This window comes from Archocentrus centrarchus, chromosome 21 (genome assembly GCF_007364275.1).
Source record: "Archocentrus centrarchus isolate MPI-CPG fArcCen1 chromosome 21, fArcCen1, whole genome shotgun sequence".
Lineage (NCBI taxonomy): Eukaryota > Metazoa > Chordata > Actinopteri > Cichliformes > Cichlidae > Archocentrus > Archocentrus centrarchus.
Window position 1 is genome coordinate 30,887,528 of NC_044366.1, and position 132,044 is coordinate 31,019,571.

Genomic DNA, 132,044 nt, shown 5'->3' on the forward strand with positions numbered 1-132,044 from the left:
GCTGATCATGTCAGAGTTATGATACCACAAACTGTGGTTATCAGTACACTGAGGGACAAATATGACCTTTCATTAAAGTAAAAGAAGCAGCAGACAGTCTAGACATGCAGCGCTGAAGCTCCATGTAGTTACAGCACTGACACGCTAAATATGTATTGTTAGTTCCTAATTTTAGTAGTTAAAGTACTCATGACAAGTACTGCGATCCTTTGCTTAAGAACGGAACAAATTAAAAACAATAAGTTCATAAACCACATAAACTCAGAGGAACAGAAACACACAACAGCCCATTATAATTTCTACCATTCTGTTTATTGTGTTGGTCTGCTCATACCTTTAGAGAGATTATATACACAAAGTGGTACAAGAGTTATCTAAAAAAAATACACATTCATAAAAAGATAGACAACCCTTGCGAAAAAGATTTTAATATAAGTGTGTTTTTTTTCTGAGCTCCCTTTCATCTGAACTGAAATATTGTCAGATTTCACACATTTTAAAGCTCACCAACAGAGGCACACATATTCACACTCTTATTTTAAGATCATTTTCCAGTTAAGAAAACAGGTGCAGTGTATTAACAGCTACAGCAGACAAAATCAAAATTAAAAAAAACAAAAACAAAGCCAGCCTCTGTGGACTGAGTGGTATAAAAGTCGCCCTTTTTCTTAAAATGTTTTATGTGAACTGAAAGCAAGAAAATCACATTTACTTATGTCTATTAAAACAGAAGTTTTTATACTATGTTTGCAGTTACTTTGATTAAAATAATTTACTTTTGTATACTCAGCTGGCTTTAAGCTAGTTCTCTGAAAAGACTCCCATAGGAGTCTAGAAAGTGGAGAGAAGAAATAAATGCAATGCTTCACCTTTTTTAATTTTCAGAATCAGTGAATATTCACCCAACAGTCACATTTCACTCCTTTCACTCACTCAAACTACCCGAAGTAAAGGACAGGAAAAAGAGACAGGTGAGGATTAAAAACACAATCTCACTGCACGCCAGTGACTTTAAGAACAGTTGTGAGGCGACGAGGCGTCTTAAGGCTCACAGATCACGGTTTCCACCACAAACGCGCTCCCGAAGTGACGGATCTTACGGCAGTTCAGAGCCTCGCGCTTCTGCATACCTGTGAGGTGAGCAGAGATTCTCTTATAAACTTTGTGTCTCATATTGTTGAAAGGGTACAGAAACAAACCTGCGTTTTGTTGGCGTTTGGCAAAGATTCAAATTAAAAGATTAAATCTTGCAATGATTTTCAAGCTCAAGACTTCCTAAATATTTATATGGCAGCAAATTTTGTCTTTGTCTTGTGATTTTTATCCCCAGTTTGCCTGATTTGTATCTGCAGTCATATCTCCTCTGCGTGTTATGTTTTTGGTAACATTTACACATAAATAAAAGCCCTGACATGCTTACCCAGAATCCTGTCTCTGCGCTGCAGTTTGTAGGTGTCTTTGCCGTTGCAGAGGTTGTTGATGAAAAAGCCGAGCTGGTCAACATGCTCCAGGCGCTCGGTCACCATCATCTCCTCACGGACCAGGTAAGACTGAGGCAGGTAGGTGCCGGCCTGCGTGGAGGGATGAACCAAATCCAAAATATGTTAAAGCATAATGTAAATATCTCTCACCCATACAGACCCTGCCCCTCACGTCTGATGATAAAATTTACATTACTTTGGACCTGAGTGGACCCTAGTGGATTTGTGGATGTGGAAAGTATAAACCAGCTTTAACTCAGGACGACAGACGGGTAAGACAGTTTTAGTGAACCTGGACTGTTACCTTGACTTTGATGAGAAGGTCCAAAAGGTCTCTGGGAGGCATGACAATGGAGGTGTTGAGTGGGATGACGTAGCACCTGTTCAGACTCAGATCCAGATAAGCAGTCAGCCTCTGAGAATGAAGTAAAGAAAACAGGAACGTAAATAGTTTTTGTCTTTTTACCTGCTGATGGAATGAAAAGCAAAGTCTGTTATCTTAAAAATCTAAATGTGTTGAATAGCTAAAAGATGCCTGTATGCTGGGACATTTCAGCATCCTATAGATTTATTGCTGCACTGTGCAACATGGATCTGATCAAGTTGGGTTAGATATCAATGTTTCTGCAGTTCCTCAGCTGTTTCTGTGCTGAGCCCTCCTTGGTGCTGAGCATGATAAAACCTGCAGGATGCACCACACAAATAAGGCTTCTGCATTCACAGCTAAACTCAGTTTTCCTCTCTGATGGAAAACATTTCTTTTTGCAAGTTTTTATTTCCCAGCCATTCCAGCTGGGTTTGTTTTGTTTCCCAGTGTCAGGTGGATGAGCAAATCATTTCAGGCTGAATACCTATTGGCTGGTTAGCAGATGCTGTAGACGTTGCAGCAGCAGGCATAACTGAGATATTCTTCCCAAATCTCTAAAGCTGTTAGAATTTTATTCTAGAATTTTATTCTACTTCGAAACCCTCTAAGTGGGAGACACAGCACCCTGGCTTTGGAGCAACACCAAGAGCTTCACTTCTTTCTTTTCGATTTTTGTGTGTGCTAGCCCAAAATAGTGGAGTACACACCTGGCTGAAGTCGTGGACGATGTCAGCTGGGTCACCATCTTCAAACTCAGGCACTGGCACATTAATTAGCTCCACCTGCTCCCTCTCCAACACCCGGATTCTCTCCTCCACCTGCCGCAGGTGGTACCCATTTGGCAGCTCCACATCCACCTATGAACCAGTTAAGCCAATTAATCAGTCTGTGCATCACATGTCTGGTAAGTTACAGCTCGTGGTTACCCAAAGAGTTTGGCATTTCCTTCTGCCTAAACATAATTCCACAATTGTTCTTTCATTAAGTCACGTTTCTTAACAAATACCTTTGAAATGGAAATAAAAGCCTAGAGATGTGTAAATATAAAAATCAAAGGTCAAAGGTCTTTCAGCTTATGCACAGATTTATTGCAGTGATGTGAGTCTGACTAAGCTGACTGTACTAAAAGACCGCTGCAAGCTCAGGTCAGTCAACAGCTCAGGACATTACTCAGTGACTCATTCTGTAATGATTAGATAAACACAAGACGCACTAAGAGTGTCACATCTACTGAACACAAACATATACTGAGGCCTGAGCTACAAGGCACGTTCAATATACTCAACAACCCTATCACCACCAATCAGGCTAAGCAATCACACAAAGGTGGTTTTCAACTCTGTCAAACGCTGTTTTTTTTTTTGTTTGTTTTTTTACTATCAAACCACAAGTACGTTCACACATGAAGAGAGATGAAGAACATTCTAGCAACAGAATTCTTCAGAAGGTAACCCTCTTATCACAGCTCGATCTTAAAGGCACAGGTGCCTCCTAATCTTATGTGTCACATAAGATCATTAAGTACAAGGCTTAGGCTCTCTGTTTCATCACAATGTCATTGTATGGAGGCTTACTGAACAATAATATAGTTTTAAAAATACTTGCAGCAAACAGGAAAAAACGTTGCTCTTAAAGTGTTTTTTTGATTGATTGACTGATTGATTGATTCAAAAACTTTAGACTGTCTCTAAAACCTACAGACCCTCCGATTAGCGCACTGAGGTCCATGAGTTTTTTCATGAATGGACACAATGTTTTCCAGAGAACCGATTAGTCGGTACATAGTGATGTTGTACCTGCTGGTATCTAACCCCAAACTTATCATGCTCAAGAGCAGGTCAGGTGTACAGCATAAATGACCACAGCAATGTACCTGACTTACAAGTGAACCACCTTTGTAACCTTGAAAACTGAGGGTTAACCTTGAAATTACCCCCACTGAGCATAATACAGCAGGAAAAGGTAGGATCCGGTGTTTTGACATACCTCTTCCTCCTCCTGGATCATGAAGTCTTCTTCACGGTAGTTAACGCCACAGAAAAACACTTGGCCCTCCTGCGGTAAAAGGGGAAGGAGAAGACAACAGAACGTATGAAAACGGAAGCAGAAAACTGAGACATGATATTTTTGGTAAAGTGTGACAGCATTTGAAATCTGAGAGTGTTATTCCCAGTCAGTCAGTTTCTTCTACTTTATGCCAATTTGTTGTTATGACTCTAATAATATCCACTGACATGGAAAGCTGAGTTCTCTCTGGAGAAAACGATGATTGAAATACATAAAACTGCATGCTATTTCAGTAAAAACAAAGCGTCTGATTTTAAAAACAGCACGTCTACATTTCCTGATGGTATGTGACATGGTGGCACAATAATGGGAGAGTAGGACCAATGAGTCAAAACAAAACCTCAAATCCACATAATCTTACCCATGTGGGTTATTTCAGTTTTTACATTCTGTTAACTGGGATTTTGATTTGAGGTCATATCACCCAGCCCCGTGGGTTAGAAAATTAACAGAAGAAAAAAAGCAACCTAGAGGACACTCCATGTCACTGCCATTTACAGCGTGGTAAACAGGAAGCCTGTTCAGATCCGGAATAGGCTTGATTCAGTCTTCCTCTTCATGAGATAAGCTGAAGTTAGTAAACTCAAAAAAAAAAAAAAAAAAAAAACTGGTGTAGTGCACTTCTAAAAGTGCCACTGCACTGTAGGTGGAGTTCAGGACAGCATTAAAAACACCTCACAGCAGTGTGCATGCTCCAACCTGCTGGGTTGTGTCAGCTCACATTTTCTTCTGGAAGTTCTGATCTAAATTTCATGCCTTTTCTTAACTGTGTCACAAATTCAGAAGTGAAAGTTGCATGTTTTTTCTTTTTTTAATGTGAATAGGAAAAGAAGCTGAAATGTGTCGGTGAAATTATACAATGTGCTTTGCTACTGACTGTCAGTATGAGCTGTGGGAGGACAGCTGACCACAGTGCTTTAAATGAGGCTGGTATGGTTTATGGAAGAAAATAGAAAATACGACATACTAATTTATATAAAAAACCCTAACATGTCTTTATTTAGCAGCAGCCTGCATATCATAACTGTCACTGCTGCAGACAAACTTCTGTAGCAATGTTTTAAATAAAAAATGTGGACACGCTTGAATTGTTTTACTCATTATATAAATAAAGAAAATCTCTCTTAATTGCCAGAATTAGTTGTGCAGTATATCATTACAAATGCTTCTGTATTGTTTGGGTATCAGCTCAGAGTTTATCTAGATCTGCTCTGAATTATCTCAGAGGCAGAGATAAAAAAAAAAAAACTAATTCTTTTGTGTGTTTTTTTTTTTAATTATATTTTAAACATGTACTTCATAGATGGTTTCTTTGTATGCGTGTTGGTATCACCATAGGACATCATTCCTGAGCTACCGCTTTACCGCTTCTATCTGGCTGCTTTCATACTTGAACACTTTATTTTCTCCATTTCCTGGATGAAGTACTTACCACATTTTCCTCAGCCTCGCTACTCACCTCCATGACGTAGTAGCGATACAGGTAGGCACCTCCGACCACCACTCCAGACAGCATGAGGGCCAGACCGAGGCACATGCACCAGCACCAGGCGCGAGACTGGTGACGCACCAGCAAAGCAGCTTCAGCATCCTGCAGGAGGGAGAAAACTGCTGATTACACACAAACAGCTTCAAGCGTTTCCAATTATACAGAATCCACCAAGGATCAGTATGTATATATGGCTATCATCATTAACCATATATTCCCATCAATAGCCACAGTGTCAAAGCTCACAAATATATTTTCCTCAGTGTACTTTTATCTATAAAACACATGCTTCACAGACACCAACACACCAGTGCTTTTCCCATCACCTGCTGTGAAACATGAATAAAGCATTAGTCATGTTGGACCTACTCAGGTAAAGTTTAAGTGCATCTACATTAGTAGCACAGTACATACACTAAATACAGAGCTTATATAAACTGACTTAATGTATTTCTATAAGTGAGCTTGTACCCAGATTCAGATTCAATAAAATCAGAACCCGTCCCAACTTTCAGAAGCCTTTCAGCCTGGAAACTCTCCAGAACCATGACAGCTACTAAACCAGAGGCCAGGGTGTGACATGAGGCAGGAGTGTGTGTGTGTGTGTGTGTGTGTTTGTGTGTGTGAAAACAAAGGCTTTCTTGAGATCAGATGAAGGAGGCTCCACATCTCTTTTCAGACACACACAGCAACGAGGTGACTCATCATGATGCAAATCACAGAAGGGGGAAAACAAACAGAGACAGAATGAAAATGTGAAAAATAATATCCGAAAAGGAAACAGAGAAAGTGAAAGAGTGGCACTCAGCCTGCTTTGCTGTTACTTCACTGGAATGTAAAAAAAACAAACAAACAAAAAGCAAAACAAAAAAAAAAATCGAATGAACATTTTCTGTTTGTTGGTTTGATGATGATACAAACTAAACAAGAGGATCAAACAGCCAGAAAGTTTTAGCTGATTAGCAGTTTCTTCTCTTAAAAATGAGGCAGTGGGCAGTGAACGCCTGGGTCATGTAATAAAGCAGGTTTTTTGGTTCAACTGGGTTTTCTGTTTATGCCATAAAAGACACTGTTAATGTGATGCTTTGCTGAGCTGCTTTCTCTGGACAAAGAAAGCTGCGACTGTGACCTGAGCTGAGAGAACAAATGAAGATTATTAGGTCAGTATTCAGCAGCAGAGAAAGGAACAGGACTTTATCTGTAGACAAAACCTAGTCAGTGTCCTCCAGCCAGGCAGCTTCTTTTACAAAATGATCCTGCACATTTATTACCTAACTCCAAAAAGTTCTGACATCTTCAGTGTGAACTGCTGCTCTGTTGTTGGTTTCCTGTGAATGCCATTTTTTTAGTTTGCTTTAATAAAGTCTGAAAATAGATCCTGTGGTTTCAGTTACAGAAACACAAGCATTTCAAAATCTTTTGGTTTTTAAGCAGGAGGGAGGTTTAACTTCTGCCTCTGTATCCTCTCCTACATGCTGGCATTAGATAATTATGGTTGCAACAAATATTTACTTTAATGGAACTATATTTGGTTAACTTGGCTAACCAAACACTAACTAAAAGATCTACTACAAATAGAAAAGAAAAGAAAAAAAAAACACTTGTTGACCTCAAAATATTAAAGCTACAAACATTTAACAGTTTTCATAATGCGGCAGTAGACGACCATCTTACACACTCCCTTTCTGTCTCAATCAGAACAGAACACAGCCCCACAACCCCCTGTGTTCACATGTAAACCACACATTTACACATGTGTAACAATAAAAGACTGAAATATCCAGACCCAGTGAGTCTGCTAATTTCCTGAACTGTTATTGGGCTGGAACTGCTTCTGTTCACCTGTACACTGTGTAAAGTAACACACACTTGCTCTTCTTGTTCCTGTTATCGTACAGGCAACACAAAAAACAGCTGACAGAAAATGCACACATTTAAATGCACATACTTAAAATAACTGTCCTTAATTATTTATGATGAAACCTACTTATATATAAAAACTGGTTTATTAAGCTATTTTAATTCTTTTTACCAGGTTAGATGAAAGTAAAAAACAGATGTGTAGATTTCTCTTTTACAAAATGCATAAAAATAGTCTGACCATAGCTAATAATTACTGAAATATTAGACAGTTCTCTGCTTTGAGTTTCAGATCTGGCTTTACATTTTTTTGTTTGGTCAGTGATGCAGTACCTTCATTTCAGCATGACTGTAGACTTTTTAACTTCATAAATGCGGCATGTGAATCAGCGCTTTCTGGTCAGAGACACCTCGGGCAGGGGAGAAGAGTGTTTTTAAAAGCAGCAGGGCGGCAACTGAAAAACTGACAGTCAGCCCTTTAGCTCAATGTACAGAAAGCAAGAGAGAAGTCCCTGAATGTGATGCTTTTCCTGGAAGGGAACAAGATGAGTGAAGAGGAATGATGTAAAAGGGGAACCGAAGAACAGATGTTAGAGACAGCATGAGAGCCAAATATGAGGACAAACAAAAGGAAGTGAGGGTGAAGCCATTTTAAAAGTGCTCACAGGCTGACAGATCTGCAAACATGGCAGTGTTACATGCAGTCAGTCTGACAGACCTACTGACTGGCAAACTAAAAGGGAACATTTCCTGAGGCTTTTCGCCATCAGCTGTAAAGCTGGAGTCACCTCCACTAAGTAGGGGTTTGTTCCCATCACTGGCATGTCTTTTTGACTTTAAGGTGGGGTGGGGGGGTGAGAGTAAAACAGTTCTGAGACCTTCTGGGAAGGTCATGTGACTCACAGTTCAATTAAAGGAATTGATTTTTAAGGATGCTGATTTAATATCATGAAGAACGACACTAAGCACGAGCAAACAGCTCATTCACGGGCCCTGCTCCTCTCCTCACTCCTCTCCACTACTCAGCTCAAGAGACTAAAGCAGGAAAGCAGGCATTTCTATGGTTGGGCAGTACTGTCCAGAAGTCATCAGATTAAGCAGCTAAAAGGTTGTGAAAAACTGCTCACTCACTGAAATGGTGAAATGGATGTTACTGATAACACAACTATTTAAAATCCCTAAATCTAAATTTCAAAGTTGAAAATTCATGCCTTGCTCAACAAAAATGCGTCCAAATCCTAAATGCATGCAAAGACAGTCAGAAGTGGTCTGCAGCTGCACCGCTGACCATGGTTAGTTCACATGTCTTTAACAGGAGGACAGCTGAGCGTCTGTGGTTCTCTCTAAATGGATCCTGCATATGAATATAGACTCCTGCATGTAACAGACTGTTGTGTGCAAAGCAAAAGAGGAACTGCATTTGCTGACAGGCAAACCACCGGCACAGAACATGAAACGGGACAGAGACGCATCTGTAGCCAGTTCACTAAAGGAAAAACATTTTCAAATAAAACAAATGAGGGAAGAAAAAATAAATAATCAGACACCTAGATACAGAAGTTTACAAAGTCCCTGACTTTAACAATTCTCCAAGCTAAGTAGTAGTTTTATTCTTTTTTTATTCTTTTTTCCCCTCTATGTATCCAGACCTTTCTGGGATCAACTCGAGTCTCTGGAGCTTGGCGCTGTGATTTTCCTGTTTAACGACCGTCTCTTAAAACCTCACCCACAACAAGACCTAACAGGCCTTCAGACGAACATTTCATAACTCCAACACACGCACCCTCATTTCATCTGTGTCAACACAGTAAAGTATGCTGAGCTCACAAGAACAATATGTACAGAAATTCACACACGCTCAAACACTCAAAATTTTTACGTTTCATTATTAAGATCTAGAGGTTATGAATTTGAGATGACATGTTTATGAGGTAATGTTTCCGTTCTAGTGAAACATATGTGAGTTGGCTCGACTGTAGACACAAACATCTTTTATACACAGTGGTATTTTGTGTTTCTCAAAGCTGTCTGGTTAAGTGAGACTTCCTCTTTTGTTGTCAAGCCAGGAATGTTGACATATTTTAAAAGCTTTTTGTTGTGGTTGGTGGTCATCAGTGATGGATGCAACATGTTTCAAAGTAGTGCATTGCTGTAATCACATTACATTTTCCAGTAATGTGCTACTGTACTAAATTCAGTAATTACATTACTATTACAATCATGTAGTTACTTCTGTAGTCAGTTATCAGCATGCTGGGTGGATTTTCTTCCTGCACACTTGCACTACAATCAGCTCATTTTACTTCATGTGCAGCAGGAAGTAAATGGTGGAGTGGCCTGAAGTTCTTGAGGAGTGGCAATATTGACATTACTTTTATTTTTATTGCACAAAAGGACAAGAGTACAAAGGTAAACTACAAACTGCCTCCAGGACAGAAACAACAGCAGTACACTGCTAACACAAGGTCAACTCTGCAGGCTTCTGCATGGGTAGCATGCTAACACAAAACAGGCCAAGAACCCAGAGTGATGTTAAAGCCGAGTGCAGGACTCCCTTAAAAGAGAGATTTTTGATCTCATTGGAACCTTTCTGTTTAAATAAAGTTTATATTTAAAAAAATTAAAAATGCTGACCCCAGTCCAGGAGCCAGAGCCCAATCTGCAACAGGTAACAGAGGCAGTCAGGCTTGCAGCATTGGAGCCTCCATTTCTACCTGTACGTGTTTCTGCAGTAGAATGACGCTTTCAAGTCTCTTTGGGCTGGTTTTCAACTTTGCTTTGTGTTGCCACTTTTGTGCTTATTTGTAACAACTAATAGAAAAATTGAACGCATGTCCTTATTAGGATAGGAATTTGTGTCAGTGTGTGAAACTGTAGGCTAAGGTTTATGATCAACTGGAAATTATGTCACCAGTCATTTCAGATCAGTCACATAGTAAATTCAAAAATAATTCACTAAATAGTGTAGCAAATGACTTTCTGTAGTAAGTAAGTACTACGTTACTTTTCTTAAAAATAACATTGTGCATGTAACATTACTTTTGTGAAATCACAACTTTGAGCTGCTGCACAGAGGGTGAAGGCTGCTGGTTTACACTGTGCTGAAGAGGCCTCTGGGCTTCATTCACATTACACAGTCACACCACCACAGGGATCAATGACGGTCTTTGTGTATGTCTGTGTGTGTCTTTGAGATGAACTTACTGGCTGACCACATTAAACCAACCACAACAAACACACATTTTCCAGTTAATTAAGTTTGCAAACTCTCACATGGTTAGAGCTACAATCAGTGTGTTTGTGAAGATGTTTGGAGCCAAGGTCACTGTGGTCGTAAAAACAGCCCATAGTAGACTTTTATAGAGCTGAGATCAATTTTTACATTTGTGTCCATTCTCAGTAAACATGGATTAACTCCATTTACACTCAGTGGTGGGACAGCTGGTCAACAATGGTGGAACTCCTTTATCATTCTCTTGGAGCATGAGGGTTTTCCTAAAGAATATTTTAGTTATGCATTTTTCCTGTTAGTTTTTGGTCAGTTTGCAGTATTGTTTTTTTTTTTTTTGCTGTCATATTGATTTCTGATATTTTTTTAATTTTGTAATGTTTACTTTAATAATCTCTGATTTCACTTGGATAATTCCTTTGTTATTGTGGAATTTTCCTTGTCAATAATCCCTATACAAATAAAGTACTATTTAGAGTTGCTTCAGATCCTAAGCACGAGTCAGTGTTCCAGTAAATGTCTTAAGCGGATAAACCTGCAAAGTCCTGAGCATCAGTCTACCTGAGGACGGCTTGTGTTTCTGTCTCTGTGGAGACAGGTGAGTATCAGTGTCTAAGACAGGTTTTATTTCAGTCTACACATGAAACTTTATCTTCACCTCTGAGCTGCATACATCTCTGTGAAGGCACCAACTGGGACATAGAAAGAGGTTTAGGAATATAAAAGAAAGCAGCCGAAAACAACAAATGTGTGGCACATTGGCTTGTTAAAAAAATTAAACAATTTTAAAATAATTATCAACTTACTTGCAGAATAAGTGCATTTATGTCCAACGTGAAGAAATTAATAAGCAAATGTTTTCCATTAGGAGTTCCACAGAGATCTAAAAGTAGCTCTTGGTGTACTTACAGAAGGATTTAAGGGAAGGGTTCAAATCTGTTTGACAGAAATCCTATTAGGGGATTCATAAAGTGTATTACTATTGGCTAAAGTGTATTACAGGTGGTTAAGTCCTGATCCTCCACCATACAGTTTATTTATATGCATGTAAACATTCGTTAAAACTCAAAAAACAGATTTAATATTTTCATAAATATGATATTTATGCCTCACACATCATTGTGTGTTGCAGCCCTATGCTTTAGGTTATGTGATCGGCGGCGTCCCGTGGGACGCGGCTAAAGCTCTCTGCCTGAGTCTCTATCTGACTGATCACACTGTAATCCTTTTCAAGCAGCCCACATGTCTGAGACACCAACCAGAGAACAAACAAGCAGAGAGCAACTGAGGAAAGGTTAGGCCTGTAATCCAAATCTGTAATTAGGTCTCCTGATGAACGTGAAGCTAGAAGCAAAATTTTCACTGGCATATGTGGAATATGAGCTCCTTCAGGAAACCTTAAATTAATTTGTCCTAAAAAAAAAACAAAAAAAATTGCTGTTGCAGTTCAGAAGCAAAAGAAAATAATGCACACAAAGCAACATTATGTACAAGGGAGACAGTGTAAGTGTTTCAATCACAACAAACTATTAACAACTAATGGTTACTTCCATAATTGATTATACTGTCCATCAAACAAGGATTCCTGCCTGTCAGAGGCACTTGTTCCACTGTGCATGTCAAAATAAGGCATCAAAGCAGGACCACAGCAGCAAGTACATACATGCAGCTCTTAACCTGAAGCTGCATGTATGTAATAATGCTTCACTTCAACATGCCCACCACTTCAGCAGGGTAACACAGACAACCACCGCTTCCTTTGCACATCTGCATATGAACAGCAGGTGTACACTCCAGCTCAGCTACTTAAGCCTCTATAAAACCACATATACATACAAAGTTCAGACATCGGTAAAGACACCCAACCATCAGCCTCAGCAAGCTACAGCTACGCAAACATTTAAAGACTTCATTACCAACTTGTGGGAGGTAGACTGAGCAGGTGTTATTTTTGTAATAGCACCACCAACACCAATGAAACACCTGGAAACAAAACTAGAAACAAGTAGGTAGAACAACAACAACAAAAAAAAATCCAAATCACACAAAACTGACTTTTTCACATATTCTGCATTTCTAAGGTCCTCAGTTTGAAAGACCCCCTTAAACCACACGTTTTACCATACACAGTCATTACCAGCTACAGGAATTCCCACCACCGAAAAAACAAGCAGTTTAACAGTAAATGTTAACAGTGACCTATGAAAACTAAGTAGCGTAAACCATCACGTAAAAACCAGCAAAGTATATTTTTACAAAGTCCCAGAACTTTGTTTAAAGCACACCCCACAATTAACAAGAGATTTAGGTGATTAGAAATAATGTGATAAACAGAATTATGTACAAATTAGACCAACTAAAATTCAAAACCCAAACAATTTCCTTTCAATGATATCAAACTGAGAAATTGAGCAAATGTTCAGAAACTAAATGCTTCTCATTTATATTTCATAAGTTTCGAAATGCACGTCTCTTATCTGTACTTCAGCTTAGACACTTTGGCCTGTGCATGTCAGCTGATAAAGTTCAAGCTTATCGTCTTCGCACTCATGAAGTCACACTCACAGACAGTTTGACACTTTGCAACTAGCATGCAAGACTCACTTCTTCAGTGACATATCAGAGCAATTATCTGCTGTAGCTGCAGAAGCCATTTTGTACCAAAGTCAGCATGTGACGCAGCTCCCTGGACCTTTGCTAATTTATCAACAAACGGGGAGTGAGCTGACGATATATATATATATATATATATATATATATATATATATATAAAAAATTGGCTTGTGTTAAACCCATAATTTAAAGTTTTAAAAAGCCCTCAAGTCAGAGGATTCAACATTTATATTTCAGAAAAAAAAATTGATTCTCCTGGACTCGTGAGATTTTCCAACACAGCCGTTCCCACTTGTGATGTTCTACACTCAGTGTGACACAGCTGGAGTTCATTTGAGAAAAAGAGTTGTGAAAACTGATGTTTACAGCCTGAACGTTAAGCTGCAGCGGGCCAAGCAGACTCAAACGCTGCTGCTCACCAACAGTGAGACAAGCTCCAAAATTAAGATGAGCTGGCTGGAGGTTATTTGGATCAACTTTCATCACTAACGTTACCATTTTCTAAGGGATTTGAGTTATTTAAAAACCATATTATCTTATAACTGGTTTTGTTTTATTTAATCTTCCCATGTCTGTACATCATATGTAAAGTACTAATAATCTATTTGTTGTGTAAATGTGCTTTATGGATGCAAACTGCCTTGGTTTAATGACAACATCTTAATGTAATACACAGCTTGCTAAATAAAACTAAACATTTAAACCAACAGAAAATGAAGGTAACAGTCTTTTAAATGGTTCTTGGGTTAGAATTTATAAAGGGCTCTGAACCATCATTTACACAAAGCAGGAGTTTTGTAAAGCCAAGAACATGCCAACTTTCATAATGCTTGGGTTAAACAGTACATGGAGAAAAAAAAGCATAACGATGTTACAAGTTAATAGAATAATCATTGCAGCTCTAGTAAGTCATATGCCTGCTTTAATCATTTTATTTCAGGGGCGGGGGTCTGTTGGTTAAGGCTGACCATTTAGCTAACAAACTGGGAAATTATAACAGATCTATGTGATTATTTTCTATATAATAAATGGGATAAACTGACTGTGTGAGAAGATCATCAGCAGATGTTTGTCACTGGGCATGACAAAAGTGTTGGCCTTGGACAGAGGGTGTTACAGTTGGTAATATTTGCATATAATTTGGAGGTGACCACAAACACATTAGGTAACTCAGCAGGTTGTTACTAGTGAGTGCTGCTCATGCAAATCTTGATGTACACACTGTTTTTGTTTGCTAGTAGTTTAATATTATGAAAAAAAATATTTGCATCTGTGACATAATGAATGACACACTTCTGTATGACATGTAAACACGGCAGCAGCACAGCAGTTGTCTCTTATTTAGCAACTAGTCACAAGAAAGTAACACTGAAATTATGAAGACCCAAGCCCAGCACTATGACTGTGAATGGCTCACCATCAGCCTGTAAAACAGAAAGGCAGGAAACACAATCAGACAGACAGCATGTCTGTGCAGACTCTCAGTCATCCGGGTCATGGTAGGCTTTAGTTATGCAGGTTTCCTTTGTTCAAGCTCCAGAATCAGGCAAACAATATAAAGCAGCACACAGCTACACAACAAACAGCACACTGGTCTGTAGCTACTGTATTGGCATTCAGTTCAACTACTGTGCAAAGTTAAAGGCAGTCACTTAGACATCTATACAGGAAAAAATAGTCCAAGCTAAATATGTAGCCTAAGCATATCTTCATGCTTACTTTAGCTTTCCCTGAATACATCACATCACGTGTGCTCAGTGTTTGTGGAGCCAAACAAGCTTGCAAATTTGTTCCTGTTGTACGTGAAGTGTTTCATTCACACGGCTTTTTGGTGTCTGGTAATATTCCGAGATACTGCAGATGGAACACATCTGGTCTTTAAAAACCCGAAAAAACATTCAATTCACTTCTGAACAATCTCAATAACTATCATTAAAAAGCTGCTGATGTAAAGACAACACACAGCAGAAGGTTTACTGGTAATCATCATGCATCTTACAAATATCCAGCATTTTTTAAGACAGGCAGGATTCCTTTCAGACAGTGTTATTAATACTAACACTATTAACTGGATTTTAATTTTAATTTAGATTTAGCTTTCAACGATTATAAATTTAAAATAAGGATAAAATGATTACTTTCACTATGAAGTTTGCCTTTTTCTTTTGTTATAAGCTAAGTGCTCCTCTTTCCTGCCTCCCTAAAAGTCAGACCATACTCACTGTTTAGTTCAGCTGGAGCCAAGATAATGGAAAGAGAGCTTTTGATCAATAAGATCCAATTAGAAGTAGTGAAAACTGTACAAATCTTCTGTAGGTGAACCTGTGAAAGGATTACCAGCGGCTGTGGCCTGGGCCTCTCTTTGCCCCCATCTGCCCCTGCAGGCACTCTTTTGGGAAGTCTACTGACCAGCAAGGAACAAGTGGTGGCTCCTGTGAGACAGGGTCTAAAGCACCCACTATTCAGGACCAAACTCCCTACCAGACATGCACAGTAACTCCTGTGATATTGTCCCCAAGCACTAATGATTGATAGCTGCATCAATTGATTCTGGAAGGAAATTTCACAAATATAACAGGTGGCATGGCCAAAGAGTCTGATAAAGCCAGAATGGACTTCAGAAAATTTCTGCTTACACACAAGCTAATTGTCTCCAGCCCATCAGTCCACAAGACTTATCGCACATTTTAAAGCGTCTGCCATCAGGCAGGTCTGTATCATTATGACTTGATTCACGCTGCAGCTTAAAGCATCCTCACTCCTATTTTTGTATCACAGCTCATCTGTTGTTTACTAATCAACACATATGGCAGTACACCAACATGCTGCTACATTTTTGTCATTTACAAGATTTGCAACACACTGAACTCCAATAAAATCAGAGCCTACAGTATCTGATTGTTCAACAAGACAACGCAAAAATGAAAGGAAAAAAAAAAAAAAAGAACCTCTTCAGCTGGAAAACAAACAGGGGCCAAGACCTCAGAAGACTATTTTTATAACCAAATAATCATTTTTTGCCCCCCCCACCAAGCAAAAAAACAAACAAAAACATAAAACATTTGCTGGTTCCTGTTTGAAGCCGTGCGGTCCGACCAGCAGAGCAGATTCCTGCCTCAGGAAGCAGAGCAACAAGAAAATTTCCATGAGGGCAAAATGGATGAGGGTGTGATAAGCTCGAGTCAGGAAGGCTGTGCAGGCATCACCTGCTACAAAGGGGAATTTTATTTCTATAAAGATGATAGCAACTGAATCACCATTACTATAAAGCATGTAAATGAGCTGATTAAACATGCTTTACAGAAAGTCATTAAAAAAAGTGTCATGCAAGGAGAAAGTAGAATCTGTAGAATGTATATACAAGTTATTTTTTTTTAGAATGAATCAATTTCTTAGAAATATGCTGGAAAACAGTTTCTTGAATGTCTCCCAACAAAGCAGGGTGACATTCAGCAGTCTTGTTTAATCTGATGAACAGCACAAAACCACGGATGGTATCGTTAAGCTTTTAATGGTACTGCTTATCCATCTGGGACTTTAATGGTCTTTAATGGTCTTCTTATCAGTACTTTTTTGGAAGAAATCAAATTAAGAACAGGGTTCATACACTTCGTATGATCTATCCAGAATTTTCTCAATTTCTCCACTATCGTAAGAAGTACTAATAACATCCGGAGTTTACTGACACCCCGGTCTCTACCCCTGGGGCTCATTTTAATTTCAGCACCCATCTCTACACAAAACACAGAAATTCTCCACACAAGCAGCTTTCCAGTTGTGTGGGTGGTTAGGAATAAAAGTTGTTTTTTTTTTGTTTTTTTTCTGGCAATTACCTCAAAACAACTAACCGCCTGTTACAGCAGCTGCTGGGTATGGGCTGACACTGCAGTGCTGATAATTCAGAGTTTTAGCAGTTTTTAGCATCCTGGCCAGCAATGAGAGCCACCAAGCTACATGCCTGCAGATTTTTTTCCCCCTGAGTTTGAGTACATGTTAACATTTTAACAGAACTGATAAAAAAAAAAAATGCTGATGATTAGGAGCGAGACATCATCAGAGGCCTGTCAAGAGCAGGGTGGATGATGCACTGCTACATAAAACACTCATCAGTGCACTAAACTGCCAATAACAAGGATTTAATCTATATCAGTTATCTGTTCTTTCAAGCTAGCAACATATTTCATCTGCACTTTAAACTCTGCTATACTGAGCTACTGTTAATGTCTCCCAGGATTTGCTGTGCCTGCTTTTTACTACATTTAGTTAGCCATTTTTACGGTTTTGTTTTATTGAATTTGAGATATATTACTTTATACAGCCTCGTCATTACATTTTCCTATTTTTTATTTTAATGCTTTTATTTAAATGTTTACTTATTTCACTTTTACTGCATTTTTTTTTATAGATTATGCAGCAAAGGAATTTTCCAACATTTGAGATAAATAAAGAACATCTGATCTTATTCAGACTTTGTGAATTTAAATCAAATTAGAGGATCAGGGCTGATATTGAATGCTAAAAAAAAAAAGAAAAGGAGGACGCAATCTACTTTAAAAGGTTCAGTAAAGGATTTAAAAGGATTACATTTCAGCAAAATGCAACTGAATGCCATCAAGAAGAGACACACAGTACAAAGTCCTCATTCGTTCTCTCCACCACGTGCAAGAAAATCCCCCCAAACACAACCCTAAACTAAGTACAGAATCCGCTGTCTTTGCATGTGCTTCAATCCCCCAGAGGAAACAAATTAATCTCTGATTATCAAGATTAAAAAGATAAAAGTCTGTGATACTGAAACCCAAGAGAGGAGGGAGCCTGAAACCGAGTCATGCCACCTTCATACAGTCTAATCCCACAATAACCACGCAGGCAGATTGTGTAAAACTTTCCAGCGAAGATAGAAATCTCACCACACTTAGTCAAGACAAGATATTCTCATGGCAGCTAATCGAAAATTACACTTTGTGGTTTGTCACTCAGCACACAACTTTGAAACGACGAGCAGCTGTTCTCTTTTTAATTCAAACATGTGCAAAGTCTACATTTCACCTCCCTATACAAGCAGAGAAACCCCAGACGGCCTCTGTCAGAGTGAAACAGAAAGAGCAGCTCCTTTCACAACTGAGTGGAGACCAGTGGGAGGAACTTCTTGTAGACTTTACTGTCTGAGAAGCACCACGCCTCAGCAATCTACAGTTTAACACCCCAGTCAGCTCAAAAGCAGCCGAATACTGTAATTTAACTAGCCTCTGCAGAGTGAAATCACACAGCAGTCACAGCTGCTCTGCAACTCCAAAACTATCATTTAGTTACACTTTTCTAGCAAATAATGTTTTAAATTCACACTGAGCAGCACCCTTTACTGCAACCACAATGTTGGAAATGTTTCCATTTAGGTGACCCTAACTTTAAAATAACATTTCAAGCCTTTCCTACATAAAAGCAGGAGGGTTCCTCTTCATCTTTTAGACCACAGAGGATAAGAAAGTGACACATCCACATGCCTTCCTGTCAAATTTATAGACCAAGCCTTTCCTTCCTAAGCAGACAGGCTGTCATTAATTTGCTGAGAGGATTAAAAAAAAAAAAAAAGTGACACACCACAGCCAAAAAAGAAAAACAAAAATGCACGGACTTTTGAATTCTGCCATGGGGAAGTTCCCGCCTGCTCAACATCAACATAAAGAGAAAGTAAAAGTAATTTATAGAGGTAAAAATGACCAGCAAATGGCACATCTTCTCCTCCGTGAAGTTTCTGGTAAACTGCAAAACAGCAGGAACAACCTGCGAGAACACTGACAAATCCTTTGGATACGAATCCAAATAAAACCCAAACTCAGCGTTTGGTAGGTAAAATCTGATTTTGTGCTGTGGTTTTTGCGTCTCCGCGACCACTTATTGTCTTTCCCTTCCGTTTCCCTGTTTATTGACATGTTTGGGAACATGTTGGGATCCCTGCTGACCTCTAAAACAACATGAAAAGTCAGTTAAAGCTAACAGATAAAACGTCTTGCTGCCCTTTAGTGAAGTGAAGTGTTTTCAGGGTGTTGCGACACCAACTTAAAAGGTGTAGTTACTTTACTAATGTGGCAAATAGTCATTGCAGAAAAATGTTAAATAATTCAGTTGTAAACAAGTAGGAATCCAATACCGGAAATACTATATCAAAGGAGAAAAAACAAACAAACGCCACACGAGGAAGTAACGTCTGCCAAACGCTCGATTATTTAACGTTAGTAATTACAAAAAACAAAACTAAAACTATAATATATTGTTTACAGCTGCACAAAACGTAGAAAAAAGTATATCAGGAGCTCTTTTACACAACAGCTTCGCGTGTCTGCGCCCGTACGTGAAACTGCGTCTTTCCCTCACAGAGGACCGAGCCGAGTTTCCCCAGTTAGCCATTTTCTACTCACTTTGTCCTCCTCGGGAATAAGAGTTTCCGCGTCCTTCTTTACATCCTTCTGCGCCAGAGCCGCGTTAAACGACACCTTAACCATCTTGGAACAACTGGCAAGAATCTCCGAGCGAGAAAAAATACACGATGGAAAACAAACCACTAGACACAATTTGCTCCGAAGTAAAGAAGTCGCACTTCTCCCCGGCGGTCAAATCTGCTTCACTGCTGCGATACGAGCGACGCAAAGCGCTTCCGCCTTTCACAATAAAAGCATAACGGCGAAAAGGTGGCGGAGATGAGTCTGAGACGGTCTAAAAACACACTGTTACAAGTAAACATTACTTTAAAGAAACAACAGCAAAGTAAAATTATATAATTATCTATATACGTTATTACACTTACTTCTGTTGCCTTTATGTATTTTAAATAACATCTCTTATGCAAGACATGCAATTTTGTCTTGCATAAAGTGGTTTACAAGCAGCTGAGAAGAACATAAGACGGCACGAGATGAACAACAAAAACTACAAATGAAACAATGCAGAAAATGATTTTTTTAAAAACTCAACACGTTTAATGTTATTCCTTCTTAAAAGAACTGGTAGATGACTGCAGGGCAGTTAGAGTTAAAAACAAACAAATAAAAATGAAGCAAAAAAGGCCAAAGCATGAAATGCATTAATTAAATGGATTACAATAAAACTGTACAAATGTTATGTAAGCAACTGGGTCATGACTGTTGCTGGATTTATTTGTGCACTTTAATGTTGCAGAGAAAAATGCTGATTAATTTTACATGCTTTTCTTTTTCCATCTTGTGCCACATAATCTGCAATCAGCATCTACAGCTGCCAAATAAATATTACATCATTTACATCTATCTATCTATCTATGTGTGTGTGTATCCCATGGTTATATACACACATATACATGCTCAGCTGAATACTCGGGGTTCAAGATCTTGCAGGGAAAGTTTGATGTGCAGACTGGAGGACCAAACCGGCAGCCATCAAATTAGCCTTAGGCCTATTCTACCTCCTGAGCCTGAGCCTTTTCTCCTTGTTCCCCTTCCTTAAGAATGGCTTCTTGACAGCCACCCTTCCACTGAGGTAGTTTCTAATGAGACTTAATGTACAACAGATGGATCAGCTGAAGGCCCAGATGCATCTTTCAGGTCCTGTGTCAGGTCTTTCCTGGATTTTTTCCTATTTCTTAAGAACATGACATTTAGATGCTGTTCATATGCTGTAGATAGGTTCTTAAGCCTGACACTTCTTTTCACTGCACACTATAGTGAGATATGCCAAGTTCTTGGCTAATAGCTCTTTGGAAATTACCTTTTTGGTGCAAACATACTATTTTATGCCTGTCAAACTGTGTTGTCTTTTCCATTTTAATAGATTCAACTAAGGAAATGGGAACAAATATGTTTTGTGACCTGCTGCTGGTAACAAAGTGCCTAAAAATACAATTTAAAATCGGTTCTCTAAGTTGTCTGTTATGTGTAGACGCAACACTGGTTCGGCCCATGAGTTAGGTGTCTTTTATCCATGAATGATTCATAGGTCAGTGTTAAGTGGTTTAACAAATAAAAACAAATATACAAAAACGCACATTAAAAAAAAAAAAAAAAAATTATCTGAAAATGTTCAGGTACAAGGACTGGAGAGAAAATAAGGGAAAAAGCAGCCAATGTCCAAAGAAAAGCTTCAGAAAGCCTGGAACACTACAAAACACTGAAAACTGTGGCTCAAACCACTTTGAAAAAAATAAAATAAAATAATGTAAAGTAATAAGAGATGGCTCAAGACTTGTGCACAATGTTGTATTTACTTTACTCCAAATTAAAACCAAAAAAGACAGAAAAAAAAGAAAAGAAAATCTGAATTATACACACTAGTTAATAAGGTAAAATAACAGAAAAGAAGAAAAGAAAATGGGCTGCAAATAAGCGCGACATAAACAATGGTTAAAGGGTTAGAGGCTTAAAAATGACATTCAATTTAAAAACCTTAGATTTGAACAATGAGAACCAAGAAAATTAATTATGTTTCTCTGTTAATTTACAAAACAAGACAGGATCACTGTCTGTTTGAACTGATGAGCTAAACAGTGAATTAAAATATACAATTTTAATTTGAATATCACAATAAAATAATAAATTAAAATCAGACTCAAAGGCTGTAGGGTCATTTTTTTCATCTGCAGCAGGCACAGTGCATCCATGAGATACAGACTCACAGTATACAGCTTGGAAGTAAAAAACAAACAAAAAAACAAACAAAAAAAACAAAACAAAACGGTCTTTTTGTATATTTTATTATATCTTAATTACTATAGAACCGGCTCCATTGTGTGTAAATGTGACCATTAATGTTGGCGTTTGCTGAATTTCAGTGAATGTTGCGCTTTTATTTTGCCGTTCCGGAAGCTCCCTGAGTTTGTGCTGAGCGTGACCATAGACAATAATATAATAATAATGATAACATGTCCATGTTTGTGACCGGAGACCGACTGGAGACAGACCGAAGGACACTACCGACATCTGGGAAGCGGCTGCTTCCCCTGCTCAGGGCCACAGCAGCTGAATAACCGAAAGGTGTGCCAACACATTTTTATACAATGAAACCAGAAACCGTGAAAGTCTTTCAGGCCAGCTGTGAGGTGGAATGAACTCGGATCTCTTACTGAAAAACAATAATAAAAAAATAAATAAAAATAAAAACACTAATTGCTACCAATTTCCCCACACTAATTTTTAAAGTGCTTGTACATTACTTTCCACTTCATGTCCCTTCAGAATAATTAATATTTTGCATCTTTTTCAACTACATTTAATATAATGGTTTAAATAATTGCATAATGAATATTTTAAGTTTACCCCCGCCCCCCGTTTTTTTTTTTTTTTTAAGAAGTCTATTTGCCTTTTAATGAAGGTTAAATGCACTGGCAATAAAAATGTTTTGTGTTCTCACTTGTGCAAATTATATTTAAAATCACACATTTGACAAATCAGTGTGGCAGATAAAAAAAGTACAACATTTTGCATTTGAAGTAGAGGAATAAATTGGAAATTATAAATATATAAATGCAGTACAATACGTTTATTCCACCGTAGATTAGAACACGGCTGCCAACCATACTAATAACATCAACAAATAATGCGGAAGTAAAATAAAAGAACAGGATTCATCTCTGTAGCAGACCCTTATAACCAACAGGAGGAAGAACTGCAACACAAATGGTGGAAAACTACAAAGAAGACTCTAAAACTATAAAGAAGAAGAAGAATTTATATACGTCACCTCCTGTCTTGCGCAAACCAGCGGAAGGAGTATAAACATGGCGGCCGTGGCGGAGAAATCGACGAAAGAGCGGCTGCTGTGTGTTTTGGATGATTTGGAGGTTTTATCCAGGTAAAGTTAAACTTCATGAAGGTGTTTTCTTGTGTCGCGGGTAAACTGCTCTCTGAACTATGAGTATCTTATCTGTGATTGTGTTGAGCCGTGAATCAGGCAGCACACATTCCGCTCACAGACCGAGCCACCGGCAGCACTGGGATAGTAAACAGCCTGAAACATCCTTTATGGCAGGGATCCTCAAATCCAGGCCTCGAGGTCCGGTGTCCTGCAGGTTTTAGACGTGTCCCTGATCCGACACACCTGATTCAAATGGCTGAATTACCTCCTCAGTATGCAGTCAAGTTCTCCAGAGTCCTGCTGTATTTGACTCGTGTGTTGGGTCAGGGACACATCTAAAAACTACAACAAGTAACTTACTGTCTTCTAAGCCTTCATTTTGAATTCCTTATCTCTCTCTTTCTCTCTCTCTCTGTGTGTGTGTGTGTTTGCGTTTCAGGGAGCTGATAGAGATGCTGGCTTTGTCCAGGGGTCAGAAAATGCCTCAGCCTGGAGAGGACACGCAGGTAACAGCGCAGCCAGCCACAAGTCCACACACAGAGAAATAAGCAGACTTAGGCCTGGATTCTGCTTCAGGTGTTTGCAGGGCTTACGTACGTAATCGGAAATTCCAGTGAACCCTGCGACGTAACCTGACACGCACCTCTTGAGAAATGTAACTACACATCATGTTGACGCAACCTGCAAGGACACAGAAGCAGAATTCAGGCCTTGGGCTGGAATTAGACCAGGCCTGCTCGATTATGGAAAAAAAATCATAATCACAATTATTTTGGTCAGTACTGAAATCACGATTAACACGATTACTGATTTATTTTGTAAACACATTGCGTTTATTGCACTTAGGACAGTCAATACCTTGAAGTCTAGTGCACTTGAACAATCAAAATACAGAACATATAAATATTAAAAAAAATGTAAATAAATTGCAATATACAGGGGTTGGACAATGAAACTGAAACACCTGGTTTTAGACCACAATAATTTATTAGTATGGTGTAGGGCCTCCTTTTGTGGCCAATACAGCATCAATTCATCTTGGGAATGATACATTCAAGTCCTGCACAGTGGTCAGAGGGATTTTAAGCCATTCTTCTTGCAGGATAGTGGCCAGGTCACGACATGACGCTAATGGAGGAAAACGTTTCCTGACTCGCTCCTCTAACACAGCCAAAAGTGGCTCAATAATATTTAGATCTGGTGACTGTGCACGCCATGGGAGATGTTCAGCTTCACTTTCATGTTCATCAAACCAATCTTTCACCAGTCTTGCTGTGTGTATTGGTACATTGTCATCCTGATACATGGCACCGCCTTCAGGATACAATGTTTGAACCATTGGATGCACATGGTCCTCCAGAATGGTTCGGTAGTCCTTGGCAGTGACGCGCCCGTCTAGCACAAGTATTGGGCCAAGGGAATGCCATGATATGGCAGCCCAAACCATCACCGATCCACCCCCATGCTTCACTCTGGGCATGCAACAGTCTGGGTGGTACGCTTCTTTGGGGCTTCTCCACACCGTAACTCTCCTGGATGCAGGGAAAACAGTCAAGTTGGACTCATCAGAGAACAATACATGTTTCACATTGTCCACAGCCCAAGGTTTGCGCTCCTTGCACCATTGAAACCGACGTTTGGCATTGGCACAAGTGACCAAAGGTTTGGCTATAGCAGCCCGGCCGTGTATATTGACCCTGTGGAGCTCCCGACCGACAGTTTTGGTGGAAACAGGAGAGTTGAGGTGCACATTTAATTCTGCCGTGATTTGGGCAGCCGTGGTTTTATGTTTTTTGGATACAATCCGGGTTAGCACCCGAACATCCCTTTCAGACAGCTTCCTCTTGCGTCCACAGTTAATCCTGTTGGATGTGGTTCGTCCTTTTTGATACCGTGGCTCTTGATACATCAGAGACTTGCTGTCTTGGTCACAGATGCGCCAGCAAGACATGCACCAACAATTTGTCCTCTTTTGAACTCTGGTATGTCACCCTTAATGTTGTGTGCATTGCAATATTTTGAGCAAAACTGTGCTCTTACCCTGCTAATTGAACCTTCACACTCTGCTCTTACTGGTGCAATGTGCAATTAATGAAGATTGGCCACCAGGCTGGTCCAATTTAGCCATGAAACCTCCCACACTAAGATCACAGGTGTTTCAGTTTCATTGTCCAACCCCTGTAAATACATTTGAAATTAAACAAATAATAAATAAATGTCCATGATTAGTAGGGACATACCGTTATATGCGCCCCTGATTCCAGTCAGGTTGACCGATTATAGCCAAACAGGAAACATGATCAGCTTCAGACTAAATCACAATCATTCAGGCCGACACAGCAAATACTGGTTATACTGGCAACGCTGCGGAGGTTTTTTTTTTGACATTTGACATTTTTGAGTCCTTAAATTAATGCTATGATTTTTATTCCTTATATTGAGACAATTATTGTTATTCTCTCTCTGATAAATTCAAAAGCTCTAGGAAAGGTAGGTGGAAGTGCAGAGGAGAAATCTGTGGTGCTCAACGAGGCCAATCAGAGTTGTTGCAGGCTGCGTCGACCTGACGTGTAGATTTCAAGAGGTGCACAGCAGGTTACGTAGTAGGTTACACCGCAGGGTTTGGAGGGGATTTCTGGTTACGTACGTAGGACCAATGCAGAAGTCTAGTTCAGGCCTTACAGCCATCACAGTGACTGTCAGTCAGTTCCACTGACCTGTATGAAACAGAAACTAAACCGAAAACATTTGATAATAGATGGTATTGATGCTTAATCCATAAGATCCTGGAGCTGCTGGTGCAGAGGGACAAGGAGTTTCAGGAACTGATGGAGGTGGCCCAGCAGCAGGGGAAGGTTCACCAGGAGATGCAGCTGCTGGAGAAGGAGGTGGAGAAGAGAGACAGTGACATCCAGCAGCTCCAGAAACAGCTGAAGGAGGCCGAACACATCCTGGTGGGTTTGTTGCCTCTCATATTAAATATTTTTGTCATTCGGAGCTTGGCAGCACTGACAGATTCAAATACATGCTCAAATTCAAATGGTCATGCAGCAGAGGCATTAAGAGTTGTAAACACAGGAGCACCTGCAGTGCTGCTCTTTATTTTCTGTCATATGTAACTTGCTGTACCAATAGATGATCATATTAAACATGGCCAAAGTTTAAAATGCATTCTGTTGTAGATTAGCTGCTGTGATTGGGATCATTGTCCTGTTGCATGACCCAATTTGAGCCCATCTTTAGCTGTCAGACAGACGGCCTCACATTAATCTCTAGAATACTTTGGAATCCAGATAAATTTACGATCAAGTCAGTGACTACAAGGTGCCCAGATCCTGTGGCTGCAAAACCAACCCAAAATCATCACCCCTCCACCTCTGTGACTGGCAGTTGGTATGAGGGGTTTGTGCTGATATGCAGCATAGAGAGGATTGATGTATTTCTGCCTTCTTTCAGGCCACTGCTGTTTACCAGGCGAAAGAGAAACTCAAATCCATCGAGCGAGCTAGGAAAGGTAAGTGAACACACCTGACACTTTATGGCGACTGGTGGGATTGATGACTGGTTTCCTCTTTGGTAGCTTGTCCTTAAATTGACGCTGTTCACATTTTTCACAGGAAGCATCTCATCAGAAGAAATCATCAAGTATGCTCACAGAATTAGTGCCAGTAATGCTGTGTGTGCTCCTCTCAACTGGGTGCCAGGTATGTACCAGCTCCTGCCAGATGCTAGTAAAAATTAGTCTTTTGCGTCATTCACTGTTGTTGTACTCATCAGGTGATCCACGCAGACCTTACCCTACTGACCTGGAAATGCGTAGTGGGATGCTCGGTCACATGGCCAACCTGTCCACCAATGGCGTGAATGGACATCTGCCAGGTGACGCTTTAGCTGCTGGGAGATTACCAGGTAAGTCCAGCTGAGGGGTTGAAGGAAGGAGAACCCAAACCAAAGGGGTTTTAGATGAGGTCAGAGGTTTATAACAGTGCCTTCAAAGTACACCAACATGATGACGGGTTCATTATTTCTCTCTTTGTAGTATAACACTGTAGTATAAACACTGAACACAGGTTTTATTTGCTGACATTTAGCCTGCATCTACATCAGGCTCTGTAAATTATGATTCAGCTTTTTATCTAAACTTGGCAAAAAAGTATCAAATTTCAGATGTGATATAAGAGAGCTCAGTGTCTCCGTGGCGGTTCACAGAATAACCACTTTCCTCTCGTGTCACCTCAGACGTCCTGACGCCTCATTACCCGTGGCAGTCGTCTGACGTCACAGTGGGGATGCTGCCCCCGCACCACGGCAATGACTTTGGCCTGGAGCCTCCGGGTCACAACAAGGAGAATGAGGACGACGTAGAGGCCATGTCCACAGATTCCTCCAGCAGCAGCAGCGACTCCGACTAAAAGCGTGTGTCGGAGTCACTTTGTATGTGTTTTAGAGTTCACAATTTTTATTATTTTTTTAAATGTCCTCTTTTTGAATTTATCAGTGAGCTTTAGTGGTGTTAATAAGTAGATTATGTTCCCTTTGGGCAGAACCAGGCTAACTGGCTGTAATGTAGAGTTTAATCAAAATTATGTAGAACTAGCAAAGATGAACACATCTCATTCTAAACTTCTGCATAAAGTGAGAACTGACAGATCAAAGAATATCCTTAGGAAAAATCAGAGTGGAGCCAAAATTTGCTGCCTTTTGCTCTTTGTGTGTGTGTGTGTGTGTGTGTGTGTGTGTGTGTGTGTGTGTGTGTGTGTGTGTGTGTGTGAGAGAGAGAGAGAGACACTTGATGTCTAATTATGGTTGTCATGGTCAGACTGTTTGCACTGTGGTGTAAGTTGTGTAAATATACCTGTAAATACTCAGCCTTGGAAATTAATACTTGTTGAATATTGTTTTTGTCTCTGGAAATGTTTGTTTTGTTGTGGTTATTGAGAACACCAAGTTTCAGATGTCCCTGAATAGCCTTAGATGGCGATTTAAAAGATTCAGAAACAAATGAAAGCCAAGCCAACTTTATTTATAAAGCACTTTTAAAAAAAAGGCAACCACTGTCCTCGGTGCTGAACATGGCAACAAAAACACACCAGAACAAGAGACAGTACAATAAATGGAATCAAAATTGCAACACAAAATAAAAGCATTAATAAAATATGACACAAACATAAATAGAGCAAAAATAAAGGGGAGTGCAAGCACAGCAGCTCAGAGAGGTAGTGTGAGGCAAGGCCATTTAAGGACTTAAAAACAAAAGCATTTTAAAATGGACTGGCAGCCAGTGCAGGAGGAATGTGCTCTCTCTTCCATGTTCCAGTTAAAAGCTGTGTGGCAGCATTTTGGACCAGCTAAAGACGAGACAGGGAGGACTGGCTAACACCGACATATAAAGAATTACAGTAATCCAACTGAGTTGTAATGAAGGCGAGGATCACTGCTTTAAAGTGAGCTTTTGACAGAATGTTTATCTTCGCCAGCTGTCTCAGCTCAAAGAAGCTAGATTTAACCACTGCACTGATCTGACTTAAAACTCCCATCCATCATAAAACCCAAGTTTGTGACAGTAGGCTTTACATACTGTGCTAATGGGCCAATGTCCACAGGAGGAGACCTATCAGTGGCACCAGGACCGAAAACAATCACTTCTGAAGTTGAGAACCATCCATGCTTTTAATTCCTCAACACAGAGTCTGTATGGAGTTGGCTTCCTTCTGTTTTAGGGGCATATAAATCTGAGTATTATCTCCATAACAATGTAAAACAATTTTGTGCTTTCTAAGAATGTAACCAAGAGGCAGCAGTTACAGATAAAATAGCAGAGGTCCAAGTATCAAGCCCTGTGGCACCCCACATGACAATGGAGAAAAAGAAGATCTGAAGCCATTTAGACTAACACAAAAAGTTATCTGAGCAAAGTATGATCTAAACCATTCCAGAGCAGTGCCATGAATACCTACACAATACTCCAAACAAGATATTTAGATACCAACAGTTTCCTATACGTGAAGACAGAGTCACAGGCTCAAACTGGTAAAAAGCAGCAGAGCAGGGAACAGAGACTGAGGGGTCAAAAAACAGGGTGATAAGTGAGCCCTAGCATTAATCACTTTGTACACAAAAACGTTCAGAAATTTCTCACATGCCTCAGGTGAAGGCTCAATGCAGGTAGACTGAGGGGCATTCAAAACCGTATCAATAATATTAAATGCAGTCAGAGATCATCACATCCATTACAGTTCATTACATCTCATAATCTGCTGTCTATATGTTTTATTAGTAAAATCTTAATTTGGTAACTTAAACGGGCACAAATGTACTGGAACACATTCCCACAGAACGTGGAAGTATGAAGTCATACAAAAGGGAAATAAGCACATTTACCTTGGAAAATTTACTTGTTTTTACTTACTTTCAACCACAGATTATTTAATCAGGCCAACTTGCATTTTAGACTCAACATTTTTGAACGGAAAGATACAAAGAAAAGTATTTTTATACAGATACAAGCTGAAAATGACAAACTGGGTAGAAGAGGTTTTTTTTTGCCATATAAAGGTTGAGTTAATGTTAGAGTGCAACAATGTCTACATGTTAAAAAAGCCATAAGTTAAATGAGTGAAATCTGCATCCACAAATATGACTTCATTAATAATTTACAAGTTTATAATTGACACTGAGAATTGTATTTAGGTTAAAGGTCGAAGGATCCTTTATTTACAGTATGTTGAGGCAGTGCTGCATTCAGGAGTTCTTTGTAAACTTCGTTACCGAATATTCTGGTTAAAAATTGATATTGAAGATGAGAGTTTTTGCAGTATGATGCTGGCCCGTAGTTTGAAATTAAAACCATGTGACGTCTGCTGATTTGTGTTTTTGCAGTGTTACGAAAACGAAAAACAAACGTGCAGTAGATATTTAAAATGATTGAATGACATCAGCTACTGTTTAGCTGCTCATTTTCATTCATGAAAAGAAGTAAATGTAGTCTTCATGTTTCAGAAATTTGAAAAAACCCCAGCAGTGGAGAACACCGAGTCATACGCTCTTAACATTGAACGTTAACTATGATGTTATAAAATTTCCGATAGTAGATGTAATCACCACGGGGGAAGCCGTCTTTGGAGTCTCACTACGCATGCGTGTTCAATACACTTTGCTGTAGAGGGAGACATGGCGACGTCCCTGATTTGCGGCCGTTTGACGGCTAGCCTGAGAACTTCAGGGGCTAGAAACACTATCAGCTCCGCTTCTAAGGTGAGTGTGTATCCACAGTGGAGGGGAACTTTCCGTCTTTCGGAGAAGGTGTCTGTTACGGCATCACAGCTTCTCCGACGGCTAAAATTTTCTCCAAATCTGACAGGGTCAAATTTGACATTAGCACAACTCCATTGAGTTTCCGTTATTTTGGCTAACGCGCTAACTAGCACAGGGCTAGCATGGCCGGCTGTCAAATCTGCAGATCAGCCCCGAACGAACACAGGATCACTCTGGCCTTAGTTTTTCCTGTCGCCGTGCGTTTCGTGTGGCTGTAAACGACAGTCTTGTCGGAGAATCTGCTCAGTGAAGCTCAGTGACCTCCACCGGCAGCTGCTACGCCTACCATTCCTGCGATTCCTGCGCCATCGTATTTGTCCCGCTGGATCTTCTTGGAAAGTTATCTGGACAAATCCGCTCAGGCTCGTAAGCAGAAACAACAGCTTTCACTGCAGAGATGTGCTGTAAACACACAACCGGCACCCAGCGAGATAAAATCACGGAACCGATCCAAAGCCAGGTCACCAGCCTGGGGAGAGCGGGCAATTAATCCTGGAGCCCATTACTCGAGAGGCCCTAAAAGCTAGAGACTGACCAGTAAACTACTCTATTACACCGTACAGATTAGCCTTATTTATATCGTTCTGCTGGAAAACTTTAGGTCTCGACATTCAGGTGGATGTTACTTTGACACCTCCAGACACCTGACACCACAGGACAAACCGGGGGTCTCATGACTGTACTTGGGTAGTGCGGAGCTGCTCTGGAAGCATGAAGGGGGATCTAAACAAAATAACACTGTTGTACACGGACAAGCATCAATTTCTTAATAGAAACAATGGTAATTTGTAAATTTTAGTCATCTTATGAATGCTTGTGAAAATGTTATTTTGACACATACTCTACAGATAACAGTAAAGCTCTACATTTATTTCTACTAAAAAGACATGCACAGGTTTTTAAAGGTCTTTAAAAGCAATGCATTCATGTCTTCTGTCCAGCAGTCTTTTATAGGATACTGGTCTGAAAGGTGGAATATTATCATTTAAACAGAACAATGTGATCTTTAAATAGTTAATGGTTCCATCCTTTTTTGGCTACCTGTCAATTTCCTTAAATTTATATTCATCAGTAGGAATATTTGTGTTATCCATCTGGAAAAGGGATATAAAGCATATTGCAAATACTGTATTCCTGTGGATTTTCACTTTGGAAGGTTTAACAGTGAACTAATATGTTTATTATACATTAGGTGTCTTTGTAATGTTGGTGTTGGTCCATATTGATATGATAGTTGCTGCAGATTTCTTGGCTGCACATCCATGATGCGACTCTCCCGTTCCACCACATCTCAAAGCTGCTCTATTGGATTGAGATCTTGTGACTGTGGAGGCCATTTGAGTGCAGTGAGAGCTTTTAAATGATGGTCCAAAGTGTTCCAAAAAACATCCCCCACACTATTATACCACCAATATTAGCCTGAGCTATTGAAACAAGGCAGGATGGAGTCAGGCTTTCATGTTTTGATGCAGCAGAAATTGAGACTCATCAGTCAGGCAACATTTGATTGTCTTCGATTGTCCAGATTTGGTGGGCCTCAGTTTCCTGTTCTTATCTGACAGGAGCAGCACCCAATGTGGTCTTCTGCTGAAAATCCCAGTAGATCAGCAGATTCTGAAATACTCAGACCAGCCTGTCTGGCACCAACAGCCGTGCCACATTCAAAGTTACTAAAGTTACCTTGCTTCTCTATTCTGAAGCTCAGTTTGAACTCGAGCAGGTTACCTAAATGCTGATTAGATATTTGCATTAACAAGCAGTTAAACAGGTATACCTAATAAAGTGGCCAGCGAAGAGTCAGTCTTTACTTTTTGTTGACTTGCTTCAGTCTGCAAAAATCTGGGAATTTATTCTGATAAGAAATGAAACAGTGTGTTGTATTTTTCTCTTTGATCCACTGATTCTGTTGAGGAAATAAACCTGCTTTGAGTAACACTTAGTTTCACATCTCTGCTGAAGTTTCCAGTATTGCTTATGTGGTCCTATGAGAAATGAACACTTCTCTCTTTCTCTAAGGATGGTTCGGTTTTGTGGGTTTAGTGTCTGGTATTTTCATGCGTTCCCTCAGTTCTTTAACTTTTGTTTTATGAGTGTGCTGATATGGGTTTGATCATATTTAGGACATTTTACATAGTATCTAAATCCTTTTTTATGTTCATGTGCAGTATAAACAGGTACAACACTTTGATATGTGTTTTTGAGTTAAAATAGTTTGTTTTGTAGGTTAGATTGACAGTTGAAGACTGCAGATATATTAGTTTGAAGTTCATTCTTCCTCTCCTCCTGTCCCTCCAGGTTCTTGGTGGTTCTGCAGGTCTGTTTGGAGGCCATGTCTCTCAGCCACAGCCCCCTCACGTGCAGCAGCAGCAGAGGAACCTCTCGCTACATGAGTACATGAGCATCGGCCTGCTGAAAGATGCTGGCATCTCTGTGCCGGCCGGCATGGTGGCCAACTCCTCAGAGGAGGCCTACACTGTGGCCAAGCAGATCGGTAAGCTGCAGGGAAGCTGAACAAGGTGTTCATAAGCAAGTCTGTCATTTTCATACAGATTTGAATACATTTCAGTGACAATAGTATCATAAAACAGTTTCAGAGTGTGATTTTTAACAAGTTTGATAAACTTGTTAAAGGAAAGTATGTATTTTTTTTAAGCAAAACTGTCAAATTCTCCACCTCTCCACTGAAGCTGTGATTGGACGGTTGGCTCAGCGATCACCTTTAGTTACAGTAAACTGAGTTGCCTTTTCAGTCTTGTGGCACATGACAGTTCAGGTTGGGCAACTGCTTGTTGCTAGAGTGAAATGACTCAACAGCTGTTGGATGTGCTGTTATGCAGTTTGGTTGACATTAAGGATGATCCATGATAACTTTTGCTGAAGACTTTCAGTCTTGTTTAAAATTGGCAGTGCATAGACTAAATAATATTTTAGAAACCATAGACTGATCAGTGATGAAAATATTTAGCAATGGTGGTGTTAGACACATCCAACTCTATGGTGACTGTGCTGGGGTTTGCTTATAGGGCAACACGTGGATTATTTGGATCATTGTTTTATCTAAACAGTCTGATATTGCCTGATGTCTAAGTGCTGCTTTTTTGTTCTTTCCTGGATCTACTAGTGGTGATTTTCATTGGTCAGTCTTATATAAAGAGTCCTAGTTACTAGGGAGATTTAATAAAGAAGAGCACTTTAGAATTATATGTTGAAATTAAAAACTTTTAAGACCGAGATGTTATCGCCGTGCCTTACACTGGAACACACTCAAGTGATAGAAAGTCTTGACTTTAAACAGTCATCACACTGTGACTCCATTTATGCTGCTAACACTGTGGTCATCCCTCTGGACCTGAATGCCACTCAGAGGCTTTGCTAACATTGTATGTCCTGCATGTGTGAGTGTAGAGACAGAGAAACACACTCTCACACACCCAGTCTATACATAGCCGTCCTCTGCTTCAGTGGTATCAGTTGACTCTCAACTTGCACAATTCTAGGACAGAAAGAAGATGCAGCACCTGTTAAAATGAATACACACACAGTTTCTTGTTCATTGCCTCCACCAAGGAGGTCATGTTTTTTGTAGCATGTGTGTGTCATTCTGTCTGTAAGCACGATAGCTCAAAAAGTTTTGAATGAATTCTGATAAAACTTTGTGGGGTCATGTTACTGTAATACTGTAATTCGGCTTACGTCCACCAACGTCTTCAAGGTCAGCTTCATGATTTATTGGTCGAAAATGGACAAAACTTAGAAACTACGATTCTTACAAGTGTGCTGTGTATTGTCAACATATAGAAACATATAGAAAGTACTGTATTAAGATTTGAAATATCATATCACATTTGACCTCTGACCTAGCTGTTTCCCTTCCTTAAGAATTTCTTCTTCTGTCATTTTTGACTGAGGCCTTTTCTGATGAGGCTTCAGTGAACAGTAGATAGATCAGCTGAAGGGTCAGATGGATCTCTCAGGTTCTGTGTCAGGTCTTTGCTGGATTAATTTTTTACTTAAGGACTTGACTTTCAGATACTGTTCATCTGCTGTAGTGTTTTTAGTCTGGCCACTTATACTTTTGTTCACCACTTGTTCAGTTTCCTCAAACTTTTGAAGAACACAGTGCACACCATGCAATATGAAAATGAACTGAAAAAGCAGCCAGTGTCAGGAAAAAAAACAAACTTTACATGAACTTCAGAAAGCCTGATGAGCTATTGCTCCAGACCATTAAAAACTATAAGAATGTCTGGCTCCTACGAAGCAAAATATAAAGAAATGAGGGGTGCCTCATGACACTGTAAGACTACTTCGAACAACTTGTTTCGGACAGAGGTTGAACTGATGGCGTGTGAAAGGCCAAGTATAAGACGACAGGAAATGATTAAACTCTGAACTATGCAAAACCTCCTCCCTAGAGTCCCAGAATAAACTTATTTAGCTGAAAATGAACATAAAGAGTACTGCTTAATGGAGGAAAACACAGTCAATAACTCCGTGTGCTACAGCACTACATGCTGTTCTTAAGGAAGTTAAACCTAAATGTGTATATCAGTGTGTATTATCATGCACTATGAGCACAGTTAGTAGAAAGTTGTTGACTTGAAGAAAACTGGCTGACAAACTGAGCTTGTGAACACATATTCAGATGAAATATAAGCCTGGCCCAGAGCATTACGTCACTGCAGGCCTGTGAAGCAGTCGGAGTCCTTCCTCTCACTTTTAAACGTAACCATTATCTCAAAAGCTTCACAGTGTCTTGTAAGCCTTTGGTGAGCCTGTTTATGCACGGCAGGAGAATAACATCAGATCAGTCAGTCTTAATGTTGCACAACTACAGAAAGAACACAGTCGATCGAATTAGGGCAGTAATGGGTACATTTACAGAACAAAGCACCAAACGCACATTTGAAATGTGTGAGGGCAGATATTAACAGAGAACCAGGAATTTTAAAATAAATTATTACAAATTTACAAGTGGCCAGTCTATTATTTAACTGATTTCTTTTTTGCAGCATTTAAAAAATTAATAAATCAGTGGCTGGTGGGGAGGGCACCATGGGGCAATATGAGTCAACTTCTACATAGATTTTCCTAATTAGTTTAATGTCAGTGTGTAACTGAGGGAATGGTTTTGTGTGTGTGTGTGTGTGTGTGTGTTAGGGTCAAAGGACCTTGTGGTAAAAGCTCAGGTTCTGGCTGGCGGCAGAGGAAAGGGGACGTTTGAAGGCGGACTGAAGGGAGGAGTGAGGATCGTCTACTCGTAAGTAATCCAGCCTTTATAATTAAACAGCTTAAGTCATACACGAGTCCTCAGTGACAACAAAATCACCTGAATCACAGCTGTCTTTTTATAAACACATTTCAGATAAAATGCTGTTCCTACTTACCTCTGTACACTGCTTCACAATAAAACCCACATATTCTGTGTCCTGCATTATTTTAGCCACCTTGATTAGTGGATATGTGTAGTAGTAAGTAAGTTACATTTGCCTGGTTCGTTATAGTTTTTTTTTTTTGCTGCTTTATAGAATCTTCAAGAATTTTAATAAGTAAAAATAGTCAATAGGAACACAGTAGGCTAAGAGTCATTAGCTGCCCAGGCCCTACTTGTTCTGCTGCTTCCCCATTAGCTGGGGAAGTGACAGATATAAGTCAATAAATTCAATAAAAAATCGCTAATAAATCGAGGCTGTATTGTCCTTGCAGGAGGATTAGGCCTCTATGATGGTGAAGCAGTTATTAAAATACTTGCTAAATGGTGTTTGAAAGCCTCAGATTGATTTGGGTCTACTCTGTAGAGACCCTGTTAAATTTTTAAAAAAAACACAAGCTTAATATCTGTGATAGACGGTGCTGTCGGGGTGTACCCAGCCAGCACGGCATTGAGCCTTCCCCACAACCTTGAACTGGATAAAAAGTTAAGAAAATGTATAAATAGACACTCAATATCTTTGGTGTTTCTAAACACAGCGAGACAGCAGCAGGGCTCCGCACTATGGAGCGAGTTCAGCGTATCCAGGGTATTATTCTGTTACACTGGTGATCAGGTTATCAACTCATGAATTTAACCCACCCTGTGTGCGCATGTGAAAGAGGTGGTGTTGGCAGCATCTAAAAGGGGCGTTTCACAGGCCATCTGACTTTTCTTCCACAGGAAATGATTCTGATAGATAGATACTTTATTGATCCCACAAGGGAAATTATTAGTTATTACTATGCGTCCTACACCAGAGACATTATCAAATGGTGATTAAAAATCTACAAAGAACATTAAAATGTAACCGTAAAATGCAAGGACGACAGATGACTGCTGCTGAATCATTAATCTGGTGATTTAGCGCACAGAGCGGCAAAATAAACATTTTAATTCCTGTGAATAATTTTATTGTTGAGTCGCTCTCAGTGCTGCTGTTTATTTCTAAGGTGACGGCTGCGCATCAGAGCTCTGAAACTTTAAACTGGATCCATTTAAACATTTAAGCTCCCACAGCCTGATAAAGGAGACGTGGAAATTGGAGATCACAGTGAGATTAGTGTGGCTGATTGAACAGGTATCCTTGGTGGGTGCTCTTGTGTTTCCAGCAGTGTGAAAGAGACTCAGCAGCAGATTTAGAACCAAGTAAAACAACATTTATACATTTACTAAATTACGCACATTCCTGTGAAAATGCCACACAGTTGCGCTTCATTCAGTGGTTTTAAAGAAGTACAGCTTAACAGGCTGCACATATACAACATGTTCCCCCAGCAGAGAATCTATGTTGCATTTAAAACATGCTGTAAATAAAAGTCTCAGTGAAATCATGGCGCTTCCAAATGATTTGAGACTGAAACTCTGAACATCAGCTGCTTCTGACAGTTTCAGTTTTTATTCTCTCAGCTGCACGCCAGCTGCTGTTTAATGGTCTGAAAGTAAAGATTAAATATAAAAAAGGAAATCAAACATAGGCTTAGTCTGCATACAAATTTGCAAGTACAGTGCAGGTGCCCTGTTTCAGGATCATATACTAATGCTTATAGAACAATAAAACTTGTAAAATTGTTTGCTGCCAACAGGGGAAAAAAACAAGGAATAAAGCTGTGTCTAAGGATCTATGATTCTTATTGATGCTCATCAGGGAAGCACAAAGACTTTAGACCCTCCTGCTCGCCCCACAGAGTTTCGAGGGTCTTCCAGGAATGTTGATGGTATTTTCTGGAGACCTGATTGGTCAGTAGGGAGTGATTTCATACCTGTTGATTTTTAATCTGGTAACTTAACTTTTGCTGTAAACCTAACCTGCCCAGGAGCAGGTTAGGTTTACAGCATAAGTTACCGTAGTGATTTACCCCAGTACAAAGTGAGCCACCTTGGTAATACAGAAAATCCAGGGTTAACCCCATAGTTACCTGGATAAGCTCAAATCCTGCCTCGTAGTGTTCACTCCTGCTCGTTGGCTTACCTGAGATTTTCTAAACAAACAAAGCAAGACGTGCACATAAGGAGCCCGGTTGGTTTAAAAAACGAAACAAAAAAAAAAAAAAAAAAAGAGTAATTTTCTACTTTGTATGCTTTAAAAGCTCTAAATTTAGCCCTGGGCAAACCTGGCGTAATTTGCTGTCTAATTTTCATCTCCAGGCCCGAGGAAGCCCGAGACATTTCATCCCAGATGATCGGTCGAAAGCTGTACACCAAGCAGACCGGGGAGGCGGGCCGCATCTGCAACCAGGTATTCATCTGCGAGCGCAGGTACCCACGCAGAGAATACTACTTTGCCATCACCATGGAGAGGTCCTATCAGGTGAGAACACAGATGCACCTATATGAAACCAAATGATGTGCTTGAGTAATTTGCTGAGCTGAGAACATCCAGGCACTGTCCAGGCTAAATGAGTTGAATGGAGAGACACAAAGGTGGGAGAACTTGTTGCTGCTGTCTCCAGTTTTACATGTAAAACACCTTCCTCATGAATCAAAATTAAGATCTGTGCCATAAAAAAATATAAATGACACAAGTTTGATATGAAATGAGACGTTTGTAATTACTGCCTTTACAAATGTACATTGGACCCCCCCCCCACGCATAGAGTCATTTCTTATATTTTCATTCAGATGACTAAATTAAGCAGAGCACATGTAGATTCATCGGTCAGTGCTTAAATGCATCTTGACTCATCTTCACTGACCTCATAACAAAGTCATGACGTCCATAACAGATTTGTGCTGGTTTAATCAGATTTAGACCACTAGATGGCAGCACAATACTAAAGCTAGAGATGACTGTTGTATAAAGTCTGTGTTAAACTAACACTTTGAGCAGTTTCGCTGGATCTTGTCTGTATGCGCTGCCTGATTATGAAAGAATAAAAACCTGACCATCCAGTAAAGTTGGTGACGGCTCAACAAACATTTGTGTCCGTTGTGCGGCTTATAATTTGATCATCTCATTACACGTGATTTTTCTCTGCTGAGAAATGAATAATGATGCTGCTCACCTGAGAAATTTCTTTGTAGTATTTTGCCTTCAGCGCAGCAGAAACAAGAAGAAGGTGTTCTCAGCTCAGGAGTGTTTGGAACAAAACCTTGTATTAACTGTGGTGTGTGTGTGATCTGAAACGCCTCCTGAGGATGTGCAGTCATGAAGACTTGTGTGGAAAAACTTTTTTTTTTTTTTTTTTAAGTGCAGCTGTGTTTATGACACCAGCAGTGCTGCTGCAAGTAATCAGCACGTTGAAGTGATCAGCCTATTGACAATCAGATGAATGCCATGAAATTAATTAATAAGCATTTTGATATTTTATAAAATATTTAGTGTTGCTTTGCAAGCAACAATGAGAAATACTCCGGTGTGAGAGTTTCTTCTTTTTCCTGTTTTACATGACTTAAAATGGAAAATCTGGGGGTTTTTTTGTTATTATTTTCTCATATAAAAAAATCACTAACTGGTTACTTGAGAAAATAATCTACAAATAAATGGCACAATTATTATTGTGGTCTTTTGCATTTCAGTGTGAGGATGGTGCTTTTCCTGTGCAGTCGGAGCAAAAGCAGCAGAATGATCTGACGGGTTATAGAAAGACATTGTTTGATGGCAGTAGCATCCTTCAGTTTTTACACACAAAAAGATCAATTTTAAGTCTGAAGCATGTGGCTCTGAAATTTATGAAAAATTACAGGAAGAGCAGGTAGGTCAGTGAAAAACAGAAGGTAATTTTGATTGTAATTATTGGGAGAGGAGAATGAAAACTTACTTGCACAAAGTCACTCATATTAAATCAGTAATTTTCCTTGTAAATGTAAAATCCTGTCTATTTAAGGCTTCACAGATTTTTAAGCTAAAATATTGCAGTAAGTGAGAATTTAAATCCCCATCCCTCCCACTCGTGTCCCACAGGGACCTGTGCTGATTGGCAGCTCACAGGGTGGCGTGAACATCGAAGATGTTGCGGCGGAAAATCCAGATGCCATCGTGAAGGAGCCCATCGACATCGTGGAAGGCATTAAGATGGAGCAGGCCGTCAAGGTACGATCGATAGTAGATGTGATAAGTCATGAAACAGACTTGAGGTGCCCCAACTTTGTAGTTTGGGCTGCAGGAAGACAGAAGGATTGTGTTTGTGTGCATTCATGCTGCAGTGAGCAGTAAAATGCCTAAATCACAAGGGGCTCATTGCTGTTTACAGAAGGACAACAGATCCAGATCCAGTCTCTTATAAATCTGGGCTCAGTTTGGAGAAATTGGTAACTTCTTCTCAGCAGACTTCCTCCAACCTGCTGTGTGTGTTTTTTTTTTTTTACAAATATGTCTGTTATAATTCAGGTTAATGCTTTTTGTTTTGCTGCCCTGTAATACCAAATTTCCTCCCACCATCCCAAATTTTCTCTGAGCCTAAGATAGAATCATTTCCAAGATTTATAGAAAGCAACTGGTATTTTTTCATGTTTACAGTATGAAATTGGTGCCTGGTTTAGAAAAATCATCCTGTTTTCATTTTCAGTCTGATGGTTGCTTTTAAAATATCCTGTTATTCAGGAAGAGCGCTGGTTGGTTGGTATGCCAAGCAAGATAAATAATGCCCCGTGTTCTGCCTTATTTACAAAGATGAGTCTACAGGCGTTCAGTTGCAGCTTTTTACAGAAGCACATTTTCACGAGACCATCAAACAACAACAGAGATGCATAAAGAGGTACAGTGGTATGCAAAGGTTTGGGCACCCCTGATAATTTTCATGATTTTCCTTTGTAAATCATTGGTTGTTTGATATTTGAGAAGTGAAACGAAGTTTATAGGATTTACAGAAAGTGTGCCGTAATTAGTTAAACAAAATAAACTTCATTTCACTTCTCAAATATCACTGTGTTCATCTGCTATATGATATATTTAACTGAAACTGCTGATCTGAATGACCAATGATTTATGAAGGAAAATCATGAAAATTATCAGGGGTCCCCAAACTTTTGCATACCACTGTATTACATGTGAATTTGCAAATGGTCTCAATTAGACACTGGCTCTAGTCCTTATGAGGGAGTAGGCCTGTCCTTTAAGGACCACAGGAAGGGTGTGATTCCTCTTTGTGAATGCTGGCTGCCTTTTGCCATCAGGCTGATGCTGCAGTGTTTGTAATGTAGCTGAGGTACTTTACAGCTGCTTTAAGGCTGAAGAGAGTGAGGATTCCCCCTACATGCACTGAACAGCTAAAAGGCAGGAGTGAAATAATTCAGCACACTCGAGCTGAGCGCTCGGGTGTGCTCGCTCGATCGTGATTGGATCATGAACTCCTTTACTGTGGTGTATTTCCAGTTCACGCTTCACCTGAAAAGACTCAAAACATTTCAGCTTTCATAAGACCATCATCTTTGAACCAGGTGTTAACCTCACAGGGAGCTCCATACGACTAACTAGCACTGAACATATGGCTAATTAGCATTATCGCTACATCTGCACATTACCAAAGTGTTGTCTCAACCCATCATTAAAAATAAGCTGTTTGCACTGACAAAAAAAACCATGTTCTTCAAAAAAAAAAAAAGAAAAGGAAAAAGAAGCGATCATCTTGTAGCCAGGGCGTGTTATGTCTGCTTGTGTTCTGGCATACATCGACTTATATTTCATAATTACAGAAGGCTCGATGAGGTTCTCTCTCACACTGGAGCAGAGAGCTGCATCTGTACAGCTCCTGTTGGGTTTCCTCTTTTTAAACACTCTGAATATATACTGCTCAAAAAATTAAGGGATCATCACAGGTCAACACCAAGTCAGTTCAACATCATGATATCAATATTTCCTGTTAGGAAGCATAAATCATTGCGACTCCATTTCACCTGCAAAGCAAAGTAACAACAGTTGGACAGCTCTTGAAAAGGGAATGACAATTTCTCTCTCCTAATCCCTTTTTCCTCTAGTTTTGCTTTCTTTGTCATTGCTGGTAGCATGTGTGTATCTGGACACACTACAGGTAGCCCAACTCCTCCAGGATGGCACATCCACATGTGCTGTCACAACAGGGTTTTTAAATAAATAGGGAGAGCTGGGCAGGGCCGTAGGAGGACATCAACCCTGCAGCAGGACCAGGATCTGCTCATTTGTGCAAGGTAGAACAGGACAAACACTGCCAGAGCCCTACAAAATAACCTCCAGTGGGCTATTCATGAGCGTGTTTCTGACCAAACTGTCAGAAACTGACTCTGTGAGGGTGGCGTGAGACATTCACAAAGAACATTGGAATGGCAGGTTCTCCGCTGGAACCCCATTTTCTTCACACCATCTCTTCCTGCTGCTGGGTTCCTGCCCTTCTACGACCTTGTCCAGCTCTCCTTGTGTATTGACCATCTTCTGGTTTTATTAATAATTTTTTTTTGGAGCAGTGAATAAACAAATTTAGAATATTAGGTACAAGAGTGACATGGACTGTTAGATTAAAGGCCTTTTAAGTGTCTAATCTGACCGCGTCAGACGTTTTAGTTCTTGTGGCTCCGTCTAGAAAAGTTCAGGCCTGCAGTGAATGTGTTAAAACAGAGCTCAGCAGGGGAAGGTCGAACCCCAACCTGAGTCTGTGGATCGATCGTCAGTAATGCTCCATTAGAAAACATTAATTTGCAAACTCTGAAATATAAAGATAAATAAAATTATATTAACAGCTAGCCTGAGTTAACCATTAAAGCAGTACTACAGTTAGAGCTTCTTTCTCTCCTTTCATCCTTCTTATTTTTGGTGGACTTTCCCTCTTAATTTTGCTTGTATATGCACTCTTGTTGCCGCCCTGTCTTCCTTCTTGTCTGCTTTTCTTTCCGCTCAGTCCTTTTCCCTCTTTTGCTGCACGTCTGTGACTCTGAATATTGAATATGTTGGTTGTCATAGTGAATGCAGAGACTCAATATATTTGACAGAGAGCAGAGGTGTTGATTGCAGAGCTCTCAAAGTAGATGGAGCGGCATTGATATTCCTTCACTGCATTTATTTTTGTGCGTCAAGACCACATTTTTTGAAACGGCATGATGTTCTTACAGGCCCAGCAGGCTTTCTCGGCTTCTAATGAAAGCTGCTTTTTTTGTTTGAAATTCTGCTTTTGTCTTTATGTGGACACATTTTTAAAAGTATATCGGACATTTTAACATTTTAAAATCAAAGGTGGCAGGGCACAGTGGGAGTCATTTCTTTCAAATTACTGTATTACAAATGTGTTTAAACATATTCATGATGGAGCGTTTGGTGGCAGTTAGGAAGCTCTCTGGCAGCAGTGAGTGAGCCAAAGTGCTACATCTGCGAACAAGAAAAGCCAAAATGATGAGCTGAAAGATGCTAAAACAGATCTCAGTGCAGTTCAGGGAAACAGCCAAATCAAACCATAGTTCTTGTGTCATTGTTGATCGTGGCTATAAACATGGATTATTTCAGCATTTCTCTGCCTGTTATAAAATATCTTGCTGCTGATTTTATTGACAACTCGTGTCCACAGAGAACAAAATGTGTGCGCCGTTTAGATCGTCGGAAAGTGTTTGGATGTGTGATGAAATGTTTCATGTTGCTGCAGGTTGCTCAGAAGATGGGCTTCCCTCCAGCGCTGGTGAACGAGGCAGCTGAGACCATGGTCAAACTCTACAATCTGTTCATTAAGTACGACGCCTCGATGGTCGAGATCAATCCTATGGTGGAGGACTCCTCTGGCATTGGTAGACACACGCACAGAGACACATGTGCATGTCTGTATTTCTGTTTTTGTGGGGCGGCGGGGGAGCTGTGGGTGATAGTCTTGTCTAGCTTTGTCTCCCAACCTTACCCAGCAGTTGTAGTGATGTGTGGCCTGATCATGTTGGCAAGCAAATGTGTTTACAGTTGTTCTGAACACATTTTAAGGCTTCAGCAGAAGGAAATAAGAACAGATTAAAGTCATAACTTTGTTCCTTAGTTCACTGCTCTGCTCTCTCTCACACACACACACACGTTCTGTCTTAGTCAAATTTTTTGATCATGAGGTCCAGATGACCCACTAAACTCCATCCTCGTTTAACAAAGAGATGAAGCCACAATCAGTTTTGTGGTATTTTAATAAATGTAAACACCAGTTTGGTCTTATTGATCAATTCAGCCTGTATTCAGCTGAAAGGCCAAATGCAAAGATGCCCAAATTGTATTTTTTATTTATTTATTTTTAAGAATCTGTCAGACTGCTGATCTTAAAGGATGGCCATTCAGTTCATTGTGGCATTTCATAAAAATTAAAATATAAAAAACCAACAGCAAAAAAAAAATCTAGCTGACTACACCCACAGCCCTGCATGCTGCGGGTGTTTTATTAAAGTCAGTGAACATGTATGAAGTGTGATGGGTCTAGCTTGAACAGGATGCATCTATGGTGTGAATTTGGAATTGAAAGGTGAGCTCATTTTCGAGTTCCCGCATTCACGAGATTTTCAGAAAACTTGACCTCTGACCTTTACCTTCAGGTCAAGGTGGGAGAGATTCAAACTCATTCGAGATTTTTAGCAGAGATTGTATTGTCATAGCCTTGGCGTCTATGTTGGCAGGGTCTCGAGAACAATCTCATTTAAGATGTTCAAAGTCACACCATCGATCCATCAGGGTCGTGGGGGGCTGACATAGGGTGAGAGGCAGGGTACAGGTCGCCAGAGAGACAGACAGCCATTCACACTCACATTCACAAAATGGGCAATTTGGCCAATTAACCCTAACCTCAGGAACTGCATGTCTTTGGACTGTGGGAGAACATGCAAACTCCACACAGAACAGCCCGGCCCAAGGCGGAATCGAACCCAGACCCTCTAGATGTCATTCTGTGAGGCAGTAGTGCTAACCACCACGCCACACCATAGATGCTTCTACTAAAAATGTCGGATGGGTTTGAATACGCTGACACAGAGGCTATGACAATACCTCGACTTTTTCTTCGAAACAGCTAATTATTGCAACCGTGTCCAATGAAGGGGCAATCTTGTTGCCTTTGACATGGTTGCTTCAAAAAATGGGGATCAGGCGCTCCTAAATATGTTTAGTTGAGGGTCTATTTTTAGTCACACTTATGATTAAAACCCTGAAGCTGTCCAGCATAACAGCATCAGCTTCCTGCTATGTTTTCCACTCTACACCGACCTCTTTGTTTGACTTTAATGTGAAAACAGGCTACTGACAACAAGCTAAAGAATTTGTTAGGTATGGCTGATTCTGTGTTTTTAATTTACACATTAACTCGTGGGGTTGTTTCTGGCCCAAACAGAGCAGCTGACCAGACAATTTTTTTTCCCCCTCATTGGGCCACAGGTTATGTCAGATCCTGCCGTTACCCCATTTTTGACTTATGTGGACCATTTGTTCCTAAATGAACACCATCATGCAGTCCTTCCTTCATCAGTACAGATCTTTCGAATATCTTGCTGCTTATCAGACTTTTAAAATCACCAGCGGACTCTTTGGAGTTGCTCTTCTCTTTCAGCTACATAGTTCTGTTGGTGTAGCCTGTCAGAGTGATTATGCAGAAGAGGTTTGACCCAGACAGAGCAAACATTAAACGTAAATGACTTATCAGTTTAATCATTAGCTGAGGGAATTTTTCTCTCAGCAAATATCAAGATTGTTTTATTGGCCGGGCCTAGTTGACATTAATGAAAACGGAGCCATGCTAGTCTTATCCAGGTTCGCAGTCTTGCTGACTGAGGTCAGTATGGTGTGGTTGGTATGCGTGTGTAGCTCTTGGCCTCTAAAGGTCATTCTCATTTTGGGAAACAGACTAATTTAACTGAACTTATGGGTCTCTTGCAAGAAGAAGTGTGATAGGGTTTGTGAAAGCATCCTGGAGATGATCAGGGGATTGATTTCAGTCCGAGGTGTGTGTGTGTTGTTCTGTCAGTGAGTCAGAGTTAATGGCTTTGCCTGATGCACAGTGAAGAGCTCCTCATGAATCACAGCTCTCAAACACACTTGTAAGAAAAGGAGACCACTGACCTTTGTGCCGAAGAAAATGCTGAGCACCTGATGAGAAGTTAAGTCCGTATTCTGCATTACCATCATGTCATTTGAAGAAGAATTTTAAAAAGAATATAAGTAATAGTGCTTAGCCTCTTTCACAGTAGCCAGCTGGTTGCAGACACAGATTCGACACTATAAGGCTGGACACAGAACAAGTAACGATGTCTTTTTGGGTCTGCAGACCCACTGTGTTCCTTTTTCCTTGTACTGATAACATTTTGAAGCAAGGAAATAACTGAGTGTAAAAGAGAACTGTAGAGATCAGTTATCTTCCTGACTTCTGTTTGTTTCAGTATGTTAAGCACAGTAATTTCTGTCCTTGACATGTTGAATTGTTTCATCATTTCTAAAGTCACATGCATTTAAAAGATCTTAAAAAGAAGCCCCGCTGTACATTTACATTCCCGGTGCCAGTGCTGGAAAGACTCTGTGTCCCAGAGTTGATGAGAAATTTTTTTTTCCTGGCTCCTTCTGCACTCGGGGGCTGTCGCAGATGGAGAGATGAGCTGAAGTCGATCTTCCGCTAATGCCAAAATCTCATGTGTCTGCTTGTCAACAGTGATGTGCATGGATGCCAAGATCAACTTTGACTCCAACGCAGCGTACCGCCAGAAGCAGGTGTTCGACATGAGGGACTGGTCTCAAGAAGACCCGCGGGACCGGCAGGCCGCCAAGGCTGACCTCAACTATATTGGCCTTGATGGAACCATTGGCTGTCTGGGTCAGTGCAGGCGAAATGTCAAAAAAGCTGTTTATGTAGTTTAATTTTTCTTTTTCTTTTGATGAAGAAGAAACTGGATACTGCAGTTCCCATAATGCTCAGTAATGCCACTTGTTACACATATCGTGCCTTGTGATATTGCATATGCAAGTTTAAAAAATGAACTTTATCGGTAAAAACACCAACACTGGACAAAATATAGATATAATTATGAAGGTTAGATTAAAGAAAAAGCTTGCTAAATTTGCCCTGTGATTACTCTTTACTGCAGTCACTCTGTCTCATCTTTACTGTGTTTTTTCTCCAACTTTAACAACAACTTGTTCTGGATCTGTAGTTGTTAAAACGTAGCACAATGTGCTCCAACGCTTTCTATTGGCTCAAAGTGTGAGGGGCTAATAAATACAGTAGGGTGGTGTTTTACAGCACAGTAACGCCCAAGTGTAAATACCGTTTTTAAGAATCTGTCATGTTTTGTTGTTGTCACTTAAAGATTTTAAAATGGATTTTAAAGCCTGTTGAACCATTCTGGCAGATTTTTTGAGAGCCACTTTATCACATAACACAGGGCAGTAGTATGATTAGTTTCAGATTCAGCGTTTGCTCAAGGATCTGACGATCCTTGAAGCACATACCTGAGCTGCTTCAGTTTGAAGTGGTGCATCAGTATCAGTGTCTAAAATCCACCACCAGTTGGCTTTTAATAATGACCATCCTCGTAATAGGAGCGATTTAAACATGATGTGTCACTTTAATGCCAGCTTCAGTACCAGTCAGTGTTTTTTTTTTTTTTTTTAATCCAGTACATATTAGGATCAAAAGAAGACAATCCTGTACCTCAGTCCTTTGACTGATGGCTTTGTCTGTTTTAGTAAATGGAGCAGGCCTGGCCATGGCTACCATGGACATCATCAAGCTCCACGGTGGCACACCAGCCAACTTCCTGGATGTTGGAGGAGGAGCCACAGCTCATCAGGTGACGGAGGCCTTCAAACTCATCACCTCTGACCGGAAGGTAAGAAGATGTCAACTTCTACAGGCTGTTCAGAGTTTTTGGAGAGGAAATTCTTGAAGCTGGACATAGCTCATCCCCTCTGAGCTTTGTAATATGGTGACATCGTTGAAATCCAAAAACACACAACTCTTTTTAACATTCAATTTTTGATTGTTTTTTTTGTTTGTTTGTTTGAGAGAAAAACATTTTATTTTGCTGTTGATTCGCTTAGGTTCAGGCCATCCTGGTTAACATCTTCGGAGGAATTATGAGGTGTGACATCATTGCCCAGGGCATCATCATGGCTGTAAGAGACTTGGACCTCAAGATCCCCATCGTAGTGCGGTTACAAGGTACAGCACGCACAACCAGTATGAGACACACACTGTGAAAACGATTAGACAGTAGATCTGAGTGTGAAGTTACATTAGTTAAATTCAAGCTTTGAGTTTATCTGAATTAGAATTTTTACTCTTGTTAAATGTTTTCCCATGAGACCGATGGGTGGATTGATGCAGCACCTGCAGGAAACTGGGTGTTGTGCCAGACTCCCTCTGTAGTAAGGAGGGAGCTGAGCCTGAAGGCCAAGCTGTGCATCAACCAGTCTGTCTGTGTTCTGCTCCTCACCCATCGCTGTGAGTCACCAAATGTAGTTCCCTCTGAATGCTGCCTGACGACAGGGTGAGGATCTCAGACATCTGGTAGGAGCCAGTTGAATTAATTCGGGAATAGGATCAGAGGTCAGGATCGAAGATTATATCTAACTCATCTGGACTGGGAATGCTTCAAGACGAGAAGATCTTGCTGAATTGAGGGATGTCTGATCTTAGGGAGCTAATGAATGTGAGGAAATCCCTACAACTCTCCAGCACAGTCTTTCAGTTTAAAAATAAGTACAAAAACCAAACAGATATTTATAACACAGATTTAATAAAAAAAAAAAGAAATTAAAATAGACACACTCCTGAACCCCAGGCTTTTAATGTTCTGGATCGACCACAGCCACAGGTTTTCCCTCCAGTGGAAACACACACACACACACACACACACACACACACACACACACACACACACACACACACACACACACACACACTCCCCACCTCGTCAGGCGGGTTAACTGGCAGCAGCTGGCAGTGCTGAAGGGAACGTGTCTGTTTCGTTTGATGCTTCCTACTTCAAAGTGTGGCTCTTGAAAACAAGCAGAAAACGACAAACCCAAATGAGGTGTGCGTTATTGTGATATCGCGTGATATATGCATGTGTACATTTACACTCTGCATTATCAAAGGAGGCCAAGTGGTGAATACAAAGACTGCTGGTCCTTTGTGGCCTTCCAGGGAGCTGAATCCCTTGTTGGCTGAAATTCCTCTGCCAATTTGGTTTTCTCATCTTTATTCATTCTGCAGTACAAGGCAGTGAAATTTGCAAGCACAAAGAAATGGTGCATGCTTGTATTTGGAGCCTAAACAGAGCTGACATTTCTCAGTTTTCCTCAGGGCAACATTTTCTGCTCCTGTTTTCTATTTTGGAATCGAGAGGATGTCACCTCAAAACGCTGCTGCTGAGCTGCGCTGCCAAGACGGTAACTGCATTGCAGCTTTAGACATGTTATGTAAATTAAACTGGAGAGATGCCTTCTGTTTGCACGTTTAATCTGTTTTATGAAGTAAGTTATTCTTGACACGTTTTATAATCTAAGACGTAAAAGCGCTTCTTCTTTTGAAATCTGATCCTCTCTCGTGTCTCAGCGTGGAGTCAAGTTCCTCACACGTCACTGCGGAAAACTCCTCAAACAGTTGTATGAAGGATCACCTCTGCCGTCTTTTCTGGGAATTTTCATCCATGGGTGAAAAATAGGGCAGCTAGTTGAACAGATTTTAGTGTTATTTTTGAGCTCTACTAGGGAAGCTTTGCCTGTTCATGCTCTCCCTGAAACAGGCCGTTTCAGCTCCGCTCCCTTTAAGGTTGACCTAAGCACCAGTGAAAGTCAGATTAAAACAAGAAGCAATCCGAGAGCACAATCCTCCAATAAGGCAGCTCACTCTGTGCAAAGTATTTACTTTTAAGGGAATAGTCTTGTATTTTCTTTTTGTTCTTTTTAAATGTACTTCACATAAAAATCAGATCCGAGCAGCATGACAGATCTTTACTTTGATTATAAAGGAGCAGGTCATGGATAATAGGTACTGATTTATAAATAACTGGACATGAATAACTTGAGCTTATTACATAATATTATACTACAGTATATTTCTAACTAATGAGGCAGATCATTCACTTTCTCTTTCTATGTATTAATTATTTTAAAGAAACATTTACATGACCACGCTCTACATCCTTACAAAGTTTTATCCGAATTCATTCAAAACTTTTCGAGCTATTGTGCTTACAGACAGAATGACGCACACGCTGCCACAAACAAAACCTCCTTGCTGAAGGTAAAAAGGCCTAATCACACAGGTGATATGGTGACAGATAATTAAAATATGATTTTTTAAAAAATTGCTTAAAAATCTTTATTATAGACCTTTTCAAATGTTCAGGCAGGTCTCAAGTTAGGTGTATATGTGCATACAGAAACACACACCTGAGTTGATAAAAGCTTGTAGAGAGGAGCAAATTAGTTTCATCTGTTAGAAAAAGTAATCTTAATATTATCCATGAATATTTTGGCCTTTTTTCTTTTCCATATTTTTCTATTTGTTTCAAAATCTGATAAAATTTGATTATTTATATTGAAAGTTTGTTAATCTGAAAACATTTAGCAACAAATGTATGCTATTCATCTACTTGTTGAGTCATATGTGTTATTAAGCGTAGACTTGTTGATGCACTGTAAATCAAATCCGGAGAAGACCGAGGATGGAACCCTGAGGTACCCACACAGTACCTCGGCTCTGTGACTTGGGCTGCTTTAAGGTCATTTGGTATAACATCTGTTTTCAGAGATAAAGATAAGGCGTGGCTGAAAGGCTCAGCGATAGAGGAAGTTACCTACGTTACAAGAGTACACCCTGTTTCTTCATGGCCTGCAGCATCTCCACTGTAGTGCCATGCATTTCTGTAGAGGGAGGGGCTAACATATGTTGACAAGAAAAAATATTGGTCATTAATATTGGCTGTGACAGAATCATCTTCATTTTTTAAAAATAATTTTCTTCAGTGAGTATTTTCACATCTGAAGATTTTAGACATAAAATATAAACATAGCTGAGATTTTAACTACTCATTGGCCACCTATAGTAATGTGACTACAGTGCGATGGTTGTTTCTCTACTTTCAAAATGAACTTAATTGACGTATTGCAGTTGTGACTGTAAGGCTTCAGAGTACTCAGTCATCCGGTCACCTAAAACTAAATACTCAAGGCAATTTCAAGACCCTGCAGTAAAGTCAGCGTTGAGAATGACTTTTGCTGGACTGCAGCACATCATCATTTGCTAGATGCTATACTTGATAATCAAGTATATGCAAGCAGGAATTCCTTTTTAGATGAATGTGTATCATGAATTCTGTTTGTTTTCTTTAACACTAGGTTTATAAAATTAAAAGATGACAGAGAAAATAACTGAAATAACTTTCCAAAGCTGTTAAATTCTGTCTCATAATATCCGTGTGGTGTTCTGAACTGTGATAAGCTTTCAAACTCATCAATACGAGGCTCAAACTCTGCTTTATGGATTTTAAGTCAGAGCTACAAGTCCACAGCCAGAGTGGCAGCAGAGGGGCATGCTCTGTGCACACACACGTGTGTGTGACCAAATGTTTCGGACTACTTAATTGCGGCCTGTCACAGATACAGCGTGTGCCTCTTAAAACTTGAAACATCAGATGGGTCGCAGCGCCTCACTGATGAGCTGCTAATTGGACTCTGGAAACTTAACTGAACCACTTTCTTCTATGCTTCCTTCAAAACGGGAACATAATCTCTCTTAACAGTTTGATATACTTTTTAAAAAACAATTTTTTTTTTTTTTGGTTAAAGTAATTTAATAATAATATACTGTGTGTCTACACTGACAAGCTGTTTCATCTGTACGTTTATGCAAGCTCTTTTGCATCTAAGTTTGCTTCCCTGCTTCTGCCTGGATTCGTGGGTGTTTGTATCAGTGGGTAATTCTGTGATGGCCTCTGGATGTGAACAGTTTGTTTTGTTCTGTTTGTAATTCTTGTCTGGGGTTGTGAGGTCTGTCTGTATATTTATAGCATCTGTGTTCCAGACCAGCCGATGTTGCGTCAGTAGTTCATCTTCATTGATTTGTCTGCTTTTTTGCTGATGAACAGATGAATCATTCAAAGAACTTTTCCCCTATGGTAGTGTCTGTGGTTGCCATGGCTGCACAGCAAGCCACAGAGGCTAGTTGGAAAAAGCTGAACCATCATGGAGTCTGACGGCAGCCGCCTTCTTCCTCGTTGCCTTGAAAACAAAGGAGGCAGCAACGGCAACCGCTCGCTGTCTGACAGCACCTTTAATAAAACCCGCCTTCCAGGTTATAGGGCAGTTTGAGGGGAATTGAGTTGTCACTTTGGTCTTCTGGACATTTTCTTTTTCATCAAAGAAACTTCATCAGCTCTCCAAACTTCTGGAAAGACCTTTTAGATATTCAACTTTTTTTCACCCTTGAGTGCAAATGGAACCTTTTGTCTGAGGGTGGACAGTTCAGGAAGCACAGGTATACACAGAAAACTACAGGGAGGTTATTAGCTTCCTCAAGGTTCAAAAGAGCATCCAAATAAATTCTTGCCTGTAACAAGAAACTGTATCAGTCCTGACGGCGACACAGCTGCAGGACGGCCAAAGGTGCTGCTGTTTGAAAAACTCAAAATCTCTGTTTGTTCTCAGGGACGAGAGTGGACGATGCCAAAGCTCTGATCGCTGCCAGTCCGCTGAAAATCCTGGCCTGTGACGACCTGGACGAAGCCGCAAAAATGGTACACACAAAGACACGCTCAACTCAAACACACAAGTTTGTTGTCACGAAAGGGGAGAGCAGAACTGACACGTACCTGCCTCTAGGTGGGTTGCTGAATGTGAGCATGAGGAGGAGGGTGTGTGAGTGTGTATGAGAGAGAGAAAACCAACGTGAGGCAAAACGTCACTTTACATTTATAGCACAAAGTAACCAGAAAGCAGCAATGTGTGAAAACGTAGGTGAGAAAAGGGTTGGGGAGCAGGTGTGCAGGGATGCAGTTTGGTAACATTTTATTGAATCTTTTCTAAACAGTTTGATTAGTTGCTTAAAAGTGGATTTCTTGCAGTAACAAAGTTTTAACTTAATATTCATCTGTATGGAAAAAAATGGTCGTTTGATTTGAAACCAGGATGTTGGAGATGAGCAGGATCGACTGTCAGACGTGTGAGTTAGTGAGGAAATGAAATGCTTTGTTCTGAAGGAGGTTCAGTGAAACTGAAAACGATGATTTTCATGTAAGATAAGAAATGGGAGCACTTTTGCTCATTGTGAGTGGTGATTCCTCGTGATTAAGAAAAAATGTTTGTCAGTCACCTGATGGTATTTTTGCCCATGTGGGAGGGGCCACTTAAATCTAATGATGTGTAAATAACTAAATAACCATAAAAAATAGTTTAGGATTTTACCAGATAAATATGACAATAAACATTGTCAGCATGGGGTGGGAACCCCAAGTTCGAAGTACAGGCTGTGTAGAAAAGAATAGATGAAGCTAGTAGAGATGAGCAATGAAGCCAGTGTGCGTTTGTTAAACCTGTATTGTCTCTAATGGCCAGCAGGGGGCGGGTTTCAAAAAGAGGTCTGATTGTGTGGAAAAAGGAGCAGAAAGCAGGGTGTGCTTTAGGGCAGCCCTACCTTGTAGCTGACAAGTCATTCCTTATGAACATGCAGTGTCTCTTTTTGGGTGGCCACATTTGGTTTCAAAGCACCAAGACTATGTCAGCAATTGCAACAGGTGATGTCACAGTGACTTCAGCCATCTTTTACATTCAGTCTCTAGTTTTAAACAGCAGAAAGCGTCTTTGTGCGCTGGCTCTGTGTGGGAAGCAAACCACAAGAAGAAGACTGCACGTGTGCAGACGGCTAATTAACAGGTGCAGCTGTTTGCTCCTCGATACCTGTTGGTGCAGAGAAGGAGGCGCCTGCCCTGAGAGAACACGATGTCTCATTCCAGTAGCATTACTGTATTATTGTTTGTCTATAAATTTTCTAGATTTGACACTTGGGAGCCCCACCCCCACGGCAAAAGTTACAGAAGGGGGTGTAAAAAGTTTCTAAGTGTAAAAAGTCAGTGGCTAAGTTGGTAATAATGAGGTGCACTGAGGCATGATGGGAATGTGTCAGTTGTCACAGCTGAGATATTCTGCATCTCAATCCTAAGTCAAAAACAGAATACCCGCCTAAACACACGAATTTCAGATTTTCGAGCGCAGTCATGAGGAGCATCGGGTTCCCAGTCAAAGAGTTTACTGCATGACCTCTGAGTGAGACCACGTTTGTGTCATCTTTTCTGTATTTGTGTCGTAGGAACATATCCTCATCTCCTCTTTAAAAAAGGGATTTTCTGGTTAAATAAAGGTATAGGCGGCACACTGTTGCCTCACAGCAACAAGGTCCTAGGTTCGAATTCACCATGTTTGCATGTTCTCCCCGTGTCTGCGTGGGTTCTCTCTGGGTGCTCAGGTTTCCTCCCACAGTCCAAAAACATGCAGTTAGTAGGGTTCGGTTAATTGGTGATTCTAAAGTGCCCACAGGCGTGAATGTGAGTGTGACTGGTTGTCTGTATCTCTGTGTGAGTCCTGTGACAGGCTGGTAGAAAATGGATGGATGTTGAAGTATTTTATGCCGCAATAATTCAGTAATTCTACTCGTCTCTGTCACTCTGTCTGCAGGTTGTAAAGCTTTCTGAAATCGTCTCTCTTGCAAAGGAAGCTCAAGTGGACATCACCTTCCAGCTGCCCATCTAAGAAACACAACCTTTATGATCTCTTCCTCCAAGCACTTCCTCACACAGCAACAACACACCACTCCACTAAACAACAGCGAGATGAGCTGGAGAGAAGACGCATTAGGTTAGGTCTTTGTTGAACTCTTCCTGGCTCTGTGGCACGATGGCACGACTCTGAACAGGTTTCACTTCTTTTTTTTTCTTTGAGTAGCACTAAAATCCCCATTTCCTGTCTCCACCCCACGTCTCCCTCCTTTACTCCAAGCCTCAAACCCCAAAAACTTAAGTTGCACTTGAGTCGATACGCACAAACCTCCTCCTCCTCCTCCTCGTTGTTCTTCTTCACTCTCTTCCGCTCTAAGAGGGAGACTCGCGGTGAGCCTTTCTGTCTGCTTTGGTACTTGTTTTGAACACTTCCTTTGACCTACTTTAAAAAATAATAATAAAAAATAAACACAGTATCTTTTTCCTGTTGGATTTCAGGTCTGAGTTGTTTTGAGTCAAGTCACTTCATGTTTTCAGCTGAATGCTTGTGAGACAGGCCCCACTGGTGTTATCCATTACATGGTTTAGCACGAGTGCCTTTTCAGTGTGCTAGCTCTGAATAGGAATGTAACAGAATAAAAAAATGAGCCTGTTTCCTCCATGCATGAGTTCCACGACGCTGTACGAGTGAAAACACACAAACATGCTGATAACCCCCCCCAGGCCTCAGTGTTATTTCTGTACCTCCTGTAGGCACGTGTGTTTATCAGCCGATTCATTACTCATCACACAGCAGCTGTTTCCTCCTTTCAGAACTGCGCGCTCCACACTGACGGTCTTCAGGTTCATTTCTGAGCGTCCGGAGAAGATTTTACCTAAAGTTTGCACCACTCAGTCCGGTTTAACCTCAGCTTTGAACGAGCCACATTTGTTTGGCTGAAATATTAACCGTGACACCTGCAGGCATATTGATCGATGTCAGGATCTGTGCGAGTATTGATGAGCGGTCCCAGAGTTTCCGTTCCGTGGCGGAGCTCGTGTGTGGGCATGTTGAACACAGGTGATACATCACAGCTAGCTTTCCTTTTTAAAGTAAATGAATTATTCAGCGTTCCTATTGGCCAGCTCAAGTTTCCCGTGTGGGCTCAAAGTAAAATCAGTGGTGTAAATTTCCTGTGTTCACTTCGTGTGTCTCACTCTGTTGATTCAGAATAAAGGAAAGTGAATTTAATGTTTTGAGATCATTTTTTCCACGTTAAAGCTGCAGCGCACCCTAAAGACTACTTTGTTATATTAGCTTGGGGGGGGGGGTTCACATGTCTGTTTTCTCACAGGTCTGTTTTTTCCAGTTGAGCTCAAACTGAAGTAGACAGAAAATCACCGGTTCCGGTTGCAGGTTTATCACCTAGTTTAAAGCAGCCATCGTAGGAAAGTCGCTCGTTAAATGAACTACTGCAATTAATTTTTTTGGCCTCCTTTGAGGCGGGAAAGTTACAAGAAATGGGCTGCTGACTGCTGAAGACACTGGAAATTTGTGTCACTCTTTACTTGGCTGCTTTACTCCCTTTATGGAATTATTAGTTTAGACCTCTGCAGGTGCTTCACTCGTGTGTTCAGTCTGCCATCGTGCCATCATATTCGATTAGCTCCTTTTTGTTTCTGTATGCGAGGTCACAGTCGAGGTGGGGTCCTCTGAGTCAAACGGTAAAATGGCTGTAGTTTATTTTTTTTCTTCCCTTTCCTACCTTCCTCCTCCTCCAGCGCTCTGAACATAAACCAACATTGTGGGTTGTACGTCATTTATTTTATCTTGTAAATAACCAAACTGATGTTCTCGCTCTGTAAAATATTTATACTCCTCACAAAGAGTACAGCAAAGGAAGAAAAAAATGAATAAATACAGAGAACACCAACTTTTCCCTGGTTTCGTTTCTTGTCTCCTGTGTTTTTGTCTTGGACAGTGTACAGGGCTGGTCTTTAATAAAATGTCTAATTGGTGCTGAAAAAGCCTTCATTTACTTTCCTGATAAAATGTAACTGTTTAATGGTTTGTTCGAGGTTGCCAGCAGTTTGGTGAAATCAAGAACCAACGATGGTCTCGTGAGACAGTGGCCAACACTACAAGATGGTTTCTTTCTATTTATATGTACAGAATGTCACTTTAGCTATGGAACTACAAGTGTTGGTTTGATCAAAAAAAGCAGCTTTGTGAGTCTGTTGGTCTGTTTTCTGCACCTATGTGGCTCCAAACATCAAAAAGTCTGTTAGACCAATGAAGTGGATGATCACAGAAGTGTTTCCTTGGTTAAGATAAACCCTTCACAACACCTCACCCAGTCAAGAACACTCGAGGAGGTGGGCACTTCATGGCCAAGATCTGCAGTCAACACCTTCATGAATGGGAATGCAGAGGGTTTACAACAAGGTGCGAAGCACTGGTTACACTCAAGAGCAGGAAGGCCAGGTTGGACTTTGACAGAAAATCTCTAAAAGAGCTCTGCTCTCTGAAAAAATGAAACCAAGATTAATTTACTAGAATGATATGAAGACAGACATGGATAACATCGTCATCTGTTACCACTTCATCTGTGGTGCAGTGTACTGGTATGTGCATGTATGTCTGTCATCAGTGATGACGTGTCTGCTGATAGAAGAAGTAGGATGAATTTGGAAGTATTCTGGGCTATACTGTCTGCTCAGGTTCAGCCAAATGCTGTAAAACTGATCAGACAGCAGTTCAGTGGAAATGAACAATGAGCCAAAGCAAAAGTAACCCACCAGCTTCTAAAGGCAAAGAAATGGGATATTTTTCAATGGTCATTGTGATCTCAGTGGGGTTGAGCAGCAGGGTTCAGTCCTGATCACATGTACAGCCACAACCATCAACTCATGTAAGACTACAACTTACAGATTTATAATCAAAAAAATAAAACCCCAATCAGCATTCATTACTCTTAAAATGCAGTCTGAATGTTATCTGAGTCACAGTTACAGAAAAACTGAATGACTAAATTCATAAATGAAACCATTAGCATTTACTCAGAGGGCACGCTGGAAAACACAAGTGAGTTACTGAATTCAGCAACCTGTACAACTGCCTTGAGCAGGAACATCATGAATGTGCAGACTGCTGTCAACACATGATAACAGAAGAAAAAGTTATTGCAGTTTGTGTTCTCCCTTGGCCATAACTAACCTGAATGTTTGGTAGAAATTACGTAAAATTCTCTGTAATTTGATGAGTTCAGCTACCACAAACAACAGGGAATCTTTTATCTCCCGTTTACCTGTGTAGTCTTTGTCCCATCTGAGTGGTGTTTTAAACTGTGGTCTTTGTTTGATGCTATTTTCTAAAAATGACAGTCCTGCTTGGCCCTCAGCAGGGTTATTTTGTTGTTTAAATAATCATTTTGTAAGCATATTTCCGTTTGTGTCGGCCCTGTAACCACTCTGAGTGAGCGCTCTGTGATTACAGCCTCTGTCAGAGTCACCTACGCCGGCTGTGATGGCAGGTTGATTACCTGAGTGGGTGTTTAGTGACAGCAGGTTAAAATGCTTTTGACTCTGTTGATGGAAAACAGCGCATGATGATTCAAACTCTGCTCAAGTGAAAAGCAGCTGGAGGAACATTCATACATGGCTAACATTCGAATATTGCCCTCTTTTATTTTAATTTATTTACCAAGGTAGAAATCTGCAAAATGCATTGTTTGTTTGTTTGTTTGTTTTTTTTAAAAAAAGACATTTAATTCTGTCACTTTGCACCAGTTAAGATCCTCTTTCAGGTACTCTGCTCTGAAGCTGAGCGGTCAGGCACAGAGACGAGCTGAAATTGTAGAAGAGCATCAGACAGATAAAGAGTCAAATATTTCACACACGCTGAGTGGAGGCCCAAAATGTCACTGAAGAAGAATGACTCTAGGGCTAAAAGATGGATGTAGAAGATGGACGAAGCTTGTGTGTGTGAAAACATTAAACATGCATTCTTTCTAATGGGCAGCAGGGGGTCGCAGAAAGCCTTCCAGCTTGATAGAAGTCTATGGGCAAACGGCCCTCTGCTTCCTTACTCTGCCATCTCAGTCAACTCTTTCCTGATGACTTTGTGGGTTCTTTGCCAATCACAGGTTGAAAACACGCAGCGTCAGTCTTTATAATGAGACTTCATAAACCAGTGGGCAATATCACAGTGGCTACATTAATCTTTTATACTGCCTTTGGTTGAAATCAACAAATCTTTTTAATTAATTACAGCCATGTGAAAAACTACAGCCTTACTGCTGTCATAGGAATTAAGAGGGTAAGTAGCAGCCAAGTGCTGCTGATGAAATGTGCTTGACTGATCATCAGCAAGTGTGTTGACCTCTGTAAATGCAGAATTTTTGAGTTTTCTCATCTGGAGCATTGAGGCGTGTGTTAACATGATGCCTTTATCTTCCTGGGAGTGGACATCCCAGCAGATTCATCCCAAGCTCAGACAGCTCAGGGAAACTATAAGAAGGAAGGGTTGCCAGGAGAAAGTCCTCTCTCAAAGGAACACAGCAGCACTGCTTAGGTTTGCAAAGTTGCATCAGAACAAACTACAAGACTTCTGGAACAATGTCCTTTGGACAGACGTGACCAAAGAGGCTGCACAGTGCCATGTTCGGTGAAAAGCAAACACAGCATATCAGCACAAACACCTCCTACCAGCTGCCGGCACGGTGGTGGAGGGGTGATGTTCTGGGTTTGTTTTGCAGCCACAGGATCTCAGCACCTTAGTCATTAAGATGACCATGAACTCCTCTGTATAGCAAAGTATTCTAGAGTCAAATGTGAGACCATCTGTCTGACAGCTAAAGCTTGGACCAAGTTTGGTCATGCAGCAGGACAATGATCCCAAGCACAGCAGCAAATCTGTATTATTGTAGGTCTTTATCTACAGTACAAAGCACCTTGAGGCGACTGTTTGTTGTGATTTGGTGCTATAGAAATAAAATTGAATTGAATTTAATTAAATACACCAGAACGACTGAAAAAGGAAAGAATCAAGGTGCTGCAGTCAAAGTCCAGACCTCAACCCAACTGAAATGCTCTGGCGTGACCTTAAAAGAGCTGTGAATAAATGAATGTCTGCAAACCGCAATGAACTAAAAGATGTAATGAAGAGTGGGCCTGCATAAACACATAAACACACTTAAAAACCACAGATACCAACAGATTCTGACCAGTTGTGTGTGCATGCATGTGTCTGTGTGTGTTCTGACTGGTAATGAAAAAAAAAAAAAATCATCTACCAGACGACACCAGTCAACCACCACCTGCATGAATAAAAAGATATCAAAACAAGCACAAAATATGAAATGATCAGCGGGAACTGAAGTCCCTGCTTTAAAGCTGAATGTGGGTATGGCCTTTGAGTGCTGGAAAGCCGTGTCACTGAAGAAAAGATGAAACGCTGGGTTAAATCATCAGAGGACCCCCTGCTGAGTTCACATCTTCACTCAAATTAAAGCTTGCCAATACAACACACACTCACACTGAGCTTTGAAGTCTTTGCTCCAGCCTCTTTTTCCATGATTTCCTCAGCTGTATAGCACAAAGCTCAAATCTTGACCCCGTGGCTAGAAGAGATGATTTTGATTATACACGAGACATTTCATTACATCTCTCGCTGTCATGTTTCTCCAGAGATGAAAAGACTGCTGAGACCAAAAATCTTGTGATAATTTTTTTTTTTTTTAACTAATAAGCAGGAAAGGAGGGGTAAGCTGGGCTCTGATTTGTTATGGATGCTCTGTTGCATTTGGAACTAAAATATTAAACTTCACAACACATTTTTAATTTCTAAATGTGTGTTTGTGGGTGGCAGGCACAGCGCCTGTGCTGGAGCAGGACCAAACTGCACTGAATCTGTGTCATGAGTAATTTTAGCTGTAATGGAAAATGTAGCAGTAGCAGAGAAGTACTTTAGTAAGATCAGTGTTTAGCAAGCTTAAAAGGGGGCGTCAAAATAAAAGAAATGCCCCATACAATCTAAATCTTTCTCTGTACATCTCAAAACCAAAACCAAAGCAGCACTTTTAATCTGATGTTGGTTTGGTTTTGTTTAGTTCATGGTGATCCTCAGTCAGTCACTGCAACCAAGAGAAGGTTGTTTTTTCTGCCTACATAAATGTATATTTGTCAGTGTGATTCAGTTCTATGGAAGACAACCCGGCACAGCATGGAGCAGACATCAGTGATATATGACAGGACATCAGATGATGCATCAAATGAGGGGCTGAGCTTGAAGGTGGGTTGCAATGTGGCTTGTAGCTGTACAGCAACTTTGAATGGTAAATGGACTAGTTCTTATATAGCACTTTTCTACTCAGTATGAGCACTCAAAGCGCTTATACAACCTGTTTGCATTCACCCATGCACTCCCATTCATACAAGCCCTTCCATTTTTACAAAGCTAAGTGCTTTTAATTAACTAACATTCACACGCATTCATACTCCGACAGAATGGTCGGAGAGCAACTTGGGGTTAAGTATCTTGCCCAAGGATACATTGGCATGTAGCCTGGAGTAGCCAGGATTCGAACCGCTGACCTTCCGATCAGTAGGTGAGCTACAGCCACCCCATTTGAGTGGGTTAAAGCAAGATTGCCAAGAATACCAGTGTAGGTTCAAAACATATTACATACAAGAAATCAAATAAAACAGGAGGACAACAACTGAAGTAGGTGAGTGAGACCAAATGCCAGGAAAAGTTGGTTGTGAGTAATGGCTCAGTCACGCTAGAAGACAGCAACCTATCTTTGCTCCTTTCCTTTTCACTGTTACACCTGTTTCACATGTATTCTGTCTCGCTTCTACTGACTTTCACTGTTCTTCTCTCCATAGCATACCTCCACATCTCCAGGCTCTCTTCCACCTGCTCCCTGCTCTCGCTGCAGATCACAGCGTCATCTGCAAACATCACAGTCCACAGAAACGCCTGCCAAACCTCATCTGTCAAAGAAGAGGCTCGGAGCTGATCTCTGATGTAATCCCACCACCGTGAACCCGTCTGTCACATCTGCACACCTCACCACTGTCCTCGTACATGTCCTGCACCACACTCACATACACTATATACTGCTAGAATTATTTGGTCTTCTGCCTTCACACACATGTGAACTTGAGTGACATCTCATTCTTAATCCATAGGATTTTTTTCTTTTATTTATTTATTTTGTAATTTGCATTAGTATCTGTGTGGTTATATAATGCTGGAGCTGACAGGGGGGAGGGGCAGGTTAGTGAAAGAGAGAGAAGAAAAGAAAAAGAAAAGCACAGAAAGAGAGAAAGAGAAAAAAGAGAAAATTAGAGGAAAGAGCAAAAAAAAACAAACAGCACCCAAAAGAGAGAAAAACAGAAGCAGATACACAAAGATACAGTCTTACTGTGTTGTTTGAGTGCGTGTGTGTGTGCATGTGTGTGTGTGTGTGTGTGTGTGTGCATGTGTGTGTGTGTGTGTGTGTGTGTGTGTGTGTGTGTGTGACCATAGCCCCCAAAGGAGCAGGTGAGCAACCATGCCAGAACACCTGGACATGTGCCCACATCTGGGGGGGGGGGGGGGGGGGGGGGGGGGGGGCAGCAGGTGGGTAGGAGGAATTCCCCCACTCCCTCCACTCCAGCCCTCCCCCCCAACACACACACACACAAGCGGGTGCCTCCCAGAACCAACAGCAACCTCTGGATGCAGTCCATCCAGCCCCAGGCAGGGTCCAGGAAACAGGGGTGTAGGCATAGCCCCCTGGTTCTTCTCAAGGTGCTCTGTGTATAGTGATGTGCTGTGAGCTGTAATGATTATAGTGTAATTAAAAAGGAGGGACTGGTGGCTGTGCAGCACACTGAGCATACCCACATGAATGGCCTTACCCACTGTGGCCTATGCAGCACATAACACATGACACCCCTGAGACCCTACGTGTGTGAGTGATGTGTTGTGGGAGGTGGAGAAGGGTACGACTTCAACTAAAATGCTTCCTCCACCACTGATGTTTGAAGTGTCAGCATGGATCACATCAGGGACTCCCACGCCTTCTCTCAGCAGCAGAGGCGACTGTGCTCTCGCTCACACGTGAATCCGACGCCTCTGGCTGGTCATTCTTCACTTTGTTACAGCAGCGAGGAAAGAGCAGCAAGCAGGCGCCAACCCTTTGGAGTCCAGGTTCATTTTTAATCTGTCCCTAATCCTGCATGCATGTACCCTCTTTAAACTATAGTTTATAGTTCATCAGTTCAAAGGATAAAAAGCTTATTATACAGTACTAAGGCTGTAAAATAATGCCATGAAAGATAAAACTGTAAAAAAGTGTAATTGTATATTTTAAATTGAAAGGTTTGAGTGACTGTTGAAACACATTTCATAACTTTGTGTCATCAGATGTGTAAGGTAGTCAGTGGTGTAGGTCTGCAGCTGAAACACCTTTTAGATTCTAGCACCCATGTTAGAATCCAATCGTGTCACATGGTCTTATTACCTCACCCACCAACAGGTGGAGGGAGGTGATGTTTGTTTGTTTCTTTGCAATGTAACTCAAAATGTTTTGCACCAAAATTTGACAAAACTCTGTGGAAATATTCCTTAGGTGCCTGAGAACACTTCATTTCATTTTCAAGTTCAAAGGTCAAAGGTCAAGGTCACCAAACATTTTCAAAAAAATTCCCTACTGTATGTCATCATTGGTGAAATGTTAAAATTCATATCTCAGTGAATTTTTCATCTATCACGATGAAATTTGGTACTCAGGCATAAACATTGCTCTGGATAATTCATTGTCTTTTTCTATTGAAATACTCACAATAATGCAAAGTGAACTACAAACCCTACACAAAAATCCCACACACACACGTACAATTCATATCAATTCAAATGTTTGTTTGTGTCTCTGTGACCTGGTCATTTATGATGGAATACATTGGGTGGTATCTATTGCAGCGTAGTATCAGCGTATGTGGTTACATGTTGCAACAACGGAGGCCACAACTACATTACTTAAGTTAATATAACTGCAATTTGATGTTGTTTTTACAGTTTATAGGCTCGTGCTGCTGCTTGTAGACCTATGTTAGCAGTTTTCAATTTAAATGCTTTTATCTGTTACAATTTTAACAGATTTTGTTTTAACTTGTGAGAATATTTCATATTAGAAGTTAAGCATTTAGGATGGGTGTTGTAACTGTTACAGTAAAAAAAAAAAATTGACATTATAAACTATTTATTGATAATATTGTTCGTTTCTTTGTTTTTTTTTTTTTTTTTTTAGCATGCTAGTAAAAGAAACAGCATGGAAACAATCACAGGTTTACAGTTATCAGTATTTGTGTAGTAACACAAAAAGCAAAAAGTGTGCTGATCTGTTTCCTTTATTTGGAAGCTGTTGAATTTGAGTGTATTTTTGTGTATAAACATGACACCTCCACAGCACTCTGAGAAAACCATCTTCTCAACTTTCAGTTTTCAATCAAATCCAAATACATGTTTTCAGAGACCTCTCGCCGGGTGGGAAACCTGTTATTTTCATTCAAACGTATCAGTACTGTGAGCTCCGGTGAATTTTCTTTTTCTTTACATGCTATCTATAACGGCCAGTGATTGCTTTCTGACCCAGTTTTCACATATCTGAGACACATGGGGTTCATAATGGTCCAACCTCTTATTTCAGCCATCAAGCCACATCTAGTCTGTCATTGTTTCAACCATTATCTAATATTTTGATGCCACTAACATCGCTGCTCTGAATGTTTATTTAAAGTCTTATTTCACTGAATGCTGTAAAACATGAGACTTTGGTTGACTGGTTTGTCATTCTGGGCAGCGGGGTTATTTATTGTTGCCTGGTACTGATTCCTGTGTGGAATAAATGTTTGGATCACAGTATGCAGCTTCCAAAATACCACAAACCTGCCATAATGGGGTGTAACGTTACCTTCATAAACAAAGTACTCGATCGTGAAATTCCAAAAATAAAAAACTACGAGCAGAAATGCTCAGATCTCCGCAGGGCTCGGTGATGGGCAGGTCCTTATTTGAGGAGATTATTAGATTTTCTGATGTTCATATTAAAAGTGCTCTAAAAAGTGCTGTGACTCATTCAGCATGTGTAAGCCTCAAATGATGAAAAAAGGTTCTTTTAATTAAAAATGAGAGAGAATGGAGAAAGAGGCTGAGTGCTCTGGTGAACCCTCACTGCTCTAAGAGGTTTATTTTGAAATAACTGGCATTATGGGATATCTACAGAGGGCTCAATAGATGGGGGCGATGCGGATGATGGCTGCCACTTTCTGAGGTTTTCCTCCCCACTGTTGCCAGTGGTCACTCACAGCGGATTTTGGGGGTTTTCTCTGCAATGCCATAAATATATAATGGTAAACCTTACATATGTATACCCACATAACAGCACAAATTGATATAAAATTATTGAAATCCAGCCAGACGAGCACTTAACAGAAGCATTTTGAATGCCTCAAAATAAAAGCAGTGACGATAACAGTAATGCGATGATAACAGGAATGCATTCATTTATAATGCATTACCTCCAACACAGCCTATAAGGTATATTTAGCAACATTTTTTTTTTAATTCCATCATTTTTTACAATAAAATTTAATGTATTCAAATAGTAACACAGCTTATCTCTGGAGCCCGGGCAGTCGAAGCAAAGATTTCACTGAATGATGTAATTGAATAATGAAAGCACAGCTTCTCACCGATGCTACAATGCAGGAAATGAGAATAAAATTCCTGTTTTTGTCTTCTTCTTCAAAAAAGTGTTTGTTTATTTTCCATTTCAGAGATATCATGATGTAGATGATTATTGTACAATGCATCACAAAACTGCAGTGCTTGTGGGCAACATTTTGTAGTATTTATTTTTTATTGTGAGGTAGCCAGTTATTTTTAAAATGACATCCAAACCAGTTTGCTTGATTTCGCTTCAGTTATGTCTTTATTTGTTAATACATTTTTCCTCTGAATTTGAAAGCTATTTGTTCTTAGTCTCACACACACACACACACACACACACACACACACACACACACACACACACACACACACACACACACACACACACACACACACACACTCCGCTGTAGAGCTTTTTCTTCTGCTCTTAGTCTGGCGGTGTATTTTTTCTGAATGGACTAAATTGACCAACAACTGCCTACCACCTCCAACCCACCCAGCTCGCTGCAGCTGACTGGCCTTATCACAAGTTAAGTAAATGAACTGGCAGCCACAGCAGCACAACTTCTGTAAACTCTTATCAGAGCGAGCCAGCTGAGAGCAAACAGCCAGGGAGCCAAGCCACCTGTATTCACACTGCAGGAACGCCATCACTGTCTGCAACCAGGAGATAGTGGGGGAGGAGGAGGAGGAGGAGGGAAGTGAGTGTGGAAGGATGAAGCAGAGATGGAACGAAAACTGTTTATCTGAGTTTTTGTGACCTAATAAAACTATCAAGTTCAAGCAAGGATCATCATTTTCAGCCTGAATCAGTTGAGATGTTAAAGTGAAAACTGCTTTATATCAGAAAGTTCATTTTAGTGCACAGTACAGAGCCTGATTTGATGAAGACAGCCCCGAATACTGACACACAATCAGAAAATACAAGCTGATACACAAAAACCTCACACAACCTGAGGCACATTTAAAACATAAAAGTTATCTTGTTAATCGGTGCCTGGATTCAGTTCGTTAACATGCAATGAGCTAACAGTTGTCACAGATGTAACACAGTTTTAACTGGAAATAATCAGTCCTGCTGAACTTTATCTTTCAAATCAAATGAGTTCTGATTAATATGATAAATCAATCTGAAAAGCATATGAGACAGACCCTCGATTTGGAGGGTCCTAAAGAATTGTTTTAATGGGAAAATTGAAGGAATCCCAAGAAGAGCGACAGTATAAAATCATACAAATACATAAATAAAATGAAGACTAAATAATAATTTATATAAATAATGATCCAACATTTTTATGCTTTGAAGTTGTGCACTAAACTGAGCTCAGTCTGTGATATCAGTTTCAGCAGTGTGTCTTTGTAGCCCAGCTACCTCTTACTAAGCAAAGAGGAGCATAACACACAAGGATCTAACTGTGATGGCTAGATGACCGGGTCAGAGCATCTCCAAAACTGCAGCTCTTGTGGGGTGCTCCTGGTCTGCAGTGGTCAGTGGTGAAGCAGTGACAGGGTCATGGGTGACCAAGGCTCATCGATGCACGTGGAGAGTGAAGGCTGGCCTGTGTGGTCCAATTCAACAGATGAGCTACTGTAGCTCAATTTGCTGAAAAAAATTAATGCTGGTTCTGAAAGAAAGGTGTCAGAATACACAGAGCATCACAGTTTGTTGAGTACAGGGCTGCATACCTGCAGACCAGTCAGGGAGCCCAGGTCCACTCTGTCCACTGCCAAAAGTGCCAACAATGGACATGTAAGCATCAGAACTGGACCGCAGAGTAATGCAAGAAGGCGTCCTGGTCTGTGTGTGTGTTGCTTACCTGGAGAACACCTGGCACCAGGATGCACTATGGGAAGAAGCAAGCTGGCATAAGAAGTGTGATGCTTTGGGCAATGTTCTGCTGGGAAACCTTGGGTCCTGCCATCCATGTTGATGTTACTTTGACATGTACCACCTACCTAAGCATTGTTGCAGACCACGTACACCCTTTCGTGGAAATTATATTCCCTGATGGCTGTGGCCTCTTTCAGCAGGATAATGCTCCCTGCTACCAAGTAAAAATGGTTCAGGAATGTTTTGAGGAGCACAACAACGAGTTTGAGGTGTTGACTTGGCCAAATTCTCCAGATATCAATCCAATTGAGCATCTGTGGGATGTGCTGGACAAACAAGTCTGATCCATTGAGGCCCACCTCACAGCTTGCAGGACTTAAAGGATCTGTTGCAAACATCTTGGTGCAGATACCACAGCACACCTTCAGGGGTCTAACGGAGTCCATGCCTCCGTTAGTCAGGGCTGTTCTGGTAGCAAAGGGGGGAGATCATTTTCATACATTCAGAGTCCAGACCTTAACCACATTGAGTATGTTTGGGATGGGCTGGAGAAGATTTTATGCAGTGTTCTGATGCTCCTATCATCAATACAAGATCTTTGTAAAAAGAAATAATGCAACTCTGGGCAGATATCAATGTTGTGACATTGCATAAGCTCACCAAAATATCATCAAAGGTAAAATCAGTCCTATGAAGCATTGAAGTATCTTAAGCAGCAGCCATTTATTGATCATGTGTCATCTGTCATTGCACAGTATAAAGTACATGGCTGAAAAAAACAAGTGCCTTTATTTCACTGCATCTATACATGCTTTAAATAACAATAACTGTATTTGTTGCCACGTTGGGATCACTGTGAAAACTTACGTGGATCAACCATCTTAAGACATTTTTCTGAGTGAACTGGAATAATGTGCTTTGATGTGCTCCTAAATCAGACACACAGCTGTAATTGCTCTGTGGATTTACCCTGGCAGGTACTGCAGGAAAGCTGTTCTTGTATATATAGCTGTCATCGTCCTCGGTTCCTTGGGTTTTGAGTTTTACAGAGTTTATCATGCTTTAGAGTTTGTATTATTCATGTTTAAGTTTGGTTCTTTGGTTCTTTCTTATTTTACTAGTTGTAGTAAATTGTTACCATTTGTTTCTCTAACAGTTAGTTTGGTTCTCTCTGTTTTTTCTTAGATTAGTTTAGTACTTGTTAGTTACTTGTTTTTCGTCTGTTAAATGATTGTTTCTGTTATTATGTTGCTAATTTCCTGTTTTACTTTGTTAGTCATTTGTCTCAGATCACAAGATATTATTTTACATGATAAGGTGAGTATCTTACATCAACTCAACAGAAGGAAGGAAACCTTAACTTGAGGTAACCAACCCCCCGCCCCCCCATCCCCCCAAAGAAAAAAGAGAAAGAAAAAAAAAGTAGGGGTCCTTCTGAAGTGGTACTGCATTGGTGAGTAAGTCCAAACAATTCAATGAAAAGAGACCCGATTAAAATCTGTCAAGGATGCTATTAGAGAAGCATCCAGATTTCTCTTTTTTAGGAGGGGCCTGGCAGCTGTAGTTTTTAATGATGCTGGAGAGATGCCTGAGAGAAATGAGCAGTTTATAAAATGCAAGAATACAACTGCCAAAGAGCGCAAACACATTTTCCAAAGCTTGTAGGCAGAGCGCCTAATGAGCAAGTACATGAGATTTCTATTAATTGCAGGAAATTGAGAAATGACCATATATTTTCTACAGGTTTGAAAGCGTCTCTGCTAGGCTGAGTGGATCTAATACTAAGTTTGGCATTTTCAATTTCTGATGGAAAAAATTTGCAAATCCTTTTGCATTATGTTAGCTGACAGGTGCTCCTGGTGATGTCACCAAGGTGACCCCATCAAAACATCAACCTTCTGATTAGCAGATGACCTGCTTTACCTCCTGAACCACAGCCACCCACTGTCAAGAACACAGAGGTGGCAAAAGTACTGACATTCTGTACTTAAGTAGAAGTACAAGTACTTATGTTAAAAAATACTTTAGTAAAAGTCGAAGTACTGGTTCAACTTCTCTACTTAAGTAAAAGTAAAAAAGTACAGGCTCTGAATGTTGGTATCACTCCCTTCCACTAGAGGGCTCCAATCATTGTTTACATTTTTTGTGCTGTCTGACGTGCAAGGAAGAAAGAGACACGATAGCCTTTTCAGCTACAGAGAGCCAAACAGAAAAAACAAAGCAGACAAAGATTAAACCTGTCACTTAACTATCCAAATAACATTGCCCCAATGTGGTAAGTTGATCTGATTATTGTCAAACATTTGTTTAATTGTGTAAACGGACGTTGTGTTGTTTTGAAGATGTAAACTATCGTTGTTTTGCATAAAAGTGAAATACGTTTTCCCGCATGGGTTTTCAAAGGAGATATGTCGCTGTATTCAATCAGAATATCCGTGAGATGCACAAATTCGGTTTAATTTTGTGTTTAGATCTGTAAGATCCTCATAATGTGTAATCTGATGTGTTGTTGCATTTGTTTAGAGTATAAAGCTAAGCGTCTTGACAGTTTATCAACCTGGAAAATGTAATGTTAGAGATTGTAAAGTGTTTAAATGCTGAATTTGAATCTCAGAGTTATAAGTGATTAATCTAGCACAACCTTAAATGTGAGTTATTCAAACGGTTTATAGTGAAAGGTTCTAAATTTGTGTTTATTTGTATTATGATCTTAAATATTGTAATTTCATTTTATTTACAGTTTAACCGGCTGTCATTAGGCTGTGTATAGCCAGAGGGCAATAAAAAAAAAACAACTACAACAAAACAACAAGTTTATGTTATTCGTAACACTGAAATGTACTCAAAGTAAGAAAGTAAAAGTAGTTTTTTGGAGGATGTTTCTACGTGCTATTTTTGTGTAAAACAAACCGAACCTCATTATATATTATTGTAATAATATAAAATAGTACATGAGAATACAAATGTTATTCCAATCTAAATTTTAATTCTAATGAATGCACTGAGCTTGAATCTGTTATGTAGGACACAAACTGTGAAAGTGAATTTAAACACAGCTGTGTTCTCTGTGTCCTCCATAGTAGAGGGTGACTGTGCCTCCACCTAAACACCAACATGAGGATACTCAGGGGTTACAGTGGGATTCAGCAGGTGGAGGAACCCTAAGATCAGCTGTAGTGGCTCTGCATGGGGAGAAGAATCACAGCTTTCTATTGTGAGCTCCAGTAAATGATGTTGGTGTGCAGGCTGTGATCAGCTGACCTGCTGCTGCTGCTCTGAGGTTTACTGCTCTGTGTGGATGAACTGAACTCACAAAGATGTAACCCAGTATTTCACAGCTCTCTGAGCTGATCTCCATCCCCTACACTGACAGCATACAGGCTGTAGAAATGTTGGATTCAGTGAATGAATCTCAGCATCAGCAGCTTTGATTCAAACTCATCTCTGCTGCACTGATGTAACCTGTAACTCTGACCATGAACACAAACACTGTGCTCCAGTCCAACACAGAGCTTTACTGTAAATACAGTACAACAAACTAACCTATTTATTAAACACTAAACTGCAGTATTTTCATACAATCTTTGAATAACACAAAGTCAGCATACTTCAGTTTATTTTCCAGTCCTTACCTTTAATTCTAACCTCTCTTCTTCCTCTCCTGTCCTCTTTCTCCATCTCTGAGTGAACTTCTCTCTCTTTGCTCTCCCTGAAATACAGCAGCTCTTCTTTTAGCTAGCAGACACACTGTGTGACAAACTGCACACACTTTGTGTGTTTGATGATATTTGTTGAGCATTTAGAAACGTTGCATTTACCTGCCACACGTTACTCCCTTCATGCTCGCTCCTCTTCAGTAGCGCTAGCTAAGCTGTTTATGTGCCGCAGCGCAACTTACGGACTCGGTCCGGCCCGATTATAGCGCTATAAATGATACATTAATTATATGGGTTTGCGTATTTAATCCCTTTGTACGAGATAAGCCCCGATGATGGAGGATACGCAGTACGATTGTCTATATGTTATTATTCCTCCATTTAGGCTCAGATGTTTGAAGGCGCACTGACCGGAAATGCAAATTTCTCTCTGACGTTAAAAAGTAACGAGTCTGTTTGAAAATGTAAGAAGTAGAAAGTACAGATACTTGCGTAAAAATGTAGGGAGTAAAAGTAAAAAGTAGTCAGAAAAATAAATACTTAAGTAAAGTACAGATACCTAAAAAATCTACTTAAGTACAGTAACGAAGTATTTGTACTTCGTTACTTCCCACCTCTGCAAGAACACTCTTTAGAAGGTAGGCAAGAGATACACTATATTGCCAAGTGCATTCACTCACCCATTCAAATCATTGAATTTAGGTGTTCCAGTCACTTCCATGGCCACAGGCGTATAAACCATTCACCTAGGCTTGCAGTTTCTACAAGCATTAGTGAAAGAATGGGTCGCTCTCAGGAGTTCAGTGTGGTATCATGATCGGATGCCACCTGTGCAACAAGTCCAGCTGTGAAATTTCCTCTCTACTAAATATTCCACAGTCAGCTGTCAGTGGTATTATAACAAAGTGGAAGCGATTGGGAATGACAGCAACTCAGCCATAAAGTGGTAGTCCACGTAAAATGACAGAGTGGGGTGAGTGGATGCTGAGATGCATAGTGCCTATTGAGCAACTTTCTGCAGAGTCAGTTGCTACAGACCTCTAAACTTCATGTGGCATTGAGATTACAGTGCATAGACAGCTTCATAGAATGGGTTTCCATGAAGGGTTTCCATGCAGTTGCATCCAAGCCTTACATCACCAAGCACAATGCAAAGTGTGGGATACATTGGTGTAAAGCACACCACCACTGGAGGCCTGTTCACTGGAGTGGCAAATCACTCTTCTTTGTCTGACAATTCATTGGACAGGTCCTGGTTGACAAGGGAAACGGTACCTGTCTGACTGCATTGTGCGAAGTGTAAAGTTTGGTGGAGGGGAGATTATGGTGAGGTTGTTTTTCAGGAGTTGGGCTTGGCCACTTAGTTCCAGTCAAAGGAACACTTAATGCTTCCTGTTTCAACTTGACTGCACAGCAGTGCACGAAGCAGGTCCATAAAGACATGGATGAGAGAGTTTGGCGTGGAAGAACTTGACTGGCCTGCACAGAGTCCTGACCTCAACCTGATAGAACACCTTTGGGATGAATTAGAGCAGAGACTGAGAGCCAGGGCTTCTCGTCCAACATCAGTGTCTGACCTCACAAATGTGCTTCTGGAAGAGCGGTCAAAAATTCCCATAAACACTCCTAAACCTTGTGGAAAGCCTTCCCAGAAGAGTTGAAGCTGTTATAGCTGCAAAGGTGTGACATCATGTTAAATCATATGGATTAAGAATAGGATGTCACTCAAGCTCATCTGCACATGAAGGCAGACAAGCGAATACTTTTGGCAATATAATCAAGAGATGCCTTCATGAACGGCAACACAGATGAGCAAGATGGCCAGATTAGACTTTGCTGGAAAACATCTAAAAGAGCCTAGAAAGTTGTGGGGAAAAGAAAGTTGTGGATTGAATGTTATGGCATGGACATGTAAGGTCACCAGTGTTTATTGATGATGTAACTGCTGGTAGAAGTAGTAGGATGAATTCTGAAGTGTACAGCACTATACTCTTCGCTTAGATTCAGTCAAATGCTGTAAAACCGATTGGTCAGTGTTTCACAGTGGAAATGGATAAAGACACAAAGCATACTGCAAAACCATCCCAAGAGTTTCTCCAGGCAAAGAAATGGGAAATTCTTCAACGGTCAAGACAGTCACCTGGTCTCAACCATGCTTTGTAGTTCCCAAAGACAAAACTGAAGGCAGACCCAGAAACAAGCAGCAGCTGAAGGCAGCTGCAATGACGGGCTTGCAGAGCATCACAGTATTTGGTGATGTCCATGGTTTCTAGACCTTAGACAGTCACTGGCTGCAAGGGATTTTCATCCAAGTACTAAAAACAATCATTTCTGAAACAGTCCTTTTGCATCATGTTTTAATAAGTGTGTGTGTGAAGGTCTAATGAGTGAAATATGTTTAAGAACATTTTCTATTTCTGCTTTTCTATCGAACATGCAGTTCAGACGTGCAGCATTTTGGTCCACAGTTGACCAGCTACCACTACGAGTCCATCTCGTGCTAGCTAAAACATCTCTGCACATGCAGCTGCCAGGGTGATCTGGACTTTGTTTCATCTCCTCATCATCTTTGTGCCAGCATTCAGACAGCGATCGGTGGGATGAGAAACTAGACACAGCGGCAGATGTTGCCTGGCTGATAGGATCGTAAAACCATCTGTCTAACATCGCCTCATCAGACGGCGCCTCATTAAATCGTATTTAACAGAGTCACATTGGTCTGAATTTATTGAAGACTGTCGAAGACGGTGAAAGGAAGAGGATCCGCAATGAAGACACTTAAGGTTTTATAAGAAAAACTATTTTAGGTAAACCATCACATGTAGCCACTAAATACAAAATAAAAGTGTTTTTTCTTTTAGCCATGGAGCACGTGGAGACGAGACTGCATGTTTATGTTTGTTTCTTATATGAAGCAGGGCAGGAGGTGCATTTTCAGGTGACTGTGTTCATTTTAGAGTAGACGGTGGATAGACTGATCCTCAGAGTGTGTGGAGAGGTCGCATGAGGACGAGCCTCTGGTTCCCATGTGAGGAGGACAATAAGGTTTTGTTGTGCGCAGGTTTATTATGTCAGATGTGGGTTGTTGCATTTAGATTTTCTGAATTCCTTAAACCTAAAAAAAAAATGTACTGAATAATCCATAACAATCCAGGCTCCAGTTATATGCTACATGGACCTTTGAATGTATGATTGCAATCCTTTTTTATTTGAAGAAGAAAATCACATTTTGGAGAACAGCACACAAATTCACGGCTTTATTTAAACCAGAGGACGGACCACTTATGACACTTACTATCATCTAATGCTACTCAGTGGTTGGAGACTGCAGCATGACCAAAATTATTGGGATGATTATTGCAATAAACTTGTGACCTTGTTGCCTTTAAAATTGTTGCTTTGAAGACAGCCAACACTTTCAATCAGTTGCTGTATTTGGTTCATTAAACGGTGATAAAACAACAATAAGATGGAGTCAGTCTGCTATTTACAACTGAATGGGGTCATGTTCACAGTTACATGCCATTTGTTTGTGATAATACGGTGATTTACTGTGATAAATCAGCAAAGCCCACAAATCTGTTCCTGCTTATAGACACAGAAATTCACATTAACTCCTTACATTCAGATTTCAGCCACGACTTCAAAGATGGGAATCAGAAATTCTTCCACAGTCACTTTGTTGCTGCAGGATGGCAATTTAACTATTAATGACATTGGCGCTCTGCTTTTATATAGCAATATAACCAGAATACAGCCAGCTGCTAACCAGCTGTTTGCAAAGAAAAGCATTACAGACACGGTGCGCTCCTCAGCATAGAGTACCTCAGATAGATTGCAACGTGTTGGCAATCTGTCTGGGTTTATAAATTAGATATCAATTATTTGCAGATATTTGTCAGTCTGTCTGAGAGTGATTGCAGTCAGTTGTGACTGTTTGGAGACAGGTTGGCTCCCACCAGTACCAAGCCTTATTAAATTAAAGTGGCCACTGCAACTACTTGGAATTGGTCTCAATTGGACAGCAAAAACATTCAACTCAGCCACTGATTTCTTTTCTAGTTGCAAAGAGGATATGATCCCTTTTTTTTTACTCTAGTGTGACTGAGCCAAAAATGAATGAAATGAATTCTTAGTCAAGTGTGTGTTATGAATATAGATTGTCATGTATTTAAATGTTTATTTTGTTTTGTTGTTACATAAAATATATTCATAGATGATGCTCTTTATAAAACTTGAAATAGTGGACAAGGTGGTGGTATGATGGTACGCACCATTAAATCCACGGGCCGTACTGTGTGGGGTTTGCATGTTCTCCCTGCTTCTGTGTGGGCTCTCTCCCGGTATTCTGACTTCCTCCCGTTGTACAAAGACATGCATGTTAGTTTGACTGGTGATTCTAAATTGGCTGAATGGCTGAATGGCTGTCTGTCTCTCTGTGTGAGGACTGCGATAGACAGGTGACTTATCCATGGTGTACCTGCCACTTGCCCTATGACAGCTGAACAGGCTCCAGCACAACCATGACCCCGAATTGGACAAGTGGAAGGAAATGGATGGATGGCTAACTTGAAATAACAGCTGAAATGTAGGATGGATGTGGTCTATGAGGTTGATTACTTTGGCCTGTGAGTGTGTGAGAACTGTGATGCGAAACTGAACCAATTATTGAGTCTAGTTGAGTCACTTGTTTTAGGTCATATTGAATAAAAAATTAAGTTTGTTTTGTCATTTCGCTCTCGCTCTAGAGTTTTCAAAAGCACAATAGGAAGCAGAGCCTTCAGCACCTCTTCTTTGGAACCAGCTCCCAGTTTGGATTTGGAAAACAGACACCCTCTCTCCTTTCCTTTTTGATCAAGCTTATAGTTAAGGCTTTATTGGGTGGCCCAGAACCCTTTTTTTCTCTGTATTATATTGTACAATCTTTATCTTACAATATAAAGCACCCTGAGGCAACTGTCGCTGTAATTTGGTGCTGTATAAATAAAAAAGAATATACACACACACACACACACACACACACACAACTCAGAGGATCAATCAAGTCATTAGATATACCCTCTGGCAACAATAGAATCTTTCTGGCCTGTAATAGCACTCATTAAAAATAGAACAGGAGGCTGTTCAGTGTCATAGTTCAGTTTGTCTCTGGCCATCAAAGGTTCAGGTGTTTAATTGTAATGTGATTTGTGATAAGCTGCCATCTTCAACACCAGCAGCCTGTTTTCTTCAATGAAAAGCTATTATACTCTCTCTCCTTCACTGGTCATCAGGAAAGCTTGTTCATCCTCTCTGGGTCTCTGCAGGTGCAGGAGTGTGTGATGAGTCACGGCGCTGCTTTTTCTCCTCTCTGGTGTAAGAGAGAAGAAAGGGGTGACTGGACCTTGCCTTTATAAAAATAGATAAATGAGGCTGCCTGCTGATAGAGCTGTCTCTCACACACACACACGCACACATACACATGTGTGTGCACATGTCCTTCTACCAGCACTACACTGACTTTCAAAGCAAAGTTAATGCTGCATATCATTTTAGGTTTACAATGTGAAACAAAAAAGAAAAGAAATGCTTTGTGTCCCTGTGTGATCACAATACGTGTTGTTTTCAAGTTGCTTTAAAATAATTTCACCTCATTAACTTTCAAATTTATGCATGATATGGTTTTAATTATCTGTTCATGCATTGTTACGGAGTTATTAGTGTGATGAAAATGAGGAAATAGGAAACCAAACACACCATGAGCCAAAGTAATATTCAAGTACTGGAAACTTTAATCCCCACCAGTAGCTTTGGCAAACAATGCAAGAAGGTGCCAGGCACAACAGTCCAAGAGGTCACACACAGGGAGATGACTTGGAATACATGGGAACTAACAAATATACACAAGGATGCCTAAAAACAAACAAAACAACAAAGAATACCAACTAGCAAAACAAACACGAGGAATAAACACACTAGGAAGGAAAAGATGATGAATGCAAGCAGAGAAAGCACACTGAATACAAGCTAGAGAACATGCAGAGGCAAAAAATTAAGCACACCCTTACAGCCTCCACAGGAATTAGGAGAGTTAATAGTAGCCAGGCATTGCTAATCAAATACACGTGATTAACATCAGCAACATCATGACCACCTCTATAAAAGCAGAAGATAAGATATAAGATAAAAGCACCTCTATAAAAGCAGACGTTTTGGAGCACTAACCACAATCTGCCCATCCCAGCAAATTCACCCCAAGGTCAGACCATGTAATACTCAGAGAAACTGTAAAAAGCCCAAGAGCTACATCACAGACTCTACAGGCCTCAGATAACATGTTAAATGTTAAAGTTTATGACAGCACAAGAAGACTGAACAAGTATGACTTGTTTGGAAGGGTCGCCAGGAGAAAACCTCTTCTCTAAAAAACCCCATCCCAGCACAGCACAGCACAGCACAGCACAGCTTAAGCCTGCAAAGCTGCATCTTAATAAACTGCAAGAATTCTGGAACGATGTGCTTTGGACAAATGAGACCCAAGTGGAGATGTTTGCCCTTAATGCACAACACTACTTTTGGCAAAAACCAGACACAGCATATCAGCACATACACCTCATACCAACTGTCAGCACGTTGATGGAGGGGTAATGATGTGGGCACCTTGCGGTCACTGAGCCGACCGTGAACTCCTCTGTATTCCAAAGTATTCTAGAGTCAAATGTGAGGTCATCTGTTCGACAGCTAAAGCCTGGCCAAACACACCCAGGAAATCTACAACAGAATGGCTGAAAAAGGAAACAATCAAGGTGTTAAAATGGTCCAGTCAAAGTGCAGACCTGAACCCGGCTGCACTGCTGTGGAGGGACCTTTAAAGAAAGACTGCTCACAAACCTCAATGAACTGAAGCAACATTGTAAAGAAGAATGGACCAAATTATCTCCACAGCAATACGAGAAACTAATAAAGTCATGCAGAAAATGATTACTTCAAGTTAGTGATTCTAAAGGTGGTTCTACAAGCTACTGAGTAATAGGGTGTACTTAGTGTTTCACAGGACTGCACAAAGTCAATTATATGAAAATGTATGGTTATGTTTCATGTTCATACTGTTTTATCCTGCACACAGCTACCTAATAAGTCACCACAGTAATTACATGCTTGTGGCTATCACAACATGACATAGACTACTTCAACAGAAAACACTTACATTAAGTACAGCAACAATAATGATCAAGCATGCAGCCTATATTTGAAAACTGCTGTTTGCTTTCTGAATAGATGGATGGGTATCCAATGAACACTTTACATTAGAAAATCACAATTCAATTCAATCAATTCAGATTTATTTATATAGCACCAAATCCCAAGAGTCATCTTAAGGAGCTTCATACTGTAAAGTCCCTACAGTACTCTGGAGAAAACCCCAACAATGAGACGACCCCCTGTGAGCAAACACTTTGTGACAGCGAGAAAGGAAAAACTCCCTTTTAACAGGAAGAAACCACCGAAAGAACCAGGCTCAGGGAGGGGCAGCCATCTGCCACCACCGGCTGGGGGTGAGGGGAGACAGAAGAGAAAAAGGGAAGAGAACAGGGAAAGAGCGTACGAGAGATGAGAGAGAGGACAAAATATAGTGCGGGGGTATATAAACATGTAGGGAGTGAAAAGAGGTGAGTAGAGAAGAAGTGCTCACAGTGTATCGCATTAAGTCCTGCAGCAGTCTGAGCCTGTTGCAGGATAACTAATGGAGGGTTCAGGGTCAGCTGATCCAGTCCTAACTATAGACGTGTCCAGATTCAGGGGCCGCATCCGAAGCCCACGAAGACCGCAAAGGCCGGAAGTGAGCGACTGTGAAGTTGGACGGTCTAGCCTTCATATCTGCGTCATCCGCCCTTACCTCAGCATAGCTCCTGTTGCCTAGCAACCATGACAGTGCAAAGCATAGCTGTGGAAAAGCAGCTGTTAAAATGGAGTCGAACTTTTGCTCCTTTATTCATTTTTTTGGTTTATTCAGTGTCAGCTCTTAATTGAAATTGAGCTGTAAAAACATTTTCAACATCAAGGAATAAAGATGAGCGAACGATTCATTTCCACAACAAATGAAACACTGAAATAAACCAAACATCAGCCGTTAGAGATCAACTGAGTCAATTATATCTGTGTTTAACTTCCACTTAGCGGCGAAAGCCAGCGAGGATTTGAAAAGGATGTGCTGGGAGTCGGGCATTCTCTCCGGGTATAGTGAGCCTCGACCGCCCGGTCAGCTGACAGCTGGTGAGGCGAGCTGCTGTTAGACCAGCGGGAACGGACATCTCCAAAAACGGCAGAAAATTTTTGCAATTCAGCGATATCTTGATAAATTGAGCAGATATTTGAGGCTTACACATTTACATCCTCGCCTGAAAACATCCTAAAAGTTTATTTTGTGTCACAAAAACCGCAACATTTCAACCTTTTTGGCTGCTCTCCTCCACCATTGCCACGTTTGAGTTATGCTGCACAATGAATCATGGGATATGGTAGGCCACGTAGGATATACCAGACCAATCCTTCAAATCTGGGGAAACAGAAGGACACATTCAACGGCCGCATTTGGAGGAGTCTTCAAATTTGGACGGCCTTTGTCGCCTCTCCGTGATGTAATCGGCCTACAAATGTGGCCTTCGAAAAATGAAGCCCCTGAATTTGGACACAGCTTCATCAAAAAGGAAAGTTTTGAGTCTAATCTTAAAAGTAGAGTGTCTGTCGCCTGAATCCAAACTAGGAGCTGGTTCCACAGCAGAGGGGTCTGATAGCTGTAGGCTCTGCCTCCCATTCTACACTTAAAGACTCTGGGAGCTTCACTGAGAACACTGAATGACTTTAAGCAAAGGTATTTGTTTCATGAATGAGTCAGTCGGTACCTCTGAGTACATAATAAGTCATAATTAGTTCACTCTATACTAAATCAGCTATTAAGAAAAATCCATATTTTCAGTGGATATTTGGCTGACACAGTATGTGTGGTTCACTGGCACACACGCTGATCCTGGACCTCAGTGAAGGGGCAGGTGGGACTGGAAAACAGACTGACACCTGGACAGACAGATGTTCTCACCTGTAAGTGGCATGTGAACATCCAGCTGCATGCACACACACACACACACACACACACACACACACACACACACACACACACACACACACACACACACACACACACACACACACACACACACACACACACACATTGTTGAGAGAACAGATGGAAAAAGAGGCAGAAAGAGAGATTTCCAAATCAGTATTATGGCATATAATATATAGCAGACCTCTAATATCTTTGCATTTTCTTTCTGTCAGACTTGAAAACATATTTGGTGACATAAATACCTGTTTGACTGGCATCAAGTCCTGTTACATGATCATTTTCTGCAGTTAAATCCTGACAAAAAAAAAAAAAAAAAGAGTCTCTTATCACTGCTGTGGATAGCACCATCCCAATGAATAAACAATGCTAATTTCTTCCACTGAATCATGCTTATGTAATCTTGGGGGTTATCGTGTTTTCTGTTTTTAGACTGTCATCTTGAGCTCTTTTCCCTTGGATGCCTACCTGGGGTCGAACTTGTTTCTTGTTTCTGAACTGAGCGGTTTCTGCCATGTTTCAGGCCGGCTTCCAGAACAAAATGACTGGATGTGCATCAGAGGTTAGTGAGGATGAGCTCTTCCCTATACAGCTTACTAGGGCTACCCCTGGAATATCCCAGGACCTTATCTTAATGGCCATCAAACCTCTTCTTTAATGATTAATACTGTGGTGTCAAAACTCATCACTAAGGATACAGGGGAGGTGGTCAAATTACTTCTTTACGGGGGGAAAGAGGTAAATTGGTTACAGTCTGTCCAAAATGCAACGACACGTCTTTTAACTAATTCCAGGAAGCTCTCCAATTTAAAAATCTCTCCACTGGCTCTCTGTCAACCTTTTAGTGTCAGTTATAAAATTCTTGCTTTAACTTTTATAGCTTTGAATGATAAAGCACAGCAATACATCCCAAAGCTTTTACTGACCTACTCTTCCAGCTGGTCCCCAGAGATCACTGCTGGTGCTGCACACTCTTTTTAAATCATGTGGCAATCAGACCTTTAGGGGGGTACTTCCAAAACTCTGGAATGAATTGCCCTCAGCCCTTTCTTATTGTTTTAGAAGAGGCTTTAAAAACAGTGGGAATAACAGCACGACCCACTGAGACACAATTGCCAGGTTCAGCAAATGAAATGATGCTTTTTATTAATCCTCAGATTTGCACATTAAAATTTTTCTACCATCTTTATACATTCAGTTTCACTGCAGTTCAAATTAATTTACTTTTATTTATAGAATGTACAACAGTTGTTTTATTTTATTTTTAATGTAGAGACAAACCCCCAAATTCCTTGACAGCGAAGAAACCTCCAGCAGAACAAGTCTCAGGTTTGGAGTCAAGGGACCGAGTGGAGAGAAAAGATGAGAATACAGAAACGACATCTCCTACATGTCCTGTGTTACTCCCATTGGTGACTTTTAGGAGGGGAAAAAAGAGAAACGGAAGAGAAATAATCTTTGGCTTCCACAAATAGTCTTTCTATATCAGTGCCCATCGCTCAAACGGCTGTGTGCTTTGTGAGTTTGCGGTCGCAATCGCTTCCCTGCTACACGCTGTGTCTCTGTCACAGCTCCCCAGCCGGGCAGCGTAGCCCCTGCTCATTTACGACCATTTTAAATTCTTGCCATTTTGGGGAGAGTTAAAATTAGCTCACCGGCACCCAGAAGCTCTTCATTCAGAAGTTATTACACCCTGAAGCAGCTCTGTTCACCAAATCGACAGGAAAGACAGAGTCCTTTTGTGCAACCTAGACACACCGGGGAATAAAGATGACACAGAGGATTTGTCAAAGACCTGCTTGGAATAAAAATGTCATAAAAATCTGATACATGAGTGGATTTGGGTGTTTTGCCAGGCAAAGTCGCTCTTACAGACACTGATAAGGTGTTTGCAATTCTAGATTTAGAAGCACAAACTCTTACAGCAGCTGAAAGCGTCTCGAGCTCAGTAGTGAGGGCGATGTGAACGATGATTCATCAGGATGACACTCTGATACATTTTCTGTATTTCTGGTCTTACTTTCTGCTGATATGGACCGGCACATAAACGCTTAGATCTCAGCTATGACTGCTGCGACCGTTGGGGACATATGGCACAGATATGGATATATTTTTAATATTATTCATATTCAATTATCGTCATCAAAGACCACCTCAAATCATAATCATTAAAGCTGCTATTCCTCAAAAGGCCTAAACTGTTGCTGTGCAGCTTATAACTGCACAGGCCTCAGACACACAGGTCTAGAGACCGTTTGATGACCACCGGTCGCTAGGGAAAAATACATTTTCCTTAATTGGTTGGTGAAGGTTGCTTAATGTCATTGTGAAATTTATTGCTAAGCCCCAGTCACACAGGCCTAAAGGGCGGTCAGTTGCTAGGTAAAAATTTATATTCCCTTAAATGGTTTCTGGCACTGGGTGAAATTTATCTCTAGCAGATTGCTGTAGTTCCCCATAGTTTGCATGGAGGACACCTTCATGTCTTTAAACTACTCGCTAAGTAGTTGTGAAGCTGTGAAAAGTGCAATAAAAAGAAGCACAGTCTGATTGTCTTCACAGTAAAAGCGACTCCTGCTGCGGTGAGGGAATGATCTCCATTTCTGGTTTGAACTCATCACAATTTCACAAATGCTTAGTGAGCACTTTGTGAGCGTTAATGATGACGGGTCGGCGTCTTCCATGCGGACTACAGAATACTGCAGCAATCTGTGAGTGGCCAAAGGTACCAAGAGTTTTTTCTTGGTGCAGCAACCACTTTGCAACTTATGTTTAAAATTAATATATGTTCATAATTTTAAAGTGTCCAATAGAAGTAACACTGACTAATGCTGGAATCTAAAAAGCCCCCACAAAAATAATACAACTGTTAATGGTTTAAAAGTGTAGGAAATGCAAACAATCATCTGTGGCTTAATGTAGCTCCAGTTAAATGTAATGAGTAAAGGGTAGGAATGCTTGATATTATTCACAAACACAGACACTGATAGAGGCTAATACAGTTTTACTCTGAATGTAAAATGTGATCTCATAATGCTGCTTACAGGTTGATTTTTCTGGAGACACATTTAAGTGCAAAATAGCCAAAAAGACAACTCTCGTAACCACTCAGGTGGACTCAGACGCAGGACTCAGCTCTAAAAGTTCAAAGCACACAGGGGTAGCAAAAGGTCTCCGTCAGTGATGTCCTCGGTTCCAGAAAAAAGGAAAGTCCAGTTTCTTCTCTCTCACCAAACACAAGCTGTGGCTCTCCAGTCTGCAGAACAGTCTGCGCAGAGGACAACACGACAAGTGACTCACAGGGAAAACAGAGCAAAACAACAAACACAAGAGCCAGCTTTACAAACTGTTGTCAATGCAGCGATCCAGCAGCAACTGAGGCAAACCACCATCCTTTGCAGTGGCAGCAGACGGTCTGATCAGGAACAGGTGAGCTCATTACTTCCAGGTGTGAGGAGCAAAAGGGCGGGAACCCAAGATGAGTCCTGCCCCTGAAACACAAGGGCGAGGTCAGCTCAACACAGACAGAGAGACAGCGCTAAAGAGAAGAGAGAGAGAAAAGGGGGAGCTGACGACAACTGTACAATAAAATGATGCTTCATCGCGCTGTTCTTTGAGTAAAAATTTGAAAGCAAATTGTTGCCTGAAGTTAAGTGTTTGTATAATGTGCTATACTTTCACCTAAGATGAAGAAGAATGGACTCATATGGTGTGTGTCTGCAAAGTGTTTAGCTTCCTGATGGTGTGTCCTCCTCGCCGTATCTGGACTCTTTGCTCTGTTTCCCCATCGGAGGCTGTTATCTTCCTCCTCACCTCTATCTCCTCTCAGTGAGACACATCACAAATGTAATGGCGCTGTGTCTATTCACAGCGTCGGCGTCTCTGACAGGAGATATTGAACTATAATAACCTACGGCACTCTGCCCGTCTTTGTTTGATTTCATGTTTCGGCTTCCCGTTCCTCTCGGCAGACTGGCTGCTGATGTTTCGGATGTCAGGATCAGACGTTGTTTATTGGGTCAAAAGCTTTGCTGCCTGGAAGTGTTCAGGAGGCTGAGATCAGCTGCCGTGGCTCCTGTGAGGGAATCAAAACCTAAACACTTAGTGGAAAAAATTAGATTGTTGGCCACTCTTTCATTATGTGTAATTATTATTTAATTTTTAATTCCATCTAGAAGTTATATTCTAGTCTTACAACAGCATATTCTATTCTAATTACCTTTGGGATCAGGAAGGATGCTTTTCTTCTTCTATCCTAAGACTTTTTTAGATGTTTTATTCATTTAAATAAATAAACACACAGGACTAACACACAGAGACAGACAACTATTCATACTCACATCCACACCACGACAATAAAAAGTGACTGATTCCTATCAAACTGCTGCAAAGAAAAATCTAATTCTCTTCCTGCTTCGTCGCTCCCGCTGTGATCACAAGCAACTGATGCCTTCACCGTCTGATGGAAACCCCTTTTGATTGCTCCTCCTTATCAAGTATTGAAGGCCTGAGAAGAGGACCTGAGGCTCCAGGATATTATAGTGTATCAAAAACTAGTTAGCCAAAGCATCATGATGTGAAGCTATGGTATGCTAGGAGCAAACATCAAACTCTGTGCAAAAACTGCCCCATAAGGTGTTTGAGACTAATCTCCACTGACAACATTGCCTAGCGGCAGTTTTCACCTTGTGAGTCTGTGTGTGTGTGTGTGTGTCATCATGAGAGAATGTCATCCAGGAGACATCGAAGCAGAAGGAACTACCACCAAGCCGGTCATGGCAGGTGGAAGGTTACGTTTAAATGTTCGTGTCATCTGACCAGTGAAGAAAGAACACGGGAAGCAGGAGGGAAAGGGGCACACACGTACACACACACATGCACGCACACACACACGTACACACACACATGCACGCACACACACACACACACACACACACGCACACACACTGTGCCCTTAGAATATGGGTGTAGTCCAAGCATTCGTCTGTGCTGCTGGTAAAACCCCATCACATAAACCTTTGTGTTTCTGATGGTGAGATGAGGTGTTGCACTTAGACAAAGCCTGGATGTGTTTTATAAGTGCTGTCAGCTGTACAGTGTCCATGCTGAGAAATGCAAATTGGATACTTTTTTATTCTGCTGCTTATCCCGGACCAGGTTTCATCAATAAAAACATATATGATTTATAAATGCTTTTTTTTTTAATGTAGCTGGAAGTTTAATATGATAAATTATTGAGTTAAAAGTAATAAAGGACACTATTCCCATTTTTTGCAGTTTCAGTGAGTTTGACATAGTGTTATTATGATTTTCCCCCCAATTAGAATCTACCGAAGAGCAGAACAAGAAGTACTGCAACAAGAGACTTACTGGAGAGCTAGAAAGAGACCGAGAACCATAACGGTGACCTTCACAGCCTGTAGGTAGGAAAATGTGAGCTGGGGCAGAGGGACAGGGTGTCATGATGACTCAACTGTCAAAACAACAAAGCTACACAGACACAGCAGCATGAAGGTAAAAAAGATGGAAATATGCATGGAAACGGAAAACAAGAAAGCAAGCACACAAACCCCGCCCCTGGTGGACATTTTAGCTGAATCACTGAGCTAACACATTGGTCCTCTTGACCATGCCCATAATATCCAGGGTTTAAAAAGATGAACTAAAATATATTTCATTTTATGGTCATACAAAAAACATGAAATCCAAGTGGAAAAAAATTGTTTTTTTTTTTTACTGTGAAAACCACAAACATGTAACAGAATTATAGATACAGAAATAGAAGTTGTCATTGTATGTATGTACAAATTTAGCAAACAACGAAGTTATATACAATTATTTACATTAAAATGTGGGCAATTCCTCAGGTGTTTTTTTTTGTACAACTTTTTACAGAACAATCAATTATTATCAAATTATTAGTTACACTCCAAAAAACAGTTCCTGTCCACTACAGACAGAGGGCGCCATCACATGCCTGACATCTCCAGGTGTGTCCCCCCTCTGTGTACACCTGGAGACAGTGTTAACATTTGGTGGCTGTTTAGCAGCATGTGTCCTGTCCATGGCTACACAACAGACTAAATACACTAGCTACACACTCCAAACACACTAAAATCTCTCAAATTTCCAAACTTGATTTATATATATATATATATATATATACAGGATTTCTTTCTTTTTTAACCTTTACCCAAATATGGCAAAAAATGTTATCAGGCAATCTAGGGTGTCCCTGCCCATCTTTCATGCAAATTCAGTATGAATCAAACTGCTAATTTTGCTGTAATATTTTTAGTAAACAAACAAACAGATGAACATACCAAAAACAGTACCCTGAAGAGTCATTTTGCAGAGCAGGAATGACTCCTCAGAAATCAGGGTATCCAGAGTTATTGCTCTGACCATGTCAGCAAGCCTCCCCAACAAAACTCACACTCCCAGCATTCCCTGGAGTGCTTATTAGGTGAAATCAAGCTCACTTTCTGTGGATATTCTCCTCTTTTTTGACCTTTTACTTCTTTTGCCTATTTATTGCTATTTAATCTTGATGGATGTGTGAGTTTGTAAAAATGAGAAAGACTTTCTATATGTTGAATTTTTTATAATTCATGTGACATTTAATGTCACATGGATTACAGCCAGACATTTTTCTAGTTGTAATTCTGCAACTCCCATCAGACCAAAGGTCACAAATGTAAATATCTGGTAGGTGGCAGCAAACAAAGCTGAGGTTGTATTTTCCCAATTTATTTTAAAATCCCTGACAACATCCATGAAAAAATAAACAATAATAATAATAAAAATATTTTAAAAATGTGCTGTAAACTCCTTTATAACCCTGAAACATTATATTTGCTATTTTAAACAGTATCCATTTTCCAATGCAAAATTCCACAAAGAAGTACAAACATGTAGAAAGTCAGTTTTGGCCCAGTGTAATAAGCAAAATTTAAGTGATACATTACAAGATTACTGCCATTAAAAAGTCATTTATTAGTTACAGCTACAGAGAAACAGAGAGGGGTAATTTTGTAGGTCTGCCTTACCAAAGAGTAAAACACACTGTTGTATATCCAGAGAATGTCTCACCTGCTGCACATTTACTTCTGCATGTTTTTGGTGGCGTCTCTTTTACCACACGACCAGCAACAAGTTCCACTGAAGAAACATCTTTAGCCCAACTAAATCCATCTGTTCCAGTTTTAAAGCAGCAGCGGCATCGTTCTCCTCATCAGTGGTTCTGACCATCAGTGTTGGGAGTAGCTGGTCTTTAAAGTATGAAATAGGGCTCACATTAACCCCCCCCCCCCCAACCTTAGATAAGCAGAAGAAGATGGACAGATGGATTGATGGGTGCTTTAAAGTCAGGCTGGAATAGCATTAAAGGAATCTGTTGCATGCATTCTTTTTCATATTTTGTTTTTCAAAGGAAGAAAAAAAAATGCTTTTCCTCGCAGCAGACAGGAGGGCGTTGGTGTTGATGGCCTTCGTAACTAAACAGTGAAAAAGAAACTGAAACAGAACAGACAAGAAAAGCAAGCTGTCAGGAAGAAAATAAGCAAGGTCAGACCTGTACTACTGTGTTTACCTTAAGAGCACCCTGCTCTCAGCATCTCGGGTGAAACGCTGCTTTGAGAAACAGCCTGATGAATATGAAGTGTGTGTTTGTTTACCAGAATGTCCTGGTATGAATAATTTAGGCAGGTGGAGAAGATGTAAATCAGGATATTAGATGTGCTCATGGTGTGATTGTACATCACCGGGCCATGTGAGTGAATTCCAGCTCGATACATGAAGAACGCCCACAAGCACCTTTCTAGCACTGAGTACAGACAGTTATTAACCAGCTGTTGAACAGGATTATTTAGTATATGTGTATTTGTGCATCTTTATTATTAGTATTTTGTATATTGTTACAGATGTTTATGTTCACCAGCTACATTAATAGATTTCAACACAATTCAAACTTGCCAACTTTTTAAAGCATCAACTCTCATCCACTCTCTGTACTACCTTATAATATTTATGTTTTTAATCCATCCATCGATCCATCCATCCATCCATCCATCCATCCTCTTCTGCTTCATTTTTCAGATTTTTTTCTCTTATTTTCTGGGCCAGCACCACACTCTTTATCTTTACATTAATAAGAAATTGGCTGAACTTTATTGTTCTTAATCTTCTTAATATTATTTTCTTGTAAACTAACCCTGTTTTTATTCTATTCACTTGTTCTTTTCCCCCACTCTTACTGAGCACCACCCAAAGCACTCAAAAAAAAAAAAAATCATATTTTGGCATTCAAACAACGACTGAACAGTATTAAAGCCTAGCAAGTAATGTTGAATATCAGTTGACTCACCATCTTTTCATGACATCTGTCTTAGTTAAACAATTATTTAAAAATAAAAGTTTTGCCATTGTTGGCCATCTGCTGGATACCCTGTCATAGGTAACCAGAATGTGTGGACTCAAATACAGACTGAGAGGTGAACACAAGTTTAAGAGCCTTATTACTAAAACACAACCACAGGATGCAGGGACCCCTCAGGCTGAATGGAGAGAGGGATGGTGGAGAGTGGGTAGGCAGGTTTATACAGCAGCTAAGGTCTTCATTCCGAAGGGAGAGCTAGATCCAGAGAACATAAAGATCCCACGAGCTGCCTAACACTCAGAGCCAACAAGAGGACAAACCACACACACACACACACACACACACACACACACACACACACACACACACACACACACACACACACACACACACACACACACACACACACACACACACACACACACACACACAGTGTAAGTGCAAAAGATCACATAGCAGTAATCAATAATAGCATCAATAGCATCAATCCAGCTTGTGATCAGCACCATGGACAGCGGTCGGGGGAATGGAGGCATTTATTTATTTAAGCTTAAACTATAAGCTCACCACCTTCTTCAGCGAGGCTACCATAAACCCAGAACAGACTTATCTTTGCTAAAGTGACATACAGACAACTGTACAAATGTGAGAACCTCCTGCAACAAACGGGACAGAATTTACATGTTACATGTAGATACATGTAACTAGGTTAGACGTGGTTTGTATAGTTATAAAACAGCTGTCTAGTAATAGTAGTCAGTGTTCAATGAATGTATATAGCTTTGGTCCAGTTGACATCCAGTTGACAATCAAGTGCCATTGTATCAAATTAAAAAACAAACCAGTATGATTGATATTTCATGCTTTGTAAGAGATGGTCTGACTGTTTTACTGTACAGCTTCTGCTGCCATGACTGAGGAGATAAAGTCACTGCTTCAGCCATGTTTGCTGGGATTGTCTTGTTAACATCTGTACACTTAATACATTAGAGTTCTTTCTTTCTTTCTTTCCTAAAATACTGAAACTATTCCAAAGCAAACACTCACTGGTACTGTTACCAAAAACATAAATAAAAGAACTGCATATTTAGTGATGGAGGCTTCCTGCATATGGATGCATCTGATTAGTTCCATGTTTATTTCTGTCCTTACACTCTCATACAGAGCTGTGAGCTGTGAATTCTTGTTGCATGACAATACAGGGTAAAGGGGCAGAAATCAATCTGTGTGGAAGCCAGAGAGTGTGACGCTGGAGAGGGAGACCACGCAGGTGTCACCATGACAACTTATCCTCCACAGATCAGCTGATCTATGAAGTGACGGGGTACATTTTGGGGAAGAAAAGCACACCTGTGTGTGTGTGTGTGTGTGTGTGTGTGTGTGTGTGTGTGTGTGTGTGTGTGTGTGTGTGTGTGTGTGTGTGAGAGAAAGATCCCTGTACATCAGATCCAGATACATTTTACTGCAACAAAAGTGACATTTGTTGCATTAATTAAACCTGACATTTGGCCACAGGGGGTTTTCAGTGAGAGTGTGGTGTTCAGGGCTGATCTGCTGGTAAACTCTCTCTGCCTCGACTGGCAGCCATCATTATTATTTCCTCCATAATGGTCTGATCACGTGGGCATTTAGGAAAAGCTGCATTTCAAGCAAGAGAAAGCTCTGATAAAAGAAGTATATCTTTTTACTTTAATAAAATAAGAAATATCCCTGCAGTGATACTAGGCTTAAAGTCCTGTATTAATACTTAACTTTCATATCGCTAACACGTGATGATTTCTCATTAAAAACATTTCAGAATTATAGAAATCAGACTTGACTTTTTGCTCTCATGGATGTATAGTATTAAGAAAAATGTGATTATACGATTTCATCACTAAAAGTAACGTATTCATTGAACAGCAATAGTGTGTTTTACAATAACTGAATTTGAAGAGGAAAAAAATGCAATAAGAAACTGAATATTCATTATTATATCTGTAAAAAAAGAAAAGTACTGACCCTGGACACACGTTATATCACAGGCAACATGAACCTGTAACTTTTAAAGCATCAACCACAGCAGAGTGAACACAGGTCAGCAACCTCTTTGCCACCAGGACCCAAAACAGTAGTCAGTGAATGATTGCACTGAAACGTTCTGCAGTCTGAGGCTGACTGAAGTGTGGTTGTAGCTGACTGCAAACACTCTCACAGGTTTGTAATTAATTGCCATTTAATTTGTAAATGCAGGCAGACAGTCAACATGTTGTAATCAGTCGGAGTCAGTCTGTGCTAATGATGTCTGCTCCATATAAACACACACAAACCTGAGTTACTAAGGTTTGTGGTGGAGAATATACTGTAAAGCGAGCTAAATTTAACACAGAAAAGCACGTCTTATGCTGCCCCCAATATGTGTGTGTGTGTGTATGTGTGTGTGTGTGTGTGTGTGTGTGTGTGTGTGTGTGTGTGTGATAATTGCTGTTAGGAGTATCTGGAATGAGGGGGAAATGTTATCAGAATGAGTGCGTAGCTGGCTCTGCTGGATGGCTCAGAGCTGTGAGCACGGTGCCAAAGCTTTGTCTCTGTAATGTCGCTCTTTAATCAGCCCTCACTCTGAGTGTTTAGAGCCGAGCCCCACATCTTCCTGCTCCTCAGTAATACTGGTATTTCACTGAAACAGGGCAGGGCTGAACAGAACAGAGCATCACAGGCAGGAGGAGAATCCTGGTGCAAGATACATACAAGGATACATCTGGTTTTCTTTTTTAGAATGAGTGTTTCAGGCTTTTAGCCACATTTCTGCACAGAGATCGGTACACAATGAAAACATCATTGCTACTAAAATGCAGCTATAAATGGGACAGTTAGTGTGTTAGAATGCTGTCTGAATGTTACAAGATGTTATGGTTTGTTAAATTGTTTGTTAACTCAAATACAGTGGTTTAACATGCCATAATTAAATCCCTATCCAGTTGGCACTATTTGGTGAGCTGCGGCACTTAACTTCAATATTTAATATAAAATAATGTCAGCGGCACAAAATGCTGCCAGTTAAAAGAAAGAATAACATACATATTACACAACTGTAGATTCCTAAGGAAACTTTCTGCTTTGATTTAGAACGTTTTTCTGCTTTCCTGCTTTTCTTTGTTTTTAACCCACATCTGTAAATCTTCATACAGTTAAGGAGGCAACCAGGGGCGATTCTAGGATCAAACCTTTAGGGGGGGCTCAGTCCCACATGTCATAATGTCACGCGTGTGCCTCGTCATTGATATTATTAGAATGTGCTGCTTCCAAAATTTCACTTTCGCAAACCACAATTCAACTGAGTACACATCACAATGTTACCTTTCAAAGCAACCTGATTAGCTGGATGAGCTATTGCAGCTTCTAAGAATGATTCAGAAAGAATAATCACAGATTTCAATATAATACCCCGGTACCCTGGTTTTACGGCGGACCCTTGAGTTGTGAAAGCAGTCGACCAAAACATCCATCTATCTTTTTCTGCTTATCCTTTTCAGGGTCAGCCTGTCTTATGGCTAACACAGAGAGACAGACAACCATTCACACCTATGGGCAATTTAGAATCATCATACTGGGGTCATTGGACTGTGGGAGGAAACAATGCAAACTCCACACAGAAGGGTCCCAGCCAAGGTGGATTTGAACCTAGGCCCTTCTTGCTGTGAGGCAGCAGTACTAACCACCACGCCACCGTGCTGCCTCACCCCACTAGAACATCAAGCAACTAAAATAGCATTAATTCAGTAAAGCCAGTGGAAAATCATCCTGCTGCTCCATATACCTGGACATGAAGCAAAGATCAGAGATTTGCTTTTACATCAAGGTTTCCCTCACTCAGCACGGAGCATCACGTACCCAAGAGTGGAGTCTCTGTCACATCGATGTAGTGGCAGCCAATCCTGTTCAAGCCATGTTTAAAGTGAATCCTGTAAAATCTACTATTCATATCAATATGTTCTGTTTGGAATTTCCACTTGCATTTTTTAAGCGTGCAACTGGAAAGCACACAAAGCATCCATGAAAAGCATGTAAATGGATGTGAAAAACAATTATTGCTTTTCCATCCAACTTCACCATCTGCCCGTTAGCTCACCCGGTTCTTCCTGCTCAATCTCTCTGTCCTCTCCCCATCCTCCTCACTCATTTGCACTGACAGTCACAGACATGTTCAACTAGAAAATAACAAACATAATCTATAATAATTATTACATATGACACACGTGTAGTTATGTGTATCATCAGTGAATGTGGGCAAAACACACACAAATACATACATATCAATTTCTAGCAATATTCAAACTGAACATGGACGGCTGCTGCTGCTGCTGCTGGTTGTGGCCACTGACAGGGAACATCCTTTGGAATTGCTCTTATAGATCTGGAGCTCTACTGTAAACAAACAATGAAGCCCAATCTGACCAGAGAAGGAGCAGAAATCTTTAATAAAGTAAAATTAGTGCATCAACTCCTTGGATGACACACACCTGCAAGCTGAAGGCTTTGAAGGCTAAAATTAGCCAGTAATCTGTAGCGATCTAGCCTACATTAGCTAACCATTTTGATGCTATTTAGAGAACAAAAATTTGCTGATCATAAATAAATATGTGAAAATGAATGCTCTGACAGTGAATGATGCAGTGCAGAACGATGGCCGTTTCACAGTGTAGCTGCTCCACTCTATCAGCCCATCACAGCAGCTGCACCATCAGTTGCAAAGCCAACAAACCACCTAACATTCAGAGAGGCCCTCAGAGCGAGGCTTTCTAACTGCAGGATGTGAGACAGCAGCTCTGCTGCATGACTCTTATTTAGTTTCACACATTGCAGAAAAACCCACAGTGATAGACACATTTAAGCATGTGACACAGTATCTTCATTAACAAAGGGACTGAGGCGCACACACAGTAGTGTCCAGCAATTTCTAACAGTTCATCCTTATATCATAAACATACTGATTTGTCTTCAGCTTCCTCTCATTTATTTATTGTGATAAGAAATATAAATATGTGTGTGTGTGTGTGTGTGTGTGTGTAGACAAATTATATTTACTGAGGACATACATAAGAAAATCACACTGCAGCAGTATGAAAGGGTTTATGGTGCTGTTAGGTGGACCCGTTCTGCATGCAGACTGGAGCAGCCAAGGATCAAACCACCAACCTTACAATGAGTCGGTGACCTGCTCTACCTCCTGAGCCACAGCCAACCCCCCCAACACAGTGAACTCTAGTTTCAAGGTTACCTTCATCTTAGTATAATTCCCAAAAGCAACTGAAAGTTTGTTTTTAAACAGTCTTTGCCTGATTGTGTGATTTTTTTTTTTTATTATTAAGTCTGAGTGGAAAAACATTTTGAAATTCTTACTTAAAAATTCCAGTCATTTTTCAAACCCCTCCTACTTTTGCACTGTGCTCAGTATATTTCCAATTCAATTTTATTTTATTTGTATAGCGCCAAGTCACAACAAACAGTCACCTCAAGGCGCTTTGCATTGTAGGTAAAGACCCTACAATAATACAGAGAAAACCCAACAGTCAAAAATGACCCCCTATGAGCAGCACTTGGTGACAGTGGGAAGGAAAAACTCTCTTTTAACAGGAAGAAACCTCCAGCAGAACCAGGCTCAGGGAGGGGCACCCATCTGCTGTGACCAGTTTCCTTATCCATCTATCCATAATCCTGTTCTACAGTGTCACAAAGCCAGAGGAGATAGAGCTGTTAACAAACAGGACAGTGGAGAGACACACAGTTAATAGCCTTTGTTTCAAACCTGCACCTCTGCCTTACCTTATGGTACATGCGTCACTTGCTCAACCCAGTGAGCTGAAATAGCACTCTGAGTTTCTGCATTATTAAAACAGTTCACTTCTTGCCAGAGTTCATCACCATGGTAAACCTGACCTGCTACAGAGCAGGTTGTGTTCATGATTTGAGATTAACAGGTATGAAATCACTGTTTTTGTCTGTGTCTTTCTCTGATGAGGATCAATAATAAATGTAGATTCTTAGATGATTTCCTGTTGGCTGCAATGTGAATTTTTAAGCATTAATATTTGATCCTAAAACAGGACACCTGCTTGTACTTGTCCAAATTTGTACATAGACTAACCCTACATCTGAATTGTGTTTTTATATTTGTTAATCTCAGACTGTCAGACATCACTGGGGCTGCAGCTGAAAGAATAAAAACTAAAACTGTCTTTCAGACGTCTAAATATTAACTTAACAGAATCACAGTTTTAATCTGTCCCGTGTCTTCGTTACAGAGCTGTGACACTGAGAAGTGTTAACTTACACAGTCTGTTTACTCGACTTCCTCAGTTCAAATTGGCTAAACTTTATTATTATTGTAGGTCTTTTCCAGCCTCACTGAGCAAACACACACACATTCAGACAGTGATTTTAATACTATATTAATGTTCAGACCATTTATCCTGATTAATGATGTACGAGAGGCCAGATAATGGATCAATATTCTGGGTCTGCTGAAATTGGTTCATCGTACACGGCCAAGGTTTTATGTATGTAACCGTCATTATTGTTTGCTGTAACTGTGATTGCATTTGTTTGATTTTTTAAAATGTGATCTATGTAATTATGCTCTGTGAAGTACTTTGTGATTGTGTTTTGATAAGTGCTACCTGCATAAAATATTTTATTTATTATTATAATGTCTTTATAACTATTGTGTTATTATATATTTATTATTATTTGGTGCAGCAGGAACACTGTGTATAGTGCAACACTAGTGTTAACTTGAATACACACTAGCATATATCTCAGTAGCTGCTACTGTTGGTTGGTGTCGCACAACAGCAGAGGACAAATGCTGCATTATTACAAACTTAACACCTCTCTGAGTGTCAGTCACAACTGAGAATGACCTATAAAACTATTATTATTGTAATGGATGAACTGCTGGACTGGATTGCATTAGACGGCACAGGTGCACCTAAAAATAGAAGAATGTATCTCGAGTTGTGTAAGTCGTTCTTATTTTTCTTTTCTCATTCGTTTATTTGTTTATTGGGTCGTTGACATTACAAAGCAAATTACCTACTCCGTGATGTCATCAGTGTCTCCACAGTAACAGGCTGTAGTAGCTGAAATGTCCAGGGGGCCTCAGCGACCATAAAACAATTACAGCTGTAACAAAGCCTAATATCAAGGACGCTGCAGTGCTGTGTGCAGCTTGATGAAACTGGACTCCATGCAACCCGTTTTTTATTGTTAAAGTTCAAAAGTGCACTCATGTTAGATTAATTTTCTGTCATCAAGGAAAGCTTTACTTGTGTGAGCACACAAGCTTGCAGTATAAAGTTACAGAACCAGAGAAGGGTCTGTCACATGAAAACATCACATGAACCACGAATGTAACATGACTGTTTTAAGTATAAGGCAAATCCCCTTGCACAGGGTCAGGAGTAAGTATGCCAAACAGGGCTGTGGGAAGTGTGTGTGTGTGTGTGTGTGTGTGTGTGCGTGTGTGTGTGGGGGGGTGGTACAGAGGCTGCTGCAGCATGCTGTGTTGGATGGTCGAGGCTGTGCGTAACCACAAAGACACACTGAAAGCTGAACAGATAAGAAAATAAAAGTAACAGTTTTGCATCATTTTGTCTGTAATTGTAACAATGAAGTTTGATTTCAGCAAGTGTTCAATAGTAGAGCTCAGGTCTGGTCAGGTCCCTGACCCCAGTGTGCTCACTACACACTACACAGCGCAAGAAAAACACTTTACAAGAGTGAGGTTGGAGTTTCTTTACCATTCAATAAAAAACCCCAGCAAAAATAAAGCATACAGCTGCGTCCGCATTACATATGGTGACAGCCCAAGCACCTCACAGCATGAAGCTATATTCATCAAGCTAGTAAATGGTTATACTACATACACACAGAACATGATGAAAAGTTTCATCAGTGTTGACCTCATGCAGAGGCCTCAGATTATAAGAATTAAGAGCACTTTTTCATGCTCTGCCTCCACACTGCACACCCAAATGTATAAAAAGTCCCTCTTTCTCTTTGTGTTCCCTGCCTGCTGCTTCAGTGTCGCTGGCTGACCTTCTAACAGAAGCAAGGCGCAGAAATGATGACAAAACCCCAAAACTATGTAGCTGAAGACAACAGACAAAAAAACTTTTTTAAGAGTTGCAGTGAAGGCTGAATTGAACAAAATAACATACGAGGACACAACAGGGAAATGTATGTGGGCTCAGCAGCCCTGCCAGCGCAGTTAATTGAGTTGTCTGGCAAAGGACAAGCCATGAAAAGATGGTTAGCTTTGTCTAAATTGTCACTGTCATCTAATCAATGTGACCGTTTAAAGGTCGCCTGACATACTATTCTGAGCGCCTGCTCAAACACAACTCAAATACAGACAGCTGACATCGAGAATGAGTCAGCCCAGCGGGAGCAAACACTCAGCAGCTTCACTGCTCATCAGGTGCTTGTTTCTGCCTGTTGCTGCGTGAGTAGCTCTTAAGAAAAATGGTGTTTGTTCACTTTCATCACTCTTATAAGATTGTTTCATAGCTGTTTTCATGACACTTGACTTGACTAATAATTTTTTTTCCTGTATTTGTGATGTTTTTGTATCCTTCAGTGTTTCCCACTCTCTGCCTTGTCTTTCTAACTTTGTCTTCCTTTTTTTTCACTTCCTGTTTTATTTTGGTAATTGCTATTTCCTTGTGTGGTCTCATGCACTTCTGCTTCCTGCCTTTGTTTTCCCTCACTTGTGACTTGTCTGCCCTTGAATTATTAGTGTTTGATTGCTTTCACCTGTATCTTGTTCCCACCTCTGTGCATATGAATAGTCTTAGATTTCCATTTGTCAGGTTGTCTGTTTGTGCTTCCATGTTTCTTCTTGGGTTCCTCTTGCTCCTTATGCTTGGATTTGGATGGATTTTTTCTTGTAGTGATGGCCAAAGTGAGACTTTGTGAAACACTGAAACATCTGAAGCAACTGTACCAGAATAGTATCCAGGCTTTGAAACAAGCTGTGACTGTAAAGAAGAGTGTGTCTCAGTTTCAGTTGCTCAGTGTGTCTTTCTTCTAAAAACAATCTGAAAGGTAACTTTTATTAAGTTATCATAAGCTAATTCTGAACGATGACAGCAGTCTGTTTCACATTGACCACTACCTTTAAAATCTGAGCAAACACACCATGGGTCAGAGGTTGCTCAGCAGAGGATGAAAAATCTCTCCCAAACTTCATCTTTCATTTGCAGTGTGCGCTGCTGTGGACGTTTCATTTAGTCTGATTCTGACGTTTTGGTGACACTGAACCTGGATGCCTTTTTCCTGCCGTTTACGAGAAATTTACACCAGAAGTGTCAGTGGGAATAAAAAAACAGAACAATATGACACTAGTGACCTAACCTGCTCTGGAACATCCATCCATCCATCCATCCATCCATCCATATCCTGCTCAGGTTCAGTGGAAATTAAATTCTCTGTGTATCTTTTAAACCAAATCCATGAGATTCACTCTCAGACTGCTGATGCTATATATATAGAACCTATAGAGAGCATCATTCAAAATGCATGCTATGAGGAAACCACTGACCCCAAACCAGAGCCAGTCATTTTAGCCAAATTGTGCTCATACTTCTTGTGATAGACATTAAAGTTCATGCAAATCTGACCTTACAATTCAGGAATCAAAAGTTTGGGAAAAATCCACATAGAAACAGAGAGAAATCACCCCAATATAAGCATCTGAGAGCTGTGTCATAAAACACACAGCAGTCCTCTCTGTGTGCCGTGTCTGCCTCCCTTGACCTTTATTGAATGTCAAGGCATCTCTGTGTCTGTGAACTGTCTGCTGTTGCAAACTCTACTAGGATTAACATGTGGAGCTTTACGTTTCAAGATGATACACACACACACACACACACACACACACACACACACACACACACACACACACACACACACACACACACACACACACACACACACACACACACACATTACATTACATTTTTGCTTTGCTGCACCTCACACTTCATTCTGAGCAGTAGTGTTTTACACTTTAAGCCATGTTGACTTTGTTGGCTGCATGACCGCAGATGCTCGTCTCTGGATGAGTGATCTGGAACCATCATTTCGTTGTGTGCCTTGTGCGCACAGTGACAATGAGTTGAATCTAACATCTAATATCAGGTCTGTTAGGCCTGTCTTGCAAACAGGAGCTCAGGTCTCAGGAGGCTGTATTTAGTGTTTATTGTAATGAAATGCACACAGTTGTTACAGTAAGTGTTATGGTTCCCCACCTTACCTGCAGTATAAAGCTACAGTGCTGATCATCACTCACTGTTAGATCATCACCTCACATTGTGCGGTATAGTCGCTCAGACTCGGTCTAGCTGCTCAGTCTCCACCTAGCCTGCCCTGCTAACATTTTCCTGTCCTCATTCCTCTCAGTGACTCTAAGCAGCAGCCATGGCCTCGGGCCCTGGACTCCCACTCTGGCCCCTCTCACCTGCCTGCCCACTCCCACTCGCATGCATTATGGACCGTGCTTTTCCCTTGAACTCACCTGCTCAGCTGCTGGAATTGAATGATCCCCGCTGGACCTGTGGACTCCCTGTAGACTGACCCCCACCACTGCTCATACACAAACTTGCAATATCTTGTTGAAAGTATTTTTGTAGTAAAACTGGTTAACTTTTCACCCTGCATTAGAGTCCATCTGGTAACCTTGACAGTGCATCTTTTATTATCAAAACTATTTGTTTCCTCTCAGTTGAATAATTTTACACTCAAAACTCCAAAAACACTTTCATGAAGTTATCACATGTAAATTAGTTAATACAACTGTCAAAATCTGCTGAGCCCACAAGTTTAAGTCATGATGTCCAGTGATTCACGGCACTATTTTGTTACTGTTTTTGGTGTTTATTATTTTGTGCTGTGTGATGCAAATGTTCGTTTTCTTTTCTGTTTATTTTATTGCATGTTTTGTAACCATTGCAGATCATATTCCATGCAAATTCTTGTGTAACACCCTTTGCTTTCTGATGAAGAGGAAAGTCAGTCATCCTGATAGATGAGGTCAGTAGGCAATCAATATTAGTGACAACATGTACTGTAGGACAAGAAATTCAGGAAATTGTCAGGAAGACACTGCTGGAGTCCACGACTATTCTGACAAACAAAACAAAACAAAGCAGTCTGACAGATGATTTAAGGTTTTGGGTGGATTGCAATCCTTTGCAGGTTAACTGCACCATCTACTGCACGCATGAGCTGTTTTAGGAAATGCATTTGGTGCTGAGAACTTAAAATATTTGGAGAAAGGTCCCAAACCAGTTGAAAAAAAATGTAATCCTTCCACTTCACTACCTACAGAGGGAAACGCAGTTGTGATTTACTCTGAAGATGAAGACTTTTAAACAAATTTGAGTTTTTCCAACCTTCCTGAGTTCTGATGTCTAGTAAAAAGCTGTGTGCAGTCAGGGTCATTGAGTTGTTAACAGCTCCATTACATAGTGATTTTTCACATTATAAATCTCTTCAAATGGTTTTATTTCAATAAATGTTCAAATTATATAAAATGTAACCTCATTTAAAGATGAACTATAAAAGGGACGGGCAGCAAAATGTTCAGCCCAGTCGATTTTTTCTTTCCAGTGTCAGTGTTCTTCATTGATAGTTGGCAATAGTAAATATGATCATCTTAGAAAGAAATTGGGATAGCTTAAAAAAAAAATGCACAAAACCAAATAATATAAAAGGCAAAAGCTAGTGAACTCTCATAGCGCTGCATTGTATTCCAACCTTGACAACTTTGCACTGAAACTACTGTCACTCAAAATGATCCCAGATTCAGGTCAAGTGACACTCCTGTCACAGTTTAGCTGTGTGTCACCGGAAAGCTCATCATACCCAGGACATCTTTCTGATACCTGACTTCTCTCACCAAAACACTTACCCACAGTCAGGTTAAGCTACATATGACTATGTAGACCAGACAACCAGCAGCGGAGCAGCATATTTTACAAAAAAATATAACAGTGGACAGTGAATATTTCCAGTGAAAGGAACCCTTAAAGAATCTAAAACATACAAGAGCAGTAAAGACAGAAAGAGCAGCAGCACAGGTCAGCTGACCGCCGCCTGTTCAAAAAGAAAATACAATCACCGGAGCTCACAACAGAAACAAGCTCTAATGACTTATTCCTAAGAGAGCCATTTCCCCCCATTGTACTGCATGGAACATAGGGTCCACCCACTTTAAACCCCTGATTATCAGTATCACTGCCTCATCACCGAGGCACAGAAAGATCTGACTATTATCACAAGCATGTATTCTATTTAATCCATGTGTTGCTTAGTTTTTGCTTTATTCTTTCATCTGCATCCCTGCTGGTGTTCAAATATAAAAATGGTAAAGTGGGCTCCATAACAAACACTCAGCTCCTCACGGATTGCCATCTAATTATCTAGCTCTCAAGCAGTGTGATTTTCCTGCCTGTTTTCAAGCTAGAACGACCTGTTCTACCATTTTGTTCTTCACTGCAATCTTTGTTTTACCCTCTGGTCCAACGTTTCTTGTTTCCACTCTGTCATTAGGTTTCTGTGTGTTGTTCGTCTCCTCAGTAATAGATGTTCTTTGAAGGAAACTAACGTTTGTGTCTGTTTTGGTTTTTGGTGATTATTGATTATTGCAGTAATGACTGAAAAGCAGCTGAGCTCACTGGTGCGACACGAGCCTTCCCTTCCCTCACACATGACCTTAAGGCAACAGTGGTTAACCTGCCTATTGGGCAAGTATTGCATCATCAACCTCTGTATATCACAGTTAATCTGAACAAAACTGAGATGCAATTTGCTGGAGGGGATGGGGGACGTTTGTGACAAACACTTGATATGCAGGAACAGGAGTCCCTTTTGCCTCCACCCACCCAAATAACCCCACTTTCCTACTTTGAACTCCCAAACACGTTTCATCCACTGCCTGTTTTCCTTGGTTTTCCTCACAGATGAACGTCAGGAACGGATTCTCAAAAATTCTACCATGCGTTTCAATTTAGCCACATGGTAACATTGTAATGTGGTACGGTCTTCCCTGAAGCCATTTCAGAAGTGTGAACATCTCTTTAAATGACCAACGTGAAGTCATTAATTAATCTGAATGCACAGGACTAATCAAATGTTCCTCTGTAGGCTTTCAGGTTTGTGAAATAGCCTCATGGGTGAAACCTTTGAACCTCTAACATAGGCAGAGATGAATCGGTGGAGGAGCAGTTTACTGTTAAGCATTCATGCTTGGCTGCTGGGGAATAATGCAGTCTTCATCATTAATCATGCCCCACTGCAATCTTTCCATCTTGCATTCCCTCTCAACCTCAGCCCCAGCTGGACCTTTTCAGAATATCTTCTGGCTGGGCTAATTCTTCAAACACTTTAGACAATGAGCTGCACATTTTTAAGGTTTAACGATTAAATAAAAAAAAAAACCTCTGTGTGAAAATAACAAGTTGTACTTTTTTGACCTTAGATAATGGTAAAGATATTTTGAAGCTTTGCTTTATGCCATCTTTTTTTCGAGCTCTGAAGCTAAAAAAAATGAAACTTTTGGTTTTGGTTTGACCTGTTCTGTAAATATGGAACCAACAATGAAGACACAGTTTGGTGCTTTTCACTGCTGACCGATGCTTGACTGCTTGTTGAAATGAGGACGCGGATGAAGCTTGAGGTACTTTATTACCTGTTCAAGTGTGGCAGATTCTAGATGAGCCTTTAACATAAAGATAAGCAGTGCACCTGCTTGGAAGTTGAAGCTTCTAAGCATCAGTTGAAGATCAGATTTGACTCAAATTCTTGGAGTCGACTGTTATGCATTTTACTCATGACTAACTGATGAGAGCCTCTGCAATCTGAGGTGAAGTGATAACAGCTTCGTTGGCAAGCCTGTGTGCTACAGCTGCTATGAATTTGATGACAACAGATGACAACAAGTGATTAAGTTATTTTAATCAACCAAACTACTATGATTCCTAAAGTAAGTATGCAAATTTATACCAAATGACATCAACAGACTACCAATGCTGATATGAAAACTAATGTTTTAAGGACTCCTTCCAAAACGGTCCTTGTTAGTACTGGATTGGAGCCCCTTTTGCCTTCAGAACGGCCTCAATTCTTCGTGGCAACAAGTTGCTGAAAACATTCGTCAGAGATTCTGATCCATTCTGACATCACTCAGTATACCTCAGCCAGAATATGCCGGGTTATGTTTAGACCTTAGCTAGCTTCTTAGCTTCTTCTAGTTTTGCACAACTGTAATCATAAAACTGTAAAACCTGGTAGAACAGCCACACTTATCATTGAGAAAGTTGTAACCCTCAGTCATGCTTCAGTGCTTGTTGATGACTTGCAGGAGCAGAGTAACACCCCTCTGTCGCTGGAGGTGAGGCGACTTAATTAAGGTTTGACAGTGTGATCTCCACATGCTGCAGAAATCCCATAATTCCATATCATCATAACAAGGTGAAGACTTTGTTATGCCAAAGTAATTTGCTTATCATCACTTTCCATTCATCATTTTCACTGTTTGTCAAAAAAACAATGTGAGTCTGCAACAGCTGCACAGGACATTAAACTCTGGGTTCATTGTTTGTTTCTTTATCTCGGAGCTTGAGGAATATTTTTTCCTTTCATGTTAATTTGTCACTAGAAGAGAAGTCTGGTGTCTCTGTCTTATTAAAGTCAGACCCTCTGGCATTCAGGGCCTTGGTGGAGCACCGTGAAAAATAACATTGGAGGGAAATGGAGTGTGACAGCAGCGCGCCATCAACCAGCAAGATGGCACACGTTCCTTTCAGTATTTTGAAAGAAATAAAATGGCTCTTGGGAGGCACCCGGAGAGGACAGTTACACTTACAGTACACTGGGGATCACTGCTGACGGAGGCTCTGAGAACCATATGAGAAAATACATGCAATAAAATAAAAAAAAATATTATTTGTTTATGCTTTTCACACTCTTAAAAATCATTTTAAAGTGACATAAGTGATTAAAGTGATATAATACATCAGGTATACAATTCAGCCCAATACCAAAAAGAAAGCGGGCATGCTGCTAAAATGGGCTCTCTACCAGAAATGAACAATTATTTGATCTCCAGCATGTTTTGCTACAGTTTAGCTAAGAGTATTTTTTGTACTTCCTGATGTACTTCCAGATGGCCTGTCTCCTGTCTACCAAACCCACTTCTGCTGCTCACACTTACCCAGTCTACTCAGCTGTTTCCACTCTCATCAGCAGTACTAGTGAATGTGTGATACTGCAACTGGACTTTTTTGGTACAATCCAATACCAAGTAAATACAGGGCCATTATTACCAATAACAATGCTTTTAACTTATAAAGGCAGCTTATACATGGATCAAGCATAATGTTATGAGCACTGACTGGTGAAGTGGATAACACTGATTATCTCTTAATTACTGTATGGCATCTGTCAGTGGGTGGGATATATCAGGGAGCAAGTGAACATTTTGACCTCAAGGTTGATGTTAGAAGTACAAAAAATGGGCAGCGTAAGGATTTGAGTGAGTTTTGCTAGACAACTGTGTCAGAACATCTCCAGAACATGCCCTGGTTCAGGAATGGTTTGAGGGGCACAGCAATGAGTTTGAAGTGTTGACTTGGCCTCCAAATTCCCCATATCTCAGTCCAATCGAGCATCTGCAGGATGTGCTGTACAAACAAGTCTGATCCACTGAGGCCCCACTTCACATCTTACAGGACTGAAAGGATCTGTTGCTAACATCTTGGTGCAGATACCAGAGCACAGCTTCAGGGGTCTAGTGGAGCCTCGATGGGTCAGGGCTGTTCTGGCAACATAAGGGGGACCAACACAATATTAGGCAGGTGGTCACAGTGTTATGTTTGATCGGTGTACATGGGAGAGCAGTGTGGCATGATTTATGAGATGAACCATCATCAGTTTGAGCACATTTTCATGACCACTAAATCACTGTGATTTTTAATTTTCATAATAATTAGTTAACACAGCAGTACACACCTTTCAGCCTTTCATGTATTTTGAAGCTGGTTTTTCTGGAGACCTGTAATGTAAATGTCTTTAAGGCACTTTGGGTCATCTTCTGTTGATCACATGTGCTGCATAAATAAAACAGACCTGACCGTCTACACAAAAAGGATTATTGTATTCAGACATAATATGTTCATATTCCATGTTTAAAGTATATTTTTTCAGTTCTAAAAAAATAATTTATTTAACACAATTCAGTGGGCTGAATATATTATTGTCTGAACACAGTCTGTAGGTAATCAGTCTGCTGAAGTAACAATTATGATGACCAAGAACACTTTAACATTATCTAATGTTAAAATTATGTTGTTATTGGTACACCAGGAAGAAAGAAAGAAAAAGAAATCAAACATGCTTTTTTTTTTTCTCCCTGCACACTTTTGCTACAATCAGCTGATTCCAGTTTGTGTGCCGGGAGGATGAAAATGGTGGAGCGGTCTACAGCTTGTCAGGAGTGCCTTCTGCCTCCAGGACAGAAGTAACAGCATCACACTGCTAACACAAGTTCAGCTCTCTGCAAGCTTCTGCACAGACAGCATGCTAACACAAAAGAGACCAAAAACCCAGAGTGATGTTACAGCTGACCCCAGCCCAGCAGCCTCAGCCTGATGTTCAGCAGGTAACGGAGGCAGTGATGAGCTTGCAGCACCGAAGCCTCCATTTCTACCTGTGCATGCGTCTGCAGTGGAATCAGTCACTTTGAAGTCTCTTTGGGATGGTTTAAACTTTGCTTTGTGTTGTTGCTTTTGTGTTTGCATGTAAACACTAAAAGAAAGATTGTATGCGTGTCCTCATTAGGATAGAGATTTGTGTTGTTGTGTTGCTGAATGACTTTCTGTGTGGCCCACATTTTACTTTAAGTCGTGCTTTCAAATTGTTGTTGTTGTTTTTTAACTCCTAGTAGAAAATCTGCAGATCTGATGATAAGGCTGACAGATGTTATAGCATCAAAGACTAATTACAATTTTAGGTTTTAAAACTTTTATAGTTTTATTTGTTTTGAAAAATCTCACAAAACACGATCGAGCACTGTCCGGAGCACGTCAGAGCCACAGGTGGCGATATAACTGAAGCTGTGACGAAATAGCCAATCACAAGCCTGCTTTGGTCATAACACATGTAAACATGAAAACTGAGTTTATGAAAAAGATTCACTTTTTTCAAAAGCTCTGATTTCAGAGATCCAAAGGCCAAAACGCATAGAAACTACATTTACTAAAATACCCATAAATGTGAATGTGGCCGTATATTATTTATGCTTTTGTCTGTTCTCAAAGACAAAATCTGTACCAGGAAAAGCTCAAAGGATGAATAAACCAAATCCCCACACTTGCCCAGATGTTCACAGCGCGTGGGCATTCATTCCAAAGGAGTGCTGGAGTGCCTTTGACAAAATGAAGCCTGATACTAAGTGAAGCTCACAGGTAAAGGAACACCATCAGGCTTTGTGTGCAGGTGAAAATGCCCTGCAAGTGCGCAACTTGTACACTTTCACCCTGAGATCAAAGTCCTGTCAAATTCAGCACTGTGAAGTGTCACCTTAAAGCCAGGTAGATGTTGTTCTGCAGGTGCCAGAAAGAGATGCCTAATTGGCTTGTATCAAAGGCGGGCCACACACACACGCACACATGATACAACACGTACTCAGATCCTATTGAGTAACAGCTTCATTTGTCATTGCTGCAGGACAGCCGCAGTTTGCAAGTCTCCTTTTCATTTACGAGAACCAGCAGATTCTATGTGGTGATTTTGTCTCTCTGCAGTTGTTTAAATGTGTGTATGTGCAGCATATCTGCACATTATTAAAGAAACCGTTTCCCCAAAAGGCCTCGAGGTCATATGCAAGATAAAAATATTTTAAATCTTGTATTTCAGGATAACACAAAAGAAACTCTCCTTCAGGAGCTTAATGACACCAATTACAACTTAATCTTGAATTACACGCTGACCTCGTGTAAATCTCAGCACAAAGTTGTGAAGCTACAAACTGAGAAGCTCTAACTGGCAACACAGCTGCAGTGTTAGACACCGTTTTTGTCTTTTGATGCAGTTCATGTTGGCTGTTTTTAAACAAAAATTAATGTCAGAAAACTGATTGTGTGTTTGCGTCTCAGCTGTTTTGTTGTAATTCTCACTGGACTGTAGATGGTTTTTGTTCAATCTCTCTCTTAACATCAATAACATGACACACGCAGTGGTAATGAAATCAATCTGCTTGTTATTAACTTTAGTGCAGTGTGTCACACTAAAATGATCTCCTGAGAGATTAATGGCTGCTTTCCAAGAAGCAGCTGCAGAAGAGCGATTAGTCATAAAGTGAAAGACGGAGTTTGTTTCTCGATGTCAGACAAACTACTGTTATGTAGGTTTATTTTTTTGACTACTGATAATTTGGTTTGTAAAAATCACAGTAATCAGTAACTGCAGCTGTCAGTCACTGATTACTGTGATTTTTAGTAGTGGTGTAAAAACAATAGTCCAGTAAACTCACACAGTATCTCCCTCTGGAATTTAACGGGCTGGAAGTATAAAGCAGTAAAAATTGGAAATACTTTGCATTGTTGTTGAACAAGTCAGCCGATGATGCGGCAGCAATTTGTATGCAAGCACATTATATGGACTTTTGAACTTGATAACAATGCTGCGTCTTTGTTTTATTTATTTTTTACTGCCTTATCTCCTGATGTCCTCTTCCTGCTCCGAGGGCTTTGATTTCCTGTTCAGATCCTCTGTGCATTCATCTTATCTGCATCTTAATCTGCTGCTGCCGAAACATCGCAGTTCCCCCACGAACATCGAATCTCCTCACACTGGATCTACTATTATGGAAATTCAGGCAGCCAAAAAGACAGCCAAGCCTGATTTATGTGATCCTGTTCATCATGCAAAATTGTATGAGTTAAGAGGATTTGACTGCGGCACAATTTTGTTTCTGTAGAAGTTTTGTAGCATCTCCACAACAGTAAAGTCTCAGCAGCCAGGAAAATGAGCTTCAGGTTTGCTGGCAATTTTAAAGCAGTTTTAGCCGTGCAGCCCTGGAGATGAAAATATCTGCGTTTGTTCCAGACGGGAATGAAGTCCTGCTGATGGATAAACATATTTTGCACTGGTGTTGGTTCCTGCATGATGGATATTTCTAATTTTGATTACCTCCTTTATTCTTGTGTGACCATGATGTTGACAAATGAGGTTTTAACATTTTAACAGCCCAAACTGAATTTCCTAATAGTGCCGCCAAATATTAGCAGGTTTGTCGATGAGTCAGGGTTATCAGTGTGCTACCATGCTCATAACTGTACTGCAGACCTTCAGGCTCTTGTTTACACATAAAAATGTAATATCAAACATGTTCAGGCACACCTACTCACTCTATATACCACTTTCATAAATGTCAAATTTGGTCACGTTTTCATCACGTCATGGAAGGCTGTGTGGACAGAAACACACAGAATGGGAAACTAGGAGGAAACTCGGACACGAAGTGCACACAGCACGAAGGGGAGCCGCAACCATGAGAGGTAACGAGGGGAGAGCGGCGACAGCCGAGAGAACCGGTGAACTGGATCTAACTAGCGAGACAGGGGGAACAAAACTGAACACAATGCACACAGAAGAAGGGACGGGCAAAATAAAAAGGGAAGTGAATAAACAGGGAAACAAAAACACAGATTTGACACTGAGAAACACGGAAGTAAAACCAAATCCAGCCACTAGAAACACAGAGGGACAAAACAGACACGGGAACACAGAAATGAGGAGTTTACATGGAGAATGCAGGGAACCCAGGGATTACATACAAATAAACTATGAACAAGAACAGAACTCAAAACTAAACTAAGAATGCCCAAGGACAAAAAATAAAAACAACCCACCAGGGAAAAGGTACAAAAATCAAAACTGCAAAAACCCAATAAACTGAGAATCAACCAGAGACAAACAGAGTTTGAAAGTCCCAAACAGAAAACGCTGGATCACAGAGGCCAGACCATGATACATCATACGAAATGCTGACATGTCTAACCCAAAGTCTTCAGCCGACTGGAAGATTGCTTAGAGTTGTTACCTGTTTGTTTCACCAAGCATTCGCTTTTTTTTTTTTTTGGCTGAGCAACCTCTTTATCTGTGATGAACATGCTTTTCTACTCAGTCTGAGCACTCATGGGTGTGCATTTACCCGTGCACACACATTCATAAGCTAAGTGCTTCAATTATCTAACATTTGCACACATTCACACTCCAACGGTTGCGTCGGAGAGCAACTAGGGGTTAAGTATCTTGCCCAAGGCGTGCAGTTGCATTGGCAAGCAGCCTGGAGTAGCCAGGAATCGAACCGCTGACCTGCCAATCAGTAGGTGACCTGCTCTACCTCCTGAGCTACAACCACACCAGCCACTACATGGATGAAACCTGCATGTAGTGATTTTGTGATGGTCTGCTAGATTACGCTTCAGATACAGTAGTGACACTAGTTGTAGTATTTCACAATAAAAATATTACAGTTTTTATTGTGATAGGACTTTGATCTCAGGGTGATACTGGGACAATAAAAGCCTGTTAAGAAATGAATTATTTTCCCACTGACATGGCAGAAAGCTGATAACTGATGCCAAAACACTGAGTTTTTATGAGCAGCGGTAGCTTTAATAGAGCCGGAGCAGATCCATTGTACCAAATACAACTTGTTATACTTCTCAAACAGAAGGAGCTGCATCAATAAGCTGAGCTCTGTTCTGCTCAACATTAATTTGACTCCTTATAAGCTTATTGGTGTGGCCCTCCACAACAGTCCCAGTTCCTCATGTGGCCCCTTGGGAAGACGAACTGCAACCTCCTTTGCAGCTATCCACCTCTCCACATCTTCACCTCAGCTGCTCAGCCTTCCAGCCTCACTGCACTGCTCAGGTATGATGGAAAACACTGTTCCTGTTCCCTCAGAGTCCAGGTACAGTGCCTCTGCAGTATCTGTCGTCTGTGTTTTCTCCTAGGGTTCCTCATGCTTCTCATACTTTGTCTTTGTATTTCTTGGTGAATGAAACATATAATGGCTCACTTCATGCTTGTTCTGCCTGCCTCTGTGTCCTGGATTTAGGCCTTTTCCTCCTGAACCTTAACAGAACTATTTACATGCACAGAAGTGATTAGGCACAGGTGAGAAGAAAAAAAACCTTGAAACTAATGAGTGCAGGGCAGACAATCACAAAGGAGGGAAAGGAATTCAATTCAATTCAATTCAATTTTATTTACAGTGGCTTGCAAAAGTATTCAAATATGTTTATGTTTGTGGTTGTAATGTGACAAAATATGGAAAAGTTCAAGGGGTATGAATACTTTTGCAAGCCACTGTATGTTGCACCAAATCACAACAAACAGTCGCCTCAAGGTGCTTTGCATTGTAGGTAAAGACCCTAAAATAATACAGAGAAAACCCAACAATCAAAACGACCCCCTATGAGCAGCACTTGGCAATAGTGGGAAGGAAAAACTCCCTTTAAACTGGAAGAAACCTCCAGCAGAACCAGGCTCAGGGAGGGACAGTTAGCTGCTACGACTGGTTGGGTTGAGGGGAGAGAGACAGGACAAAAGACATGCTGTGGAAGAGAGCCAGAGATTAATAACAATTAATGATTAAATGCAGAGTGAAGTATAAACAGAGTAGATAAGGTGAATGAAAAGAAACAGTGTATTATGGGAACCCCCGCCAGCAGCCTAGGCCTATAGCAGCATAACTAAGGGATGGTTCAGGGACACCTGATCCAGCCCTAACTATAAGCTTTATCATAAAGGAAAGTTTTAAGCCTAATCTTAAAAATAGAGAGGGTGTCTGTCTCCCGAATCCAAGCTGGAAGCTGGTTCCACAGAAGAGGCGCCTGAAAGCTGAAGGCTCTGCCTCCCATTCTACTCTTAAGTATCTGAGGAACCACAAGTAAGCCAGCAGTCTGAGAGCGAAGTGCTCTGTTGGGGTGATACGGTACTATGAGGTCTATAAGGAAAGATGGGGCCTGATCATTGACGACCTTGTAGGTGAGGAGAAGGATTTTAAATTCTATTCTAGATTTAACAGGGAGCCAATGAAGAGAAGCCAATATGGGAGAAATCTGCTCTCTCTTTCTAGTCCCTGTCAGTACTCTAGCTGCAGCATTTTGGATCAGCTGAAGGCTTTTCAGGGAGCTTTTAGGACAGCCTGATAATAATGAACTACAATAGTCCACCCTAGAAGTAATAAACGCATGAATTAGCTTTTCAGCATCACACTGATGCTGAAAATTTTAGAAATATTGCGCAAATGAAAAAAAGTGGTCCTATGTATTTGTTTAATATGTGCATTGAAGGACAACTCCTGGTCAAAAATGACTCCAAGATTTCTCACTTGGCAACAGTGGGAAGATAAAACTTTAACAGGAAGACACCTGTGCTCAGAATTGCACAGCAGGGTAGCGTATAGAAATATGTAACTCTGGATGGTGAAATGTTTGTCCAACAAAACTTTAAAGGTCAACTTGAGTTGCTTTGAAGCAGAAAATTTAATGAAGCCTCTGTTCCCCCATCATTCCCAAATAATCTTGTGGAAAGATGTAATGGTACAAATGAATGACATTACTATTATTTAATAATTCTTTAACTTTCATTAATTGCTGGGACTCTTTAAAATGACTAAACTAAATGATAAAGGGCTGATCGATCGCCCTGTTTATCGAGCCAGCCAGTGGAGTGGGTCTCCTTCAAACTGGAAAGGGAGAGAGTAAATCCAAGAGAATGTAATGAGCAAAATAAGCAAAGGTCTTTCCTGGGATAATCCAACAAAAGCCAACCAGGAAAATAAACTCTGAAAGAACAAAACAGGACTCAACAGATCACCTGACAAAAAGACATAAAAGTGGTTTTATGTATCTACATACAAATTTTGTAACATTACCACAATATAAAAGTTTTCAGACTGCCAGGATATGAATTCTATTCAATTCAGTTTTCATTATGTAGCACCAAATCACAATAAGTTGCCTTAAGGCACTTTATATTGTAAGGTAAAGACCCCACAATAATAGAGAGATGACCCCTATGGGCAAACGCTTGACAACAGTGGGAAGACAGAACTTTAACAGGAAGAAACCTCCAGCAGAACCACACTCAGGGAGGGGCAGCCATCTGCTGTGGGTGAGGGGAGGGAGACGCACTGTGGGAGACTGAGAATGAAGGAAAGTTTGAAAAAAATGTGTAGAGTGTCTTACATCTGATATACAACTGGCACTAAGATAGTCTACTTTGAGACAAAATAGAACAGAGCTGAGGAAGAAAAGTTGAAGGCGCAACAACAAATGAACTTTTTTGTCTCATTACAGAATCGAGTCTCTTTTGGTTTGAATGTTCATTAACGTGCAAATGAACAACTGATTAATGACACGGGTCAGCACACGGAGCAAGAATCAGATGGGGACAAGGGTAAAAGAGGCGGCGAGAAATGGCTAACCACAGTCACAGCTACAACAAACAGACAGTCTGGCACAGCAGTGAGTGTCCCTCTGTGGCAGAATACTGATTGCTGATGGCAGCCGCTGGGTCAGGCTGCCACTGGGTCAGCTGGAGTTAATGGGAACATCTCAGCATCCCCGTTTCCCTCATTTTTGTCTTTTTCTTTTAATCTTCAGCCCCACTTGGATGAGATTTATTTCTCTAGAGGGTATTTTAATATGACCTTTTCATGTCAGTGGTTATAATCAAGTCTGGAGTGGATTTTACTTTTCACCTTTTCTCCTGTAATTACTAAAGTGGAAATTTTCAGCAAACTTGCTGATCCTTCTGTGATTTAAATTGATCGCTCAGAGCCACGTCCTCCAGCCGCCCTGCAGCGCAGGCCTGTTTGGGAATCAGAGCTCAGCACCGTAAGCTCAATAACACGCCGCTATGTCAGCGTTATGGCGGCACTGTGATTCTCCCTGTGGCCTGTTTTTGTGGGTTTTGCCAGCCACGTTGGCTCGAGTATCTCCATGATAACATGTTTTCTCCAGAGTACAGCTACTTTTAGCTGCTCTCTTATTCAAAGGGTCACCACAATGGGTAGCTCCACATGTGTGATTTAGCAGAATTTTACTCAGGAAAATGAACCAATTAATCTGTTTGAGTTATTAAATATAACAGATGTGTGCAAAGTTTTAAAGTTTTATTTGTCTTTTTCCATTTCTATATACTTATTCTAAAATTACTGCACAATGGGAGAAGCGCCTATAATTTCATTATATGTGATGTATAATGACACTTAAGCTGTTCTATTGCAGAGGTGTTTTTTTCTATAGATATTATAATATGAATTTTTGGAGCACAGAGTTCCTGCCATTGGAAATGACCCATGTAGGCTTTTTAAAATGTTGGATTGTTTCCAGTTCAGAGGTAGATACAGTGGTTATAGCTGAGTCAGCCTGGTAAGGGTCAGGGGGAGAAATTGATTAGGATAAGTAAGAGATGATAGGGTTAATAGAACCTTAATCCCAGTCTAAAGGTGGCATCCCTTTAGACTGGGATTAAGCACAGAAGCATATTCCCATTAAACTGAATAATTTATACTAGAGCATCCTCACCTCTCCACCACTTTATCACCTGTCTGTGTCTGCTCTAAATTCTCAGCTGATGCGTTGTTTTGATTCCCTTTTATTTACGATCCAATTATCCCTGCATCTCCAAACAGCACACTGAGAAACTGAACAAAGAGTCACCATGGCAACGTCTCGCTCACTCTTCCGTGAGAGTGGTGACATCAGTGTTCACGGATACAAAGTTTCAAAATCTAAATCGGTGGATTTAAATGACCGTCACTGCGCTTTCCTGTGAAGTGAATCTGAGTGATAGATTTAAATTCTTGTTGCTGTTTGCAGAAATGAGGTGGAAACTTGAATTATTCCTCTGAGAATATTTCAATAGGATTTTGCTGAATGATTTTCCTTCTTTTTTAAGTTCTTTTACATCTGATTTAACTTTTCTTTCATTCTTTATTGAAACTTACAGCACATTCTGTTAGCATGAAGCATTGTTGTACTCTGTCAGTCAGCATGGGGGCCTGCTGGATTCTGTAAGGCATTATTCACGTGGGCAACGCTGAAAAGGCACGGGGACACAGTAATGCTATGAATTGTGGGTAAATAGGGAGTAAAGATGGCTGGATTAATGTAATCTGGTGGTACGACACAGCAGGGGCTCCACAGGCGAGAGGAAGCAGATACTCAGCATACCTCTGAACAATGAAGCAAAAACACAGCGGGACCATCTAACAGACTGATGATGGTGAAGGAGGTATTCTGTTTTTGTGACATACATGCCACAAAAACAGGAACTGAATTGCACAAGTTTGAATTTATTTTCTCTAATTCACACAGGACCAAACGGAGACATACAGGCTCAAATATGCACACACACTTAAATCTTGTAATAAGTGGGGTTTAAGGTTTTACAGTGTCTTTTAACTTGGCAGGGCCTATTACCTTCTTGTTAGACTCAGAACACTCAGAACAACGGGAACATCCATGGATCTCAGTGAAGATCTAAGAAGGAGAAGTGTAACTTTACAGGTGCTGGTCATAAAATTTGAATATCATGAAAAAGTTTATTTATTTCAGTAATTCCATTCAAAAAGTGAAACTTGTACATTATATTCATTCATTACACACAGACTGATATATTTCAAATGTTTATTTCTTTTAATTTTGATGATTATAACTGACAACTAATGAAAACCCCAAATTCAGTAACTCAGAAAATTAGAATATTGTGAAAAGGTTCAATATTGAAGACACCTGGTGCCACACTCTAATCAGCTAATTAACCTGAAACGCCTGCAAAGGCCTTTAAATGGTCTAGTTCTGTAGGCTACACAATCATGGGGAAGACTGCTGACTTGTCCAAAAGATGACCTTTGACACCTTGCACAAGGAGGGCAAGACACAAAAGGTCATTGCTAAAGAGGCTGCTGTTCACAGAGCTCTGTGTCCAAGCACATTAATGGAGAGGCGAAGGGAAGGAAATGATGTGGTAGAAAAAAAGTGTCCAACAACAGGGATAACTGCACCCAGGAGAGGATTGTGAAACAAAAGCCATTCAAAAATGTGGGGGAGATTCACAAAGAGTGGACTGCAGCTGGAGTCAGTGCTTCAAGAACCACCACGCACAGACGTATGCAGACATGGTTTCAGCTGTCACAGTCCTTGTGTCAAGACACTCTTGAACAAGAGACAGCTTCAGAAGCATCTCGCCTGGACTAAAGACAAAAAGGACTGGACTGCTGCTGAGTGCTCCAAAGTTATGTTCTCTGATCAAAGTCAATTTTGCATTTCCTTTGGAAATCAAGGTCCCAGAGTCTGGAGGAAGAGAGGAGAGGCACAGAATCCACGTTGGCTGAGGTCCAGTGTAAAGTTTCCACAGTCAGTGATGGTTTGGGGTGCCATGTCATCTGCTGCTGTTGGTCCACTGTGTTTTCTGAGGTCCAAGGTCAACGCAGCCGTCTACCAGGAATTTTTAGAGCACTTCATGCTTCCTGCTGCTGACCAACTTTATGGAGATGTAGATTTCATTTTCCAGCAGGACTTGGCTTTCATTAGTTGTCAGTTAAAATAATCAAAATTAAAAGAAATAAACATTTTAAATATATCAGTCTGTGTGTAATAAATTAATATAATATGCAAGTTTCACTTTTTGAATGGAATTACTGAAATAAATCAACTTTTTCATGAGATTCTAATTTTATGACCAGCACCTGTACATAAGTTGGGAAGGTCTCTTGGAACCATTTCTAAACTGAATATTCCAAGTTATACAAGTGTAAGTTATTCAGATGTGTCAACAGCTTGCCAGCGTCCTGAAGAAGACCCAAACTGTCACCCTCAGATGGACGGATATTCAGAAACAACCCAGGAACCACCGGGGCTGAAGCCTGTCATGAACTGGAAACTGTTGGAACACAGGGAAGCGAGTTTTACGTGGGCCCATGAGAGGGTGCCGACCAGTAAAGAAGCTCCTGCACCAAAATGAACACCTTCAAGCTCAAATGAAATTTGGCCACAATGACAAAAGGAACGTTGTAAAGGTGAGGCTTTCAAACCTGAGAGTGAATGAATGAAATCTTTATTTCCAACATATAAATGAATAAACCTTAAAAAAACGAATAAAGGTGAAATAAAAGGAAGCCATCACCTTAACATGATGAAAAAAACAACTCCAGAGACCAAAATCTCATCAAACCATTTCCTGTTTGAAAAGGAGGAGGAAACAAATTTAAAAAAAAAAGGAAAAGAAACTAAATATCAGCTTACATATATGAGTTTTAATTTGTATCAGTTTTGCTACGTCCTGGATTTTGTGTAATTTATTGCTCACAGTAGCACCGCATGTGTGTGATTATGCCATCAGGTTTTTAAGGGAAAAAAAACACTCATGTCAAATATGATCCACTTGTCATTACAGGGTTAACTTCAGTCAAATGAGTCTAATTGGGTTTTAGTTGCTGTACTGAAAGCTGCCACAGTAAATGATTTGAGGTGCAGTAGGTAAGTTCACATAATTATGTTGATTTAGTGATTAAGTCAGTCTCTGAATGTTTATTGTTGTAAAGCTGGAACTCTACACGCATTTGATTGAAACATAAATGACATTATAATGACTGGTGTTATTAAGATCCATAAAGAGTAAAGCTTATACACAACTCTTCAGCAGCCGTGAGAATAAAGAAACCATAATGTTCCTGCACTGCAGGGTGGAGCTGAAATCAAAGTCAACTAAAAGAAAGTGATTAAAATGGCCCCCCGACACACACACACACACACGCACAGCGTCTGTGTTTGCCTGTGGGTTTGTGGATGTGGGTGTGAGAGATTCAGTTTAGCGAAGCGAGTTCTTTCTTTTTTCCTCACATGTTTATGAGCTGTTTTATTAAAGCACATGTCAGTCTGTCCCTCTCCTCCTCCTTCTCCTCCCACCTCGTCCTGCTCGGCATTCTCTCTCCTCGGATAATGAAGAGTTGGGCTGTGCGAAGAGGAGGTCTCTCTGGGGAAGCGTGCTCAAATGAAGAGATGTTCTGATATATAAATGTGATAATCAACACTTTTAAATGTCCTTGGGCTCCTTCCATCACAGTTCACCGTACATCATTTCTCAATTTTGATTCATTGAATATCAAACATTTTAAACAAGCGTATGTTGAAATAATAAATCTTATAACTTCAGAGCGGAAGCTCCAAATTTTTCAACTGTTCTATCTTGTTAGCGTGTTTGGCACCTTAGGAGTGATAACTGTCCGTCCATCCATCCATCCATCCATCCATCCATCCATCCATCCATCCTCTTCTGTTTATCCAGTTCAAGGTCGCGGGGGCCTGGAGCCTATCCCAGCTGTCACAGGATGAGAGGCAGGGTGTCTGTCACTGGGCTACCACAGAAAGCCACACTCACATTCACACCTACCATACCATACCATACCATCTCATACCATCTTTATTTATAAAGCACTTTAAAACAACCACAGCTGACACAAAGTGCTGTACATTAAAACACAAATAAATAACAATTTAATAACTCTTTCAGGTTAAAAAAAAAAACAAAAAAAAAAACAAAAAAAACTAGATCCCGCTGGAGTTAAAAGCCAAGGAAAAAAGATGGGTTTTAAGACGAACTTTAAAAGTGGACAGTGAAGGGGCCGCTCTAACCTGCAAAGGCAAGTCATTCCATAACTTAGGACCAACAACAGAGAAAGCCCTGTCCCCTCTGAGCTTCCTTCTTGATCTTGGTACCTCCAAGAGCAGCTGGTCTGCTGACCTGAGAGACCGGCAAGGTATGTAGGGGTGAAGAAGCTCAGAGAGGTAAGGCGGGGCAAGATTGTGCAAAGATTTAAAAACAAACATAAGAATCTTAAAATGAATCCTAAAATGTACAGGCAACCAGTGAAGTGAGGCCAGGACAGAGGTCATGTGCTCTCTCTTTTGAGTTCCCATCAAAAGTCGTGCAGCAGCATTTTGAACCAGCTGCAGACGTGAGAGTAGCGACTGACTGACTCCAAAATAAAGTGAATTACAGTAATCCAGTCGAGATAAAATAAAAGCATGGATCACTGTTTCAAAATGCTGCCTAGATAGAAATGCTTTTACTGATGCCAATTGCTTCAAATGATAAAAACTGGACTTAACCACAGCTCTGATTTGGCTGTCCAATTTAAAATCACTGTCCACCTTAAAACCAAGATCAGTAATAATGGGTTTAAAATATACCTCCAAGGGTCCCAGGTCAACAGAGGAGGACTCACAGGAGCCACTGGGTCCAAACACCATTACCTCTGTTTTCTTTTCATTAAAATTTAAAAAGTTCAAGGCCAACCAAGCTTTAATATCACCTAGACATGCCAGGAGATGTTTTATGGAATGGATATCCTTCTTCTTCAAGGGCAAATAAATTTGACAATCGTCAGCATAACAATGAAATGAGATTCCATGTTTTCTGAGGATAGAACCCAGAGGCAGTAAATACAGTGAGAAAAGCAGTGGGCCCAGAATTGAGCCCTGCGGGACACCACATGGCAGAGAAGCAGCAGATGATTCAGCATCAAGAATGCTCACAGAAAAAGTTCTCTCTGCCAGGTAAGAACTGAACCATTTAAGAACAGTGCCACCAATGCCTACTAAGTGGTGTAAACGAGATATTAAAATGTTGTGATCTACTGTATCAAAGGCAGCAGTTAGGTCAAGTAAAACCAGAACAACATGGTTCCCAGAATCACATGCAAGAAGGATGTCGTTAAAAACCCTTAATAAAGCAGATTCTGTGCTATGAAGGGTTTTAAAACCTGACTGAAAAACCTCCAGGGTGCTATTCTCATCTAAAAACTGTTTCAGCTGACAGTACACAATTTTTTCTAAAACCTTAGAAAGAAAAGGCAGCTTGGAAATAGGCCGATAATTAGCCAGCACAGCAGGATCAAGACCAGGTTTCTTAAGCAGTGGCTGGACTACTGCATGTTTAAAAATAGCAGGGACCACACCTGAGGACAGACTGCTATTTATAATGGTAAGAACAGGCTGCCCTATACTAGATAAAATTTCTTTAAAAAATCGTGGAGGGACAGGATCATGGGGGGAACCTGATGGCTTAATATGGCCGACCACATCCTCTAAAAGTGAGAGAGTCACAGACTCAAACTGAGTGAAAACAGCAGAGCAAGGGACTGAAACAGAGGGGTCAGAACCAGGAGCTGTGATAAGAGCCCTGGTACTAGCAACCTTTTCAATAAAAAAACGCAGAAAATTATTGCACGTATCAGGAGAAGCTTCCAAACAGGCATTCTGGGGAGCATTAAACACAGAGTTAATAGTGTTAAACAAAAGACGTGGGTTATGGCTGTTGGAGGAAATAGTTTTTGCAAAATATTCCCTTTTTGCCTCTTTAACCGGGTTCTGGTAGTGACGCCAGAAGTCTTAAAATTTGAGTCACCTGCAATTTATCCTTTTTCCACCTGCGTTCAGGTCAGCAACATTCCCTCCTCACAGCACGAGTTCTGTCATTAAACCAAGGCTCAGGTTTAATCTTTGGCTGCCTGGGTTTTAATGGAGCCACTGAGTCCAGGATGGTTTGACAGGAAAAGTAGAACCAATAAATGGGCTCTTATGTATCAGAGGAGAGAAAGTCAGATGCACCACAGAGCTGAAGAAAAGCAATAGAAAACTGAGCGGCAGTGGACGGGTTCATAACCCGACAGCGCCGAACAGGAGCGCGAGTTTTAACTGCAGTACGTGTCAAACTAGCAGTGAATAACACAGGCAGATGATCCGAGAATACAGAGTCACAGATTTCCAGGTTAGTCACAGGCAGACCGCAGGAAAGAACCTGTGGGAGAACATGCAAACTCCACACAGAAAGGCCTGGGCCAGAGGGTGGATTCAAACTCAGACCTTCTTGCTGTGAGGAATGATAACTGGCTCAAGTTTAATAGGCCAGTTTTGCAGTTTCCACGCTGTTTATCATTTAACAGCTCATTTAAAAGCAAAAGCAGGAAAATGATGGACAAAAATGAGTGCCATAACTTCCAAAAACAGATAGAAGCTTTTTTAGTTTACTGACAGCAACTTTAGCTGAAGAAGACACACAAATAGCACCGGCGATGCCTCAGCCATCAATCGATGCATGTGCTGTGTGTCTGCAATAGCCATGAGCAGGTTACTGTGATTAATGAGCTGACTGACATAACTCATTAATCACTACAGCAGACTTGATAAGACAGGATGAACACAAAATACTAACTATTATCATGTACTAAGAAATACTCAGAGTAGAAAACACTGCCTTCTGTAGGTAGTGTAAGAATTTTCTGTGATAATTGAAAGGCTTTGACTTAGCAGGTGCAACAACAAAAAAAACAGCTAAATCAAAAGTGCAGTGATGATTCAGGCTGTGACAGTCTTCAGAGCTTGAAAAAAGGAGGCCAGACTTCTTTAAGCAAAAATGTTGCATAAGTAAAATCTGTTGCATCACCTTTTCTTTTAACCACACTCAGTGAGGGCGGTCAGTTTAGCACCTGGGCTCTCACTGCAGAGCTGTGCTGTTGGTTTACATGCAGAATGCTGTTTAGCACTGTTCAAATAAGCTCCCCTAATCTGGGATGCATCTTATGCAGTCATGATGGGCATGAATGTCACAGTAATTCTTGGCTTTTAATGATTTTTTAGAACTGTTGTTTTTCCAGGGTGGGGTGATTGCACTGCATACATCTTTAATGACTTTAAAATACAAGAATTGGGTGCACAGCTGAATATGCTTTCCTTTGAATGGTAAACTTTTAATTTGCATTTGGGAATTCAGAGATGGACTGTTTTCATAAGTGCTGCAGAGCCACGCTGCATTTTTCACTGCAGAATCGTAGAGTCTGCGTTTAATGTCGGGCAGCTCAAACGAGCAACAGTGTGGTCTGCATGTGTCGAGTCACACACATTTACTTCACCAAGAGGATCTTTAAAAAGGCTCCTCTTGTTATTTATTTATTTTTTTTACTTTACTTTAAGCACTAATATTGGTATAATAAAGTTTAACTACACCAGAGGTGACAGGCGGGAAAGAAGTGATAGAAGCAGGAAGCAAACAAGGGAACGGGCTCCCCTGCATACACAGATTTCTCTGGATCATGTGACTCTTTAAAAGTGATTTACTGTAGGTGACAAAATTCACTGCAATTTTTATAGAGAAACGTTATGTTTAACTATTTGCTCAAGCAAGTGTTCACAAACCAGTGAAACCCTCCCCTGTGTAAGACTCTCTAACAGGACTGATTAACCTCATTAGTTGTCCATGTCTCCGGGTACTTTTTTTAAGCATCACACAGTTTTTCAAGTCTTTTATTTCCTATTTTATTTTCTACATTCTGACTTTTGGTGCTAATTTTTAAAGACATAAAAACACACAAACCTATTTTCCAGTCATCTCAAAATTCAGAATTTGTTCCCTTTTGAGCTCACAAGTTTGGCCGAAGCTTTTATTTAATTCCTTCTTCTAATTCAGACTATTTTTAACTTTAACATTTTATTCACTTTGACTTGAAATCTGACTGAACCGGAAAATCTTGTGCTCCATCATAACTAACTTGTGTTTTCATTTTCTTTCTATTGAGTAAGACAGTCTGTGTATGAACTCATGGCAGTTGGGGATCAATCTGCTTTCCTTTGTGGGCGATGAGGGCACTCAGTGCGTCAGCCTCACAGTGATGAACAAGCACTCAGGGAAAATACTTTAAATTGAATAAGAAAGCTGCAGAGGATAGAGGGCTGCAGCAACTAAACGGCGAGAAGAATTGAGGAAAACCACGCATGCAGATGACGAGGATCAATAAACCTGCAGGGCCTGAAGGCTGAGGCAGAGATAAACTATAATCCCTGTTAGATCTCCTTGGGGAAATGGCAGTGATGGAAGGATCAGGAGGCGGTAAATGAGAGAAATGTTTGGGATCAATTTTGTGGTATCTTCTCCTGCCAACATTCCCTCTGGTTTATTTTGATATCTGCTGCTCTTGTTATATTGTTTACTGAAAAACGCGGCCTCGGGGGAACCTTTGAAAGTACGGAAAGATCCTCAAAGTCAATATTTCACCTAAAAAAGCTTTAGATAAAGTTATAATCCTAGGTACAATACTAACTTACATCTTATCTGGCATGTTCAGTGAAGTCAAATTCATGAGTTTTCTTTGTCACCTGGGATTCGAGTGGAAACAAAAGCTCCATTAGAGGTTCAAGCTAATCTGTCATCAGCTGTTAAAGTGCTGTTTGTTTAGAAAGAGCTGAGAAGAAGTTGCTGCAAATAAAGAAAACACGCTGGGGGGGGGGGGATCCAAAGACTGTAATTATTCACATTTGATTACCAACTGTGTGGTTTCATGATGTAACAGAGGCCTGTCACAGAGCGCGAGGAGAGCGGTAATCAGAGGACACAAAGTGCCACTGTGCAGGGGTTGGAAGAGTGACAGCAGAGCTGCCTGCAGCCTTTAATGGGAGCGCCTCTGTAAAGTGAAAGGAGCAGGGCTCCCTAACACATATTTAATGTTTTACAGTTTCATCTGACATGTTTGCACTGAAAGCTATGATGCACTTTTCACAGAAAACAAGACATCTGTCACTCCCAAACAAAAGTCTGTTATGAAATTTATCAAACCACTCCTGGTTCCCTCACAGCTTTTAGAAGTCCAACTCTTTTCACGTCATCTCCAGAGACTTAAAAAAGAAAAAAAACTACGCAATTCATTTTGGAGTTTATGTGTGCCGTCTGCAATGACTGATTCCCCTCCTATGCTGCAGGTACAAGGGGGAAACCAAATCCAAGAATCAATAAATTAGAAATATACTGTTGTTTGTTTTGTGTAACCTTCATATTCCCTCATGGATAACCATCTTCATCAGCCCAGTGAAGACAGCTTGGTGGGCGGTTCAGATGATAGATGGCCAAATGGAGGCCCATTTCAGCGCAAACCAGAGAGATTTATGCCAAATTTATGCCAACAGCCCCATTTCTGTCAAATGTGAGAGAGATAAAACACTAGTTCACAAACAATGACTTTTACTGTCGGAATAACTGCACATGAACGGAGAAAGGAGGAAGTACGCTAAGCTGCACGGTTTAAATGCTCTTGAAGTTGAATTCTGCTCACCCAGCCTGATTTCTGACAGACTGTGAGGAGACCTCTCCTGGATCCTACTGCTGGATGCAGTGGCAGCTGCCACTGTAAACTCAACATGAATTTCACACTGAGTTGAAATAACGGAGAAGGACATCTCACCTGAGAGTCCTCTTTTGTGTAGAAAACCGGTGGGACGGTGGTTAGCGCTGTCTCAACGTTCTGGGTTGGAACGTTCCCCGGGCCTCTCTGTGTGGAGCTGGCATGTTTTCCACTTGTCTTTGTGTTTATGCTCCTCTTTCTTCCCACAGCACAAAGACGTGGATGCTGATTGGCATTTGTTAACTGGTGGTTCTAAACTGGCTGCAGGTGCAGACGAGTGTAAGTGCATAAAATGTGGTGCTGCGTGGATGTGCGACTGTGGCTTGTGGTGGTTAGAGAAAAGCAGCCACATTAATAGTAACAGTGAGGATGTTTTAAGCAGTGATTAAAGGGTCAGGAGAGCTTCATGTGTACATGTTATAAATCTGACATAATGTGATTAAAAGAAGCTGAAGTGGTGCCTGCTTGGAACGTATCCACGGATGTTCAGACTTGCTGTATCACTGCCTAACTGAAGAAAACTCTCCAAAGTTCTGCAGGCCCATCTCTATTACAGACCCATATGCTAAGATTTAACAGGCACCACAGGGATGATTTTATCCTGCATGTAATCCTGTCTGAATGGGACTGAAAATATCTTTTTTTTTTTTTTTTTTGCTTATAACTACGATATCGTTCAGTTAAAACGCTAAAAATCAAATGTTTCTTTTCATGCTCTCACGCGTCTGTCTGTGGAAAGTCTCATGCAAGAAAAGAACATTTATAGAAATGAACAAAAAAACAAAAAAACAAAATCTCACCGTGTGGAAAAACAGCTTGTTTTTCTCTCTGTCACAGTCTGTTCGTCCTGTGGGAGTGAGGAGGGCTGGAAGGACGGGAGCATGAACAGGGAGAAGAACGAGAGGATCGATGTGGTTAAAAACGGAGGGAGGCAAAATAAATCTCACCCAAAATTTTTGACAAATGTATCCACACAGTGTTGTTTATCCTCCTCTCAGCTTTGGAAGCCACCGTCTTTCTCTCTGTGCTCTCTTAATCACCTTCACTCCTTTTTATCACCTCCTCCTACTCTGATTTTTTTCTTGTCTTCTCCTGTTTTGTTCACCAACTCTCCCTGTCCCCATTTCTCCTCTTTTCCTTCACCCCTTCCAGCGCTCATCTCCTGCCTCTCATCACGTTGTGTTATCCATCCACCTCTTCTGCAAAAGTTTCTACATTTGATATTTGTGTTTTCAGTGCGTTTTAGCCTTCTCATCTCTGCCTCCTCTCTCTTCCTGTGTTCTCCCTCATCCCTTCTCTGATTTGTAATTAATCCCCTCTTCTGCCTACGCCTATCTCCGCAGGGATTTGTGAGGAATCCTTTAATTACCTCGTGCTTACTAAAACCACTTAAAAACTAAACTTCTGCACCCGATAACAACCTCTCCTAAGATGGCTGTACCTCAGAGGAAACGCCTGGAAGGACATTTTGATTTCTGCACTTTGGACACCAACTGGTACTTCTTCATCTCAATTAGCAGTCATTAGTTGATGTTTTTCGGCTTCAAAGTTCACCCAGCAACTAAGGTATTTACTCATGCCCTTAAATATTCTTCTCTGTGGCCGACTCTGCCTCATCTCAGTGTTTCTCTAAACCAGTGTTTGAATAATTTATGGCTCAAATGGAACAAACCTAAAAAGAGGCTGTAAGTGTGTATTTAAAGGGTAATGATGTGTGTGCAGCAGGTGCACCAATCAGAGCAGTCATGCTGACTGACATTTCACGACCACGACTTGCACGCACAGAAGGGGTGACGGATTATGACGCTCCCAGAGGACTGCCATATCACACCCTTCATGAGCTCCTCAGCACAGACGCACAACATCGTTAGCTGAGACTCCAGGGAAGTGTCACCAGGTGAGGCGGCGCTGGGGTGGAGACGGAGGGTTTCATATGAAAAATATATTTGTCATCACAATGAATTCAATTGATTCACACTGACTTACATGGATTTTAAAAAGATCAATAATAAGGGCTCATTTTTATATTTCTGTTTAGTTATAAGTCAGTAAATTAAAACATTTATTATTATAGGGAAACTATTTTGTCAACACAGAGATTTAATATTCAAGGTGGCGCAGTGGTTAGCACTGCTGCCTCACAGTTAGAATAACATCTGGAAGGTCTGGGTTCGACTCCACCTTGGCCCACCCTGTCTGTGTAGAGTTTGCATGTTCTCCCTGTGCTTGTGTGGGTTTCCTCCCACAGTCCAAAGACATGCACATACTGGGGTTAGATTAATTGGCTACTCTAAATTGCCCATAGGTGTGAATGTGAGTGTGAAAGGTTGTCTGTCTCTCTGTGTTGGCCCTGTGACAGGCTGGCGACCTGTTCAGGGTGTACCCTGCCTCTCGCCCTATGTCAGCTGGGATAGGCTCCAGCCCCCCCGCAACCCTGAACAGGATGAGCGGAAGCGAATGGATGGATGGATGAATACACGCACAAGAAGATGAGTCAGAAGATTTTAATTATAAACAAGAAGATGTAATAAGTATGGTATAACGGTTTTTAAAAATCCAGACACTGCACTAAATGGGTTGACTTCTTCCAAAAATCCTCATAACTCCCCTGTAGACTTCCACCGTTCTTCCACCAGCACGTCACAAGAAAACACTCGAATTTACCAAAGCTAAAGCACAGATTTCTTTGATGGGCTGCAGCTCACAACAGTTTGTCAGATAATTGTGCTAAAACACCCCAAAAAGAGCAAACAGCAGAAATACGGTGAAGAGGTGTAATTCAGTGCCCCCACTGAGCCGAGGCGAAGCGTAGCAGGCGAGACCTGCCTGTGTCTGAGTCAAAGTGGCTGCTCCCCTAACTCTAGGTCTTAGTAAAATCCAGATGGGAAAACTATTTTAAAAATTAAACAAACAAAACAAAAAAACTACTCTACAGATGCCACGAAGCAGGGAACAATTCATCAACAATGAATGTATGATCTCAGTGCTGTCTGTAATGTTTAATATGATATTCACAAAGTGCTTTTATTTTCTATTTTGGAGGCAATTTAGGAATCATTTTAGTTTTTGGGCCAGTCAAAGTGAAATAACTGTTTTCATTGAATATTCTCTGTAATGAATACCAGTAAACATGAATCCATGTTTAATCTGTTTACTAAGCTACAATTTTAGCATTGCAGCAGAAAAACCAACCAAACCAAAACAAACAAAAAGCAAATCAGAAGAAAATAGAAAAGCATATTTGTGCTTTTTACAAACTGACAACATAAATTCTGCAGAAAGGTTCTGAGGCTTTACTAATGTAACTGCATACATAATGTGTTCTCTTATCAATTATAGAGAAAATTCAAACATTTATCATTTTTAGAAGGAACATAAAACATTTTATGAACCAGCACAAAGGCTCCTGTTGCAAACCTGCTGGCTTTTCTGTGCAGAGTTCACATTTTTCTCTTCGTGCCTGGGTGGCTTTCCTCCAGGTGCTTCGATTTCCTCCCACAGTCCAAAGGCATGGTCACGAGGTTAGATGGTGGCTCTAAATTGTAAGTGTGGATGTGAGAGTGCGTTAACCCTGTGATGGACTGGTGACCTGTGCGGGCTGGGATCGATGAATAGAAACTGAAAGTTTTAACTTCATTCTTTGGATTTCTGGATTTCTTTACAAATAAAATTTTAGACATTCGAGAAAAAATTATTCATAACCATCTCAAAGATTATTCTTCATGTTCGGCTGCTTTCAGCACTGCTGGTATTTGTTTTGACTCTTTTGCTCCAGTTGATCTTTCAGAGTCAACTTCAATAGTTACTTCCTCCAAACCAGCAACATGTTTATTAGATCCCATTCCTACTAGACTGTTCAAAGAAGTCTTTCCAATTATTGATGCTTCAATCTTAAAAATGATCAATCAGTCTTTATTAGTTGGCTGTGTACCACAGACCTTCAAGGTGGCTGTAATTAAACCTCTGCTTAAAAAGCCATCACTGACCCAGCTGTCTTAGCTAATTATAGGCCAATCTCCAACCTTCCTTTTCTCTCAAAGACTCTTGAAAGAGTAGTTGTAAAACAGCTAACTGATCATCTGCAGAGGAACGGTTTATTTGAAGAGTTTCAGTCAGGTTTCAGAATTCATCACAGTACAGAAATAGCATTAGTGAAGGTTACAAATGATCTTCTTAGAGCCTCTGACAGTGGACTCATCTCTGTTCTTGTCCTGTTGGACCTCAGTGCAGCTTTTGATACTGTTGACCATAACATTTTATTACAGAAATTAGAGCTTGCTATAGGTATTAAAGGTACTGCACTGCAGTGGTTTGAATCATATTTATCTAATAGACTCCAATTTGTTCATGTAAATGGGGAGTCTTCTTCACACACTAAGGTTAATTATGGAGTTCCACAGGGTTCTTCACTAGAACCAATTATATTTATATTATACATGCTTCCCTTAGGCAGTATTATTAGAAAGCACTGCATCAATTTTCATTGTTATGCAGATGATACTCAGCTTTACCTATCAATGAAGCCAGATGGCACACATCAATTAGTTAAACTGCAGGAATGTCTTAAAGATATTAAGGCCTGGATGACCTCTAATTTCCTGCTTCTAAATTCAGATAAAACTGAAATTCTTGTTCTCGGCCCCACAAATCTTAGAAACATGGTGTCTAACCAGATACTTACTCTGGATGGCATTACTTTGGCCTCCAGTAACACTGTGAGAAATCTTGGAGTCATTTTTGACCAGGATATGTCCTTCAATGCACATATTAAACAAATATGTAGGACCGCTTTTTTGCATTTGGGCAATATTTCTAAAATTAGAAACATCCTTTCTCAGAGTGATGCTGAAAAGCTCATTCATGCATTTATTACTTCTAGGCTGGATTATTGTAATTCATTATTATCAGGCTGTCCTAAAAGCTCCCTGAAAAGCCTTCAGCTGATCCAAAATGCTGCAGCTAGAGTACTGACAGGGACTAGAAAGAGAGAGCATATTTCTCCCATATTGGCTTCTCTTCATTGGCTCCCTGTTAAATCTAGAATAGAATTTAAAATTCTTCTCCTCACATACAAGGTCTTGAATAATCAGGCACCATCTTATCTCAAAGACCTCATAGTACCATATCACCCCAACAGAGCACTTCGCTCTCAGACTGCTGGCTTACTTGTGGTTCCTAGGATACTTAAGAGTAGAATGGGAGGCAGAGCCTTCAGCTTTCAGGTGCCTCTTCTGTGGAACCAGCTTCCAGCTTGGATTCGGGAGACAGACACCCTCTCTATTTTTAAGATTAGTCTTAAAACTTTCCTTTATGATAAAGATTATAGTTAGGGCTGGATCAGGTGACCCTGATCCAGCCCTAAGTTATGCTGCTATAGGCCTAGTCTGCTGGGGGGTTCACATAATGCACTGTTTCTCATTCACCTTATTTACTTTGTTTATACTCCACTCTGCATTTAATCATTAATTGATATTAATCTCTGGCTCTCTTCCACAGCATGTCTTTTCTCTCCCCTCAGCCCAACCGGTCGCGGCAGATGACTGCCCCTCCCTGAGCCTGGTTCTGCTGGAGGTTTCTTCCTGTTAAAAGGGAGTTTTTCCTTTCCACTGTCGCCAAGTGCTGCTCATAGGGGGTCGTTTTTGACTGTTGGGTTTTCTCTGTATTATTGTAGGGTCTTTACCCACAATACAAAGCGCCTTGAGGCGACAGTTTGTTGTGATTTGGCGCTATATAAATAAAATTGAATTGAAATTGAATTGAATTGAATTGAATTCTTTATTTGATTCATTTTGACTGATGTTGCAAACTGGGGGATAAAAAATAAAGCATTACAAAGACGGTATCGGGGCATTCATGCGGGGATCGAAACATTTTGAAATCAGAGGTACTTTGTGTGTGTGTGTGTGTGTGTGTGTGTGTGTGCGTGTGTGTGTGAACTGCTCTTGGCTTGTGCTATTTTAAACAGCAGAAGACAGATGGGGCAGAGATAAATTCTTCACAAAGACAAATCGGATGGTTGGGCCGTACTTGCTGTGGGCGAATCAGATTAGTGCAGTATGCAACTCTCTCTCTCTCTCTCTCTCTCTCTCTCTCTCTGCTTGTAGATCAGAAGTTCCACCTCGTGCTCCAGTATGCGTCACATTTATTTCAGTCTGAAATTGAATCATTAGTCCTGAATCAAATGGAAGAGTAGGTTATTTTAGTAAAAGCACTGGAGTGGAAGGCGCGGCGCTCCCTCTGTGATCTTCGGAAAAATTTGCCTGACAGTAAAACGCTAAAATCTCAAATGGACCTCTAATCTGAGTAATCACTACAGCTGTCTTCGCTATAGCTGCAGCTGTTTGTACCATTCTGCCTGCTGCTGAATACACAACACAAAGCTGAAACAACAACAACAACAAAACTTTTCTTTACGTGTTGGTGTGAAACCCAGCAGCCAAGAAATTCCTAGTGGCACAGAAAGCATTTGTTTGCATGGTGTATTACTGCGCACTAAACCAGTGATCCCAAGAAACACTCAGAGGTAGATGACAGAATAAAGGATTCAGTATTTATTGAAAAAAAAAAATCTGTAAAGTTGGTTAGGGAAGCTGAGGTTAGAGAGACAAGCAGAGCAGACAAGCTTGACAGAGGTGTGCGAGTTCTAGCTGACAGGCTGCAGAGGCCTGGGAACAGCAAAGCTGCCTGGGAGATGGAGAACATCCACAGGACAACGAAGTTGCTAGAAACACTGTAGCAGTGAGTGTTTGCGGAGTCAGGATTACAGCAGGATGGTTGTGGCAGAGCTGGATGTTTGTATAGAGCATCATTATTGAGATGCGGTGCAGCTGATGAGGCCCAACACCTGACATCACTCCTGCGGTCAGATAGTCACATATACACAGAGGAGGGAAGAACCACTCAGAGTTTGGGGTTTAAAAGCCAGTTTTGTTTTGGAAGGTCTCTGAGTGACGTTATCTGGAAGTACCTGCATGGCAGCCATAACAAGAGCGGGTCAGATTCTCTAAATACTTTGGAGAGGTGCTTCAGCACTTCCTGTATTCAGCACAGGATGCACTGAAGCATCCTTGATTCAAGGAAAGGAGATAATACCAAAATAAGTTCAATTCAGTTCAGTGAAAGTGTTCTTATGGCCTGTGTGCCATTCAGTACATATGTCTGGTATATTTTTATTATAATACTTTCCTTTGGCATGTTCAGTAAACACAGTTATAGTGTGTTAATGTGAGGAGGGTATAGTTTGAGCTCCAGATCCTCCGCTGGGAATGCTCTGACTGGGAACAGATGATAAAACTCTGACATGATGTCCTCAGCTGTGGGTCTCTGCACTCTGAATGTTTTCTATTCAGATTAAAATCATGTCTCAGTTCCTCAAAAGACATCACGATACAGATCTTTAATCTTTTTATTTCAGATATGCTGAAATATTTAATAAAGGCAAGTGGCTCATCATTTCAGCAGAAGAGTTGTTCCACTTGACATATGAACGGCCAGCACTCATAAATGTCACTGCTGCGACTGGGAGGTTTATTTAAAATTCCGACCTTTGCTATGAAGTGTTGTTTTTCATCGGGTTGTCCACTTCTTAGCCTCATAAAAAGTATCTGTGTGCTTAAAAGTGTCTCAGAAGTGCTTTTTGTAGTTGACCTTTGGGACAGTGTAGCTCCAGCACAGCAGACACAAGTCTAAACACCCACTGTCGCATTATTAGGTATCCTAGTGTCGGTGTGGTCAGATTTCCCGAGTGCCACTCCTAAGGAATTATATAATATATCCACTGAGGCCACAGCAAAGTGATCAGGAAAAGACAAAGTAGATCATTTTTTGACTCCGTATCCACAAGATGGGTCATCTGTTGTCAGATTGGTGGATCAGGGTGTAGCCAGTGACGTCGCACTGGCAGTTTATGCACCCTGGATTTCTCTCCTTGCATCCCAGTTTCTCCCACCAAAAATTCCAGCAGCACAGATAAGGAACGGGCATGAAAAGGGAGCGGTTGAGGCAGTGGGTATTTACTAAAATCAGACATCCTTCATTTTAAAAGGATGTCACTTAAAAATGAGGTGACACGGCTGCACGGTCTGGTCACGGTGGTGTTACAGCCTGTTGCTGTATTTTATGATCATTGGCACAACGTGACAAAAATGTGTGGATATGATTTGATTTTTTGTATTTCTCGGACACAAAGAGTGACGACCAGTTTAATCACACAGCTGATCATAAGAAGACTTATGGATGCTACAGAGGAAATATTTGCAGACTTGGGCTTGGTTTGCATATCACCGGTGTGCCACACCTCTTTCTGTAGGTTCAGGGGACACTGGCAGCTCCTCTATTACAGCCCAAGCCTCCTCTCCTCATTCCTCTCTTCTTCAGATGCAGTTTAGGAATTGAAGCACAAAGGACAGAGGAGACGAGGTGGCACCGCAGAGAGAATTAGGAAAACCTATGAAATGGAGATCCTGGTATGTTCACTTATTACTCAGTCTCAACCAATTACATCAAATGAGAAAGTGGCTGCCTACCTGCCTCTAATTGTGGCAATCACACTGAACACTGCAGGGTGATAAATAGCTGCAGCTGCTGGGTTTACAGAAGAAGAAGGCTGCTAACATACAGAACCAGCAGGGCTCCGGTTACACTCAGCAAATATTATTTCCCGGACAGATAAAGTTGGTGCAACAGTATGTTTGGACACCTGCTCCCACTGAGCAGCTATTTCCTGCAGCTGGATTAATCTTAACCAGAGGGAGCGAGTCACTGGCTGAAGTTTGGGAATTATTTTATGTAAAACCGGAAGATAGAAGTTTTTTGTGATGAAATTGGGGTAACTAAGGCTCCAGCTGCTACAGGTCCTTAAATTGGAGATGATTCCGACTTTAATTTGTTCAATATACCACATAAATGATCTCATTTATTTTCTCCAGTGAAGCTGAAAGTTGAGCAGCTGTTTTGTAAGTTTGAATTCTCTCACTGCAAGAAAAGCAAGTTTTACCAGCCTGTGGAAATTATTAATTTTTATCAATTAATCAGCTGTTGATTGTTAGCATGGCTGCGTGTCCATCCATCTGTTTTCTGTTACTCCTACAGCTCCTAAATAACTCCTCACCTCCTCAAGAGAAGCTTGTTTCTGCTGTTTGTATCTGTGGTCTTATTCTTGTGGTCACCACAGTGGGCATATCTGAGCGTGTGAATGTAGATGAACCAGTAAATCAAAGCTTTGCCTTCGTTGTCAGTTCTCTATTCACCACAACAGACTGGAGCAGCACAAACTTCACTGCAGACTCTTCGCCACTCTCCCGCTTTGCTCCCACTTAGTCATGTATTGGTTAGTGAAGAATTTCAATTTTGAACCCTAAAGAAACAAACAAAAGTTTTTTAACATTTGAAAGACGTTTGAGCTGTTCTCTCACCGAGCCGCCCATCCAAATGTTCCATCCAAGAGATAATAAATTAGAAAAGAGATGAAAGAAAAACCACGTTTACGGCTGATACATCATACATTATTAATATGCTCGTTTTAGTTAAAAAAATAAAGGCGTAGCGGTTTGGAAAGAATTCCCTTACCTGGGTTTTTACAGTAATCATGCTCCAGCGTTACATGTAAACACAGCTTCTGGTGTTTCATCTTGGCCCTGTTTTTCCACTGACCCAGTTTATCCTGTGAATGTAAATGTGGGGTGTGTTTGGTTGTCAGGTATGTGATGCTGTATCATATCGCAACACGCTGTATCAGGGGAGCTGTGCTCTG

The 132,044-nt window shown here is 40.6% G+C and overlaps 3 protein-coding genes across 4 annotated transcripts; 2 read left to right on the top strand and 1 right to left on the bottom strand.

Moving 5' to 3' along the window:
* Positions 1-293: 293 nt before the first annotated feature.
* On the bottom strand, positions 294-19,760 carry itm2ba (integral membrane protein 2Ba). Of its 2 annotated transcripts, none has more exons than XM_030757645.1 (7): positions 19,526-19,760; positions 5,375-5,506; positions 3,835-3,903; positions 2,556-2,705; positions 1,786-1,896; positions 1,421-1,571; positions 294-1,130 (listed from the first exon to the last, which is right to left on the bottom strand). In XM_030757645.1, the coding sequence occupies exons 1-7, from the start codon at positions 19,607-19,609 to the stop codon at positions 1,042-1,044; spliced, it is 786 nt and encodes a 261-aa protein (XP_030613505.1). In that variant the 5' UTR covers positions 19,610-19,760; the 3' UTR covers positions 294-1,041. The 2 variants fall into 2 exon arrangements, with proteins under 2 accessions (XP_030613505.1, XP_030613503.1); XM_030757643.1 differs by having other exon boundaries at positions 5,348-5,506.
* Positions 19,761-22,851: 3,091 nt separating this feature from the next.
* On the top strand, positions 22,852-27,846 carry med4 (mediator complex subunit 4). The gene is made up of 7 exons (XM_030758460.1): positions 22,852-22,925; positions 23,368-23,434; positions 25,712-25,882; positions 26,385-26,442; positions 26,546-26,632; positions 26,706-26,837; positions 27,168-27,846. Exons 1-7 carry the CDS (start codon positions 22,852-22,854, stop codon positions 27,338-27,340), a joined length of 762 nt encoding a protein of 253 aa, XP_030614320.1. The 3' UTR covers positions 27,341-27,846.
* Positions 27,847-30,059: 2,213 nt separating this feature from the next.
* Positions 30,060-56,253, top strand: sucla2 (succinate-CoA ligase ADP-forming subunit beta). The gene is made up of 11 exons (XM_030757834.1): positions 30,060-30,182; positions 32,538-32,733; positions 35,403-35,502; positions 37,861-38,023; positions 39,617-39,745; positions 43,257-43,395; positions 46,266-46,427; positions 47,300-47,442; positions 47,654-47,774; positions 52,268-52,356; positions 54,290-56,253. Exons 1-11 carry the CDS (start codon positions 30,099-30,101, stop codon positions 54,362-54,364), a joined length of 1,401 nt encoding a protein of 466 aa, XP_030613694.1. The 5' UTR covers positions 30,060-30,098; the 3' UTR covers positions 54,365-56,253.
* The last annotated feature ends 75,791 nt before the right edge of the window (positions 56,254-132,044 follow it).

Excerpts from the sequence above, each read along its gene's own strand:
- itm2ba (XM_030757643.1), bottom strand. The coding sequence starts at position 19,609 with ATGGTTAAGGTGTCGTTTAACGCGGCTCTGGCGCAGAAGGATGTAAAG. Across the intron at positions 3,904-5,347 it reads GCGAGGCTGAGGAAAATGTG|GAGGGCCAAGTGTTTTTCTG; the intron begins GTAAGTACTTCA and ends CTTTTACCGCAG. Across the intron at positions 1,131-1,420 it reads GCGCAGAGACAGGATTCTGG|GTATGCAGAAGCGCGAGGCT; the intron begins GTAAGCATGTCA and ends CTCACCTCACAG.
- med4 (XM_030758460.1), top strand. The coding sequence starts at position 22,852 with ATGGCGGCCGTGGCGGAGAAATCGACGAAAGAGCGGCTGCTGTGTGTT. Across the intron at positions 23,435-25,711 it reads AGCCTGGAGAGGACACGCAG|ATCCTGGAGCTGCTGGTGCA; the intron begins GTAACAGCGCAG and ends TTAATCCATAAG. Across the intron at positions 26,633-26,705 it reads TCCTCTCAACTGGGTGCCAG|GTGATCCACGCAGACCTTAC; the intron begins GTATGTACCAGC and ends TGTACTCATCAG.
- sucla2 (XM_030757834.1), top strand. The coding sequence starts at position 30,099 with ATGGCGACGTCCCTGATTTGCGGCCGTTTGACGGCTAGCCTGAGAACT. Across the intron at positions 30,183-32,537 it reads CTATCAGCTCCGCTTCTAAG|GTTCTTGGTGGTTCTGCAGG; the intron begins GTGAGTGTGTAT and ends CTGTCCCTCCAG. Across the intron at positions 38,024-39,616 it reads CCATGGAGAGGTCCTATCAG|GGACCTGTGCTGATTGGCAG; the intron begins GTGAGAACACAG and ends CGTGTCCCACAG.